This window comes from Podarcis erhardii (genome assembly GCF_964252035.2).
Source record: "Podarcis erhardii genome assembly, chromosome: 5".
NCBI classification, from domain to species: domain Eukaryota; kingdom Metazoa; phylum Chordata; class Lepidosauria; order Squamata; family Lacertidae; genus Podarcis; species Podarcis erhardii.
Window position 1 is genome coordinate 1,861,171 of NC_138509.1, and position 130,234 is coordinate 1,991,404.

General features: G+C 44.2%; 3 protein-coding genes and 1 long non-coding RNA gene across 9 annotated transcripts; 2 read left to right on the forward strand and 2 right to left on the reverse strand.

Moving 5' to 3' along the window:
* The first annotated feature begins 25,849 nt into the window (after positions 1-25,849).
* Positions 25,850-56,186, forward strand: DUSP16 (dual specificity phosphatase 16). Its single transcript, XM_081861366.1, has 6 exons — positions 25,850-26,611; positions 26,975-27,113; positions 42,206-42,369; positions 42,639-42,798; positions 48,944-49,067; positions 50,182-56,186. Exons 1-6 carry the CDS (start codon positions 26,381-26,383, stop codon positions 51,362-51,364), a joined length of 2,001 nt encoding a protein of 666 aa, XP_081717492.1. The 5' UTR covers positions 25,850-26,380; the 3' UTR covers positions 51,365-56,186.
* Positions 56,187-100,113, reverse strand: BORCS5 (BLOC-1 related complex subunit 5). 3 transcript variants are annotated; one of them, XM_081861430.1, is made up of 5 exons: positions 100,005-100,113; positions 98,470-98,613; positions 77,511-77,668; positions 62,091-62,142; positions 56,629-56,845 (listed from the first exon to the last, which is right to left on the reverse strand). In XM_081861430.1, exons 1-5 carry the CDS (start codon positions 100,060-100,062, stop codon positions 56,775-56,777), a joined length of 483 nt encoding a protein of 160 aa, XP_081717556.1. In that variant the 5' UTR covers positions 100,063-100,113; the 3' UTR covers positions 56,629-56,774. The 3 variants fall into 3 exon arrangements, with proteins under 3 accessions (XP_081717555.1, XP_081717554.1, XP_081717556.1); XM_081861429.1 differs by lacking the exon at positions 62,091-62,142 and having other exon boundaries at positions 56,187-56,845; XM_081861428.1 differs by lacking the exons at positions 62,091-62,142; positions 100,005-100,113 and having other exon boundaries at positions 56,187-56,845; positions 98,470-99,879.
* A 4,112-nt stretch (positions 100,114-104,225) lies between these two features.
* LOC309342944 lies at positions 104,226-105,708 on the reverse strand. The gene is made up of 3 exons (XR_014157040.1): positions 105,685-105,708; positions 104,825-104,974; positions 104,226-104,341 (listed from the first exon to the last, which is right to left on the reverse strand). It is a non-coding gene; the product is annotated as an uncharacterized lncRNA (long non-coding RNA).
* A 6,451-nt stretch (positions 105,709-112,159) lies between these two features.
* MANSC1 (MANSC domain containing 1) lies at positions 112,160-118,069 on the forward strand. 4 transcript variants are annotated; one of them, XM_081861413.1, is made up of 3 exons: positions 112,160-112,481; positions 114,752-114,892; positions 116,253-118,069. In XM_081861413.1, exons 1-3 carry the CDS (start codon positions 112,268-112,270, stop codon positions 117,071-117,073), a joined length of 1,176 nt encoding a protein of 391 aa, XP_081717539.1. In that variant the 5' UTR covers positions 112,160-112,267; the 3' UTR covers positions 117,074-118,069. The 4 variants fall into 4 exon arrangements, with proteins under 4 accessions (XP_081717539.1, XP_081717542.1, XP_081717540.1 ...); XM_081861416.1 differs by lacking the exon at positions 112,160-112,481 and adding an exon at positions 113,416-113,783; XM_081861414.1 differs by lacking the exon at positions 112,160-112,481 and adding an exon at positions 113,753-113,804.
* Positions 118,070-130,234: the final 12,165 nt, after the last annotated feature.

The following is a 130,234-nucleotide window of genomic DNA, read 5'->3' on the forward strand; positions in this document are numbered from 1 at the left end:
TAAATAACTTTCCAAATTAGCTGTTACCAAACAGTAACTAATATATTGGAGTCATTGTTGCTTTGACTTCTTTAATCTGCTCTGTGAGCTGAAGCTGTTGACAAGGCAAACATCATATAGTACAGATTGACAATGAGAGTTTACTGTGCAGCATGTGCTCCTTAAAGTGCGCACTGCTGCTGCTGCAGCAGCACATGAATTGATGGGATCTCCCCTCCCCACACCCACCTCTAGATCATTTTGGTAATCTCTTAATCAAATATATGAATGTGGATCTGGGGGCAGTAAAAACACTACTCAATATTTTCTGTGGGTAGTTTAGAATGCTGAAAGTGCTTCATGACACAGGCCAGTAATCCTTCTGGCAATTCTGTAAGTTGGCCATTATTATTGTCTTTATATGGCTGGTTATAGAATGAATCTGAGAGAAAAGTGAAATTTGAAAGCATACTGGCCCCTGCTTAGCTTTGCAAATGTATAGAGTCCATGGATAGACATCTGTCCTTCACACGCATCTCCACCAGTGTCCCAGTGAGTGTGAAGCAATTTTGACTCCTGCACGAATTCCCTCTCTCATCTTCTTGGCCCCATAAGCCCCATAAGAGCAGTATAGTAGCACCCTCAGGCCATCTGCTCTGAGTCTTCTCAGCTTCCAGTTTTGTTCAGGTCTAGCTTGGCTTTGTAAATGTGAGACAACTCACCATTTTTTCCTCACCTTTGTACCACCTCCTTCTGTTGTCAGTACTGCCCTCTTTCTCTTCTCTTCCCTTTTTCCTTCAGCCTGTAGCCCTGGTGCTGATACTGCACCCTTTAAACCATGCTGTATCTGTTTGTGTTTTCCTGTGAGCATTGACCTTGTAAGCTGCAAGTAGCTTAGCTGTTGTTTCAGCAGCAGTCTGAGATGAATTCTTCCAAGTCAGAGGAGGACGACATGGCAGCTGCGAGCACCACAGGCTGTTCTTGTGAAAGTGCCCATTTGCATACACAACACGCACATCTACACACCCCTCAACACATTTGTTCTTAAAGCACATTAAAAAGTAGATCTCCTCAGAGACTAATTGATCATTGGACGAATCCTAAGAAGTATTATGACTGTAAAAGTGAATTGTTTGTCAAAAGTAGAACTTCCATGTACAACAGTTATAATTAATTATACCCCACCCATCTGGCTGGGTTTCCCCAGCCACTCTGGGTGGCTTCCAACAAAATATTAAAAATACAATAAAACATCAGACATTAAAAACTTCCCTAAACAGGGCTGCCTTCAGATGTCTTCTAAAAGTTAGATAGTTGTTTATTTCCTTGACGTCTGATGGGAGGGCATTCCACAGGGCAGGCGCCACTACCAAGAAGGCCCTCTGCATGGTTCCCTGTAACCTCACATCTCGCAGTGAGGGAACCGCCAGAAGGCCCTCGGAGCTGGACCTCAGTGTCTGGGCTGAACGATGGGGAAGGAGATGCTCCTTCAGGTATACTGGGCCGAGGCCATTTTCAGATTATCTACCTGAGGTCTATCTGAGTAAATCCTGTTGGACTCAGTGGGACTTACTTCTGAGTAATTATGCTTAAGATCGCAGTATATGACTGCACAATCTTTACACAGTTGCCTAGGAGTAGGCTTCATTCAGTGGGACTTCTGCGTAGACATGTAAAGACTTGCAGTATAAAACTCTAAAGAATAATATAAAAGAATAAACAATAACAGAATAAACACTCCACAAGTTTCCTTAAAAAAATGCTGGCTGCTGATCCACTGCAATTAAAGAATTTAAAGTGAATTGGCTACATTTTCCTTGAAAATTAAAGGAAGGGATGTCAGCATCACATTTCTTTCATTGCAGGTATTTTATTTTCAGTATAAACAAGACTCAGTTTTTGTAGCTGATTGTTTGCAGCAGTGCCCTCATTATGTATTCACATGGTGTAAACATGTATGTGGACCTCTATATCCAAACACACACACATATTATAAGCAAGCAACAAGTGCTTATCTTGTGAACTTGCCATTTAAATTATTTAATCATGACAAAAGATTCTGTTTCCAAAAAGGACAGGGGGTGGTGGTCTGATCTCTTCACCACTTTTAATTGATCTCTGAGACATTGAGGCGAAGAAAACAAGAAGAAATGATATTTCAGGAGGTTGGCTGGGTTGTGTACACATTACTGTTTACTCCAACTTTGCTTGGAGAGCAGCCTTCCCCCACCCCTTCCTCTCTCCAGGTTTTCTTTCCCTCACAGTTGCAAAGCCAGAGAGAGAGAGCAGCAGCCCACCCTTCTGCTTCAAGGGAAAAGAGTTAGTTGCCAGGTAAGAAGAGTGCCAGCACAGCGAAGGAGCCGTCCAGTGGCTCCCCACCACCACACTCCACCGGCCAAGCGCCCCCTGGGGCAGCCCTGCCCCATCTGCCCCTCCCTAGCCCCTCCCTGTGCTCCTCACCACTGCCAGCCCAGTGTTCCCACACTCTCCCTACCCCCTTCTACCCCACTTCTTGCACCTCATACTCAACTGTCTTCAACTGCTTCTACTTTCTTAGGTGCTTCTGGGACTGGCTCAGAGTGCAATTCCCTGTCCTTCTTTGTGCCTCTAGGCTCATCCCTGAAGAAAGGGCGTCTGACCTGTCATAATACTGAGGGCATTGACTTATGTATCCAGTATCTTACCTCATGTCAGCCTGGTGTCTTTTGTGCTCTCATTTCTGTTTTGGCAGGTCTTTCCCTACAATCCCCAACAAAAATGCCTCGGGTTTTTTAACAAATGTTAAATGGAACTTTTTCTTCAATTCGTTGTATATCATTTCCCAAAATTTTTAAATTACCTTACAATCCCACCACATATGTTAAAATGTCCCCTCCTTTTTCTTACACTTCCAACATATATTTGAACGACTATGAACATTTAAAAACACAAGAAAAACCCTCTAAAACTGTTGTAAGAAGAAGAAGAAGAAGAGGAGGAGGAGGAGGAGGAAGGGGAGGCGGAGAGGCGACAGCATGGTAGACATTGTTTCATTTATAGCATTTCTACATTGCCTTTTTATCAGTGATTAATGAAAACATCAGAGTCTGTGTAAAAACCAAGGCTTTACCTGAAGGGAAGGAATCAGTTGGGCAGGAAAGCCAAAGACTCATCACCCACATGGCCACACAAGATTTCACAAGGAAGCAGAGTTCAGCTCTGGGAAATGATGTCCCTTTTTAATGCTTCACAGAAACACTTGCCCACAGTGTTGCTCTTGGGCTTGATTTAAGGACAAAAGTGCCTGCGACATGTAAATCTGTGCAACAAAGCAGTGGTTTTTTCCTCCTGTGGTGGCCCTGAAACGATGGAATCCTGACCCTCAGGAAGTTCATTTTATCACTTGTTTCTTTTGAGAAGTAAATAAAGACGTTCCTATTTCCTACTTGAATTTATCTTATTTCTGCTGCTGATTTCGTATGCTAGCTTTTGTGTTTTAAATTGGCTTTTATTTTTTTGTGTATTTCAATTGATGTTCTTACCTTGTAAACGGACTTTGAAATTTCTTGAAGTGTTGTTTATCAGTGGCATTGAGAGCAGACATCTCCTTTCCTACTTCTGTCAAGTCAAACCAGCTCTGGGAGGGGCAGCTCAGAAGAAAGAAGGGGCGCTTGGCTTTCCAGCTGCTTTCCCTTCCCTACTAGGTTCCCGGGTGCAAAGCCTTGATCTATGGATAGAGAAGCTTGGTGAGGTGCTCACACTTATTATGAAAGTATCCTTCGCTGGGTGTGTGAAAAACTAAAATATTATTCAGGGAAGCTTCTGCTTCTAATAGCAGTCATTCCTGCTATTAGTTTTCTTGGGTGGGGGTGGGTGGGCAATGGATGCAATGACTTATTGGCAACTGTTAGAACTCCCTAGTGGAGATCTTTTTGGCTCTCTGTATATTACTTTTTCTTCAATGACTGTAGCAGGTCCACGTTTTGGAAGAGGAGAAAAGAATTTAGGCTGGAGGCTTGTGTGAGAGAGAACAGGGTTTGTCCTTTCCTTGTGCTCCATTTGTGGTTTGCTACCGAGCCAAGAGTGACCTACTCAGAGTTGGCTCCGAATAGACTGGCAGGCTTCCATTTTGTGTCTCTGTGAAATGCTCTTGTAGATTTTTAATAACTGAGGTGGGATTTAAGAAGAAAGAGGGGAAGGAATGAAAATTGCAATTAGTTTCCAGAGTAAAGAACTACCCCCAGCCCTCCCAGTTTTGTTTTACTCAGCAACCAAGTTGTGGGGAGAGTGATTTTCCTCCAAGATGTCTTACCTCTGCCTTTGTTTTCTCTCTCACTCCTTTGGGCTTCCTCTTGAGCATGGACCAGCTGATGTTCACAGCCCATTGGTAGGATTAGGGTGTGAGTCACTTGATGCAGTAATTGCCAAAATTGTCTGGCCACAGATTTTGTCCAGTGGAGTTGCCAAATTAGCTAGGCAATAAGTCATCATTGGAAGTAGTCACTTCTAGTATCATTAAGCATTAAATTCTGCTGACTTTCACAAACATTTAAAGTGTTTTATGAATAAATTACAGAAATATAAAAATAAAGTTAAAATGCTTTTATATTATGAACCACCCTGTCCATAAGTGCCGGTAAGTTGCAGCCGAGAACAACTCAAACAGCCAATATGACATAAGTACTCTTCGGGCAGCTGGCTCTCCTTACCTGATAAAGTACTCAGCACTCCTGCCCCAAATACCACTGCAACTTCCGGGGGTTTGTAGCCCAAACAGTGGAGGTAACAATATGCTGAAGCAAACATTATGGATCTCTGACCCCATGCAATAACAGGGTCATGTCTGGACAACCAGGTCATCCCTAAGACTAGTTCTGAAGACAAAAGTTGGGATGAACTGGGGAGTGAACAGCAAAGTGAAGAAGAACTGGAAGAGAGAGAGCTAACAGACTCTCTCTCACTGGAAAGTGTCCAGCCTATCCGCCCAAGGTCACGGAGAGCAGATAAGGTAGCTACACAAAAAGCATATGGTTGCAAGATCAGGTTGCAAGAGGCGGAAGTGACTAGGGAGGAAGTGGGTGGAAACCTTAATTGGTCATTCCGAGAATGGCTGCTCTCTTCTTTTGCTGTGATCATTAAAGACTCTTTAAATGGTAAGCCACGCTTTTTGCTTTGTCCTGCTTATCTACGGCCAAAGGTGGGGTGAGAAAGCCAAGTCCCCAAAGTCTGACAGGTGCCTTAGAGCTTACTTATATTTAGCAATCCATTATCTTACACAGCTGCATGAAAATGTAGCATGTTAAATGAAGCATTACTTCCCACCCCCAGAGCTCAAATAAGGTTATTTGGGGGCTGTTTTGGCCCAGTTCTGTGTTCAGATGATCATCTCATTGACTGAATACTTAACATTTGCTGGTGGTTTCATGTGTTGATTGTCGTGTACAAGCAGGTCCTCACAGCTGCAACACAGCAGTTCTGTCTCATCTCACACTGCCTCACCTCAGATGCAACTTTCTTCACAAAGAGCACCTCTCATGCGCTGTATGCAAGAAGGGGCAACATACAACTAAAGGGGTTGTGGGGTGCAGCTTCCCCTGCTACTGTATAAGGTGATGTGGTTTCCCCTAGCACTGATGTTAGATGTCCATACCTGAGCCAGGGAAATCTACATGCATAGGTTTCTTTGGCTCTGATGATATGGACTAGTGGTCATCAGGAGCAGGGGATGCTAAACAAGCTTGGAGGCAGGGTTGTTGATGGAGCCCCAGCCCTTTATATCATGTGATATCCTTCAGGTGTATGACACAGGAAGGGGAATAGGGTCTCTGAGCACTTCTACATGTGACTTGTACACCCGAGAAAAGCTAGCTTCAGAATATTCCAGAACTTTTGCTGGGAAACCATTGCTCACTTCCTCCTTCCCCCAAAGAGAAAATCCGGCATGAGTGCCCTGCTTGAAGATTTGTTTCTAACTGCAGCATTAACTAAGCAGAATGACAGTCTAGCCCAGTGGTTCCCAATTGGGGGTTTGCGGAATGCACCCAGGGGGTCCGCGGCCCCATTCCTTGCCTCCCCCCAAACTATGCTTTGTCATTTTTGCATGGTAATGTCAGGCTTCAGGGACTCGGCTTCCTCCCCCACCCTTTGGCAGTAGATAAGCAGAACAAAGTGAAAGGAGTCTCTTAGCAGTTAGAAATTTTAACGATCACAGCGAGAGAACAAAGAATCCATTCCTCGGAATGAAGGTGCTCCCAATTAAGGGTTCCACCCACTTCCCCACCCAGTACTTCCCAGCTTCTGCCTCCTGAACTATGTCTCTCTGCAAACCACTATTCCAAATCTATTCTACAGTGGTGCCCCACAAGACGAATGCCTCGCAAGACGAAAAACCCGCTAGACGAAAGGGTTTTCTGTTTTTCGAGGCGCTTCGCAAGACGAATTTCCCTATGGGCTTGCTTCGCAAGATGAAAACGTCTTGCGAGTCTTGCGATTTTTTTCGCTTTTTTCTCCCCTTTTCTAAGCCGCTAATAGCGCTAATCCGCTAAGCCGCTAATAGGGTTGCTTCACAAGATGAAAAAACCGCAAGACGAAGAGACTCGCGGAACGGATTCTTTTTGTCTTGCGAGGCACCACTGTACTTCCCTGCTCCTGGGAAGATTCAGGATCCTGATCAGGAGCAGGGGGAGGGGGAGGCTCCCACCATTCCTCCTCAGTGCAGCCCTCCTCAGCACTGTACCTGGCAAGTCATATCACAAATGTTATTGTCTGTTTTAGTGCGGTGTGATTTTTCAATATGTTGGCCAAAAACGGTTTTGAAATCACACCTTGATAACGATTTTGACCTGGCAATAAGCAGCAATATATCGCTCCTTGCTTGAGGGAGAGGAGGGCTGCCAAATTCAAGGCACTGCCGATATTGCACAGTGATCTCAGCCGATCACACTGCTGATCTGAGCTGCCTTCCTTCCTGCTGAGGGAGACCAGGGCAGTCAATAGCGCTGCAGCCTTCCCTCACACTGACGGAGAACAGGGCACCATGGCATTACCTTCCCCTGACACTGAGGCCGAGAAGCTTTTCTCAGCAGGATAACAGCAGGAGCCACAGTGGACATGCATCTCTGCTGGCTGCCACCACTGGCTTCCCCGCTGACAGAGACTTCATGCACCCCCTGTCCCCCCCTCCCCTCCCCCTCAAACCATGTGCTGGAGGTGACTCTGCTTGCTCTCCTTTCCCCATCCATCTGATCTCCACAGCTGCTTTTTCCCTTATCCCCCGCCTGATCTGCAAACACAAACACCCCTGCCCAATCTCCGTGACTGCTCCTTCTATCATTCCCACTCCTGATCTCCGATTTCAGACATTATGTTATATTGGAATATTGCACTGTTTAGTTGCTGATATATCACACCGTTGAAAACCAGATATTGCTAGTCTGTTTTCTAGTATTCCCTAATCTGTTGGACTCTGTTGCCACCAGTGGGGCCTGACTTCCTCTCCGGCTGGAATCCTAGTACCTCTGAAGTCAACTGCATGATTCTTTTGGGCACCAAACCACCTCTGGTGCATAACAGCACATAGGAACCCATTAACGTGCCCATTCCATCATCTCAAAACATTGCTCCAAAGTTTAGTAACCTGTCTATCCTCTTCCCAAGTCAGTTTTTGCATTCATTTCTCAGTCATCAAGTGTACAATAATGTACAGTAGCCAAGCAATATATGAGCTTATATAAACCATGCCTCAGAGACGAGCAGCAGAATGCTGAAATATCCATTTCATGCTGTGCAAGTATAATGGTTTTGTAATGCATACCTAGTCACATTTGCTTAAGAAACTGATTGTGTTAAAACAGCATTTTAGACTAGGCAACTCTAAACAGCTGATCCTTTTGAGCAATCCTTAGATCTAATCCTCTTTACTCGTATGGTGGGATTATTCCCTAGAAAGTAGCCAATTCAGATATGAGGAAATGCCCAGTGATTCTCTTATCTGTAGTTTTTATGGAGAATTAAATTCTGTTCTAAGCAATGAGGAAGTTTTGGTCTCCTTTTTGTTAGGACTTTGCACCAGTATATCAGCTGCACCAGAGTTTAATTAGCAATACTAATTAACTATTTGTTAATTAAAAATAAATAAAATTTCCTTTCTGATGATTCATAATAAATAGCATTATTATGCTAGTTCTAGAAAGGTAGCTGTATTTGACTGTCACTCTAAGTTTGCAGCACTTTGAAAACTGATAAATTTATTGTGGCATGCGTTTTTATTGGCAAGAGTGTGTTTTGCGTGTGTTATATATCTGTCACAGTGTTAGAAAGATCTCTGGACAATCAACCACTGAAAACAGGAATCTTGGCTAGTTTTGCTATATTTAGAATCGTTGCAGTTGTAACACTCAAAGGCCAAAGAGGCATGATTTTGCATGTATCCAGCAGTCTTGCTCACCTGTCTGCAGTGGGCCTAAAACATCATACTCAGATCTTCTCTGCTTCAATTTCACTTTGCATTTTGCTGACTAGTTATGGATTTTAACAGTTTACCTGTTGACCTTTGAAAACAGCTGAGCAGTTTTATGGAAGCTGCATTATGTCAATAAACTATGCTGCATTATGTCAATAAACATGACAGCCCTGTACAAATACAGTAAAATCTTCCAGGTCAAATGTTCCCCATAACTGTTGTTGCTACATTGAGGCCCACTCTAGAACATTAAACTACTGGTCTATATTTTTCTTCATTAGTAGTTCAGAGTAATACTTGCTTTGGCCCATAATCCTTTGCTACGTGCTTGTTGGTTATATATTAATATGTGTCTTTCTTCTGTTTCCTCTTTCTGTAATAATTCTGGGAACCGAATGTTGTAAGCTTAATGATGTAACTGTGACATAACCTTGAAATAAGTGGTGATTTCATTTGGCTAATGAAATAAATCCTTGCCTTCACCTTTGGCTCCCAAAGTTGTTTTTCTGTCACCTCTTTCTTCTTATTGCCACATAAATGAGTAATTAACCATCCCAAATAAATTTCTACATTTTACAATGTTGTGGTAATTTCCTCCTGTCACTTGTCATTATATGCAGAAAGGGAGATTGCTGAGAAGCTTGTACTCTCTCTTAGAGTTAACGTAAAAACATGAACTTCTCTGGGTGTCTGGAATTTTCACAATATTTTTGCTCTGAGATCTCTGTATAACTCCTTACTTTACAGATCATTTTTAGCCAATTCATATATAAAGTTGTCAGAATCTCACTGGGGACTTGAATGGCTCTGTCCAAATCCAGACCTATAGTGTGTGTTCAAGTTCCTGGGCTCAGATTCTGCCAGCAGCTACCTAAGACATTTCTGTCTCTTAGATGCAGGATGAGATAGTGCCCTCAACACCTGGCCACCAGTTCTACATACAGAGGCTAACTGTGTATCAGCCCTGATGATGGAGCATGGTCCTCCACTTCAGCTGAGGACAATAGCCTAGTTTAGGGGATACAGGACAGACTTTATGGCACACACGGCTCTGTCCTAAGAGGAATCCTGGTGGACCAGACCAAACGCCCTGCTTAGTCCAGCGCTCTGTTTTCACAGTGGCCAAGACAATGCCTATGGGAGGTCTCCAAGCAGGACTGAGTGGAACAGCATTCCCACCTGAGATCCCCAGCAACTGGTGTTCAGAGGTCTACTACCTCCAGCACATCAGCATCCTGGGGCAGTCTCCTCACTCTGTCTAATGGCAAGGGCCAGACGAACCCAGCTTGTACTCGGCCCTGTTAAGCAAACAAAGCCCAAAAACCACATTGCTGGAAGGCCTGGTCTCAGCACTTGGCATGGCTGGGCAAATGCCAGTGCCCCAGAGGACCCAGTGAGACTGACAGCAGAGTGTAATATTTCCCTTAGAACTGTCTTTATTTATTGTAGAACACCTGGTTTTGAAAGCACTTAGGTAATAGTATTATTATGCCACCACTTCTTGGTGGTTGTATACCTGTTAGAACTTGATCATGCAGTGGCTCTTGAACTGGCAGCTTGTGTGGTGTCAGATAGGGATTCGGACAATGACTGAGGCTAATATACCTTGGCTTTGCCACTGTTTGCAGGCTCCAGCTAGTGAGCCCTTCTTTGACTGTTTTGCAGGGACTCTGTAAACATTGTTGAAGTATTTGCCCCACCCTTACCTGGTGCTGTTTTTATTTCTTTTACTCACAAGACTCCAGAGTGAGGGCAGGAAGCTTTGCCCCTATTCTGAGTTGGTTTCATAACAAAGCCACGTAACCAATGAGTTTTGGATAGGAAGTCCAATCAGACCAAGGGTCAGTGCTTTCTGCTCTCACTCTCAAGTCTCACGGGTAAAAGAAAAGAAAAAGTCTTGTCCTTCAAGAATCTGGAGTATGGTTGTTGGCATTCCCAAGACCACAGGCAGGAAGCAGAGGAGTGCAAAAGGTGAGCAAAGAGGACCTTTCATAAAACATCTCCATCTAAGGACTCCTTTTTGAGCCCAAAAAGTCCAGCTAAGAAATTCTGGCTCCGGCTGTGTGTGACACCATCCAGCACTGACGAAAGGAGGCAAGTGTAGAGACAGACAAGAATGCCTCTTTACATCTGTAGGCCAGAGTGATATTTGTTTGTTGTGTTGACCATATGAATAAAGTCCTAGGGTAGAAATAACACAGTTAAAACAAAAATGAGACAATATTAAATTTCATAATAATGCAGCAATAATAAAATCCCAAGCCAATGTACCTGACCTTTCCCCAAAAGTCTGAGGGAAAAGGTAGCGCTTCACTTAAGGGCAAAATTCTGATCAAACTAATTCTGACCATACTTGTTCGGTCATTATCAAGTATACACTTCCAGAGTTGGTTCTAAATACATTACTTTTGGTAAATGAGCCACCATAGCCACAGAAGTTTGCGTCCTGGGCTTTTAAAACTCGTCTACCAATGTACTATCTGAAACCAAAGGCACGCATTTTCCCCCCAGCTCTCCTACCTCACTAAATCAACAAAAAATCCCTGTGCAATGTCTTTTGGCAGGAAGCCAATGTGACTTTCTTAAAGTCAGTGTGGTGTGTCAGGTTAAAGGCACAAGGGAATGAGAAGAGTTAAGAAAACTAAGCAGTGTTAAATGGGGCATGTTTAAACATGAGGCTGACATCACAGGACTGAATGAACAATGCACTGTCAACTGAAAATTAAGCCAACCCACATTTTTTCTTTCAAGTTTTGAAAACTATGCTACATAGATATAACAGTACCATATCAGTCCAACCACTTTAAAGTCCCTTTATTTTAAACAGGTTCAAGGCGCACGTGACATCTGCACACCAATATAGTGTCTAGGAAGCTATTCCTACGCTCTGTGGAGCAGTTGCAGCAACTGGGGATCACTCCCCCTCCACCACTTTATGTACCTTTCCCTGACAGAGACTATGCCTATGTGGAAGCTGCCTCTGCTCTTCCCGCTTCAATTCTCTCTCTCTCTCTCTTTTTTAAAAAAATAATGTTTATTACTTTTCCAACAATTTAAACACTACCAAAAAAAATACAATACAAAAACACTACATAACACTAACACATTAAACTAACAAAACAAAACAAAAACAGTTTAAAACACATCAAATAATTTCAGTATCTTATCTTTCATTCACTTATTTCCGCGACTTCCTCACACCTCCCATTTTGTATTCCACTTCTGTTAATTGTTTCAGCAATTCCTTTCCATCTTCCTCTGTTTTCTATCCTATAATTATCTTAGCACATTCTAACCTTATTTCCCCTTCAATACTCTATTAATCTGTTTATACTTAATTCCTTATAGAATCATAGAATCATAGAGTTGGAAGAGACCACAAGGGCCATTGAGTCCAACCCCCTGCCAAGCAGGAAACATTTCTACTAAAGCCATATAACTTCATTCCAACATTTTTCTAACGTTCATTAATTTTACAGTATTTCCGTAAATAATCTTTAAACTTTTTCCAGTCTTCTTCCACCGACTCTTCTCCCTGGTCTCAGATTCTGCCAGTTATTTCCGCCAGTTCCATGTAGTCCATCAACTTCATCTGCCATTCTTCCCGGGTGGGTAAATCTTGTGTCTTCCAATACTTCGCGATGAGTACTCTTGCTGCTGTTGTTGCATACATGAAAAATGTTCTATCCTTCTTTGGCACCAATTGGCCGACCATGCCCAGGAGAAAGGCCTCTGGTTTCTTCTGGAAGGTATATTTGAATACCTTTTTCATTTCATTATAAATCATCTCCCAGAATGTCTTAATCCTTGGGCATGTCCACCAAAGGTGAAAGAATGTACCTTCAATCTCATTACATTTCCAACATTTATTATCGGGCAAATGGTAAATTTTTGCAAGCTTGACTGGTGTCATGTACCACCTGTATATCATTTTCATTAAATTCTCTCTTAGGGCATTACATGCCGTAAATTTCATACCTGTGGTCCATAACTGTTCCCAGTCAGCCATCATAATGTTATGTCCAACATCTTGTGCCCATTTAATCATAGCAGATTTCACCATTTCATCCTGAGTGTTCCATTTCAACAGCAAGTTATACATTCTTGACAAATTCTTGATTTTTGAATCTAACAATTCTGTTTCCAATTTTGATTTTTCCACCTGGAAACCAACTTTTTTGTCCAAATTGTACGCCTCCATTATTTGATAATAATGGAGCCAATCTCACACTTTATTTTTCAATTTTTCAAAACTCTGCAATTTTATTCTGTCTCCATCTTGTTCCAAAATTTCCCAATATTTCGGCCATTTGGCCTCCATATTGAGTTTTTTCTGTGCCTTCGCTTCCATTGGTGACAACCATCTTGGGGTTTTCTTTTCTAACAAATCCTTATATCTTATCCAAACATTAAACAATGCTTTTCTAACAATATGATTTTTAAAAACTTTATGTGCTTTTACCTTATCATACCACAAATATGCATGCCAGCCAAAAGCATTATTGAAACCTTCTAGATCCAACACACCAGTGTTTTCAAGAAGCAGCCATTCTCTCAGCCAGCAAAAAGCAGCTGATTCATAGTACAGTTTAAGGTCTGGCAGGGCAAATCCACCTCTTTCTTTGACATCAGTTAACATCTTAAATTTTATTTGAGGCTTCTTGCCCTGCCAAACAAATCTGGAAATATCTTTCTGCCACTTCTTGAAACAATCCATCTTATCCAAAATTTGCAATGTTTGAAACAAAAACAGCATCCTTGGCAGCACATTCATTTTTATCACAGCAATTCGGCTTTGATAACTTCAAATTTGTCCATATTTCTAAATCCTTTTTCACTTCAATCCAACATTTTCCATAATTATCCTTAAATAAATTCACATTTTTGGCAGTCATATTAACCCCTAAATATTTCACTTTCTTAACCAATGTTAATCCTGTCTCCTCCTGAAACTTCTCTCTCTCATTCACAGTTAAATTTTTCTCTAAAACCTTAGTTTTCATCTTGTTCAACTTAAAACCTGCTACCTGTCCAAATTCTCGAATCAGTTCCAATACCCTTTTAGTACTAGATTCTGGCTCCTGTAAAGTCAATACTAAGTCATCAGCAAATGCTTTCAGTTTGTACTGTTTAGCTCCCACTTGTATACCTTTAACCTCTTGATCCTTTCTAATCATATTTAACAAAACCTCAAGGACCGATACCCGCTTCAATTCTCTACTGGTTCTGGGAAACAGGGGTGCAGGAGTGTGTGGGGAAGCACCCGGCCCTTCACATGCCTTGCCCACTCTTCCTTCTCTTCCTCCCCACTGGCCACTACCTCCCTCTCCTTTCCCCAGTGCAGTCCCTGATAGCATCTGGCTGGGTACTGTGAGAACAAAATGCTGGACTAGATGAGCCATTGGCCTGATCCAAGTTCTTATGTACTCTCTAAAGTTTTATGGGGTGCACCTGGGAGGCGTATAAAATGAGGAAATGAAATTGAGTGCAAAAGCACCTAAATGATGCTGTGAATCAGCAGGGCTCTGTTGTATTTCCCATGACTTAACGTGGATCAGCCCTGGCCAGCAGCTCTTAACACAGAAACCACTTTGACATTTGAATGAACTAATGTGGTTTATTTACAAACTTAAGTGCAAGTGAGGTTAGTTATGGACATGTGAACCAGCATTTTTGGAGGGGTGTCTGGTGACAGAAATAGCCTTCAGCGGCTGCTGTTCAGAAATGCCATTCAGATTCAAGTCTTGCAAACTTGGGAGCTGATAACAGCAGATAACAGATCATGCAGTAAATGGTTCCTGTGTGGTATTATTTGAATGTGGAGACATGGGGTCACTGAGCCTGAATGTTCCCTGGTTTTAGCAAAGTGGTATTAAATGTTTACTTCAGGGAACCATTCTGTTTGTTTGATGAGGAATTATTGTGCGCTGTGGAAGAATCTGACACCTGCAAATCTGCAAACATTTCACAGACGAAAACAGGGAGGCTCCTGTGCATGAGAGTGTGGGGTAGAGGCAGCATTTAGTGGAACAGCTGTGTAGCTTCTGGATAATGATCGGGCAACACAATATAGATTTCATAAATTGTGTCATAAATATCAAAAGGGAAATAAAAGTGTGAGAAAGTATATGGAGTCAGGAAACACAGAAGAAAGTACTTTTTCGCACAGTGCATAGTTGAACTGTGGAGTTTGTTCCCACACTAGGTAGTGATGGCCATCAACTGGGATGACTTTAAAAGAGGATTAGACAAATTTACAAAGAATAAAGCTATCAATGGCAAATAGCCATGATAGCTGGGTGCCCCCCCCATTACCAGAGGCAGTACAGTGTGCCTCTAATACAAGTTGGTAGCGGGGATTGCAAGTGGGGAGGCTGCTGTTGTGCTCACCATGGACATGTAGCTTGTCACTGTGAGGACAAAGTGTTCAACTAGATGTGCTGATCCAGTATTGCTCTTTGTATGTTGTTGAAAGCAATGAGACAAGCTACACAAATTAAACACATATAACATGTGTTTATTCTTATGTGTGTTTACTATGCATACTATGTGATATTCATAACATTTGGAATTCTTACCTAAAATTAAGAAGCAAGGCTTACATAATGATGGTATATCTACCACACAGATTAAAGCTCTAGCCCTCTTCTCTATGGAAATTAAGCAGGGACCTGTACCTCTGTTGTAAGCAAACTACAACTTGAGAACATATGGATTTTGTTGTCCACACAATATGCAATTTATTTCCCCTCCTCAAGCAGTTCTTCATAAAACATGCTGTTTGTACAACAACTGTCCCTTTCCCCTTTCTTGTTACAGGGAAGTTCTCCTTGTTTCCTGTTACGTTATATAATTTGTGCCAAGACCTCATCAGGATTCAGTCTAGGATCTGTGTTCAGTACCAGCCATGGTCAAAGCCAAGGGTGGGGCAGGGGGCATCTGTCCCCCCATGAGTACAAATCAATACAGATCTGATCTTCTGCCCCTCCCAACAAAAGCCTGCCCCCCTAACCAAATCCTGGCTACGCCTATGGTACCAGCACTGAATCCTACAATATGGGGAAAAGATCTATGAGCATGTAAGAACACAAGAATTTCCTTCTTGTCCAAAGGTCCATCTAGTCCAAAGGTCCATCTCGTCTTGCCTTTGGAAGCCCTCAGGCAAGGATTGAAGATAATGACAAGTCATTAGCAGAGTGCCTTTCCCTCATTATTGAACAACTGCAGTCTGCTGCATTCATACACATTTAAAATTTGCTAGCTGTTTGCGTCGGAGCATGTACTTAGGCAGTATTTTTATTATAAGAACTGAGCCTTCAATCTTTCACCCCACACTCCTCCTTTCTTCTTCTCTCCTACACATCCAAAAAAGGGAGTCTTTTTATTTTAAACTTAATAGCACAGTGGAATGAGGCAATTCATTCGTGTGTGTGTGTGTGTGTGTGTGTGTGTGTGTGTGTGTGTATACCGGGGTGTGTGTGTGTGTGTGTGTGTGTGTGTGTGTGTGTGTGTGTGTGTTATTAGAACATGAGCAACCTCATTCTTGCCATTACTCAGGAATTATAAGAAATCAAAAAATCGGTGCAGTTTTGAAATCAGTGCACTTTTGCATGCTTCAGTGTGCCATCTTGATTCCAAATAGTTCCAGTTCTATCTAAACATAGAGAAAAACCTGCTTAATTTCAGAAATGACCTCACAAATTTGGTAAAATCAGTGCAGTTTTCCCCCTCCAATCTTTATTATTTTAAAAAATGTACATTTATGCAACATTTATATAACATTCTCTGTTTTTGTTTGTAACAAAAAACAAAATGTTTTTCTTCTAATATTACTCAGTATGTGGCTCCGTACCCCCTCCATGTTCTTTTTCTTAACTTCCATTGCTTCTGTTGGCGAGGTCCACAGAGGTATTTTTGGTTCCAATATTCCTTTATATTTTATCCAGATCTTATATAATGATTTCCTTATTAGAGGATTCAATAAACCCCTGTGGACCTTCACCTTCTCATAAATTAGATAGGCATGCAACCCATATCGATTATCATATCCCTCCAAATCCAACACATCTGAATCTCTTAATGTTATCCAGTATTTGAGCCATAGAAGACCTGTGGCTGCGTGGTATAGTTCTAAATCAGGAAGTGCAAATCCTCCTCTCTCTTTTTTATCTGTTAATATTTGGTATTTTATTCTCGGTTTCTCCCCGTTCCATATGAATCTCGCCATATCTCTTTTGCATTCCTGAATGGTTAGCACTTTGGACTCTGAATCAGTGCGGTTTTGGAAGGTCTAGTCTGCCATATTGACTCAAAATGGTATCCAGTTGTAGCCAAACATAGAAAACCACCTGCTCCTTGATCTTGGGAACCATAGTGCAAAATATGGTTACAATTATCTTAAGAGGTGTCAAAGTCCATGGTGAACAGGCAAGCGATTTTCAAAAATAAATAGGCTATCTGTGTTTGAGACTCAAGAAGTTATCCTCTCCCTCAAACTCCTTCTGCCCTTCATTGCCCTTCCCCCTTCAAGTTTAAATTGTTGCTCTTGGCAGCCTCCATCAAGCAGAAATCACCTGTAGTAAAATTATGTAATCTGCATGTAACTAATACTTGTCTGTGGAAAGTGGAAGGGGAAGAATTAGTAAATGCATTCAATATATTTTGCCAGTTTTTTTATCTCACAACTCAGAACCACAAATTATGTGAGAATTACAGTTTTTTACATGCTGATGTTCTTGGGTATCCATTATACAAAACTATGTATGCTGCTTTGCTAAGCATTTAAACAGATGCCCACCCTGGTCTTAAGTTTAAATACTGCACAATGCAAAAATAGAGGAAGACTGAAGACACAAACTTAGCTGTTCCAGTATGTTTTGGAGACTAGAGGAACAGAGCTCTGAAAAAATAGGTCAGTCCTGGGTGAAATGGACTAAAATATGTAGCATTTGGTTCATACAGAGCTGTGAGCTTATTATTGTGCTCTTGAATGAGTTCTAGACCACGTCCAATGCTCTCATGCAGCTGTAGATGGCAATAAATGTTCAGCAGTAGAAAGACAAGCTGTCTTTTCAGCAGTGTTTTTGGTCATTACTCATCCTCTGAGGACCCCTCTGATTAGCTCAAAGGAATCCAGTTTGAAAACCAAATTTTAGAATATTGAAGTGTTGCTTTTAAAACAGTTACAGCATTTACTTTTCCTACTGCTGCTACAATAATTTTAATTTTTCCCTTGCTTGCTTTTGTTCCCATATTACAGTAGAAACTTTCACAAGGCATTCACAAAGAAATGAGGGGTGGGGAAAATTAACTTCAAGTAAAAGGAGACTTGCATACAAACAATCATATGCATACACTATGACCAGGGAAATGTTTTTAAAAACATTAATTTTAAAATAGCTTTTAATAGACAAATTTTAGGGGGCATGGACAGCCACAAAAAACTGTAGGCATTGCAATGGGGATCCTATGGAAGCAGTCAGCAAGATATGCATATATAAATAACATAAAATATGTTGAGAGGAGGGATCCCCAGGAGCCATGGAACACTCTTCTAAAAATGATAATTTGCGGAGGAACAAAATATATTTGCGGGAGGAAGATAAGCAGCCTCGATTATTGGACAATATCCAGCTGAAATAAAACATTTCAGAGGTCTGTTTCATACACTTATTGAGCTGTGATCTTCTTCATGTGGTAAAAATTATGATGTATTGTTATACAGTGGTACCTCAGGTTACATACGCTTCAGGTTACATACGCTTCAGGTTACAGACTCCGCTAACCCAGAAATAGTACCTCGGGTTAAGAACTTTGCTTCAGGATAAGAACAAAAATTGTGCTCTGGAGCCGCGGCGGGGGCGGGAGGCCCCATTAGCTAAAGTGGTGCTTCAGGTTAAGAACAGTTTCAGGTTAAGTATGGACCTCCAGAATGAATTAAGTACTTAACCAAAGGTACCACTGTACTGATAGTGCCAACTGACTAGGGACTCAGCTATATAGCTGCAAATAAAACGTTTTAAATGTGTTGTAAAGTGCAATAAACAAATGTGACACTAGATGGCGGCAGTGAGCTATGCAAAATTCAATGTACAGTCAAACCTCAGTTGTCAAACATACAGTAATCCATTCCAGAAGCCCATTCGGTTTCTGAAATGTTCAACAACCAAGGCGCGGCTTCCAATTGGCTGCAGGAGCTTCTTGCACTGAAGCAGAAGCCGTGTCGGACATTCAGCTTCCGAAAAACGTTCAAAAACTGGAGCATTTACTTCTGGGTTTTCATTGCTCAGGAGCCAAAATGTTCCAAAATGGAGGCATTCAGGACTGTATTTTTCAAAACGGTTTTTTTTAAAGCATTTTCACAGGTTTTTTTACATGCGTGTAGATTCCACTACAGTTTCCTCAAAGGATGATGTTTCATGGACCCACCTGCTAACTTGAGAATGTTGCTCCACTTTTATCAAGGTGTTCATCGTTCAGAGAACAAGCAGGCAAAACTTGTTTTTTATTGCCTGATAGCGTCCTGTCAGAATATCAACAAATGATGTGGCAGCTGACCTCATCTGTAAGAAGGTGGCTTTGCTCTGCTCATAAAGATTATCTTGCAAACATGGTATTAGTTGTACTTTAGATCAGTGGTTTTCAAAGGTTTCCTTGGAAGGAATCCTCCTCATATTGACCTGTCTGATGAAGCACCCTGTCCATCTGCTAAGGAGCCTTTTCTCCTAGGGTGCAGATGTGGTTGGCAGAAGGCGCTGCCTATATCTGTTGGACCTCTCTGTTGGCCTGAGTGAACTGGGAATGTGATTCTGGGACACACCCTGTACTCCACTGCAGCAGTGCATTGTGGGAGAAGATTGGTACAGTGAACAAATGGCTTATTCATGGAAGCTCATCCATCATTACTGATGATATTCCAAATATTACTGATCTTCTCGTGGAAGGGTTGCTGTAGTTCCAAAACTACTATTTAGGAAAAAGACCAAGGTTCTTTCACACAGCTTTTTAAAAGTGCTTCCTTTGATGTGTAGGTATTAGAGGGAGAAATACTACTCAAAGAGCACTTTGATAGACTTGGAAGAAGATATTTGGGGATATATTTTTATACCATCACAACATAACACCCTGCTCCCCAAAAGAAAGGCCTGTAACTGGCTTGGCTTTTAAAAAAATATATCTGTTTAAAAGTTTCTAAGTTGGTTAATAAAAGGGGGGGGGGTATCCATTTAGAAAGTTCATTACATTTTTTCTGTTTTCCTTTTCTACTGGCCAGGCATAAACTCTAGTCTTTATCCACATCCAAGCAGACTGTCTGGCTGCCTCATTAACAGGTCTGATCTTCTGCTCATTGAAGCAAACAGAACGACTTCTATTAGAATTGTGGGTGGGTAGGTAATGAGGTCCCCAAGAGTCTTTGAAAGTAGAAGCTCATTCTGTTCCAAAGAGCAGGGCATGAATTGTGCAGGAAGCCTCACTCCATGGGTTTTGTTCTTTTCCCTACATTTTGCTAATTTTAGACAGTGGATCTTTGTTGGGAAGAAGTTGCCACATTCTCAATGCTTTCACGACTGGCAAAATGCTCATAATTATGACCTACGTGTTTCTGTGGATGTAGTGAGTTTGTATATTGCAGAGAACCCTGGAGAGTGCAGTATATCTTTGCAGATTCTATATATAAACACACATAATTCCCTTCTCTTGAATTCGTGTTATTGGAGGTTGGATGCATGTCCTTGCAACATAGGACAAAGATTTGTGGTTCAGAAATGCATAAATGGGGATGTGACTAGTATCCCAAGATCTGTATTTTCTTTGTTGCTCACTATTTTTATTGGCTGCTTAGGCAGAAGTCTGACTATGCTTCTGTTGGTAAATCAAAATTGTTTGAAAAATAGTAATTCTTTAATTAGTTACAGATGGGAGTGGAATTCAACATAGTGATAAGGTGGTTTCTGCTTGTGCAATGAAACGTTCTGCAGCTCTCCTCCCCCTCAGGACCCCCTAAATCTGTTTTGGGTGTTTCCCCTCCCTCCTCTGGAGCAGATTTGGGGAAGGCACAGAGCAAGCATGTGCAGAGAGTGAAAGTCCTATTGTGTGAGTGGAAATCCTTGCAGTGACAGAACTCTTTAGTTGAAATACTGCCCATAGTTTAGGTCATCTTCGTCAAATAATAATTTCTTTAATTCAAGAATTACCAACTGATGGCACATGGGCCATAACTGCTACCCAGAACAATTTTATTTGGTTGCTAGGCCCCATGTTTTGATTGGTATGGGAGAAATCATCTCCCCTGCTTACATGAAAACTGTGTGAGCAAGGATGCTTTTTCAGCTTGAAAGAACAAGAGCTATTCAATATATAGTTAAATTGCATATCTCTTAAAATCAAATAAATCATACGAAACTGCAGTTTTGTTCATTTATTCATCTACTGCAGTTTCATAAGAGTATATATTTAAAGTAGATGAATAAATGAACAAATAAATTTGGATATGGAAAATATATTAAAAATAAATTTAAGGAACCACAGAAAGAGGATAGGAAGTCAAGTATTCAACTGTTAAATTGACTGTAAAATTATTGAAATGTATAAATCTGAAAATCATAAGTAAAATTTAAAAAGAAAGAAAGAAATCTTTGCTATGCTCCAACAGTGCCCAGTTTCTCTAATGACAAAGCTGTCTGCTAGCTGATACCATTAATTTCAGACTATTACAGACTCTCATCACCTATGAGGGGCTTGGTTTTTGTGCAGCAAAAGGTATTTATGGTCCCTGGATCACTGGGGAATAAAACACACCCTAAGGAAATGACTGTTCTTATTCCAGTCAACATTTCATTCCAGTTGGGTACATTCAGCCTTTTAATAGTTGAGGTTTCTTCCTCTGAGCTCATTAGTTTGGCACAGCTCAGGGGAAATGTAAATCTGGTACACCTCTAACCAACTACGATGCTATAATTAAAACAGGACCCACACGTGTTGCATAATGATGATGATGGTGTGCGTAAACCTAGTGCCCTCCCTGCGAGTAGAAAGCTAGCAAGTCATGAAAGCTAGATCCTTTCTTCTGGGCAAGCTCTATGATATATTTAGGTTTTTGTTTTTAGCAGTGAGGAGCATTTAAAGAAAACCAGCATTCTCCACCAGCTGTCTGTAGTGGTGAAGTCTCTACCACTTAGTATGCTTTCATCTCATTCTTCTGCACAGTTTCCCCCCCACAAAGGACTTGCCACAGCAGCAGTCTTCTAGATTCAGGTCTGGCTACTTTTCCTCACTGAAGGAAAATCTTACAGCAGACACTGGAAAATTCTCAGACCACTGCACACTAGGGTTAGAATTAGAACTTTGGTGCCAGACCTGGGTGAGAAAGCCAGGCCTCTGCTGAACTGCTGCATCGTGAGTGCTTGGAGTGTAAGGCCTCTCCCTCTCCCTCCTCAGGCTAACTCCATCTGGCCTAGGGGGCGGGGCCCAGGCTCACCTTCGCCACGGCTTTAAGAGGCCTCATTGAGGCCAGGGACATTGCTGCTGCTGCATCGTGAGTGCTTGGAGTGTAAGGCCTCTCCCTCCTCAGGCTAACTCCATCTGGCCTAGGGGGTGGGGCCCAGGCTCCCCTCCCTGATAGTTTTAAGGACGGTGCTGCTGCAGCAAATGCTAAAGATGTTTTATATATTTTAATGTGTTTTAAACGTGTTTTTATTGCTTATTTTGTTGTACCACCATGAATGGTGGTTTTTATCTATGTATTCTTGTTTTGTTCTATCTTGTTCTGTTTTGGGGTGGGATATTGAGTGGGGTGGGGATTGGTTTTTGTTTGGGCACAATTGTTTTTGGTTGTTTTGTTTTTCGATTTTGTAAATGGAGGTTACTATGAGGCTTGGGATTGCTACCGTGGAGGGGCGAGGGAGGTATGGCGGTGGGGGCAGATGTTATAAGCGAAGGGGATCGAGATACGGATATGCTCGTACCCCTTCCAATCTGCGCCCCATCCCGAGAGACGAGGGTAGGGTGAGCAAGGATTACTCACCTCCTTCACTGGTGTTGTGCAATGCCAGGTCTATAGGCAACAAAACCGCCACCCTGCGAGATTTCTTTACCTCGCAGGGGGTCGACCTGGCTTGTGTGACGGAGACCTGGGTGCGCGAAGGGGTAACTGTTACCTTACGAGAGATGGCGCCCCCGGGTTTCTCTGTCCTCCACCAGTCACGGACTGTGGGCCGGGGGGGAGGGGTGGCATTATTAATCCGGGAAGATTGTTCTTTCAGGGCTCTACCATCGCCATCGATCCCCGGCATTGAATGTGTTGGCCTAGTGTGGGGCTCCGAGGAGAGCTTGGCTGTCTGGCTGGTGTACCGGCCACCTAGCGCACCAGCAGCCACCCTGTCAGGCCTGCTGGAGGCGGTGGCCGGCTGGGCCTTGGAGTTCCCTAACCTATTGGTATTGGGAGACTTCAACTTCCATGCTGATGCCGCTCCCTCCTCGCAGGCTCTGGACCTGGTGTCTTCCATGGCGACACTAGGGCTCTCCCAGTTTGTTTCGGGCCCCACACATCAAGCAGGCCACACGCTGGATTTGATCTTTGGTGCCGGTATAGATGTGATCATGTCTCCTTCGATGAAGGTGCCATGGTCTGATCACTACGCTCTGAAAGCCAGGATTGACTTTCCACCCCCACCCTGCTTAGGTGGCGAGCCGATTTGGGCTCGCCCGCAGAGGCTGATGGACCCTGATAGATTCCGTCAAGCCTTGCGGGACCTTGCTCTCCCTGGCGACTCATTGACTGAGCTTGTTGAGGGCTGGAATACCCAGCTCCTGGCAGCCATCGATGAGATCGCACCTAAGCGCCCTCTGCGACCCCGCAGAAACCGGGCTCCCTGGTTTACCGAGGAGCTTCGGAAAATGAAGCGGGACCTCAGACGGCTAGAGCGAGTATGGCGGGGTGCCCGTGACGGAGCCTCAAGAACATCTTATAGGGTTTTTATGAAAACCTATGAGATGGCTGTGAAGGCCGCTAAGAAGTCTTACTTCTCGGCCTCCATTGCATCCGCTAGCTCTCGCCCGGCGCAATTATTTAGTATAATTCGGTCTTTAACGTCCCTTGATGGACAGCCAAATTTAAATAACAATCTGACACACAGCTGTGAGGCATTTGCGAGCTTTTTTGCGGAGAAGGTCCTGTTGCTCCGCCATGACCTCCCTGCCAATTTGGATACAATAAAGGAACTGGAGGCCCCTCGACTGTCCTCGGGTCCAGTATTGGACCATTTTGACCGGATATCTCCAGCCGATGTGGACAGACTCCTCCAAGCTGGAAAGCCCACCACCTGTCCTCTTGACCCGTGCCCGTCATGGCTGATTAGAGCGTGTCCAGACGAGGTGCGGGCCCCCCTGGGGGATATCATCAATTTGTCCCTTGGCACCGGGATATTCCCAGGGGAACTGAAGGAGGCAGTGGTGCGTCCGCTCTTAAAGAAAACATCATTAGATCCCTTAGATCTATCCAATTACCGCCCGGTCTCGAATCTTCCATTCCTGGGTAAGGTGATTGAGAGAGCGGTTGCTGAACAGCTTGGTAGGTTTCTGGATGAAACATCTGCTCTGGATCCATTCCAGTCCGGCTTCCGTGCTGGTCATGGGACCGAGACGGCTCTGGTCGCCCTAACAGATGATCTCCGTAGGCAGCTGGATCGAGGCGGGTCGGGGCTGCTGATTCTTCTAGATCTGTCAGCAGCCTTCGACATGGTCGATCACGAACTCCTGGACCACCGCCTTGCCGACGTGGGAATCCAGGGCACAGTCCTTCAATGGCTGCGCTCGTTTCTCTCTGGTCGGGGACAGAGGGTGGCGCTCGGGGGGGAATTGTCATCGCGCCACTCCTTGGTGTGTGGAGTGCCTCAGGGTGCGATTCTCTCCCCGATGCTTTTTAACATCTTTATGCGCCCCCTCGCCCAGCTTGTCCGGAGTTTTGGGCTGGGTTGCCATCAGTATGCCGATGACACCCAACTCTATCTGTTGATGGATGGCCATCCTGACTCGGCCCCCGATACACTGGCGAGATGCCTGGAAGCTGTGGCTGGATGGTTACGTGGGAGCCGGTTGAAGTTAAATCCTTCGAAGACAGAGGTCCTCTGGCTGGGGCGGGATGATATGGGATTGAGGGGGCAACTCCCATCTCTTGCGGGGGTGCAATTAGTGCCAGCACCGTCCGTTAAGAGTTTGGGTGTAATCTTCGATACCTCCCTCTCTATGGAGGCGCAGATTACAGCTATAACAAAGGCGGCATTTTTTCATCTCCGCCAAGCTAAGCAGTTGGCCCCTTATCTCTCTCGCCCTGACCTAGCCACTGTGATCCATGCGACGGTCACCTCCAGACTGGATTATTGTAACTCGCTCTACGTGGGGCTGCCCTTAAGACTGACCCAGAAACTCCAGCGGGTGCAGAATGCCGCGGCGAGACTCCTTATGGGGTCTTCGCTGCGAGATCACATTCAACCGGTACTATACCAGCTGCACTGGCTCCCGGTGGAGTACAGGATCAGGTTTAAGGTGCTGGTTTTAACCTTTAAAGCCCTATACGGCCTAGGACCCTCGTACCTACGGGACCGCCTCTCCTGGTATGCCCCACAGAGAAACCTACGGTCTGCAAATAATAACATCCTCAAGGTCCCAGGCCTCAGAGAGGTTAGGCTGGCCTCAACTAGAGCCAGGGCCTTCTCGGCTGCGGCTCCAATCTGGTGGAACGCTCTGTCACAAGAGACTAGGGCCCTGCGGGACCTGACATCCTTCCGCAGGGCCTGCAAGACAGAGTTGTTCCACCAGGCCTTTGGTCAGGGCGCAGCCTGACTCCCTCCTCTGGCAACCTGCTTAGAATCTTGCTTAATTAGTTGCCATTAATTTGATTTTAATTGATTTTTATAATGTAATATTTTTAGAATGTGTGAATATCTGATGGTTTGATTGCTGATTGTTGTTAGCCGCCCTGAGCCCGGCTTCGGCTGGGGAGGGCGGGATATAAATAAAATTTATTATTATTATTATTATTAAAAAGCAGTGGGAGAAAAGATGAGGCCGTTTGGGGAGCAGAAAGATTGGGTCGGTGAAGGAGTGCCCCTCTCTCTCTCTCTCTCTCTCTCTCTCTCTCTCTCTCTCTCCTGCCCAACTCTTCCCCCCTGTGCTCCACTCCCCTGCTCTTCCCTGGCACGTGTGTTGAGGAAAAAAGCAACTTCTCAGTACATGAGAAATGTAGGACTCACCTGCTACCTCTCCATCTCCGAAACCAAAGGGTCTGTGTCCTTGGAGACCAAGGTTTCTGGGTCAAGGTCTCTCCACCAAACATCTAGTTTTGCCCTTAGGTGGGGGAATAAATGAAGTAATGGAGTCAATTATCATGTGTGCATTTATTTTAAGAAAAGAAAAGAAAAAGATGGTTCACAGCACATGTGAGACTTTATTGTGACAACAGGGAGAGTTAAGGGGGGATGGGATTATGGGTTGCAAACTCCCAAAGTCTGTCTTGTTTGTTTTGCTTTTCTTTCTGTCTGCCACTTGTCACCTCTTTCCATGTCTCAACAGGCTCCTAGTCCACTCTAAAAGCCGATGATGTGGGAACAAAGGTAAAGAATGATGTAATGGCAGGACCAGTCGAAAAGCAGCTTTTGTTTGAGTTGTGAAATGGCTACTCTATAGCCCAGGATGAATGGGTTGTGAGGGGCTGCTTTAGCAAGCCCTATATAACCAGAATATCAACTGGGAGCCAGACGGGGCATTCATCTTTGGAGGACCCTCTCAAGAGAAAATGGGTCTAACTTTTCTCTTGCCAGTCACTGCCAGTATGACCTCATATACTGAGTACAATGGAATGGCTAAGCCTTTAAGTCAATAGCCATTACATCACCTTCTTCATCTCTGCTGCAAATTGGAGAGGAAAAAGAAGGCAGTGGCAAAAGAAGGGCCTCTGCTGCTGTCATGGCTGATGAGATGAATGGTACTCAGCTGATAGTTGGTGAGAGGCTGGTGGCTTTGCTGGAAAGCGGCACAGAAAAATTGCTGGTGATTGACAGCCGCCCCTTTGTGGAATACAATACATCACACATCCTGGATGCCATCAATATCAACTGCTCCAAGCTCATGAAGCGAAGGCTGCAACAAGATAAAGTGCTGATCACTGAGCTCATCCAGCATTCTGCAAAGCACAAGGTAAAGCAGTGATGGGTGTTGTTGAAATTCCTTTTTTTAAGATGCACTTATGCATAGGTACAGAATTAGAGATGGAAGACTGCCAGCGAAGACATATGAGCTCAGTTAGCATATAATGTTAAACCCAAGCTAGCAAGCAAGTCTACAAGTGCACAGAGCAAATGTTGTGGCTGCTTCACTTCTCCCCTGGTTCTGCTGCTGCCATGTTACCCAAGACACAACAAAACAAAATCCAAGCGAAGATTAATATGGTCTGAATTAATAATAATAGGCATATAAATAAGAGCTTTCTTTTGAAAAATGTGCTAAAGTTTTTAAAAACTTGACTACATCTGGTCAATCCTCCCCAATTATTTTTTCCAGGTTGAAATTGACAGCAAGCAAGAAGTTGTGGTGTATGACCAAAGCTCAAATAATGTGGCTTCTGTTTCATCTGACTCATTCCTCACTGTCCTGCTGGGAAAACTGGAGAAAAACTTCAGCTCTGTTCACCTGCTTGCAGGTAGGATCCTGGAAAACCATATGAGTGTGACACACATAGGGCAGTGCATATAATGCAAAGAGAGAGAGGAGAGAGGCAGTGACTGTGCCAATGTCACTCAGTGTGCTTCATGGCCAAGTAGGGATTTGAATCCTGGACCAAATGCAACACACTAACCCAGTTAGGGAAATATTAGGGAAATGGAATAAACTGCCATGTGAACTCAGTCTAGATGGGCTGTTTGGCTGGTGCAACAAGCTCATTATGTTTGTGAGTGTGTGTGTGTGTGTTCACGACTGATTATTGTGTTAGATTTCAGTTGTGTTTATCCTTAATGTAATACTGTTGACAAATGGCAGAGAATTGATGCAGGAAGCTGGGGGCCTCTCTAAACTGTCGGTATTTTGCAGGAGAGATTTAAGAGTGTACTAGAACTTTAGCTTTATGCAATTGAAGTGGATTTAAGCACACTGGGCTAGAGATGTAAAATTTCCAGAAATTTTGAAGCCCTGAGAAAAAACCATTCCCACCCTCCTGTTTTTTTCCAGAAAAAAAATGGAAATTTTGGAAAAATTGAAAAAAAGTTCAGTGTGGAGTAGTTTTACAAATTGCGTGAAACGCAGTGTACATAAAAGTATTCTGCTTGCAATAATACAGGTAACCACCGCTCTTTCCCTCAAAAGTAACAAAAAAACCAAGAATCCATCAACATAAAAAATAATCAGATTTGCCCCTTAGCACGAACAGCAAATAAAGTTAAGAACCGCCTCAATATTTAAGCTCCATAGAAGGTCTACCATTTGAGTGGTGCTTAAAAAAAACAAAAAACAAAAAACAAGACACAACATATACATACAGTTTATACTATTTCATTTTCTGAACTTCTATCATTTTCCATTTCTTCTTCCTCTGCCACTTTGGGGGAAAACGGGGGGGGGGGGGACTGTTTTTTCCAGGAGTGCCGCCCGGCATTTTGTCACCCCCCTCAGTGGTGACACTTGGAGTGGCTGCACCCCCCTTCCTCCGGCCCTGCCTTGTGGAGACATTCCAACTTCTGCCTCATGAAGCTGGGCTTCGTTCTTAGACAGGCATGTGTGAGCTGTATGTGGACTGCAACAACAATACTGAAAATTCCTGCACAGAGAAAACAAGCATCTCAGGAAGGATGGGCCTAGCCTAGCCTTCATCTGACAGTGAACATCCCATCAGGAGGGGAGAAAACTGACAAAAGGATGCTCCATCAGCACAACTGAAAGACCAGCAACCTCTGGTGCTTCCTTGAACTTATTCCACCCCAGAAGGTCATTAGAAAAACTTGCAACTTAACAACGTTTATTTCCTCCTACTACCCAATACGTTTTCTTTTAGATTGCAAGCCAGGTGAGAGGCAGAGAAATACCATCTTGTCTGTAAGATCACCTGCAGGAGCTACTCTGCTTATTCCATGATTTGATGAACTGGGTCTTATGTACCCAAGGGATGGTGAAGCTGGCCCGAACAAGGGCACATGCCCAGAGGGGATACAAAAATCTCACCCCTGGTTCAGCTCCTGGACGGCATGTTCTGCGGCCATGTGAATGGGGTGGCAAGACGCCTCTGCCTTGTGTATCCAAATAGAGAGAGAAACAGAGATGTTTCTCCCACCCCTCCAGCTCTCTCCTCATTCTACAGCTGTTCGGTGTGGGCAGGAGCCGTAGCCTCGCAGGGCAGGCAGCTGAGAGGAGAAGCAGGGCAGGCAGGCAGGTGTGGAAGGCTAGTGGGAAGGAGCAGGATCCTGTGCATGGCTTGATGTCAAGAGGAGGCTGACAGGTGAGGTGGGAGAAAAGAAGAGGCCACGGGAAAATGCTGCAGGAAACGGAATAGCAAGGCTGCTGCTTTTCAAGGGAAAGCAGCGCTTTAAACAGCAATGCAGCAGAACTGGGAGGGGGGTAAGGTTTTATTTGCATGGAGGTGCAAACGTTGGTGAGGATTCCTGCAGATTCCTGATCATCAGAATGGGATGGCTGCCTTAGGCAGCTGATTTTGGATGTCATGAAAGTTGTTAATGATTTTAATTTATTACTGCATATTTTTTATGGACAAGGAGCGGGAGAGGCACTTTTTGGCTTTTCTGCCTAAGGTGCTAGAAGAAACTGGCCACTCCTGCTCAGGCAGCAAAATGTCTTAGGCCAGCTCTTGATGATTCTCAAAAGTTCAGAAGACAAGCAAGTTTTCATAAAGCAGAAATTCATCAAGTTGGTGCTTCTTCAGATTAATTAAGAGGGAGAAAGGTAATGTGTCCCTTTACCTGTTCTAATTCTCTCCGTACCCTTCACTTTTGCAAAGAAACAGTGGGCACTTTAAATTTTGCAGTTTTGTTAATTCTTAGAATTTAATTTTTTTAAAAATCATATTTATTAAGTTTTTTTAACAAACAGAAGAAAAAGAATAAGCAGTTAACAAAAATCACATAAAGAAAATCTAAATACAATACAAAAAACAAGATTTAACATAAAAAGAAAAAAGAAAAAAAGAAATAAAAATCCCTCTTTCTGATGTCTTCCAATCATTTACTTATTTTCCTGACTTCCTCACACCTCCCTTTTTTGTATTCCATTAAAAAAATTATTCAGCAAATTCATACCCCCTTAATTATTTATCTTCATATATTCTAATTTCAAATTTTCATCTTATATCAATCCCTTCATACATATTCTTATTTTTCCTTATTGCTAGAACCACTTCATTTCATTCCAACGTCATTAGCATTCAATAATTTTACAATGTTTCTTTAGATAGATTTTAAATTTCTTCCAATCTTCTTCCACCGACTCTTCTCCCTGGTCTCGGATTCTGCCGGTCATTTCCGCCAATTCCATGGAGTCCATTACTTGCATCTGCCATTCTTCCAAGGTGGGTAGGTCTTGTGTCTTCCAGTGCTTTGCAATGAGTATTCTTGCTGCTGCTGTAGCATACATAAAGAAAGTTCTACCCTTTGGCACCAATTGGCCGACCATGCCCAGGAGAAAAGCCTCTGGTTTCTTAGAGAAGGTATATTTAAATACCTTTTTCATTTCATTATATATCATCTCCCAGAAGGTCTTAATCCTTGGGCACGTGCACCAAAGGTGAAAGAATGTACCTTCAGTCTCTTTACATTTCCAGCATTTATTATCGGGCAAATGATAGATTTTTGCAAGCTTGACTGGGGTCATGTACCACCTGTATATCATTTTCATAATATTCTCTCGTAAGGCATTACATGCCGTAAATTTCATACCTGTCGTCCACAACTGTTCCCAGTCAGCAAACATGATGTTATGTCCAACGTCTTGTGCCCATTTAATCATAGCAGATTTCACCGTTTCATCCTGAGTATTCCATTTCAGCAGCAAGTTATACATTCTTGATAATATCTTAGTTTTGGGATCTAACAATTCTGTTTCCAATTTTGATTTTTCCACCTGGAAGCCAATCTCGCACTTTATCCTTTAATTTCTCAAAACTCTGCAATTTCAGTTTGTCAGCCTCCTGTTCCAAAATCTCCCAATATTTTGGCCAATTGGCCTCCATATTGAGTTTTTTCAGAGCCTTCGCTTCCATAGGTGATAGCCACCTTGGGGTTTTATTTTCAAGTAAGTCTTTATATCTAGTCCAGACATTAAACAATTCTTTTCTGACAATATGATTTTTAAATGCCTTATGTACTTTAACCTTGTCATACCACAAATATGCATGCCACCCAAAAACATTGTCGAAACCTTCTAAATCCAAAATGTCTGTGTTCTCAAGAAGCAGCCATTCTTTCAGCCAGCAAAATGCTGCTGATTCATAATACAGTTTAAGGTCTGGCAGGGCAAATCCACCTCTATCCTTTGCATCAGTAAGTATTTTAAATTTTATTCTGGGCTTCTTGCCCTGCCAGACAAATCTAGAAATATCTCTCTGCCACTTCTTGAAACAGTCCATCTTGTCTATAATTTGCAATGATTGAAACAAAAACAGCATTCTTGGCAATACATTCATTTTGATAACAGCAATTCGGCCTAACAAGGAAAGCTTCAGGCTTGACCATATTTCAAGATCTTTTTTCACTTCTGACCAATATTTCTCATAATTGTCTTTAAACAAATTCACATTCTTAGCAGTCATATTCACCCCCAGGTATTTTACTTTTTTTACCAATGTTAAACCTGTCTCCTTCTGAAACCTCTCTTTTTCAATTGGTGTTAGATTTTTCTCCAAAACCCTGGTTTTTAACTTATTCAACTTAAAACCTGCCACCTGACCAAATTCCTGGATTAGTTCCAAAACCCTTTTAGTACTAGATTCTGGCTCCTGTAATGTCAATACTAAGTCATCCGCAAAGCTTTAAGTTTATATTGTTTAGCTCCGACATGAATACCTTCAATCATATGGTCCCTTCTAATCATGTTTAACAGGACCTCCAGGACCGAAATAAAAAGCAATGGGGAAATTGGGCAGCCTTGTCGTGTCTCTTTCTCCATCTTAAATTCTTCTGTCACCACATTATTAACTATCAGTTTAGCCTTTTGTTCTGAATAAACTGCACCTATACCATTTTCAAAACCTTGACCAACCCCCATCCCCTGAAGATTTTTCTTCATGAAACCCCAAGAAATATTGTCAAAAGCTTTCTCCGCGTCTACAAATATCAAAACTGCTTTAGTGTTAATATTTGTTTGAAGTTTTTCTAAAATGTCAATTATATTCCTCGTATTATCAGACAAATGTCTACCCGGAAGAAAGCCAGCTTGATCCTTATGTATCTCCTCCATTAGTACTTTTTTCAGTCTTTTAGCCAAAATGTCTGCAAAGATTTTATAATCCACATTGAGTAGGGATATGGGGCGGTAGTTCTTAAGTTGTGTCTTTTCAGACTCAGTTTTCGGTATAAGTGTAATGTAGGCTTCTTTCCACGACTCTGGTGCTTTTTTCCCCTCCAAAATTTCATTGCACACCTCCTTTAGTGGTTGAATTAGCCCATCTTTCATCTATAGTATTTAGAGGTTAAACCGTCCGGCCCTGGAGATTTACCCAGCTGCATGTTCTGAATAGCACCTTCCACCTCCTGTTCAGTTATTTTGTAATTCAACAGTAGCTTATTTTCTTGTGAGATTTTTTGTAATCCATTAGTTTTCAAAAATTTGTCTATATCAATCTCTTTCTGTGGCCCTTGTGTATAAAGTTGTTTGAAATATCTCTGGAAGCAATTTCTAATCTCCTGAGGATTCTGTATGTTCTTTCCTTCCACTTCAAGGTTTGTAACAGTATTTAACTTTTGTCTTTTTTTCGTCTGCCACACTAGCAGTTTCCCACATTTATTAGCCAATTCAAATATCTTTTGTCTCATCTGTTTAATTTATCATTTTCATATATTGTACTTGGTGTAACTTTATTTCTCTCAGAATCTCCTGCGACTTTGGTTTCATTCTAAGTTTCTTCTCATCTTCTCTTATTTTCTCCAAAATCTTTTCTTTTTTCTCATTTTGAGTTCTCTTTTTTATTGCATTCTGTTGAATCAGAAACCCTCTCATAACAGCTTTGCAAGCAAGCAAGCAAGCAAGCAAGTAAGTTAATTCTTAGAATTTAAGTGCCTTACCTTGGTTCAGAAGGGTTGCTTCTTCACAATTATTATTGTTCCTGGGTTTCTTATGAATAAAAAGGTGCACTCTTAATTTCAGGGTCATGGGTTCGAGATGCATGTTGGGCAAAAAGATTCCTGCATTGCAGGGGTTGGACTAGATGACCCTCATGGTTCCTTCCAGCTCTGTGATTCTGTGAATGCAAGTAAATATTTTTGAGTCTGTTCTATCTGCTGTCGGTATTTCTTCCTCAAGACTGCTTTCAACAGTGCACAGATCCTATGCTATCTATGCATGAGCATGAACGTCTGAGATGAGGATGTTCGTGTCCATAGACTTTATGGGTGTAAGCTTCACCAGTCATTGTATAGGTCCAAGGGAACTTATGTGTTTAGGTTCCCCCTTTTAGACATCTGTGCTAATAACTGGACAGTTGGGGGCTGCAAGAGCTGTGCTTTGTTTTGCGAGGCAAGAGGCCCAACTCCACAGCACCTTTCTGCCCATGTTGCCGTGCCATAGGAGTAATTTATGAAGGATTTTTTTTGCTGGGGGGGCGGAGTCTATTTGTGGAGGAATTAGTTATGAGTTGGAGTAAGGAACTACCTGACACATGGCAGTGAAGGTCCACCCCAAACCACTGGAAGTACAGTATACTCTCTCACAAGCACAGCTTTGTAGCTCTAAGGGTGATAAGTTTTTAGTTTTTGAAAGCTGAGATTATCAGGGAGCTGATCTCTGTGTCCCATAGTACCACATTTTACACTTTTTCTTTAGTCCCACTGAGTTATTGTGTACATAGAACACCACTTGTAGCTAGTTGCTTCAGGTTAATTGGCATCTTGCAAAAGGTTGGATGATGCTGTTATAATACTATTCTTTCTTTCTGGTTGTGCAGTGGCCTCATAAATCTGGCTCATGCTCCTTTTCCATTTCTTAATTAACCAGAAAAAGTACGTTTGTGTTCATATTTGTGGAAACACGAACATACAATGTGGTTGTTAGGAAGCAAGATAAGGAAGAAGTAACAGCCACTAACTTAACAACCTGTTGGTTAGATTAGTTGCTGGACACTTGGTGTAATATTGGGTGAGCTGTTAAGAAAAGAGATCTGTCTTTAAAAGGCATAGCTCAGTTCAAATGGTGCTGTCTTAACTCTGGTGCATTTCTTTATCTTCAGTTCAAATGGCCCCAGATTTCTTACTTACCATGGGCGTAGCTGGGGGGGCAGGGGGACAGCTGCCCCCCCAATCAATACATATTTGAGGTTCTCCCCCCCCCCACTAACGAAAGTCTGCCCTCCCCAACAAATATTGTGTCTACAGCAGTGTTACTTATGTAAGAAAATACGGTAAATTGCAGAGTCAACAGCTCTGTTTTCTTTTAAACATAAGGTTAGCAAGACAAAAGGAACAGCTTTTGCACACTCAAGTGATACAGTGGTGTATAGTAGACTAAACTTTGGTAAGCAATGAAATAGCAGTAACATTCTTTTTCCTCCTCGCAATACCCTGAGAACATGAGCTTACTCTGTTCTGGATGTTTTCTGCTCTTCCCTTGAGTATGTTTTAAGGCACAGATTAGCTGAATAATGTGAACAGTGTTTGGTGTAGTCTTGCTTGCCCTCTTCTTTGGAAAATTGGATGTTTATATCAGCAAGTCGATGGCAGACTCAAAATATTTGAGTTCAGGGGTCAGTGAGCCATACAAAAGGCCAAAAGTTTTTCTGCCATAGTCTCTATTTCATTTACAACACAGTTATAAAATATTTTGAGTACCCAGAAAAGAGGGAAGTCTGCCTTGCCAAATAGTGGTTTCATTCACTGTAATGTTTGTAGAATCATAGAATCATAGAATCATAGAGTTGGAAGAGACCACAAGGGCCATCGAGTCCAACCCCCTGCCAAGCAGGAAACACCATCAGAGCACTCCTGACATATTGTTGTCAAGCCTCTGCTTAAAGACCTCCAAAGAAGGAGACTCCACCACACTCCTTGGCAGCAAATTCCACTGTCGAACAGCTCTTACTGTCAGGAAGTTCTTCCTAATGTTTAGGTGGAATCTTCTTTCTTGTAGTTTGGAACCATTGCTCCATGTCCGCTTCTCTGGAGCAGCAGAAAACAACCTTTCTCCCTCCTCTATGTGACATCCTTTTATATACGGTATTTGAACATGGCTATCATATCACCCCTTAACCTCCTCTTCTCCAGGCTAAACATGCCCAGCTCCCTTAGCCGTTCCTCATAAGGCATCATTTCAAGGCCTTTGACCATTTTGGTTGCCCTCCTCTGGACATGTTCCAGTTTGTCAGTGTCCTTCTTGAACTGTGGTGTCCAGAACTGGACACAGTACTCCAGGTGAGGTCTGACCAGAGCAGAATACAGTGGCACTATTCCCTTGCCTGGGTTTCTGTAGGCTGCCTGGGTTTCTGTAGGCTGGGTTTCTGTAGGCTGGTAAACATTGTAGGCTGGGTTTCTGTAGGCTGGTAAACACTGCCTGGGTTCTGTAGGCTGTTCCAGTCTCCATTTTCTCTAGCATAGTTGCAATGCTTTAAAATGATAATACTAAAAAAATGGAAACAACTGAGGGATGGTATTGGAATTAGATAATAGAGTGCACAATTTCAGGTGGCAAGTGGGGGATATCACTTTGTGCAAAGGTCTCTGCAGGTAGAAAGCTAGCTGTGCTAGTTTTTGTTCTTTTGTGTTTACTTAAATAAGTTTTTGTTTCATTTTGCTTTGCTTTTATGTGGATAAGACTTTAAAAATGGCATCACCTCATTTTGTTGCCTGTGTAAACTGGGGTTGCCTCCTAATCACTGTTGTACTGTTCTCAGCATCAAGCAGAATTGCCACTAGCTTTCCACAATGTACTTTCTACATATGCATCCAGTGTGGTGTAGTGGTTAAGAGTGGTGGACTCGTAATCTGGTGAATCAGGTTCGCGTCACCGCTCCTCCACCTGCAGCTGCTGGGTGACCCTGGGCTAGTCACATTTCTCTGAAGTCTCTCAGCCCCACTCACCTCACAGAGTGTTTGTTGTGGGGGAGGAAGGGAAAGGAGAACGTTAGCCGCTTTGAGACTCCTGAGGGCAGTGATAAAGCGGGATATCAAATCCAAACTCCTCTTCTTCTATAATCATCATGCACACATAGAGTAAAAGACTTCCTCAGAATTTGTGTTTCCATTTTATAAATTTAACATGAGACTGAGTGCATTTATTTATTTATTTATTTATTTATTTATTTATTTATTTATGATCAGATTTCTTACCCACCCTTCACCATAAGGTCCCAGGGTAGGTTACGGCAGCAAAATACACAAGTTTGCATAGCAAGGGTGGGGAGCCATGTGGGGCAAAGGAAAATACTTCACCTGTTGTCATGGTAAGGTCTGGTGACTGATAGATGGGAAGCCCCACCCACTTGTCTGAGTGGCTAGCAGGGGTTGGGAAAGGGCAGGATCCAGTTCCCTAGCTCTGCATTCATTAAGCCCCCTGAAGTGGTTACAGTCAGACCTTGGTCCCTGAACACCTCTGTTTTGGAACAATTCGGCTCCGGAACACTGAAAACCTGGAAGTAAATACTCTTGCCAATTATGAATGATTTTCCAAATAGAAAGAAAATCTAGATTCAGCAAGTGCCATATCATGCAACTTGGAGTAAAAGAGCAAAGAAGCTCCCGCATCTGTTCTTAAATGTGACTCTTGGAGACTGTCCCACATCTCTCTGGCTGACCCTTTGTCACGCAAAAGACGTAACTCTTCAGGGGACACAATAAGCGTTAGAGTTCCCCTTGCTGTGGAATCCTTAGCCTCCCACTCTGGGGTTACTGGAGCTGGGGGGGGGCGTCTGTTATCACATTAAGCAGACCCTCTTTTCATAGCAGGGCTTCTGCCTACTGCACCCAATCCTGGTAGTTCCCCTTGGAAAGCTTCGGTATTCCCATTGCAAACTGAAGAGCTTCTGTCACTTTAGCATTAGCCATCTTGTGTCTTTAAAGCAGCCTGTGTCTGTTTACCAGCAGCTGTGTTTCAAAAGCACACTGCATGAGGCCTTTGCTTATGCTGATCATCTTCTGCAGGCCGGTCAGTGCTTTTGGCTAAAAGTTCAAAGTCCACCCTTATTGCCAATTGATTAGGGACTAGCAGGCTTCCTGGGGCAATGAGCACAAACCTCTCATCAATCTTCTTGACACACAGAGAAGATAAGCTGCATTCTGTTCTGGCATCTTCTGGGCCCATAACCAAAAAATGTCGGCGCCTCTGCTACGACCGAGTTGAAAAGCTCATCCTCCAGAATCTCCTCCGATGGTGATTAACAACCTGAGCCTTTGATAAGCTCTTTGAGAGACTTCAGAGAAGTGTGACTAGCCCAAGGTCACCCAGCAGCTGCATGTGGAGGAGCGGGGAAGCGAACCTGGTTCACCAGATTACGAGTCCACCGCTCTTAACCACACCACACTGGCTCCTGAACATTTTAAATTTGATTTCCCGCTCACTTTTTAAAAGACGTTTCTAGTCCTTAAGACTGCAAGTGCGTGCCCAACACTTGCTGAAATCTCAAAAGCTACTGACTGAGTTCCCTTTATTTCTTTGTTAGCAAAATCAGAAAGAATTCTGCAAAAGTAAAAGGGGGGCTATGTAAATTTGATTGTTTTGCATAATAATGCATGCAGGTCACATAATTTTGATTACCTGATCACATTTAAACTTTTTTTTTTTTACAGTGAGGTTACACAAACACACGTGTACATGTACCATGCTGTGTGTAACCCTCGTCAGCAACTAGTAGAATTTTATTATTTTATTACATTACATTTATACTCTGCCTTTCTTCTGTTATATTCTTATGTTCCAGTCAATCATTTCCTATCCTTCCTTACAGTACAAATAAGAAAAATTGTATGTGTCCTATCCTATATCAGTTACTTAGGCTGTGTCAAATTCTTCCTCTTATATGACAGGGCCTCAAGTAAAAAACAAAAACCTCCATTATTGCTGCTGGCAATTTTGCCTCTGGCTGCCAGAGATGATTGCTGCCCGCTGCTGCTCTGCCCCCCTTCCTTTCAGTTCAGCTCTGCACTTGGACACCTCTAGCGCCTGCCTGGCCAGGGTGCCTCTGTCTTCCTTGGATTTACTTCAGGTTTTGACTTTTTAAAATCTTAATGGAATAGGTTCAAACAGGAGCATAAGAGTTGGAAATTTTCACCTCTTGTGTTTCCTTTAAGTAATTAAATTGTTTCTGGATGAGCTTCACCAAATCGTGATGTAATATAACAAATAAGGAAAGACAGTGGTCACTCACCTGTTTAATCCACGTTCCAAGATGAGAGTCTGTTTGATGTCCGAAATTCAGCATCCAATGACTGTATAATTTGGCAGTCCCCCCCCCCGCTTTTTTCCTCCATCTGGAACATGCCTGTTTCTCCCCCAAATCTTATTATTTTATAAAACAGGTGTCTCCTGCACGTAGGAGTGGCTCTGGAGAGTGCCAGCCATGCTGTGCTCTTAGACCCAGCATCCCTGCAGCTTGCACCTCAATGCGAGCCGACAGATCACAGATGATCCGTGGGTCTGTGAGACAGTCCTCCCCCACCCTGGGCAGTCTGCCAGGGCTAATTACCCCCATATCAACCCTGAATTACTGGCACGGCTGGGGTCCGTTCATGTGGGAGGCAGCCATTTTCCACAGCAGGAAGTCGGAAGTCCCTATCAGTTGGATTCTTGTATTGACATGGAGTTGCCTGAGATTACCTTTAAGGTCCCCTCCAACTGTGATTCTACCTTAGAAATAATATCTTAACATTGCCATGGTTTCTATCTGACTGGAGAAATAAAATTTGATTCATGTTACGTTTCAGTATTGTTTTTATTTACTGTATTTGCTAACGAGTGTTGCTTATAGAGTCTCTGGTGTTTGATGTAAGGAGTATAGTTGGGCAGGTGCAAGACCCCTTACTTGCTTCTGAGCAGAGTTTCATCAGAATGCCCTCCCTTAGATCTGTGTCTTTGAGGGCCACTTTTAGGCACCTGGGTAAACATGCTTTTATTTTAATCCAGTTTACTATGCTTTTATTGACTGCTGCTTGAAGAGTTGTTCGTGCTTATAAGAACTGGGTGCTTTGTAACTTCATTTGTTCTGCTGTGGACTTTATTCTGTTATGATGTGCATGCTTTTATCATAAACATTGAAAGTTTATAAAGTGGCAAAATCCCATAAAAACAGCTAAAAACATGAACCCACCTGGTGCTTTTGGATAGAAAGAAACCTTCACCAAAGGTTTAGCTCAAGTCTCATAACTTAAGTTTCTCAGCATTGCTTCCACCACAATCTCTAATTGCGTAGGTGGAGCTACATGTGGTATTGTAACCATCAGGCCTAATCATAATGTTACGTTACTGTTACAGCTGATGGTAACTTTCACATAACAAGCTGTTAGTGTGATAAAGACAATTTGGTCTCTATGAAGTCAAATTAAAAGAAACTTAAATGCTAGGGGTGCCAAGAGCTTCAGTAAGGTTCCCCATTCCAGCCAAAGTATATTAGGATGGAACCTACAGAAAACTGAGGTCCATTTTAATACATTTTTTTATTAGAAAAATCAAGATATTCTAGCTGCACTATTACGGATTAGCATAAAACATATATGACTTTCTTTAAGTCGATTTAGTGCTACCAAAGAAAAAGAACAAAAGCAGGGAAATATGAAACATCTGCAATGTGTTTAATTCTTAGTTCTCCTCTTTCTCCTTGCAGAAGAGTCTGCATGTGTATCTGTGGCAGGTAATTGCCACTTCTTCAGTGCAGAGAATTCCCTAAGAAAAGTGATCATACCTTTGGAATTATAACAATAACAAACATGTATGCAGAGTTTGAGGAAACTCCATTGTGCTTTGATCACAGAGAGGCTTTCAAACTACCATATTTTCATGCCTACTTGTTGCATCCTGATAATTAAGTATGATACTTGATCTTGGCAAGCTTCTGCAAATGGAAGTGGGAGAGAGCCTGCTTTTTGCAAGCAAAGATCCGGGAGGTATTTGGTTACTGGAAAACAAAAGCAATTTGGGTTTTCTCAACCACAAACAGCTTTTGGCGCCTTAAGTTGGTTTCATAGAAACTCCCATCTGAGAATTGCAGCCACAAGTAATAAACTGAAGAAGCCAGCACTGGAAAAGTTGCACACTGCATTAATGTGGGGAAATATCCAGAAACCACCAACTAAATAAAACAGCTGGATTGTCTTTTAACTGACACCCTGACTTTCCATTGATGTATCCTCTCTGTTCTACAAGCTAACAAAGGGAACCAAGGATATTCTCACTCCGTTAAATAATCCCAAATTTAGCCATACAATCGCATCTGTTAATTTGCAAAAGGGTGGAGTTCCAAGTAGACAGCATAGCATAATAACCTTATTAATTTGTGTGTGGGGGGGTGTTTCCAAGCTGGAAAACAATATATCTAAAACAAAATTGGCCTTTCACCCTGTCCTTTCCCTGCTGCAAGGACAGCCAACGTAATACCCTCCAGATGTTGTTGGTCTACAGCTTCCATCTTCCTTGACCATTTGTCATGCTGGCTGTGGATGATGGGGAGTCCAGTAACATTTTGAGGGCACTACAATGGCAATGCTGATCCACTGTTTGTTTCTGCATTGTCCTTTGCCTACACTGGAGTAAGCAGCTGGGGGAGCCAGTGCAAAATCTGGGCCCACCTCTGTGAGTTAAATATTTGGTCCTGCCAGTGTGGTGTGAAGAAGTGCAGCAACAGAGCTGGCTAGCTGGCTGCACAGCTCCTATGGCTGCCCCCACTGGCAGAGGAAGAGGGGGAGGGGGGAGTGCACTGCCCCCGGCAGCACGATCCCGGTGGGGTGCCATCACGGCTCCCCACCCCCCCGCTGGGCACCACACCCCCACAGGCGGCGTGCCACGCTCCCAGGACAGACGCCACGCCCCCCGGGACGCATGCCAGCCGCCCCCCCCCCCGAGCATGAAGCTCCGCCACCGGCTGGCCTTTCCATCATAAATGACCTGCAGGCTAAGAGCTCATCCAGGCTTTCTTCTGCACCATGTTTTTAGGCACGGGTCCAGGTTTTCCAAGTCTACGCCCTACCTAGCGTTCTTCTTCTTTTTGTCCCACCTCTTTCCCCAGGAAAAATGATCTTAACTACTAAATCAGAACAAATGGTAATTAGGTTTCCCGTTTGCTCCGATTCAGCAGTACAACACAGGTTTTCACAGGGAAAGCGCCAGAGCAAAAAACAAAAAGGCTCAGACCCAGACCCAGAAATCCCAGATCTGTGCCCAGAAAGGTAGTTTAGGATGAGCCCTAACTCATTGTTGGCTGGGGACCTGTAGCAAAACTAAAATCCTCTAAGCAGTTTGCAGACTCTGTAGGTTTTTTTTGGGGGGGGCAAGCAGTATATACCATTTTGTTATATATATATATATATATATAGTCACCTTTATAGAGAAGTACAGCCTTTTTTGTTCAGTACTGGAATAATAAAATACAACTCAGCAGATCCATATACCTTGCTAGGGGAAATTTCCTAAGTAATCCTAAATAATTAAGGACTGTAAGACTAATAAATTTGAGAAATGATCATATTTATCTATTGTATAATATTGCAATTTATGTGAATGGTGAAACATGCAGTAGAAATATCCTGTATCAGTTCATTCACTGTTTTGGAATGGTGTTTATGATTTTTTTTGTCTATGGAGTAGAAATAAAATATACAATAATAAAGAAACTTGTAATCCACACAAAAATAGTAACTTTTTATTGTCTTTAATTAGCTAAATCCATAAATACCACTTCAAGATAGGCAGAAGGGGGAAAGGTTAATAAATGAGGCTGTGTCTTTGCAATCTTGCGTGCTCTCTCTCTCTGTTACAGAATTGCTTGTTTTCAATGTGTGCAGATGCAAGGAAGACATAATATGATTAGAAACGTTACATAAGAAGACAGTCGTCATATTCTTGATAGCTGTAGTTGGGTCTTCAGCCAACCATAGTTAGCCCAAACGATAAGGTTGTATCCAACTAAGTTATACTCAGAGTAGAAACATGAAAATGAATGAACCTAAGTTAGCCATGTCCATTAATATCAATGAGTCTGCTCTGAGTAGGACTAGCATTGGCTACAACTTCTAGTTTGCAAACACTCTTCTAACCACGGTTCCAAACTGTATAGCAAAGTTTAGTTGGAGGGGGAAGCCAGGTACATCGGCTGATATATCTACTGCCCTTATTTTACATCCTTGACGATTGGTGCTGAATGTGTGTACTGATTCAATTGACAAGCGTGTTGTATGAAATAGGTAAGTTCTGTAATGGCCCATTCACATATGCATGAATGATGTTTCAGCCACCATGTGACTTAATGTACATGTTTGACTCACCTTGATGTCTTCTCTGGTGATTTAAATCTGGTGATTTAAATAACAGAAAAAATAGGCTTCATTATGCATCACACTACCATCCTACACTTAAAACTGAAACTGGGGCTGTTGTTTCCTTCAGGTGGATTTGCTGAATTTTCCAGTTGTTTCCCTGGCCTTTGTGAAGGAAAATCTATTCTGGTGCCTTCTTGCATTTCTCAACCCTGCTTACCAGTTTCCAACACTGGGCCAACACGGATTCTTCCTCACCTTTACCTTGGGTGCCAGCGGGATGTCCTCAACAAGGTGGGTGCCCGGAAATAATATGGCACTGATAAGTGACTCAAAGGACAATCTCCCCCTGGCGATGCATTTTCATGCGATGCTCACCAATCAGTTACCTTGACTTCGTTTGCTGTCAAGCTGAATTAATTTCCCTTAATTGCTGATATTATCACACTTAACCAACTCTGATTTTCCCCTCAAATATATTTTCAATTAACATTCTCTTTCTTATATTGATCTGTACGTGGTGACACTTGTAACAGCTGGCATTGGCTTCCTTTCTTTAATAGGAGCTGATGCAGCAGAACGACATTGGCTACGTACTGAACGCCAGTAATACTTGCCCCAAGCCTGACTTTATCCCAGAATCCCACTTCTTAAGAGTGCCTGTGAATGACAGCTTCTGTGAGAAAATCTTTCCGTGGTTGGACAAGTCTGTGGATTTTATAGGTAAAAAGATGGTGTCTCTTTTAAAAAAGAAAAAGAAAACCTATGCCAAATGATTTACTTCCACTAAATGTTTTTCAAGCAGAAACATGTTTGCTTGACTCTGCGCTGCTTGCATGACTTCTCTCTTCTCACAGTATGGCTGACACGTCTGATGGGGTGGGATGCTTTCAGCATGAAGCCCAAGAAGTTCGCTTTCAGGTGGGCCTGCAGAAGGATGGGCCCCAGAGGCACAGGAAGCTGCTACAGCACCAATGGCTATGACTTCCTGTCCAACTGTCCACTTACCACTGAAAATTAAAATTTGATTATTCATATGCAGGTGTGAAGAAGCCAGTGGCAATATGAACCTGTATGTAGTATCATCTTGAGAGTCCTGGATGTAAATAAGTAGGGAGGGTTGGTGGTAGCCATTGAAGTTGGACCCCAGGGTGAAATCTAGTTGGCCTAGAGCAGTTTACATGTTCCTTTTTATTTTTATTATTTTTTATATCATTCCCACTTTTCTATTTGCATATCATACATTACCGTCAAATATTCTTTCCATATAGACTTCCCAGCCTAGCCTTCCATGGCATTTGTAATAGATCTAGTATCACTGTATATCTGTCAGAACCATTTGTAATAGATCTAGTATCACTGTATATCTGTCAGAACCTCAAAGCAAAAGTGAGAGCATTTGGGTCAAAATTAAGGGAGAGAAGAATAACAGGGAACTAATTGTGGGAGTTTACTATAGATCCCCAAGCCAAACGGAGGACATAGATGATGCCTTCCTGGAACAGATGGCCAAGCATGCAAAAGGAAGGGAGATAGTAGTAATGGGGGACTTCAATTACCCGGATATTTGCTGGATGTCAAACTCAGCCAAGAGCATAAGGTCAAACAGATTCCTCACTGGCCTTGCAGACAACTTCGTTGTCCAGAAAGTAGGAGAAGCAACAAGAGGAACAGCCATTTTAGATCTGGTCCTAACCAATGTTGATGACCTGGTTAGTGGGGTAGAAGTGGAAGGATCATTAGGCGTGAGTGATCATGCTCTTCTGAAGTTTACTATACAGCGGAAAGGAGCAGCCAAGCATACTAGGACTCAATTTCTTGACTTTAAGAAAGCCGACTTCATAAAACTTAGGGAAGTGCTGGGTGAGATCCCATGGACAGTAATACTAAAAGGAAAGGGAGTTCATGATGGCTGGGAGTTTGTTAAGAGGGAGATAGTAAAAGCACAACTTCAGGCAATACCAATGAGACGGAAACATGGAAGGTGCCTAAAGAAGCCAGGGTGGCTATCTAAAGAACTTTTAACTGAGTTAACATTAAAAAAGGATGTGTACAAAAAATGGAAAAGGGGGGAAACCACCAAAGAGGAATTCAAACAAATAGCCAGCACGTGTAGACACAAAGTCAGAAAAGCTAAAGCACAGAATGAACTCAGGCTTGCTAGAGAGGTTAAAAGCAACAAAAAAGGCTTTATGGGTATGTTCGTAGCAAAAGGAAGAACAAAGAAACAGTGGGGTCACTCAGAGAAGAAGATGGTGAAATGCAAACAGGGGACACAGAAAGGACTGAACTCCTCAATGCCTTCTTTGCCTCAGTCTTCTCCGATAAAGAAAACAATGCCCGACCTGAAGAATTTGGAGCAAATGATTCAGCAGAGGAAACTCAGCCCAGAATAACTAAGGAGATAGTACAAGAATACTTGGCTAGTTTAGATGTATTCAAGTCTCCAGGGCCAGATGAACTGCATCCAAGAGTATTAAAAGAACTGGCAGATGTGATCTCAGAACGACTGGCAGTCATCTTTGAGAATTCCTGGAGAACCGGCGAAGTCCCGGCAGACTGGAGGAGGGCAAATGTTGTCCCTATTTTCAAAAAGGGGAAAAGAGAGGACCCAAATAATTACCGCCCAGTCAGTCTGACATCAATACCAGGGAAGATTCTGGAGCAGATCATTAAGCAAACAGTCTGTGAGCACCTAGAAAGGAATTCTGTGATCACCAATAGTCAGCATGGATTTCTGAAAAATAAGTCATGTCAGACTAACCTGATCTCGTTTTTTGACAGAATTACAAGCCCGGTAGATGAAGGGAACGCAGTGGATGTAGCCTACCTTGATTTCAGCAAGGCATTTAACAAGGTGCCCCATGATATTCTTGTAAAGAAGCTGGTAAAATGCGGACTTGACTATGCTACCACTCAGTGGATTTGTAACTGGCTGACTGACCGAACCCAAAGGGTGCTCATCAATGGTTCCTCTTCATCCTGGAGAAGAGTGACTAGTGGGGTGCCACAGGGTTCTGTCTTGGGCCCGGTCTTATTCAACATCTTTATCAACGACTTGGATGATGGACTCAAGGGCATCCTGATCAAATTTGCAGATGACACCAAACTGGGAGGGGTGGCTAACACCCCAGAGGACAGGATCACATTTCAAAACGACCTGGACAGATTAGAGAACTGGGCCAAAACAAACAAGATGAATTTTAACAGGGAGAAATGTAAAGTATTGCACTTGGGCAAAAAAAATGAGAGGCACAAATACAAGATGGGTAACACCTGGCTTGAGAGCAGTACATGTGAAAAGGATCTAAGAGTCTTGGTTGACCGCAAACTTGACATGAGCCAACAGTGTGACATGGCAGCTAAAAAAGCCAATGCAATTCTGGGCTGCATCAATAGGAGTATAGCATCTAGATCAAGGGAAGTAATAGTGCCACTGTATTCTGCTCTGGTCAGACCTCACCTGGAGTACTGTGTCCAGTTCTGGGCACCACAGTTCAAGAAGGACACTGACAAACTGGAACGTGTCCAGAGGAGGGCAACCAAAATGCTCAAAGGCCTGGAAACGATGCCTTATGAGGAACGGCTAAGGGAGCTGGGCATGTTTAGCCTGGAGAAGAGGAGGTTAAGGAGTGATATGATAGCCATGTTCAAATATATAAAAGGATGTCACATAGAGGAGGGAGAAAGGTTGTTTTCTGCTGCTCCAGAGAAGCGGACACGGAGCAATGGTTCCAAACTACAAGAAAAAAGATTCCACCTAAACATTAGGAAGAACTTCCTGACAGTAAGAGCTGTTCGACAGTGGGATTTGCTGCCAAGGAGTGTGGTGGAGTCTCCTTCTTTGGAGGTCTTTAAGCAGAGGCTTGACAACCATATGTCAGGAGTGCTCTGATGGTGTTTCCTGCTTGGCAGGGGGTTGGACTTGATGGCCCTTGTGGTCTCTTCCAACTCTATGATTCTATGATTCTATGATTCTAGGAACTAGGCAGAGCAGGAATGGTGAGACCGCCTCTCCAGCCTGACCCTTCCAGAGAAGAAGACAGTTCAAAATTACAACAGGGGTTTGAGGGAGGTCACAGCTCAGAGGAAGATGAGGGGGAAAGTTGGGAAATAATGGGAGAGGAGGAAGCAGAGCCGGAGCAGCAGCTGGCTGACATGTTATCACTAGAAAGCATTCCATACCCTCCATCTCCCAGAACCTGGCGAGTCATAAAAGTAGGAGAGCAAACGGCTCAGAAGGGATGACGAATGAGGACGTGGGAGAGAATGGGAGTGGAGATTTACTCCGGATGCCATTATTCCAAGAGGCTGCATTCATAAGCCTCTCTCTGGAAATATTGAATAAAAGCAGATGGTAAAGACTTTTCCTTGTCTTATCTATTCCTGGCAACCTGCCCTGGGGTTGGTTCCTCTGCTGCCTGACAATATCCATATATTACCGGTAATCCACCCTACTTTTTGTTTCCTAGTCCTTCTTCGTATTTAACTGTTGTTCAGAGAATTACCCCTACTTGTAGTTTTTAGTATCAATTTTGTTTAAGTGCTCCCCCAAAGTTTCCCATTTGCCATTTATTTGTTTTCCATCCTGATTCCTTATTTTGGCTGTCATGCTCACAAGTTTGGCATATTCTGTCAATTAATACAGCCATTGTTCTTTTGTTGGTATTTCTTCTTCCTTCCAACTTTTAGCATAGAGTATGCTGGCCGCTGCTGTGACATAGTCTTTGGGGGAGCTCATCACCAATTATCGCTAATACAAAGGCTTCTGTTTTCTTTGGAAATGTATTTTTTAATTTTAAAAAATTGAGCTCATCGTAGACCAACTCTCAATATTTTTGGGAATATTTACACTGCCCTTATGTATGAAAGATCCTTCAATCTCTTCACATTTCCAGCACAGTTTGTTTTTGTTTTTTTAAAAATTTCTATATCACTTTCTATTTAGAGAATTTTAAGGTGGTTCACATTAAAACTTTAAAACAGCACTGAAATAACAGTATTGAAATAACAGTACTGTGTCACAACATCCACAGTGGGCAGCGGCAATGATCAGGGTGTTTTGGGTATAGGTTGAAAACCTACTAGCTGGAGCTCACTTCCTATCGATAGGAAGACACAAGGTAGGCAGCACCAAAGTTCATCTTGTGGATGCTTCAGGGTCCACATACTGTAGCTCAACCAGGGGAGCCTCATGCAAAGGTTTTATTGAATGGGCAGGTCCATATGTAAGAAGGCATTCTCTCAAGTGACCTGGTCCCAGGTTGTTTAGGGATTGATAAATCAGTAATAAAACCTTAAACTTTGCTCAGAAGCTATGCAAGAAGTAAAGAAAATAGGAGAAAGTGGAAGTGAGTTGCTTTCCTCTTTCCTTAGGCTATGTGTGAGCATGCAATGTGGAAGTGGACAACTCTTACCTCACTTACAGGAGAGAGGCACAACTCCTCCTGTTGCACAATATCCTGGAAATGCAGAAAAGGGGCATGTCCTCTCACTCACTCCCTGTTTTGATCCTTCCTCATATCTTGCAAAGCTACCAAGCATCCACTTTGTATGAATTAATATCACCTACAGAGCCTGAAGTGGTGAGTGATTATCAAGAGCCATCATGGCACCATGATGGGCCTCTTGGGATGCATGGTTGTTGATTCTGACCTGCTGCCTCAAAATACTTCTCTGTATTTGGAGTCTGCTCCATCTTCCCATCTTGCTTGGCTAATCAGTGAGCCATGTAAGATTAGGCAATCGGCCAGAATCAGCTGGGAGGGCACAAATTGCATGCTTCTCAAAAAGGAATCGGGAAATGGCATTTTTCTAGAGACTACGCGGGTGGTGCTGTGGGTTAAACCAGAGCCTAGGACTTGCTGATCAGAAGGTAGGTGGTTCTAATCCCCGCAACGGGGTGAGCTCCCGTTGCTCGGTCCCTGTTCCTGCCAACCTAGCAGTTTGAAAGCACGTCAAAGTGCAAGTAGATAAATAGGTACCGCTCCGGCGGGAAGGTAAACGGCGTTTCCGTGCGCTGCTCTGGTTCGCCAGAAGCGGCTTAGTCATGCTGGCCACATGATCTTGGCCAATAAAGCGAGATGAGTGCCGCAACCCCAGAGTTGGCCACGACTGGACCTAATGGTCAGGTGTCCCTTTACCTTTAACTTTTTATGCACTTACTGGAGACTGTGTGTATTGCCTGAATATATACACATTTCCCAAGGCCTGTTGGTGATTATGTATATTGACTGGAAAATGTGCACAATTTCCTCTTCATGGAAGGATTATGTGCATATTCTTAATGAGTCTTGGTGCATGTGAACAATGGCTGGTGGTTATGGACATTAACTGTTCCGCCTTCATTTCCCCTCAGCGTACTTCATTTTTTTCAGGTAACAATCACATTTTTGGGACCATCTGTGCTAGTTGCCCTTCCATGTTGGCAATCTGAGTCTGGGGGCTGAGAGGGTGGAGACAAGTCAGCCCTGCAGGCATTTAGGCAGGATTATATGTATGTTAATGGATGGTGAAAAGAGGCTGCTGCTTGGCGCAAGACCTTCATCCAGTTTATCTCCATAGCTTGATTTACTTAAACAGTTCCAAGGATTATTACCAGTATTCAATGCATTCTTAGGTTTTGTCATAGTTGATTGCGCTTAGCATTTCAGGATAAAACTGCACATGGTTATGGCTATTGTGATGCCACCATGAGAGCAGGGAGATATGCTTTAAAAAAAAAAACTAGTTGAAAATGGCTGTATGCTGCAATTTATTGTTTTTTATTTTTGCCTGTGGATCCCTGGGAGATTAAACAGATTTTTCTCATTTTCAGCATCTTTTAGAGCACTAATGAGTGGTTTCTGCTTTCTTTCATTTCCCACAGAAAAGGCAAAAGCCTCAAACGATCGTGTCCTAGTCCACTGTTTAGCTGGGATATCTCGCTCTGCCACCATCGCTATTGCATATATAATGAAAAGAATGGATATGTCATTAGATGAGGCCTACAGGTAAGGAAGAAGGGTCCTTTTCTTGAGGAAACCAACACAAAGGGCTGACTTCAAATATTCTCATGGCCTCAGCTGCTTTCAATGGTTTCAGTGTGATTGGGGCATGCATGCCCAGAAGCCGTTAAATATCCCTGATATTGTGTTTTTCCTGGGCATTGTGTGAAACTTACCGGCAATTGGTAGCTCCTGGACTCAGCTGCTTTTTGAAAGTGAAGTCCAGGACTGTGTGTTGATGCTTGGCCCACAATGGGCCCTGCATGGCTTCAGTAACGTTTATTTGATTGGGCTTCCTACGTAAATGGAACAGTAAGTGTGCAGTAAGTACTCTACAACAATTCTGCCAACATCTGGGAGATATCTCCCCAGTCTTGCCATTTAGACCCCGTTTACCTTATTCTATATAACTGCAATGCAAGCCCACCTTTCTTTTCAAGGGACTATGCTGTGCACACACCACTGTTTGTGCACCTACAAGACAAAGGTGACTGAAGTATCACCACACATACCTGTATACATACCTGTTCAAATGATCAACATTTTTTAAAAAACACACCCACCATCCTGAGGAAAATGTGGAGGAGACTACTTCTGTAGCAGCTCTCCTCTTCAAGAATGAATTATTGCTATAGTGGTGAATAGGTACCTCTGTGGCGGGAAGATAAACGGCGTTTCCGTGCGCTCTGACACTCATCACGGTCCTCCATGGGCCAGAAGCGGTTTAGTCCTGCTGTCCACATGACCCAGAAAACTGTCTGTGGACAAACGCTGGCTCCCTCGGCCTCAAAGCAAGATGAGCGCCACAACCCCATAATAGTTGCCTTTGACTGGACTTACCCATCCAGGGGACCTATACCTTTTTACATGAGGTTCTACTGGACAGCTATAGGGACTGTCAGGGAAGAGGACAGGGTTGCTTGAGGGAATAGGAGAATTTTGGATAGCAGGAGGTGAATTTGCTTAATGTGTGCACCTTACCTTGGTATAGCCTAGTGTGCAACGCATGAGCTCTGGTCAGCCTCAGCTCATGGCTTGCATGCAGAATTCAGTTGTGGTGTCATAGGCTAATGGATTGGCTGAACTCTTTCTTTTTTTTTAAACACACATTTCTGTTTAGATTCGTAAAAGAGAAGAGGCCAACAATTTCGCCCAACTTCAACTTCCTTGGCCAGCTTCTAGACTTTGAGAAGAAAATCAAGAACCAAAGTGGCCAATCTGGATCCCTTAGCAAACTGAAGATTATGCATTTGGAAAAAAGCAGTGATCATGGACTGAGACTGGACAGCGGGCAGAGCAGCAGCAGCAGCAGCCTTTCCTCTTTCCCGCTCTGTGCTACATCTACCTCGGAGACTGTGGAGCAAAAGCCAGTGGAATCTGGAAACCACCCAGGTTCCCCTTTGCTATCATCAGAGGACAGCCCATTGGTACAAGGCATAATTGGACTAAACATATCCTCGGACAAAGTTGAAGACAATAACAGGCTAAAGCGGTCGTTTTCCTTGGATATAAAATCTGTGTCATGTGTGGCAACCAGCACCTGTGTTGCTGCTTCAGGAGAGGGCCACCCCTCCTTGGAGGACACACTGGAATATTACAAGCATTCAGCCACCTTGGAAGGTGGAGCCAAACTATGCCAGTTCTCCCCTGTTCAGGAGGTCTCAGAACAGACTCCTGAAAGCAGCCCCGATAAAGAGGAAGCAAAGCTTCCAGAGAAGTCCCAGAATACCCGGCTGCTGGACAGCCACAGCAAATGGCAGCACTTGGGGAGGACCGCTAGCACCACCCAGAGGTCACTCTTGTACCCACTGCATCGAAGTGGCAGCATGGAAGACAACTATAAAACTAACTTCCTCTTTGGCCTTTCCACCAGCCAGCAGCATTTGGCCAAGTCTGCCGCTGGGCTGGGCCTGAAGGGCTGGCACTCAGACATCTTAGCCCCACAGGCTTCCGCGACACCTTTGGCCAACAGCTGGTATTTTGCTACAGACACCTCTCGCTTTTATTCTGCATCGGCTATATATGGGAGCAGCACAGCCTACTCTGCCTATAGCTGCAGCCAGCTGCCCACGGGGTGTGAGCAAGCCTATGCCGTTCGCAGGAGGGAGAAGCATGGAGACAGGGGGGACTCGCGGCGCAGCTGGCATGAGGAGAGCTCCTTTGAGAAGCAGTTCAAGAGAAGGAGCTGCCAGATGGAATTTGGGGAAAGTATCATGTCCGAGAACAGGTCCCGAGAGGAACTTGGGAAAGTGGGCAGCCAATCTAGCTTCTCAGGCAGCATGGAGATTATTGAAGTATCTTGAAGCTCTATTCTAAGATTTACATTTCTCCCTTTCTTCTGTGTCAAACAATTCCCTGTAAATCTGAAATTTGAAAAGAATGCAAATTGTGTGGCTTCAATGTGAAGGAAGTGAATAGGTTTGTGTGTGTGTGTTTGTATGTGTGCACAAGTGAAAAACTAAATGACAAGTCTAATACATGCAATGGGCAATTGCTATTTCCCTGCTCCCCTTGCTTAAGGCAGAAGGTGTAGATACTCCTAATGTTTTTATTTCCCTTAACAGCTGGGGCAGTGAGATGTAAAAAATGGTCCAACTTTACTGTGTTTTAAAAAATATTCCTTTGTAAACTAAGCAAATCTTATGGTTCATTTGAAGTAGTATTTAAACTGAACCTCACACGTGGTATTATCCACCCATTTCTTCAGCAATGCAGCTTAGACCTGGAAGGCCTTGGCTTGCTTCAAGAGAGGAAAACGAATGCAACACTCACACTGCTCAATGCTAGTGCAGTTTGACTGAAAACTAGCATGTATTTTGTCTGGATAGTTTGAATACCCAGTTAGATTGCTAAATCATATTCTTAAAATAAGAGACTTCAGCAGGTGTTTCCAGCTCCCTGTCTGTCAGTAAGTAATGCTATTTGAAAAATAGATGGCTTTTAATTGACAAGTGATGCTCTTTCAAAGGACAGGTGGATTTCAAGTTCTCTACCCCATACAAATATTCTTTGGCTGGCATCAAGGGTGGCATTAAATGTTTATGGTGCCCAGCATGCCTGCATCTGATTTCCAGCTTGTGCACTATTGGAGAAGCTGGTGTGTATTGAAAAATTAAGGCATCAGGTCAGAATCTAATATCTGATGTAGCCACCATTTTTGGAACAGAGAGTCTCCAATTAAACACCCCCTCAAAAAAATTGCCACTATATAGCCAAGGGAGGGAGAGCAGGTATCTGACTTCTGTCATACAACCCAGAAACATCACCATTCTCTAGAAAGGTGGTGGTGGTGAAGATGAAGAAGTCAGCTGAGTATGCTTCAGTTTCTAACTTCATCAAAACTATTATGCAAGTAGCAGGTGTTTAGGTTTAAGCACTGAACAGGTCAGCAGAGAAATACAATTGCAGACAGGTGTGTTAAGATTTTAGGATAGATTTTAAATGTTGCCAAATAATGACCTATCCCTAACTGCATAAAATCTTTGCCTGTGGCAGGAACAACTGATGGCAAAACTGAGCTTTTTGTAGGGGGAGCAAAAAGAGGCAAAGGGGTGGAGCTTTGTTTTTGTTTTGTTCAAAACTAAATTCAACTAGGTGGTGCCCTTCAGCTTTCCAAGAAAGTTTGGTAGCACTGTTTTCAGTGCAAGCTGCTGCTCTTAAAGAGAAGGGCTTTCTACTTCGGAGAAGAGATCGTGCTCTTCATTCTCCCCTCTACAAATGTTTATTTTCAACTCTAGGTCCAAGGAGTTGAAACTCTACCTAACTCTGTGTCATGTACTCTCGTTTCATATGAGAATGTATGATTACACTGGCATCTGGCTCATTCAAAAATTGAAGGGAGAGTACAAAAAGCATTAATGCTCAGTGGTTATGAGATACAAAAAGACACTAGTTGTGAGGGGAACATGGACACTTCGTTTCACCAATCACTGTTTCCATGCATAGTGCAGCCTTTTAGGAATGCCATTCACTGCTGATGCTGCCCCAAATGTATTTTGCCAAAAAACACCTAGGGATTCTTTTGGTACCCCTTGCTGAAAACGAAGTACAAACTGTCTGTGCTGAAGAAGCAAGGATCAAAGGGCCTGTGATCCATTGCTGTCCTTGTAAAAAAGAGGATATTGGAGAAACTGGTGGAATCAAAATCAAACTGATCAGAGCTTTCACAACTAGATTGAGTTGCTAGTAAGTGTGTAGTATCAACCCCAGTTGCACATCAGACTTCAAGTGTAATCTTATTTCAACTTTATTAGGACACAATCATATACATTACTAGGAGGGTTTAGTTTGTGCTTCCACATGGATGGATCTAACACTGGATCAAAGAATTACATGGATTATATCAGAAGAAACCATATACATACTACTTCTAAGTGGAAGCTGATGGTTGAAAACTAACCCAGGACACCCCCAGTTCAAATCTTACCTCAACCATTAAGGAGGAGGAGGAGGAGGAGTTTGGATTTGATATCCCGCCTTTCACTCCCCTTCAGAAGTCTCAAAGCGGCTAACATTCTCCTTTCCCTTCCTCCCCCACAACAAACACCCTGTGAGGTGAGTGGGGCTGAGAGACTTCAGAGGAATGTGACTAGCTCAAGGTCACCCAGCAGCTGCATGTGGAAGAGCGGAGACGCGAACCCGGTTCCCCAGATTATGAGTCCACCGATCTTAACCACTACACCACACTGGCTCTCATGAGGCTGACAAAGCCTCAATCTTACCCTTAGCACCTCAACTGCAATATGGGGATGCTAACTGCCTACCTTGCTAGGATGTCAAGAGTTATTGTGACCACGTATAAGAAGTGTTAATATTAAGTCTTAATTGGTCCTATACTATCTGTCTATTCCATGTGATTCCCTTATCTAAACAAAAGAGCAAATCAAAAATATGGTCAAGATCAAATTTTAAAGGCAAAATGGCTTCTGAATTGCAACCCCTCCCTCCCCTCAGCCATTGGTGTCAGTGGGCACTCCAACGCCAGGCAGGTAGCCTTCCCTTTAACATCACTCTGGGGAGATCAGTAGTATTAGCACACATCACTATTGAGTCACAGTCTGTACTTAGTCCAATTTTATAATATACAAATACTTAAAATATTTCTTTTAAGCACAGGTCAGCAACTGGCAGACACAAAGCCAAATGCAGCCAACTAAGAAACACCATCTTACTCCCAATTGTCAAGTCAGGGGGAAGTGAAGAGTGGGGAACAACTGGAGTTATAGCAGCAAGACTTCAGGGGACTCTGTTTTTGGGAAATGGTGGGAGTAAGGAGGGTTTTCCATCTGCTGATAGAACAGCTGGGCTGTTTCTTAAAAAAGAAACACCAGAAACACAACCCAGAAGAAAGCTGGCATGTCACATGTCCTTTAATTAATAATAAAACCAAACAGTAATAAATATTCCCAGCTGAAATAACATTGTGTTAGAGTAGCATCTACATCACACAATGTAATGCAAGACCTATCAAATTTGTACAAGTTGCATTGCAATAAAAGGAAACTACACAGTGCACCTGACACAAAGCTGTCAGAAACTGCTTCACCACCACTGATTCCCCCTTCTCTATTTCCAAGGCCTAAAAATATGAACACATTAGACGTCCAAATGTGCACCTTCAGCAAGCACTTAAAAACCCTGAAGAACACTGCACGTCTGCCTGGGGGGATTCCCTGAAGTTTCTGGGGCATGTTCTAGAGCACAGTTTTCATAAGTGTTAGACAGAACTGTGCGGGCAGAAATTACAGCATAGGATCACATTTCACAGACCCCTGGAGGGACAACTTCCCCAAAAGGAAATTCCACTTTGAAAACCACTGATCTAGGAAAAGTGGGCAAGCAATGTGTTTTCACTGCAGAGCATTTTAACATCTGGGTACCCTAGCAAGCCAAGTCTCAGTAAGGATCACCTACAGGTTTTCCTCAAGACAAGAATTAAATTATTACAGTAGATAACAGTTGTACTCAAAAGCGCAAATGCAGATTGAGAAAATGGTTAGAGAGATGCATTTCTACCTGCATTCCAACTGGATAGAAATATGCTTAACATTTAAGAGTGATGAGGTTGCATCATAGCCAAATACACACTGCAAAGCAGATATGCTTTCCGGGTTCCCAATCCAGTCTGGAAATCTGCATATGGCATCTCTCTTGCTAGCTCACGAGGGGCATATCGGCTGCTTGGACCAAAATACCCACCTGCCTTGATGGTTCGCTAACTACGTAACTCTTTGCACTTTTATGCAGGAGTCCAATGCACAATATATTTGTACATGTTACATTTTCTACTGCTATTACACATAATTAAATGGAACACTGTGCCAAATTTGGCTCTCAACAGACCCAATACAATTCAATGTATTTCAGGAATTCAGTGCATTTGCCTACCAAGTTCCACCATGGTGGACGGCTTTGTGAATACATGCTTGGAGCAGAATGAGTAATGAAGACATTTATTTTTCCCCTCCATACTTTAAGGCTTCAATCCTGTACCCACTTACCTGAAAAGTAAGAGCCATTGAACTAAATGAGGCTTACTTTTGAGTAGACATGACTTGCAGTGAAAATAGCTCAAAGGTTTTCCTGACTAGAACTGTAGGTTAATAAAGCAAGCAGAACTGGTCCCCCAAAATGAGAAACACAGTGGTGTGATAACATTTTCCTAGAGCACAGCTTTTAGAATAATGCGTCCAAAGAACATGTTATCAGCTTTCAGTGTATGCATTTTGACTACCAATGCTGGAATCTGGCAACACTGAGCATATTGTTCCAAATATGGCTTTAGCATTTCAAAGGCCAGCTGGTCTGCTAAATGCTATTTCTTAGCTAGAGTTGTGTTGTACAACAAAAAGTGTAATGCAGAAATAACACTAACTTGCATCCATTTTTAAGAGACCAGGCCATATTTTGAAAGTAAAGCAATCAGAATAGAATCTTCTAGAACTAGAATCTTCTAGAACTACAGCTGAACCCTTTCCCCACTTTTGGTTGCATCTGGGGGTTTTTGCAACACCTTGGCAGCTTTCCATGTAAGATTGCTTATTATTTATTTACCATACTAATTTTCAACCAATATAGTTATTTAGAATTAATAAGCAATTGTGCCAACAAAATAATGCAGAAGGCTGGCAATGATGGTGAAGCTCTTGTGGGCAGTTTGTTTGCCAACACCAATCTTACAAGAAACAGTTGAAAAACTACATTAGAGCATGCCCCAGAATCCTCTGCAGCTGGAAGGATTCCTCAGTAAGCACACTAATGTGCACAACCGTAGAGGAAGGATGTGAAGGTTTAAATCTGAACCTTGTTAAAGCAATGTTTTGGTGGGTGGAGGCAGTGGTGGCAAGCAGCTGGGAGCAGGAGAGGTAAGAAATGGCATTTCATTCCAAGTTGATGTGTGTATTTAACATTCCCTGAAAGCCAAACACAGTCTTTCTACCTAACACAGAACTGATACCTCTGCTCTACTCACTCTGGCTTGTGAAGCGTGTTCCAAGTAAGTTCCTTATCAAGTAGGGTCCAGGAAAAAGATGACTGACGGCTGTATCAGAAAACTACAGCTTGAGCTCCCTGTCAGGGCTCATGGTAAACGGTTCCAGCCTCTCGCTCTCAGGCAGCATGGCATTCAGTCTCTCCATCAGGGGAATGGTCAGGTCGACGCCCATCTGGATGCGACGCAAGATGGCAGACATCTCATTGACCTTCTGGATCTGCTCAGCGTATTTGGCATATCTTTTCTGGCGCTCCTGCATTAAGCTGTAGAGGGTTTCTACCGAAAGATCCATCTGTTTACAAAAACAACAGGACGGTTGTGTTCAATTAGTCACCTCTTGGAGGAACGAGATGTTCTTTCCATGGACTGTGGGTGTGGAGCCAAATGTGGCCCCTGAGACTTTTCCTCTGCCCTCCATCTCTCCCAGCCCCCAACAGTACGGGGGTTAGCTGTACCAGGCCAGGCACAGCAGTAAGGAATCTCCAGTCGGCAGCCCTAATGAGTCCTGCCAGGTCCCATTTGGCCCACGAAGCTGTTTGGGGCCAAAAAGGGGTTGCGGGCACTGCTGATCAGTCCCTACAAAGTCCTAAGCACTGCACTTTGCAAGCACCAACAATCAGCTAATAACACACACACTAGGAAATGTCTTCAAAATTAACCAAGAAATAAATCCTTTCTCCAGACAATTGAGAAAGGACTTTCTGGTTCACTCTGAAGCCATTTCCCACCCGCACTTTCCCTGGATTGTGTAACCGGCCCATCTCAACCACAGCCCGCTCCTCACAATACGGATATACAAAAGGTGTGGGCAGGTGGGTGTGCATGGGGAGAGGAGTGCAGAAAGTTCCTGATTTTTGCGTGACTGGAATGTAGCCAACTGTACAGAGGCAATAGTTGCTGCCATTATTCTGCTCGCTTTAATAATAATAATAATAATAATAATAATAATAATAATAATAATAATAATTTTTTATACCCCCTGGGGACGCGGGTGGCGCTGTGGGTAAAACCTCAGCGCCTAGGACCTGCTGATTGCATGGTCGGCGGTTCGAATCCCCGCGGCGGGATGCGCTCCCATTGTTCGGTCCCAGCGCCTGCTGGCGTTGGTCCTTTGTGAGCTGGGACCTCGGGCAGCTCTGACAAAGTAGATAAATAGGGACCGCTTACCAGCGGGAAGGTAAACGGCGTTCCGTGTGCTGCGCTGGCTCGCCAGATGCAGCTTGTCACGCTGGCCACGTGACCCGGAAGTGTCTGCGGACAGCGCTGGCTCCCGGCCTATAGAGTGAGATGAGCGCACAACCCTAGAGTCTGGCAAGACTGGCCCGTGCGGGCAGGGGTACCTTTACCTTTACCTTTATTTATTCGAAAGCACCCCCGGGTGCAAGTATGTCAGGGGCTCAGGAGCAGAGGCACAGGGGAGAGAGGAAACGGAGAGCGAAGGGGAAGAATCTGAGGGCAGCGTAGGGGAGTATGACAGTGGCCCGAGAGATTCCATGAGTTTCTCCAGCGATTCAGAAGATTCCCAGAGGGGGGCGCCGATGGCCAGGGCAAGGGGGGTCCCAGGGGGGACGCACCAGAAGCAAGGGGCCAGCGGGGACTCCCAAAGCAGCAGCGGAAGATCAGGACCAGTTCCCCCACCAGAGCGTAGTGGGGGGGAAGAGTCCCATGCATCAGGGCCAGCGTCTCCTCCTGCAGGGAGAGAAGATGAGTCAGGGCTAACCACGCCTCCATTGGAGAGTGAGGGAACGGAGGGGAGGTCAGGTCCAGCTAGCCCCCCCGAAGGGGGAAGCAGTGACAGGAGCAGTGTAACGGTCAGGAGAAAGGTTGCCGGCTGGGCGCGCGCGCCAAGTTCAAAGGTACAGGCGCGCGGGACGGCAGAAAACCCGGATTGGGACCCAGGTCCTAAAGCCCGCCGGAGGCAGGGGGAGGAGTCAGGGGATTCAGTGTCAGAAGAGTCTAGAAAGGGCAGGACCCCAGTGGACAGGCGGACCCAGAGGAGGAAAGAGCAAAGGAAGAGGTGGAGCAAGGCTAGAGTCTTAAACTGGTGTCTGGGGGGAGGAGATTCAGACGGAGCTTCGGCGGTCTAGAGTTTGAGACGTAGAGCTGCGCGCCACGGCTTTGAAATCGAAACTGAACTTCAATAAAGACTTTTGTATATAACAACGAACTGGCGTTGGTCCTTTGTGAGCTGGGACCTCGGGCAGCTCTGACAAAGTAGGTAAATAGGGACCGCTTACCAGCGGGAAGGTAAACGGCGTTCCGTGTGCTGCGCTGGCTCGCCAGATGCAGCTTGTCACGCTGGCCACGTGACCCGGAAGTGTCTGCGGACAGTGCTGGCTCCCGGCCTATAGAGTGAGATGAGCGCACAACCCTAGAGTCTGGCAAGACTGGCCCGTGCGGGCAGGGGTACCTTTACCTTTACCTTTATTTATACCCCACCCATCTGGCTGGGTCCCCCCAGCCACTCTCCAAGCGAGAGATAACCAGAGCAAGCACCACTCTGGCGAGACAGTCTGCGGGCAGGGAGGGTCTCAGCCTGTGTACAAGGTGGAGCTGATAAACAGCTGCCCTGGACACAGAATGGACCTGCGCTTCCATGGACAGCTGTGAGTCCAGAATGACTCCCAGGCTGCGCACCTGGTCCTTCAGGTGCACAATTACCCCATTCAGGACCAGGGAGTCCCTCACACCTGCCCGCTTCCTGTCTTGTCAGGATTCAACCTCAATCTGTTAGCCGCCATCCATCCTCCAACCACCTCCAGACACTCCCACAAGCCTCTGGTCCTGCACACCACTGACATGTGAGCCCCCCATGGAAGCCCTTGGGGAATGTTGTCCTTGTGCTGAGAAAGCTTTCCCACCTCTTCCACAGCAACCACCAAGATTACTGACAAGTCATTAACCATTTTTAAAAACCTCTCTGTCCTTTTGTTTGCACCTCTCACACTGCTCCTTCCTTGTCTTCCCGATTTTTTGCCCCTCCCCCTGTATTACTGCCCCTTTGTAAACTCCTTGGGGTAGAGAGCTGTGCTTTCTTAGCTCTTGATGGAACTGTGGCAATAAAGTTCAGTTCCTCTCCTTGTTGAACTGCCCATCCTGCTTCGCAATCCCACCAGTGGTGTTTTGGGAATATGATCTCGTACTTTTTCTAATCTTGGGGCCCACCACCTTCAGACTGGCTTACAACACCACAATACCACCCATCCGCATGCAATTTGCACTGGTGGTTTTGTATGACAGCTCTTTTCAGAGCAGCTCCTTGGTGAACTTCAACTACAGTCCTGCACTTTTAAAATTTATTTGAACACCCCATACCTGGAGAGATCACAGCATTGACAGAGTAATGACAGAACAAAGCAAACCTATAGTTAATGTACCTGCACACATTAAACACATGTATGAAAGGTTATGCATGTTCATTGATTTTTATTTGCTTTCTGAATTAACTACCAAATTCTTCTGTCTGTTTTTACATTGTTAATGTATCAACATACATGGCACCAGAGGTTTTCCCCCCCGGGGAACGCAGGGGTACGCATACCCCTTAACATTTTGTGAATCTAAGTTTGGCCTCATTGAGGGGCAGTATTTCAACATGAGTAGGAAAATGAGAGTACCCCTAAACATTTTTTAGGAAAAAAGCACTGCATGGCGCCTCAAGAAAACTGTACATTTATGATTTATTGCCTTTTACCATCTCTGTTAAAAAGTGAAGTAATTAAGAGAAAGAAAGAAAGAGAGAGAGAGAGAGAGAGAGAGAGAGAGAGAAAGAAAGAAAGAAAGAAAGAAAGAAAGAAAGAAAGAAAGAAAGAGAAAGAAAGAAAGAAAGAAAGAAAGAAAGAAAGAAAGAAAGAAAGAAAACCGTTTCCGCTGTTAGTCAGTCATAACAAATTCATGGCAGGCCAAGTTCCTGCTTCCGTTATTTAAAACTGTGTCATTCAGTGAACAATCTCAAGCATAAGAGTCTCATTCAAAGTTGGCAGAAATATTCCAAACTCTCTGAAATCATCCCTTACTGAAATTTGTGACCATAATGAGAGTTCAGCCAGGCAATCTCAGTCTCTCTCCACGTTATGCTGAGCAGGACACTCAGGCCTTAAAAGTGTTTCTCAGAATTTTGAAGAGGCCCCTTGCATGCAAGTCAACCAAAGTACGCTAGACACTGATACGCGATTGCAATTCCTTCACCCCTTTTAATAGCTCCCTAGATAGAACCTGACACACAATTACAGAAATTCTAAGAGTTGCCTTCCATTAAACATAAACCTGTTGAGTAGAGGTTGCTTCACACTTTCAAGTCAAGAGCAAGTGAGAGTCGGCAGCGTCCATTTGATGGGCCAAAGATGCTGGACAAAGAAACTGGCCTTAGAAATGAACTACTCAAGGAAGCAGCACGTTTCTACAAGGAACTTGCCATTCCCCAGCTCCTGGAAAGAAAAGGGCAGCCAGCTAGGCAAGCGATGCACTGCTCACATGAGTAAACCACTTGAACAAGCAGGGTTTTTGTGGGTGAGTCAATCCCAACACATTGCTGCAACCCCCGCACAAAGAGAATGTGAATTTTCTTGTGGGGTTATGTGCATATTCCCCTGCTCCTCTGCAGTAGTACAGAAAGTGTGGGGTAAATGTGAATTTTCCTATAGGGGTTGTGATTGTGTGTGTGTGTGTGTGTGTGTGTATACACCTTTTTGGCAAGACTTTTAAACTGGTGATTTAAAAGGCTTCTGCTCATCCCCAAATTCATAATGCAAGTTCTCAAATTCAAGATTATCATTTGGTCAGGTAGACAAAGCCTGGGGGTTTTTTCACGCAGGAGCTGAAACCATCACTTTCCCCTGTTCTTTCTTGTGGCTTCCTTTCTTTTCACACATGGAACAAAATTAAAAAGAGCATGCTGGGCATGGAAACAATTTAAGCTTTGTGCATAAGTTTCCATTAAAAATAGATACACTGGACTTTAAAAACTTTTGTGTACTGGGGTTAGCCATGTGAATTGCAAAATGGGGAAAAAAAAACCACCAGCAGGTCAACTGTTGTCTGGGATGGAAGCAAATGGAAGCCATAATTTTAAACTGATTGTCCCACCTAATGAGACAGGGCTGCAGAATGGGAGCCAGCTAGAATGCTACCAAAACCATGTATACCGTATGCCTCATTAAACAGAGCAACACAAGGATTCTTGGTTTTTGAAAGGCTGACTCCAAATAAGTGCATTGGGATGGCTTTGCAATGCTCTGGTGTATAAAATGGACTGAGATTACAACATCCAAAGCTGGCAACTAATAAGCAGGAAATTGACTGCTCTTTGAATGCTGCAGCCCACTTTCTGATGGGGTTCAGTTGCACAGAGTGCCCTGAAACAGGACTTTAGGGTCTCCACTGTCTCCCTGTTGCTTTCCAGTATGAGGTCAAAATGGTGGCCACGATGTACACAAACCTAAATGGCCTGGGTTTGGCATATAAATCCACTTCCACATTCCTATGAGTCATCACAATCTATAAAGCTGTCCAGGAAATACTTAGGGAAAGTCTCTCACCTCTGGAATTCATTTCACCTGGAGACTCACAGAAACTGGGCCTCTTTGTTTCCTAAGAAGTGAAAAACTTTTCATTCAAATGAGGAAATATGAAATTTAAACAATGTAAATTAAGGGTTTTGATAAACCTAGCCATAAATCAAATGGACAGAAAATTGGAATTTAAGGGCAAACGTTCAAGCAGATTAGCTTATGAACCTGGTCCCCCCACCAAAAAAAAATTCAAGGCACATTTCAAGGTGCTGGGTTTGTTCTACCAGCTCACAGCTGCTGCTGTTGCTGAATTTGTTGAATTTATATCCCACCCTTCCTCCCCAAGGAGCTCTGGGCTGCATAAAGTTTTAGGCCTTACGCCCAACACTTAATGGAGACCACCTGCTTGCTTTATTATCTCACAATTGTTAACAGATCAGCAGAAACTGCTTCCTTGACTTTACCATTCAAGAACCAAGTTGGAATAGCAACAACACAGAGAGAGGTGTTCTCTGAGGCTGCCCTACAGTTGTGGTACTCTCTTCTATTGGAGATTTCTCAAAACCAGAGCTTGGTCCAGAAGAGGGGGGCTGGCATTCTTTTCCTTGAGAACTGGAGATTTTGTTTGGTTTGTGTGGTGTGTAGGTTCTTGTTTATAACATTATAATTCACTCCAAGGCTTTGGAATGAGGAAGGACAGACTACTAATACCTGAGGAAATGAAAGTTTGGTTAAAACCTAGCTAGTATCTATTCTACAGTCCTGTACACATGCTAATTTCCAGAGAGAGTAGGAAGAAAGCAGCAGCAATATCTTCTCCTCCCCTTAGCACATTATTGAAAGTAGCATTTTAAATGCTCTAGTAATGCATTTATGTGCAGACAGAAACTCTGGGTACTTGTGATCCAATCCTCAGATTGAAAATGCACCAGGATTGGGAAGACTAGGGAATCCTGAGGGCTGATAAATACAAAAGAGTTCAATTTGCAAGTTACCTTCTGTGCATGGTAAGGGAAGAAAGTGCCTTCAAACTTCTGGATCACAGAATTGAGTTTTCTCTTCAAATGTAGCATCTGAACTTAATTTGAAGTTCAATACAATAAGAAACATGGCAAGCAAGCCAACCAACAATACACAACACAAAGGAGACACAAAGTCAGCCAGGAAGCCTTCACCCCACTGCTGAACAGCCAGGGTCAATTGAAAATAGTGTTTTCCTGGATAGCTACCAAACAGACGCCTTTCATCTAGGTTTATTCTCTAAATCCAAATCCAGCACCTTCTCTTCCACTTATGTAGCTTTATCTTGACCACAACTCAATACAAAGACATCACTATACTGGTACATTTACAAGAACACGGCAGGGCTAAAACCTCCCTCCTAATGCAGTGCCTTATATAATTAGGGCTGTGTACCTGCTCTCAGTCTACCAGAACACAGGCTATGTCTCAGGAACTTCAGCTTACAGGAAAAGCAAGTTTCTAATTCTTGTGGCTATAAATATACATATGAAGGTGTGACATAAGGAGGAATCTCAGAAGCCAGAGAAGTAGCCAAACAGGTTTTCCAATAGTTGAGTGAGAATTAGGATCACTGTCCTGTATAGCGCTTTTTTAAAATCTGTAATTAGCAAAACAAGAACAAATAATGCAAAACTCTAAAAGTTGCAGAACTGTGCAAATTAGGAAAATTTGCATAACACATATGGGTTTTGGAATTCAACTTTTCCTGGAATAGGATTTTTATTGAGAATATACAGAACCCTGATTATAATGTTCTGAGCAAAATATTGTTCCCGAACATCCTTTCCTATGACTTCTTTAATGAAGAAATTATATCTCTGCAGATAATAAATATCTAAGGACACACCCAGCTATCAAAGGGGTCTGCTGGGGGTGGGGGAACGCAGGATCCAGCTTTCTGGCTGGAAAATATTCCTTACCACTGCATTAAAACAATAATACATGATCCACCATAATATAACAATTCACAATAATCACAGCAACCAGCCATCTGGGTGAATGGTATTAATGGCCAGGAAATGCCTGAATAAACAGATACGTTTTCAAGATGTGCCGGAAACGTAATTCCATTGGCGCATAACTTATTTCTAAGAGGACGCTGTTCCAGATGGAAGATGCTACTACTATGAAGACCCTCCTTCAGCATGATTTATTTTCTGAAGGCTGCAGTACTAGGAGGCCTTCATCTGATGATCTCAGGAACTAACAGGGTGGTCTTCCCTTGGCTATCTGCCTCCTAGATCACCAATTTTGTGTTGTGATCCATTTCTTTCATGGGCAAAGCCATGATCTTTTAATATTCTCTAGAGCCAATATAAGCACAACTATATTCTTATCTGCTGTAACTTCCTTCCACAGGTCTCTCTGAAAGTAGAGATTTCTTGAGCGCAAATCACTGGAATTGTTCATCCTGGAATTGTATGCTGCTAAACATAAACCGAATACCAGCAAGATGTGGAGGAAGCAAGAATCATGGAAATCTTTCAGATTCATATTTCTCACCAGACCATATGTCATCTCTTTTTTTCCTAGAAAAACAGGTACCGGTACTCATAATGAAGTTGTTACAGTAAGTGTTACATTTTTTAAACCCCCCCCCAAAAGAGGTACGGGTACTGCGTACCCTTGAGTACACCCTGAGGGGGAAGCAGTGTCTATATGTCATTTCATTTTGGCTTCCGCTGCTAGTCAAAAACTACTGCTACATGGTGCAGTCCCAAACCACAGTATTTGAGGGTTCATCTGGTAAGAACGGACAGTAGTTAAGTGTGCCAGACTTGCACTAATTAATTATTGTTTCCTTCTAGTTTTATGACTCTTATTACCTACATTTTTTAATTTTATACCATGCACACCATAAAATTTTAATAAAATTATGTTACTATCTCTCTCTCTCTCTCTCTCTCTATATATATATATCAGTCTACTACTGCCACAAGATTAGTCTACTACTGCCTGAAGATTAGTTCCCACTCATAATAATAATAATAATAATAATAATAATAATAATAATAATACAGTGGTACCTCAGGTTACATACGCTTCAGGTTACATACGCTTCAGGTTACAGACTCCGCTAACCCAGAAATAGTGTTTTAGGTTAAGAACTTTGCTTCAGGATGAGAACAGAAATCGTGTGGCGGCGGCGGCGGCGCAGCAGCAGGAGGTCCCATTAGCTAAAGTGGTGCTTCAGGTTAAGAACGGTTTCAGGTTAAGTACCGGCCTCCGGAACAAATTAAGTACTTAACCTGAGGTACCACTGTAATACAGGGACACGGGTGGCGTTGTGGGTAAGACCTCAGCGCCTAGGGCTTGCCGATCACATGGTCGGTGGTTCGAATCCCCACGGCAGGGTGAGCTCCCATCTTTCGGTCCCAGCTCCTGCCCACCTAGCAGTTCGAAAGCACCCCTAAGTGCAAGTAGATAAATAGGTACCGCTTTCTAGCGGGAAGGTAAACGGCGTTTCCGTGTGCTGCGCTGGTGCCGGCTCGCCAGAGCAGCTTCGTCACACTGGCAACGTGACCCAGAAGTGTCTCCGGACAGCGCTGGCCCCCGGCCTCTTAAGTGAGATGGGCACACAACCCTAGAGTCGGACACGACTGGCCCGTACGGGCAGGGATACCTTTACCTTTACCCTACCACTGTAATAGTAATAGTAATAATAATAATAATAATTTATTATTTATACCCCACCCATCTGGCTCGGTTTCCCCAGCCACTCTGGGTGGCTTCCAACAAAATACTAAAATACAATAATCTGTCAAACATTAAAAGCTTCCCTAAACAGGGCTGCCTTCAGATGTCTTCTAAAAGTCTGGTAGTTGTTTTTCTCTTTGACATCTGGTGGGAGGGCTTTCTACAGGGCGGGCGCCACTACCGAGAAGGCCCTCTGACTGGTTCCCTGTAACTTCTTCTCGCAGCGAGGGAACCGCCAGAAGGCCCTCGGCACTGGATCTCAGTGTCCGGGTAGAACGATGGGGGTGGAGACGCTCCTTCAGGTATATTGGGTTGAGGCCATTTAGGGCTTTAAAGGTCAGCACCAACACTTTGAATTGTGCTCGGAAACGTACTGGGAGCCAATGTAGGTCTTTCAAGACAGTGTTATGTGGTCTTGGTGGCTGCTCCCAGTCACCAGTCTAGCTGCTGCATTCTGGATTAGTTGTAGTGTCCGGGTCACCTTCAAAGGTAGCCCCACGTAGAGCTCATTGCAGTAGTCCAAGCGGGAGATAACCAGAGCATGCACCACTCTGGCGAGACAGTCTGTGGGCAGGTAGGGTCTCAGCCTATGTACCAGATGGAGCTGGTAGACAGCTGCCCAGGATACAGAATTGACCTGCACCTCCATGGACAGCTGTGAGTCCAAAATGACTCCCAGACTGCGCACCTGGGCCTTCAGGGGCACAGTTACCCCTTTCAGGACCAGGGAGTCCCTCACATCCGTCTGCCCCCTGCCCTACCAAAGCAGTACTTCTGTCTTGTCAGGATTTAACCTCAATCTGTTAGCCGCCATCCATCCTCCAACCACCTCCAGACATGGACTGTGCCCATTCTATTAATGCATTTTGAGACACCCCTATATAAGAGGCATCCTTTTGGCTTCTTTTTAGCCGGGTTTTCATTGAGGTTTTCATCCAAGCTGAATCCAAAGTAATTGGCAGCCTGTTAACAAGTGTGTCTTTTACACATTTTGGAGGCACTTGAACCCCAACACATCATATCTACTCTCAGAAGAGACATGCCTCCCACACACCCCTGTCCCAAATAAAGACATGCTGAAACAAGAGTGGTTAGTTTCTCTGAGCCAGGTGACTCTTACCCTATTCAACTGAAAGAATGAAGTATGCCCCCAATTTTATTTCAGAAAAAGGTTTGCTTCAGTCATCAAGAGGTTTGTGAAGTACAAGAACTCTGGAGAAGGAAAGACCCTGTAGGACAAAAATTAGGAAGCAGCTGTCTATTTTAAATTAAAAAGAGGAAAATTAAAGTGCAGAGAGATATTATACAACATATACAAACTGGGAGGGGTGGCTAACACCCCAGAGGACAGGATCACACTTCAAAACGACCTTGACAGATTAGAGAACTGGGCCAAAGCAAACAAGATGAATTTAGCAGGGAGAAATGTAAAGTATTGCACTTTGGCAAAAAAAATGAGAGGCACAAATACAAGATGGGTGACACCTGGCTTGAGAGCAGTACATGTGAAAAGGATCTAGGAGTCTTGGTTGACCGCAAACTTGACATGAGCCAACAGTGTGACGCGGCAGCTAAAAAAGCCAATGCAATTCTGGGCTGCATCAATAGGAGTATAGCATCTAGATCAAGGGAAGTAATAGTGCCACTGTATTCTGCTCTGGTCAGACCTCACCTGGAGTACTGTGTCCAGTTCTGGGCACCACAGTTCAAGAAGGACACTGACAAACTGGAACGTGTCCAGAGGAGGGCAACCAAAATGCTCAAAGGCCTGGAAACGATGCCTTATGAGGAACGGCTAAGGGAGCTGGGCATGTTTAGCCTGGAGAAGAGGAGGTTAAGGAGTGATATGATAGCCATGTTCAAATATATAAAAGGATGTCACATAGAGGAGGGAGAAAGGTTGTTTTCTGCTGCTCCAGAGAAGCGGACATGGAGCAATGGTTCCAAACTACAAGAAAGAAGATTCCACCTAAACATTAGGAAGAACTTCCTGACAGTAAGAGCTGTTTGCCAGTGGAATTTGCTGCCAAGGAGTGTGGTGGAGTCTCCTTCTTTGGAGGTCTTTAAGCAGAGGCTTGACAACCATATGTCAGGAGTGCTCTGATGGTGTTTCCTGCTTGGCAGGGGGTTGGACTCGATGGCCCTTGGGGTCTCTTCCAACTCTATGATTCTATGATTAGCTTTCTACACCTTAATATTATGACCTGCAGTGTCACAGGCCTCCTGTTTCCAATAATGACAATACATTAATCATCGTTAGAAATTTTAGAGGCAGACACAGCTGGAAATCTGTTATGCATAATGACAATTTAACATTAAGACAAATTCTGGGTTTCTTCCAGCACATCAGGATGAATAACCTGTTCAAAAGGAACAGACCAAACAGGAAGGGAGGAGTAGCAGCATTGTATATAAAGGATGGGTACACTTGTGATGAAATCCATGACCTGGAGCATGAAAACCTGATTGAGAGCATATGGGTAAAAAATGCAGGGGAGAGAAACGACAATGACCTTACTGTGGGTGTCTGCTATAGACCAACAAGCCAGACTGAAGACTTGGATGATGTCTTATTAGAGCATTCAAAAAGGAGAGAAATAGTAATAATGGGGGACTTATTACTCCAAAAAGGAGAGAAATAGTAATAATGGGATTCCCCGATATCTGTTGGGACTCAGACTCTGGCCAGAGTGTAAGGTCTGATAAATTCATCCATTGCCTCACTGACAATTTCATTTCTCAGAAGGTGGAAGAACCAAGAGGATTGTCTATCTTGGACCTGGTCCTCACCAGTAGGGAGGAACTGACTGCTGAAGTGGAAGTGGTTGGAAACTTGGGAGGAAGTGATCATGTTCTCCTGGGTTTCAGGATACAGAGGCAAGGAGAAACCGAGTGTAGTCAGACACGCACTCTGGACTTTAAGAAGGTCACTTTTGAAAAGCGGAAGGAGCTACTGGGTGTGATGCCATGGTCAGAAATACTCAATGTGAAGGGAGTCCAAGAAGGATGGGAGTTTCTAGAAGGAGAAATATTGAAGGCACAAATGCAGGCAATACCAACAAGAAAGAAAAGTGAGAGGCGTCAAAGAAAGCTGGTGTGGCTGCATAAGGAGCTTACAGATGAGCTGAGGGTTAAGAAGGGCATGTATAAGAAATGGAAGAAAGAGGAAATCACAGAGGAGGAGCCAACGAGTAGCCAACAGGGGGAAGGTCAGGCCGGCAAAAGCTCAGAATGAGCTCAGGCTTGAAAGAGAGGTTTTAAAAAAAGTTCATTTGGCTATGTCCAAAGTAAGAGGAAAAACAAGCAAGTGGTAGGTCCTCTGTGTGGGGAAGATGGAAAAATGCTATTGGATGACAGAGAAAAGGCAGAACTTCTCAACACCTACTTACCTCTGTCTTCACCCAAAAGTGATGCCCAACCTGGTGATAACAGAATAAGTGACATAAGGAGGGAGCTGCAGCCCAAGATGGGAAAAGAGGTAGTGAGGGAACACCTGGCTGCTTTAAATGGATTCGAATCTCCAGGGTCTGATGAGCTGCATCCACGGGTACTAAAGGAGCTCGCAGATGTAATTTCAGAGCCTTTGTCTATTATCTTTGAGAATTCTTGGAGAACAGGTGAGGTCCCTACGGACTGGAGGCGGGCAAATGTTATCCTCATCTTCAAAAAGGGGGTAAAGGAAGACCAGGTAACTACCGACCAGTGAGCTTCACATCATACCAAGGAAGGTCCTAGAACAGATAATTTAGCAGTTGAGCTGTGAGCATTTTGAAAAGGATGCTGTGATTTCTAAGATCCAGCATAGGTTTCTCAAAAACAAGTCATGCTAGACCAATCTATTTTCTTTTTGTGATGGAATTACAAACTTGGTGGATCAGGGAAATGCTGTGGAGATAGTGTATCTTGATTTCAGTAAGGCTTTTGACAAAGTCCCCATGATATTCTTGTGAAGCTGGTAAAATGTGGGTTGAACGAGGTAACTGTTAGGTGGATTTGTAGCTGGTTGACTGACTGAACCCAAAGAGCACTCATTAATGGTTCCTCGTCATCCTGGGAAAAAGTGACAAGTGGGGTGCCGCAGGGTTCTGTCCTGGGCCCGTTGTTGTTCAACGTCTTTATAAATGACTTGGATGAAGGAATTGAGGGGATGCTCATCAAATTTGCAGATGACACGAAACTGCAGCTAATGCCGCAGAAGACAGAATCAGAATTCAAAATGACCTTAACAGATTGGAGAACTGGGTGCAAGCTAACAAAATGAATTTCAATAGGGACAAATGTAAGGTTCTGCATCAGATGCACAGATATAGGATGGGGGACACATGGCTTACTAGCAGTACATGTGAAAAGGATTTAGGGTCGTGGTGGAACATAAGCTTAATAAGAGTCAACAGTGTGTTGCAGCAGCAAAAAAAGCTAATGCTATTCTAGGCTGCATCAACAAAAGTCTAGTGTCCAGGTCAAGGGAAGTAATAGTCCCACTCTCTTCTGCCTTAGTCAGACAACATCTGGAATACTGTGTTCAATTCTGGGCATGACAATTTAAGAAGGTTGTGGACAAGCTGGAATGTGTGCAGAGGAGGGTGAACAAGATGATTAAGGGTCTGGAAAGCCTTTATGAGGAATGCTTGAAGGAGCTGGGTACGTATAGCCTGGAAAAGAGGAGACTGAGAGGAGATATGATAGCCATCTTCAAATATCTGAAGGGCTGTCCCATGGAGGAAGGAGCATGCTCTGGAGGATAGGACTCAAACCAATGGCTTCAAGTTGCAAGAAAGTAGATTCCGACTAAACATTCGGAAAAACTTTCTGACAGTAAGAGCTGTTCAGCAGTGAACGGACTCCCATGAGAGGTGGTGGCCTCTCCTTCCTTGGAGGTTTTTAAGCAGGATGCTCATCTGTCATGGATGCTTTAGCTGAGATTCCTGCATTGCAGGGGGTTGGACTAGATGACCCTTGGGTCCCTTCCAAATCTAAGATTCCATGACTCTCTGATTCTATGATTCTAAGCATATTTTTCCCCAAGTGCATTCTTTACCGAAATCCTGTCCTCCTCCTCCTCCCATTCCCCGCATGTACATCTTTCAATATTTTTATTTCTAAAATTCAACTGATTTTTAGTTTAACTAAGTGAACTGCTTTTGTTTGAAGGGCAAAATATTTTTATGTAAAATGTGTCATCAAAGTTCATCCTATCTGATTTGCAGGCTTTTGATTTGCTGTTAATCAGGTTCTTCTGTTCAGCTAGCAGCTGGTACTTTCTACAGCCAAAGAATAAGATATATGACAACTCTTATCCAGAGTTTATAATTTCAGCTGGAAGCTGCGCTAAGGCACTGTGGCACAGGGAGGCACAGGTCCCTCTTCCACACACACTCCAGCGTGCGCCAGGTCTTCCAGATTAGCTGAATCTGTGCATGATTCAGCTCACAATGGAGGCTGTGATGGGGGAGGGGATATTTGAGCACAGCCTCACTATATGCACTGCACATAATTAAAAACAATGCCAAAAGAAGCACATCTTTCTTTTTAAGCATGCATGTGTCAGAAATGGAATCATCTTAAAAGAGGTATTCTTGCATAATTTAGTTAATCATCTAAATTGTTCGTCTGTTGCTTGTGGCTTTTCAAAATATTTGTATGACCAACCTGGTGCAGACCAAGTGTGGCATCAAGAGTGCCTGGGATTGGGAACCCTGCAGAGATGCTTGGAACAGAAAACTATCCTGGGTTTCATTCGCTTAGATTCTGTCCCCCTATTGTGATGCTTTTTATGGGGAATTCTTCAACAGAAAGGAAGGGGAAAACTCCCCACCCCCCTGGATCCATTACAAATTGTATAAATACAGTGTTGCTCCGCAAGACGAATGCCTCGCTAAACGAAAAACCCGCAAGACGAAAGGGTTTTCCGATTTTTAGTGGCTTCGCAAGACGAATTTCCCTATGGGCTTGCTTCGCAAGACGAAAGCCCATAGGGAAATCTCCGGGGACAGCGGAGAAGCGCAGCGCGCCTTCTCCTCTGTTTCTGGATCTGTCCTGAAGGCTTGCGGTGGGAGGTCCGGGAACAGAGGAGAAGGTGCGCTCGTGCGGGGCAGCAGCCTGCTATCTGCAGCTTGGAGAGCCCTGCGGGGAAGTCCTGCAGGGCTCCCCAAGCTGCGAATGTCTGCCCTGCGCGAGGGGCGCTCTGCTTCAGAGCGCCCCTCGCGCCGGGCAGCAGGCTTCTATCCGCAGCCTAGGCAGCCCTGCAGGAACTCTTCTGAAGGCTGGCGGCGGGAGAAGGGCTTTTCTTCCCACCGCCAGCCTTCAGAAGGCTGTTCTGAAGGCTGGCGGTGGGGAGAAAAGTCCTTCTCCCCCCGCCAGCCCTCAGAAGAGGTCCGGGGACAGACTGTCCCCGGACCTGGTCTGAAGGCGGTCTCCCTAGGAACGCATTAATTGATTTTCAATGCATTCCTATGGGTAACCGTGCTTCGCAAGACGAAAAACTCGCAAGAAGAAAAAACTTGCGGAACGAATTAATTTCGTCTTGCGAGGCACCACTGTAAAAGTCTAGCAATCAATCAAAGGCACCTTTTAAAACTGATCCAAGGTTTTCTAATCAGTTCATTGGCAGGGGTTGTCAATGGGATGTCCGAGGGCATTTACCCACAGACGCCCTTCCTGGAGCACACCAGGTCCTGTTTCTGGACTGAAATTAGGCTTTACAATGACCCTATTGTCCAGCAGTGGTCAAGACACAGAGTCAAGGGCTTCAGTGTCTCCTGCTATGGAGTCCAGATCAGGTTCAGGTTCTGGATTTGTTGCCAGGCCCATCTCTAACCAGTGGTGCAACTGGCGTGCTAAATCAGGGCGCTCCCTGCTGCCGAGGGCGCTGCGGGGAGTTCGGAGTTGAGCTGAGTCGTCCAGGAAGAGCCGAGAGAGCCTAGCGGCAGGCAGGCAGAGCTCTTTTGCCAACGGCTCCCTTTCTGCTTATTCAGCGGCTCCGTCCCCTGCGCGCCACTGGTGTAGGGCCAGCCCAGCAGCGCGCTACTCACACGAGGCTCCGTTAGCCGGCTTCAACAGTCACCTCGGCTCGTGCAGCGATGCTTGTTTTTTGTGCACCCGACCTTGCAGCCTCCGCCGCCGACTCAGGACTCAGGCTCCGGCTGCTGCTTAGGAGTGCCAAGCAGGAGGCGTTGAGGCGCGGCCAGCCTGCCCAGAGGCTGAGTGCGCCCGGCCTTGCAGCCTCCGCCGCCGGCCACCTCAGGAGTGGGGCTCCTGCTGCTCAACAGCCGAGCAGCCAGGGTGTAGGAAGGGGGGGCGGGTCTCCCCAGGGGCCATCATGGAGGGGGGGGTGACAAATTATCAAGGAACAACTAGGGCGGTTCATAAAAAACTTTTTTTTAGAAAATGCCTGCTCCAAAGGCCTTATCTTACTACACTAGGGATTATATAGCTACATATGAAATTTCATGCATATCAGTTAATATCTTGACCCTCCTCCATGAAAATAGCTATTTACTTAGCCGTTTTCCTATGTTGTGAAGGCTGAAATTTCAACAAAGCATGTGCCTTTGCTAGACTCTTTCCAGGCACCTGCTAAAAGCATTCTTCTTTAGGCAAGCATACCTAGATGCTTAGGAAGCTGAAGTAATTTTAATCTTAATATTTTAGCTTTTGTACATTTTAAAGTAGGATTGTTAATTTTTCCTGATTTTATTGCTGTGATTTTTTTTGTTTTGGTTTTTTAAAATAAATTTTATTAAATAAATAAACAATAAATATAAATAAAATAACACAAGCCAAAACACAATCCATCCTGTAGATTTAAGTATCTGTCCATAGTCGCCTGCTTGTTATCAGAGGCTCAGAATCCACATTCCTTTGTAAGAAAATATGAAATAACATAAAACCATATTTGCAGGTGAAAAAAAACACAATGGAGGGGTGACAAGAAAATTTCTGCACCGGGTACCACCTGACCTTCCTACGCCTCTGCCGAGCGGGAGGCGTTGCGGTGTGGCTGGCCTGCTTAGAGGCTGTGTGCTTCCCACTAGGCGCACAGCCCAGCCTTGCCTCCGCCACCCTCCGCCTGCCCAGAGTCCAAGGCAGAGCAAGGGAGGCGTTGAGGTGGCCGGCCTAGATCCCTCAGACGTGCCATCACGTACTCAAGCTCTCCTGGGCAGCCCCCTTGCGACTGAGGAGCGGTCCTTCAGCCCACCGGGTCTCGCCTGGTGAATGGGGCTTGGGCTACAGGGCACATGCCAAACTTTCTGTGGGATGGCCACCCCTGGAGCCCTTTCCAGTGACTGCAACAGAGAAGCCTGTTTATTTATTTCTTGAAGTATTTTAATCATAGTATCACAGAACTGGATGGTTGGAAGGGACCCCAAGGGTCCTCTAGACCAACCCCCTCCAGCGCAGGAATCACAGCACAAGCATCTCTCACAAAACAAGTCTGCTCCATCTTCCCTGCGAACAGCCCTTCAGATAGAATAACAGAACCATTCAGAGTTGGAAGGGAACCACCACGGTCATCGAGTCCAACCCCCTGAGATTAAGAGTCTCATGCTTTACTGACTGAGGTATATCTAAGTTCAGCATTTTTTCTCATTTTGGTGCCAGGTTAAGCTATGCCATTTAAGACCAGGAGTGACTTGTCAGATTTTGGCTGGCTCACATGCATCTGAGAATATATCCTGCTTTCTTTTCTCCCAAGCAGAGACAATGTGTAAGCGGGTGTCAGCTTCCTAAAAAAAGGTCAACAACTCTGGAAAATGGGGGGCGGCGGCGCTGGAGGGATCTTTGCACCACAGCACTGGATATGCTTAAGACGGCCCTGTCTGTTGCTTCAGGAGACCACTATGTCTGAGCCCCCAGAAGAATTTCCATACCACCAGGACCTCATGGGAACCTTCTCCTGAAAAAACAAATGCCGCTGACAGTACCTCACTGCTCCAGCAGCACATGGAGCTATGGAATAGAGAAGAAGGGCCCATCTTCATCCCAGAAGGTTGGCCCTTTAAGAACCTGGAAGTTCTCCAGAATGTGGTGGAGCCTGAAAGAGATGGTCTGGAGGCAGAGGCTTAAAAGGGCTCAATATGCCCACAACCTCTCTCAGAGTAAGACTGGAACATGATAGGCTTGGGAAAGCCTTCTATTTTACCCAGTAGACAGGCTTTTTCAAGCCTAACTGCAGTGCAGGTAGGTGATTTCAGGGCTGTTGCCAGCCTCTTCCCTGCTGTGCCCCGCTCACCACAAGTATGCTTCAAAGAAGCAATTTATTGGCTTTAGTAGAAACCATTTATGGGCTGGGTGGGTGTAGTTGTGGTGTGTGCATAGTGCCCAGAGCATTTATTTTCTGGTTTGTATAAGCTTCTGAGGTAATGGAAAGTCAACTTCAATTTTAAAAAAAGTTATGCCACAAATAACATCCCGCTCTATTCTTTGGAGGCTAAATAGTAACTCTGTTTCTGGGAAGTGGCACAGTGCCAATCTCTCATTCTTTACTACTGAATTTGGCTGGTGTTTACTTACAGGGTCTACAGCTCCAGTGACTTACATACAACAACTGGGCACCATACAAGAATGGAAGGGTCATCCATCATTAGCAACATCAGGAGAGCCCCTGCTTTCTCATCCATTCTTACTAGGCCTTAGTTACTGCTGTGTAGGACAGACGCTGAAAACAGACACATTATGTGACAAATGCCTCTCTGCACTGCACTGGCCTCCAGTTCAGATAGCCAGTACAGGCAGTCCCATGTAGAGAGCTCTCTTCCTCTCTGGAATTCTGTTACCACACTTCCTCAAGGCATGTCTAAACTACTTCTCTGTTTTCAGGGAATAAGCCAGCAGCATGAATGCTTGGGGGAATCTGGCGTGAAGGCTGCTGTTGTTAAAAAATAAACATCATTATTTCATTCATGAATCACTTCCTATGAGATAACTCAAAAGCATAAATAAAACAATTTTAAAAACAAAAACCCAATTACATACAAAACTATTCAAAAAAACCACCAAAAACTATTACTATATATAAAATCAATTTCAAATCCAATGCAGATATGAACGTGGATACCAATATTCACTTATAAGACTTGCTGATAGAGAAAAGTCTTCAGCAAGCACCTAAAGGACACTAAGATATGGCATTCATGTGATATGTAATGGGTAACTTCCTCCAACACCATTGTGCAGAACAGACTTCCTAATCATGCGACGGTGGCACGGCGGCAGCAGGAGGCCCTATTAGCTAAAGTGGTGCTTCAGGTTAAGAACAGGTTCAGGTTAAGAACGGACCTCCGGAACGAATTAAGTACTTAACCTGAGGTGCCACTGTACAAGCTGTTTTGTTTCCCTCTGTTGGCAGTTAGACTTCCCTGTTAGTTCTCCACTCAAACTAAAAGCAAGAGCAGTCACCATCAGAGAATGACAGAAAGATGAATCTAGTTTCAGGAAGGTTTACAGGCTTTATTTCTTCAAGTTGGCAATTAAAGAAATTGCTGGATATCGAAGTAATCTGAGTCATCAACATCTGCAGATACATTCACACCTTGTGTAATTAGTTGGCTTCAGATTATGTGTTGACCAAAATACTTTTTAAAAATAAAAATGGTTCACATCTGAACTGGGATTCAACACAGCATGAAATGATTGCAGGCATTCAATAAATGCAGTGAATCACATTATTGTTCATCTAGCCATATGGAAGTTCTGAGTTCTGAGTCATGCTAACTATGAATCTTGGCTGCCCTGTATGGAAAGTAAGTAAAGATTAAGCAACCACCCAATAAAAATAGCATGTTATGTTCATTGCTTATTTTAAGAAGGGGAGAAAAATAAGAGAGAAAAGAGACAGTGGTACCATCTAGTTTGCAAAAGGTGGGCAGAAACACTGATCGTGACATTTGCACAATTATTACCTGTTTAGAACAGAGTATGTTGAATTGTGTAATACAAGCCAATGATCTAACAATCTAAGTGATAACAACATTCACTGGTCAATGATTTTCTCCACATATTTGCTCAAATGCAATATTAATGCCAACTATCAAGCATCTACAACAGCTAGGAGATGTACACAATCAAGAAATTGGTCAGTATTTACAGGAGTTTATAATCTAAAACAGATGATACACGAAGAAAGTAGGACTGCAGCTGAAGAATGGAAAGTGCAGCTTGTTTTGATTTATCTAACTTGTATATCACTTTTTACTACAAAAATAAAGTCTCCATGATGTAATTTACAATGCAATGAAGTGTAATAAAAATACATTAAACCAAGCAAAATATCAAAACAAAAGTGATGACCAAAACGCATATGACAGCCTGGACTGAGGATTCCTCCTCTCCATAAAGGGGTTCCCTCAATAAAGCTGGTAAGAGGGGCTTCCATGGCTGAAGAGGCAGATGGACCTTTGCGTGGATGGAACTGAGGAAAGCTGTGACAGAAGCAGCTTAGAGTGGATGTTGGTGGGAAGAGGGGTGGAGCAGGGCAACGCCTTGTAACACCACCACTTTGGTCCAACACAACTAGTGTAAATAGGACTTTAACCTGCTTTAAACTACTGTTCTCTCCCCCAGAGAGACATAATTATAGAACAGTTTTCTCCAGTCATGTTACAAATGAGAGGTGGGGGGAATAAAGTGGGAAATCTGAAGGGCTTTTCTTGCCTCAAAAGGGCAAGAGCTGTTGAAGATGGCTTCACAGAACCCCCTTTGCTTCTCCAACCCCAGCATATTCCATACCTCTTTGATCCGTTTGACTAAAGCATTCTGGTCAAAGGCAACCGCTTCTGCGCATTGGTGAAGGTGGTCTTGGTATCGCAGGCAGAGCTGTAGAACTTGCTGAGAATCCAGTTTCTCCAGTTTTATGTTGGTAGGAGCTGTCTGCCCACTGAGAAGACCTAGAAGAAAATTGACAGCAAAGGAATTTACTAAAATGGCTAACAGCAGAACTAGCAAAGGGATTGGTGTGATCAAAAACAAAACACATGTAACAGCATCTCCACATAAATCCCCAGTTGTAATCAGCCTGTTCTTAGTGCCATTTACCATGTTACACAAAGACAAATCCAGAAGCAGCTCAACAGCTTACTGGTGATCTATCATGTAGGATACAAAGGCCTTCAAAGCACCTTGCAGGCAGCAAGACACTGCTAAAATGGAGGGGGGGGGGGAAACCCTTCATTTTGATCAGAAAGGCGTTTGCACTGCGCACTGCGTTAGATGTGGGAAACCTGCCTGCAATGGGAACTTGAGTAAACCTGATACTGTATACGCAGCTTACACAAAATCGAACTCTACCCTCTGCCCATCAGCTGATGTCCCCCACCCATCAGAGTGATGTCAGCTGACTGACTGGGGGGGTGGGGGCATGGTATTGAAAAAATGACCTGATGGACTAAACACCTCCGAATCACCACAATGATTTTATCTAACTCCCTTTTCCTTTCTTTCTTTCTTTCCTTCCAGCCAGGGCATGAAGGGCCACTCTGTGTGTTGCAAAACTATTATTGTGACTCCAAAGAAACCAGACCATTTCTGCTGGGGTGGTGTTCTTGCCTGTTTATAGCATTTATTTCATTATTGTGTTTTACTGTGTTTTGTCAGGCCACATGTTGTATACAGTGGTACCTCTGGATGCGAACGGGATCGTAATCTGGGGAACCGGGTTCACGTCTCCGCTCCTCCGCATGCAGCTGCTGGGTGACCTTGGGCCAGTCACACTTCTCTGAAGTCTCTCAGCCCCACTCACCTCACAGAGTGTTTGTTGTGGGGGAGGAAGGGAAAGGAGATTGTTAGCCGCTTTGAGACTCCTTAAAGGGAGTGAAAGGTGGGATATCAAATCCAAACTCAAATCCAAACTATCAGGTGGCCAGTTGACTACTCACAAACGGCAGTTGCCATGAGTTTCATAAGCCTGGCAAAATTTTGCTGGAGTGGAGACTTGAATCAGGGCAGCCCCCAAAATATCACTGGACAAGAACCACAAAGAATTATGCAACTTTAAGTAGGGAATTCTGTGCCATGGTTATACTGTGGCATAGAAAGACAGCAAAAGCATCCCTAATTTTTGTATATTCATGTATTTTTAGGGAAGCTTTTAATGTTTGATGTGTCACAGTATTTTAATATTCTTTTGGAAGCCGCCCAGAGTGTCTGGGGAAACCCAGCCAGATGGGCGGGGTATAAATAATAAATTGTTATTATTATTATTACTCAAAGCCTGCAAACAAAGCAAGCTGCTTTTTTGTATATAGTATGTTCAAACAAAAATTACGTCTACAATGTTATCCAGTCCTCCTTGATTCCTTTTCCTGCCCCCTTCCTTCACCCACTCCCTCTTCTCATGTTATGCTGTTTGTGCAGGGGGGAAAAAGAGTCCTGCTCTTGCCAAGAGTGACCTCAGCTCATTCTTATTTGGTGATACACAGGAGAATTTCACTCAAGCAAACATTTGCAAAGTTTCAAAGTCTCAAGGTTATTGGCACCTTGTTGCTGGCTAGATTTGCTGCTTCTTTTTCATTATTCTTTACTTGGTTTGCTCATGCAAGAAGTCATTATACTGGAAGAAGCATTAAAAATAAAGATGTGACACTTTCAGGTCCCTGCACCAGTCTTTAGAAGACGCCTTTTGTCAGGTATTTGGACTCGTTCCCCCCTCGCCCCACCCCCCAACAGCAAGTGTGACTTTTGAGTCTTTTTGCATAAGGAATGTGCAATACTGAAGCAAGAGATGGTCAAAAATGCAATACAGGACTACACCCAAAGATTAAAACTATTAAATAAATCACCCTCCCTATGAACAACATTTTTACAAGAGTCAAACTGTCAGGGAACTGCCATCGGCTCAGAGGCGAGAGATAGAAGGGCAGTTGTGTCACAGGGAGCCTCCGAAAATCTTGCAAAGCAGTTCCTCTTCCGGGGAGGAGGAAAGCCCCACCTCCAGGGGGGGGGAGAGGTGCAAGGACCAGAGGATGCTAGTGGGAGCCCACCTCCAGGGGGGAAGAGGTGCAAGGACCAGAGGATGCTAGTGGGAGCCCACCTCCAGGGGGGAAGAGGTGCAAGGACCAGAGGATGCTAGTGGGAGCCCACCTCCAGGGGGGAAGAGGTGCAAGGACCAGAGGATGCTAGTGGGAGCCCACCTCCAGGGGGGAAGAGGTGCAAGGACCAGAGGATGCTAGTGGGAGCCCACCTCCAGGGGAGAAGAGGTGCAAGGACCAGAGGATGCTAGTGGGAGCCGTAACACCGCTCCTGAGCAAGCTGGAGAGGAGGGAGGCACGCCCTTGCCATCGCCCATCCTGCGCAGTAGTTTGAGGCGCAGGGAGGGGCGGAAATGGCTGGGGGTAACGAAACTTTTATGTTGGGGGAGGTACAAAAACAGACCACTCCCGGATTCTGCTAGCGACTGAGCCAGACATGAACTTATGATGCTCTTCACTGTAAATAGTTTGCACCAAAATAAAGCCTGTAAAAGACAGGCCGGAGTCCTGCCAGGTTACTCTTGAGCAACCACAACAGCCATCTGACACAAACCAAATCATTTTATGCAAGTGCAAAATAAGAGTTATGAAGTCCCTACAAGACGACACAGCAAAGGAACTGGTCACTATTCATTTGCACATTTAAATAGCAACAAGCCTAAAATAAATACCTGAAAATTTGACTAGAGGCAGAACATTTAAGGCTCATCATAGTTATGACCATATTCCCAGCACACTACGAAACTGATTTAGTAGTTTCTCACTAACTTGGTAAATCTGTGTCTGGGCTGTACCACTTCTGACTGTTCATATGACTGAATGTTCTTTCATAAAAAAATATCCTCCACAGAACTCTAGATGGGGGGAGGGGGCAGAGTGCTATGAGCTAGCTTTCTATTTGCAAGGATTCTTTCTCTTTTTGCACGGAGAGCACTGAACTGTGTGGGGCCACAGCTGCAGGCTGAAGTTGTACAGTTCAGACACAGCCTTGTCAGCAGATGAACAACACAAGAACAGCAAGAGGTTGTGCATCCTTGTCTTCTGTTGCTACAACAGCACCCGGCTACACACACTGCTTGTCAAGTAACAATTCTGGACATGTGCAAGTTCTCTGACTATGTAGATCTATCAGGACTAGACTTGCTGGATGCAAAAGAAAATTAAGAGGGGTGTTACTGTCATGATAATATCAAGGTATTTTTGAATACCATTATCCCTTGCAGGCACATGAAAAATTGTGCAGCAAGTTTTAGCGAAATGTCTCAATTTTTATTGTATAGGTAGCAAAATACTCCTACAATGCCACACTTAACGAGTAAACTAAAATTTTGGTGAAATGAAAGGCAATATCACCTGCTGCAGAAGAATTTAAATCTTTCTTGCAGGAAAACTGTCCAAATGAATGCTTATTTAGGGAAGAGACGCAGGCAGATGGGTGAGGGTGTGCAGCTCAGGGGTTTAATGATCACAACAGAAATACTGAGAAAAACCTTCTCCATCAGCACTCTCTCACTGTGTGTGCATTCTGCTAAGGCAGGAACATTACTGGCCTAAGGAGAATGAGCAGAATTTCTATACAGTAGTGCCCCGCAAGACGAATGCCTCGCAAGACAAAAAACTCGCTAGACGAAAGGTTTTTTCGTCCGCGATTTGCCTCGCAAGACGAATTCCCCTATGGGCTTGCTTCGCAAAACGAAAACGTCTCGCGACTTTGTTTCCTTTGTGTAAAAACCGTTAAAACCAAGGGTGCTTAGCTTGAGCAGCTGCAGTTGCGACTTGACTTCGAGGAGCAACTGTTAGCGCGTGGTTTGGTAGCCTTTTCTCAGACTTTGCTCACTTTTGAAGATTTTCCAAAACTTTTCCAGAACTTTTCCAGAACTTCTCTTTCATCCATTTGGGAAGTTAAACTTTTAAAACTTTTTTGGGGGGTTTTGGATTTTGGGTTGGGGTGTTTGGGATTCAAGGACTTGGTGTTGGGAAGGGGTTTGCGATAATCTGGGGGCTTGTGGGCCTTTTTTGGGAATTTTTATGATTTTCTGTGACCACTGGGCCAGGTTGGTTTTTTTTTGAAAATTTTTCTGAGTTTGAATTTCTGAGTGCTGGTTGGCTAGGGGAACAGTTGGGGAGGTTTCTGCAGAAATCTGGGACCATGTGGGGTTTTTTGGGGAATTTTTATGATTTTCTGTGACCACGAGGCATGGTTGTTTATTTTCAATTTTTTTTTTCTGAGTTTGAATTTCTGAGTGCTGGCTGGCTAGGGGAACAGTTGGGGAGGTTTCTGCAGAAATCTGGGACCATGTGGGGTTTTTTTGGGAATTTTTATGATTTTCTGTGACCACTGGGCCAGGTTGTTTTTTTTTGAAAAATTTTCTGAGTTTGAATTTCTGAGTGCTGGCCATGTTGTTATTTTTTTAATTTTTTTTTTGTCTGGGTGGGGAAGCAGTTGGGGAGGGGTTTGCAGCAGTTGGGGAGGGGCTGGGGGAGCAGTTGGGGAGGGGTTTGCAATTTCTGTGTTGTGGGTGGGTTGGTGCGTGTCTGTGGGAGCAGTTGAGGTTTTTGAAGACATTGGTGATTTTTGAAGCTTTTCCTAAACTTATTTTGCAGCCATTTGAGGTTTCTGAGGACTTCGGTGGTTGATTGTTGAAGCTTTTCCAGAACTTCTCTTTCATCCATTTGGTAAGCTAAACTTTTAAAACTTTTTTGGGGGTTTTTGGATTTTGGATTTGGGGTTGGGGTGCTTGGGATTCAAGGCCTTGGTTCTGGGTTTTAATTTCTGTGTGGTGGGTGGCTGGCTGCTTTTGTATTTTTTGGGTTTGAAGCACATCACTGATTTTTTTTTTTTCTGAGTTTACGAAGGTAGGAGCTGTGCTGCCATGGGACCCAAGAAGACTGCTGCTGCGGTGGCCGGCGAGAGGAAGAAGGAGAAGGTGACGCTGGAAATGAAGAAGGAGATCATCTGGAAGCACGGCGGCGGAATGCGTGTGACGGACATCGCCAGGGAGTACGGCAGGAACCCATCGACCATCGGGACCATCCTGAAGATGAGGGAGAAGATCCTGGCGACTGATGCAGCCAAGGGAGTCACCAGGATCGTGAAGAACCGCCCAGCTGTCCTGGAGGAGGTCGAGAAGTTGCTGCTCATCTGGATAGAAGAGAAGCAGCGTGCAGGGGACAGTGTCTGAGGCCGTCATTTGTGAGAAGGCCAAGGCCTTGCACGCTGACCTCATCCGGGAACAGCCAGGAACCTCAGCCGAGCCAGAAGTCTTCAAGGCTAGCAGAGGTTGGTTTGACCGGTTCAAGACAAGATCTGGCATCCACAGCGTGGTCAGGCATGGAGAGGCTGCCAGTTCTGATGTTCCTGCGGCTGAAGACTTTGCAGCGGAGTTCCTGGAGGTTGTGACGACGGAGGGCTACGTTCCGCAGCAGGTCTTCAACTGCGACGAGACCGGGCTGTTTTGGAAGAGGATGCCCAAAAGGACTTTCATCACTCAGGAGGAGTCCAGGCTGCCTGGCCACAAGCCCATGAAGGACCGCCTGACCCTGCTCTTCTGTGCCAACGCAAGCGGCGACCTGAAGATCAAGCCCCTGCTGGTGTACCACTCGGAGAACCCACGGGCCTTCAAGAGACACAAGATCGACAAGGAGCGGCTGAGTGTCATGTGGCGATCCAACAGCAAGGCTTGGGTCACACGTGTGCTGTTTGTGGACTGGGTCAATCTTGCTTTTGGCCCTGCTGTCAAGCAGTACCTGCTGGACAACGACCTGCCGCTGAAGGCTTTGCTTCTGATGGACAATGCTCCTGCCCATCCTAAAGGCCTTGAGGTGGACTTGTTGGAGGAGTTCAGCTTCATCAACATCATGTTCCTGCCGCCTAACACCACGCCACTGCTCCAGCCGATGGATCAGCAGGTCATCGCCAATTTCAAAAAACTCTACACCAAGGAGCTTTTCAGGCGATGCTTCGAGGTGACTGACTGCACCACCATCACCCTGCGGGAATTCTGGAAGGACCACTTCGACATCGTCACCTGCTTGAAGATGGTCAACACGGCCTGGAAAGGGATCAGCCAGAGAAATTTGAATTGCGCTTGGCGCAGCCTGTGGCCGGACTGTGTGGCACCAAGTGACTCTGATGCACCAGAGTCAACAGTGGTGCAGGACATTGTTGCCTTGGGAAGGACCATGGGCCTGGAGGTCACGGAGGAGGACGTCTGCGAGCTGGTGGAGGGGCACGACGACGAGCTGACCACCGTGGAGCTGGTCGAACTGCAGGCAGAGGCTGCGCAGGAGCAGGCCTCACTGGAAGAGGAGGAAGCAACTGAGGAACGGCTGTCCTCTGAAAGACTGAGGGACATTTGCCAGAAGTGGAAGGAGGTGCAGACTTTTGCAGATCTACACCACCATGAGAAGCACGTGGCACATGACGCTGGGAACTTTTATGATACGAGGGTCATGTCGTCTTTCAGGGAGCTACTGAAAAGGCGGATAAAGCAGCAGACTATGGACAGGTTCTTGACCAAGAAGCAAAGAGTGGAAGAGGAGCCTTCTTCGAGTGGTCCCCCAGAGTCTTAGAAAATGTACTGTACACTTTGTTGATTTTTAAATGTTTTTCTGTCATGTTTATAAAGTTAATTTATTTTCCCTTCAATTTTTGAACTGCTCTTTACAGTATGTGTGACTTTAAAGAGCAGTTAATAAACTGTTGTTGTACCAAATTTGGCTTTGTTTGGACTTTTTTTGACCATAGGAACGCATTAATTGATTTTCAATGCATTCCTATGGGATTTCGTGCTTCGCAAGACGAAAAATTCGCTAGACGACAAAAATTGCGGAACGAATTAATTTCGTCTTGCGGGGCACCACTGTATATACAATGCATAAGCTTCAGAGGGCAAAGTGACATTTCTTCAGAATCAGGTTGGCTTCAACCCTCAGAAGTCTGAAACTAAGACCAACAGGGATGCGTTTTGACTTCAGCAGCACACCAAAAAGCCAGCATCTTTTCACATCTTGTACAAGTTGTTGCACTCTTAAGTTTCTAACACAAGAGCTGCTTTATCTTATTTTTTGCCCCCTTTGCAGCTAACAAGAGTCCTGGGAGAGGAGGAAGTTAATCTGAATCAGAGGAAGCACTTTAAGTTTTGCAACATCAATTTGACACTGTCTTCACCTATCCCTTCATTCCCTCACAATGTCACCTCACAGAACCATAGAATTGGGAGGGACCACAAAGGTCATCTAGTCCAACCCCTGCAATGAAGGAATCTTTGACCCAATGTGGGGCTCGAACCTACGACCAAGCTCTACTGCTATATTGCCTGAGCTATCCCAGGCCAGGCCATCATGCTGCGTGGCAGGTCTGGAAATGTTATCTGAGTGGTCCCACTATCAGCCCATTTCAAACTGCACTGTTTCATTGCCATTACAGCCAATGCATTGCGGCCTCTGCATGGAAGCCAATATTCAATGGTGCAAGGCCCTATGGCAAGGGCCCCCAACAATTCAAAATGTTTTTCGATTAGGAATGTCATCAATGGAGGAACAGAAGAGAAAGATTAGGAATTGACAACATGCTATTAACTGCTACCCCCCCCCCATGTATCTATACAGATTAGGGGCTTATGGGTTGGTTTGTTTCTTTTAATTGACCCATTCTTTAAGATACAGAATCAAATCATATATAAGAAAATGGAAGCTGTGATTGGAAATATTTAGGATTCACAAAATCTCTAGGAAACTACAGAAATGCAATGTATATATCTGGCAAATGATCGAGATTCACTTGGCTTGGTATACGCCCTGAAAATAGTGTTGCAGCTTTAAACTTCTGAGGTTGGTATGGCACTTCTTTACTCTGTGGGGCAGAACGAAAGGACTTTAAACCGGAAAAGAAACCCCCGCCGCCATTACTAAAATCTGAGCGTGGTAACGGAGTGGAGCGGAAAGGGGAGAGGTGGAAAAGACAGCGATACAGAGTAGTTGGGCTATTCCACCGTAGGTGACTTTTCTTCTACTTTCGACGCATTTGACTTCCTTTTTTCTACTTATTGGAGCAGGACCTGAGTAATGGAATTACTGCATGTTGACTTATATGAGTAACCAGAACCTGACGAATTAAGATAAAGGGACATTCTTAGAAAGAAATTTGGACTTCTATCTTTTCTCTTTTTTTTTTTTTCTGAGAGGATTAAATTGGAGTCTATGAACTATATGAACTATATGTGAGAGCAACTTAAGGAACTGGTGATAAATCGGAATTCATAAATTATATGCTAGAACAATTTAAGGAGTTGACGACACCTAGTGGTAGGATGGAGATTGCTTAACTCTCTGGTGGATCCACGGCCCCCTCTCCTTCTATTATCTCCCTGGTTTTTCCTGCGCGTCTCCCATTCCTCTTCTCCTGTTATGCGACTTCCTTTTTTTTCTTCTTTTTTTTTCCTCTTCTACTAACTACACCTGAACCTTTATTCGACCAAAGGGATTAGCTTGATTAGAGGCGAGAAGAACAGCCAGCTGAGGAGTATTTGGACTGGAGGGATAATCCTGCAGAACATCATGATCAGATTTTTATAGAGACTGTAAAGGGAATATAATATAAATATAAATATATGTATAAAGGTTGGTAATTAAGGGGTGTGAAGGTTGGAAAGTTGACATAGTGAAAACTACGAAGAACGGGTACAAATAACAAAAGAGTAAGAAGGAAGTTGGGTGGGAAAGGTACGGTTGGGGAGGAGTGGAAACATAAATTTTGTAAGATGTCGCATACAGGAAAGAAGGGAACAAACGGGGGAACTCCTAGCGATAGAAGGGGATCGAAACAGGAGGTGGACTTTAAGACTGATATTTTGAAGGCGCTTGCTGAGATTAAACAGAGTCAAAATAATGTAGAACATAAACTAGAACAAGTAGATAATAGGATTGGAAGAATGGATAAAAAGATGGACGAAACGGTGAACGAACTCAAAGGTCAGATAAAGGAAGTTTTTAGGAGAACACAGCTCAATGAGGAAGGATTAAAAAGGACCAGATTGGAATTGAAAGATATTAAAAGAGAGAAGGAAAAAATGAAAGCTGAAGTGGTGGATTTAAATAAGGCACAGGAGGAGATGAAAGATATTATAGCAATGAATGAATTGAGGCAGAGGGAGGTGAATTTAAGATTGAGAGCGGTGCCAGAGGTACAAAATGAGAATATTAAGGAGAAATTAATAAAGGAAATAGCGGAATGGATGGGAATATCAGCTGAGGAAATGGCTAAAAATGTGCAGAGCGCATTTAGAATGCGCATTAACTCAATAAGAGCAAAGAAATTCACAGGCGATTGCCTAATTACGTTTAAGGATAAAGAAATGAGGAATAAGATTTTACAAAGGAACAGAGAAAAGAGGCTGAATATAGAGGGGAATTATATTATCATCTTTAAAGATATTCCAATCAGGTTACTTAAACGAAGAGACTCCTATAAATCACTGGTGCAAGCACTGAAGAAAAATAAAGTCGAATTTAGGTGGGAATTCCCGGAGGGGTTATCATTTACATACAGAGGTAAGAAGCATAGGTTATCAAATCAGGAGGAAACCGGGAAATTTCTGAGGAAATATAAAGAGCTAAAGGTGGAGACGAATGGAGGGGGGGGGAGCGGAAGGAAGAGTTTTAGGAGAATCTGAGGCAAAAGAGGAAGAAGAGGAGGGGGGGAGTGGATCGGACGAAGAAATAGAGGAAGAGGTAGAAGAGGAAGACCCAGGGAATTTGTAAAGTAAGGAACAGACATTATGGGGTTAAAAATCTGGAGCTGGAATGTAAATGGGATGAATGGGAAGGAAAAGAGGAATAAAATTGAGCAATATCTGAAAAGGAAAAATTTGGATATCATTTGTCTCCAAGAAACGCATATAGCCAGAAGGCATAGGAAAGTGTTAATTAATAGGAGGTTGGGGAATGAATTTGAGTCCTTGGACAAGGAGAAGAAAAGAGGGGTGATATTATATATTAAAAATAAGATCGAAGCCAAAGTAATATTTAAAGATGAAGAAGGCAGGATAATAGGGGTCCGTATTAACTGGCAAGGAGAAAATTTGGTTGTTATTGGGGTATATGCTCCAAACGACAATAAGTCAGAATTTTTTAAAAAGTTGGAAGAGAAAATATGTGAGTACGCTGATCAAAAAATTGTTCTAATGGGTGATTTAAACGGGGTGGTTTCACTAGAAGCGGATAGGTGTAGGGAAGGAGGAAGTAAGAATGGGAAACTACCAAAATCTTTTTTCTCAATGGTTGAAAATGGTAATCTGATAGATATATGGCGTCTGAAACACCCACTAGATAAACAATTCACCTTCCACTCTGAACCAAATAAGTCGATGTCACGTATCGATCAGATATGGATCTCAAGCGAACTATGCCCAAGAATTAAACTAATAGAAATAAGACCAAGTGTAATTTCAGATCATAACCCGATAGAGTTAGAATTAAAAAGCCTGGAGCCAAGAACTTTTAGATGGAGATTAAAGGACTATCTTCTGGAAGACCAAAAAATTGTCGAAACTGCGCAGGAAAAGCTAAAGCAATACTTCACTGAAAACTGTGGTAAAGGAACAAAGATTAATGTAGTGTGGGACGCAAGTAAGGCAGTAATAAGAGGCTACTTTATCGAGCAGAACATAATTAAAAATAAGAATAGAGAGAAAGGAAGAGAGGACATTCTGAAGCAGATAATGATAAATGAACAAGAATTGTCTCAGAAACCCAACTGTCAAAAAGCAAAAGAAAGAATTAAAATCCTGCAAGCACAATTTGCCACAATAATCAATAGAGAAGTGGAGTGGAACATTAAAAGATTAAGACAAAAAAATTTCGAGTTTTCAAACAAATCTGGCAAGTGGCTTGCATGGCAAATCAAAAAGAGAAAGGAACAGACTACAATAAACAAAATAAAAGTGGGAGACGAAGAGAAAACTGACCATAGGGAGATTAGGAGAGAGTTTCTTAATTATTACAGAAGTTTATATTCTAAAAAAGAGAGAGTCAGCTTAAGGAAAATAGAGAGATTTCTGAAGGACAAAGGAGTGCAGAAAATCTCAATGGAGGACAGACAATGATTAAATACTCCCATTGAAAGTGATGAAATAGAAGATGTAATTAAAGACTTAAAGAGGGGAAAAGCTCCGGGTCCCGATGGATTTACTGCAGGTTATTATAAAGAGATGAAACCCATTTTGGTGGGACCTCTAAAAGAAACTATAGACAATATTCTAAGGAAAGGAGAACTCCCTGAGACCTGGAAAGAGGCATTTATTACATTCATCCCCAAGCAAGATGCAGATCTAACCCAGGTCAAAAATTATAGACCAATCTCACTGTTGAACATAGATTACAAAATATTCGCAGGGATCCTGGCAAAAAGGTTGAAAAGGTTGTTATCAGAAATTATTCATAGGGACCAAGCAGGATTCCTGCCAGGTCGGCAGATGAGAGACAACACAAGAATTATAATTGACATGTTAGAATACCTATCTGCCAGAATTGACAAACAGGTTATAATGATGTTTGTAGATGCCGAGAAGGCATTTGATAATGTTATTTGGGACTTCATGCTGAAAAATATGGAATATATGGAGGTGGGAAATGACTTCTTTAATGGAGTGAAAGCCATATATACAGATCAGAAAGCGAAGCTGATTATCAATAATATAGTAACAGAAGAGATAAAGATACAAAGAGGAACAAGACAGGGTTGTCCACTCTCCCCGCTTTTGTTTATATTGACCTTGGAAGTTCTATTAAATTCTATAAGACAGAACCAAAGAATAAAAGGAGTGCAAATTGGAAAGAATGAATATAAGATCAAAGCCTTCGCAGATGATGTAGTAATAATGACAGAAGAACCAACAATTGCGACAGGAGAAATATTAAAAGAACTAGATCAGTTTGGAGAGGTAGCAGGGTTCAAAATAAATAAGTATAAAACAAAAATAATAAGTAAAAATTTGGATCAGAAATTAACAGAAACAATTCAACAGCAAACGCAAATAGAGGTGGTTAATAAAGTGAAATATCTAGGCATCTGGATAACACCTAAGAATATAGATTTATTTAAAAACAATTATGAACCGGCGTGGAGGGGAATAAAAAGAGATCTGGAAATTTGGAGAAGGCTGAAATTGTCATTCTGGGGAAGGATTAACACGATCAAGATGAATGTGCTTCCAAGATTGATGTTTTTGTTCCAATCCATCCCTATAATTAAAGGTAGCCGAATCTTCAAAGAATGGCAGCGAGTGCTCTCGAGATATATCTGGCAGGGAAAGAAACCTAGGATACAGTTCAAATTACTAACAGATATAAAGGAAAGAGGGGGTTTCGCTTTGCCGGATATAAAGTTATACTATGAGGCGGTTTGCTTATGTTGGGTCAAAGATTGGGTAAAGTTAGAGAACAGAGAACTACTTGACCTGGAGGGCCATGACAACAATTTCGGTTGGCATGCCTATTTATGGCGGGATAAATGGAAAATATATAAGGGTTTTAGGAACCATATCTTTAGAGGGCCATTAATTGAAACATGGGAAAAATATAAAAATCTGCTGGAACCGAAAACACCACATTGGCTTTCGCCTTTGGAAGTCATGTGTGTGAAGACTACCAATATGAGAAGCAACTGGGCAACATATAATCAGTTAATAATCAAAGAGGAGGGGAATTGGAAGATACGTCCATACGTCCAGGTCAAAGAATATGTTTATGATTGGCTACACCATCTCCAGGTGAATCAAATGTTCAGAAAGGACTTTAAGGAAAGAGGCTATGGAGAGAAGGAATCTAAGTTTCAAACAGAGATTATAAATAAAGAAGAGAAAATTATATCGAAAATGTATAGGATATTGCTAGATTGGAATCTAGGAGATGAGGAAGTGAAGTGTGTGATGATCCGCTGGGCAAAGGATGTAGGACATAATATACTATTTGAAGATTGGGAGAAACTCTGGAAGGAAGGACTTAGTTTCACGGCATGTATAACGATAAAAGAAAACGTAATGAAGATGTTTTACAGGTGGTATTTAACACCTGTGAAACTATCGAAAATGTATAAGGTGAATAACAAGTGTTGGAAGTGTAAGGTTAGTGTGGGCTCCTTCTACCATATGTGGTGGGAGTGTGGAAGAGTGAAACAGTTCTGGGAAAAGATTTACACGGAATTAAAGAAGATCCTAAAATATACGTTTTCAAAGAAAGCAGAAATCTTTTTATTAGGTATATTAGGTCATGAGATAAGAAAAGAAGACTGTAAATTAGTATATTATGCAGTTGCAGCGGCAAGAGTAATGCTGGCCCAGATGTGGAAAAAGCAGGAAACTCCAACGGTGGAGGAGTGGAGATCAAAGCTGTTAGATTACATGGAATTGGATAGACTCACAGGTAAAGTAAGATATACAAAAAACCAAAAGTTCACCAAGGATTGGGGAAAATATGTAGATTATCTGGAATTCATTAACCAAGGGAAAATAACGCTAAAGGGATACAGAGACGTACTGTGAAAAAATAAGAGTTATTGTCGAAAGATAATAGGAGATTAAATAATTTAGGAGGAAAATACAAACTAAGAAATGTATATGAAGAGATATAATGACAATATAGACTAAGAAATGTGTAACTTAAAGTATTACTTCGAACGATTTTGGGAGTAGCTAAAGGAAGTCTAGAAAGCAAAGACCAAGATATGTGGTGGATGTAAATATTTAGTTTATGTATATATATATATATTTCTTTTTTATCTATTTTACTTTGTCTCTTATATTGTATTGTACTTTTATTTTTTTCTGTCTGTATGTGTGTATATATACATTTTCCTTTTCTTTCTTTTTTTTATGAAGCAAAGCAATAAAAAACAATATGGAAAAAAAAAAACTTCTGAGGTTGGTATGGCTGCATTTTTTATAGCTTTGTTAATAATCCTTTGAAGTTGAGGTTTTCATAGATTTTTTTTTAACTTGCCTTTTGAGGTTTTATAAGGCTGCTTTTCCCTAGCAGCAATTTGTGTGCCAGACACACTTTTTATAAAGTCAATGGATTATTGCTACCTGATTAAGTGGCTCCATCTACTCAAGCTGCTAGGAACATGTGGTGTGTATTTTTACCCTGATTATGATTAAGCTCTGCCTTTGGTTGTCTCATGACATCTGGGGAGAAAAGAACCCAGGAGACACCAGCCACACATTCCAGTCTGGACTCCACGGCACAGTGTCCAGACTGAACTGCATTCTGCTCGCACAAGGCCTGCTCCCCCTGGTAGAAACAACAAACACTGGTAACATTAAAACCACAGACCACGGCCCAGGAGAAGCTACCCTCAAAATAGGAGAGGAAGCACAAATTACCCCATCGTGGTCCTTCAGACCCATCCTAACCACAAGCCAACTAGCTAGAGAGAGTCAACTGAAAACTCTCCAAAAGAACGATATGGGCGACATTACAACACCCCTCCTCTGGGACACAATGAAAGCAGTCATCAGAGGAGCCTGAATAAAGGAGAGGGCATGCCTTAAACAAAAAAAAATCAAACCTCCTCAAAAATTGGTAAACTGGAACAAGACATTATGACCCTCTCATCACACTACAAAAAAAACAGGAGCCGAAAAAACCACTGTGGTGTAGTGGTTAAGAGCGGTAGTCTCGTAATCTGGGGAACCGGGTTCACATCTCCGCTCCTCCACCTGCAGCTGCTGGGTGACCTTGGGCCAGTCACACTTCTCTGAAGTCTCTCAGCCCCACTCACCTCACAGAGTGTTTGTTGTGGGGGAGGAAGGGAAAGGAGAATGTTAGCCGCTTTGAGACTCCTTAAAGGGAGTGAAAGGCGGGATATCAAATCCAAACTCTTCTACTAGGCACAAAGCCCTCCTGTGGGATTCCGGTGCTCCTGGACGCCGTCACTGATCCGCACCACTAGCTGCAAGAACTTCAAAAGAAACAATTTGGATGAAGGAATGCACATATTTCAAGGAAGGAGGGGGAGTAAAGACTGCTAACAGAAGAGATCTCTGATAAAACAAGACAAGATTAAATCATGAGAAGATACGCCAAGACACGGTATGGCAAATGACTGATGGGGGAGGGAAAAAAACCTTTCCTTTCTTTCCTTATGTGATTAAACAAGAATCCCCTCCCTCACAAGTCAGAAATGTCGTTTTAAGGACTTAAGCTGTGGATTTAAGGCTGTGTGGAGATAAACTTTCGAACCAAAGCATGTTTTAAGAAGAGCGTGGAATGTATAAGAGCTTTGGAATGACGCAGTTAAAAATGCCGTCGCCATATTGGGAAGTTCTGTCGGAGGACTTGAGTCTGGGAGTAGAAATAGAGAAATAGAGCTGTTTTTATATTGTGGGTGAAACGGCAAAGTTTTATCTTTGTGATGTTGGTGAATTCCTTTTGGGTATGCGGGTGTGTGTGTGTGTGTGTGTGTGTGTGTGTGTGTGTTTAAGCACATAGCCTCAGTTTTTGCAAAGTTTACTTGCAGGCCCGACCCCATTGCGGATGTGTTGAGTTGCTGGGTTTATGGGGTCTGGTGTCGTGACCATCAGGTTGACCTGCGACCCTAGTTTATAGGTTTTACCTTTTATTTCCACACCCTTGATATCTGGGGCTGCTCAGAGTCAGATTGCAAGGGGTCCCAGGGCCAAGAGGAATAGGAAGGGAGACAGTGGGCATCCTTGTCTTGTGCCTCTTTGGATTGCTATGGTATTGGAGTCCATATTGTTAATTCTGCATTTTGCTTAGGTTTGGGAGTAAATTTGTAGGAAGTTGGGCCCAAATTTCATGTTAGTTAATACTGCTAATAGATATTTCAATTCTAAGCAATCAAAGGCTTTAAAGATGTCTAGGGACCTGGGGGGCCACTAGGGGGCGCATCGGAAGATGGCTGACAATAACATCTCTCCAACCCACACCAGGTAATTTGGAGGCTATGATGGGAGTAATTAGCCTCCCTACCCCCCCCCCAGGATGGGGGGGGGGGACTGCCTTGCCTGCTGTGCCCTATACCACCCCCGAATTTGTGGGGATGGGGTTACTTGAGGAAATGGAACAGTGCCAACTTCACCTTCTCAGACAAAATAGCCATGATCAAAATGATCACTCTCTCAAAGCTAACCTATTGATTCCAAATCCTCCCAATCTGGATTCCTCCAACCAACTCCAGAAGTGGCAGAAAAAACTACACTCATTTATTTTATCACACAAAGAGCCAAGAATAAGCCCTAAATACCTGCACCTCCCCTCCTCAGAAGGAGGATATGGAATCCCCAACATAGAATTATGTTACATCGGCAACCAAGTATACCACATAATCCCGTATATTCTAGAAAACGAGTCTTGGACGGGTCTTGGAGAGAGACACCATTGAAACATCTCCACAACAGCACACCCATTTCTCCAAAACAAACTAAAGAAAATCCCCACAATACTGAACAGATTCAGACAGGAAGTGAAAAGTAGGCAAACTATCCCCATCCCCACTAACCCCCTGGCCTAACACCCACTATTCCAACACACAGCACAAAACCTCCAGATAAACACCTGGCAAGCCGAAGGCCTGCACTGCCTAAAAGACTTCTACAAAAACAACAAATCCATACCAACACAAGAAATACAAGACAAACTAGGGGACACCCAAATACCTTGGCTAACACATTGTCAACTATACGCTTCTTCAACAATCCAGCAGTAAAATCAGCAGCCACTAGGCCCTGGAGCACCTTCAAAAACCTTCTCCTGACAGCAGAGGGACACAGCAAAGGGATGGCATCCACAATGTACAAAATACTGCTCCAGAATCCCACAACCCCCCTTGACGCAATCGAAGAACAATGGGAGCATGACATTGGCTATGAAATTAACCCCAACAAATGGACTAGAATGTGGTCTAAACTTCCCTTTAAGTCCATATCAGGTTCTTAGCCCTCTACTATTGTCCATGTCGGGTCGTCGCTCAACCATTCTTTTAGCAGATCAAGATGATCAGGTGATAGCAAAAACTGCAAGGTTTTTAGCAGGGCAATTAGAATAAGATCTATTATTTGATTATTGATGTAAACCCCAAAATGTATTTTCTATAGTTAAGTTTTTACCTCTATCTTCAGTACATTTTATTTTATTTTATTGTTATGGCTAGTGGCTGATGCAAATAATGATTCTATCTAATCTCCATATCAGCCAAAAGGGAACTTACTCTGAAACTCACCTACAGGTGGTACTTAACACGACGGAAAGTGGCGCTGATATGCCCAGGAACCTCAGCAACAAAAAACCCTCTCCCCAGTCCTAGACTGACACTCCAACCACTACCTCCACCCCTGGATTATTCTAAGGAAGGGTAGGCTAGACATTTCTTAAAATAAATAAAGTAAACATGTCACGTTGTCTGAGCATTTGTCCAGTTTGACCAGTCCTGGGGGAGCTCTTTCTGAGCCCTGCTCCCCAACACTATGAACTGGGGACTGAATCTGGGGCCATGGGCTTTTCTGCCACATTCCAAGCCTCTCCCTCATTTCCACTCCGTTTTAGAAATGATTACAAAACCAATTTTTCATGAGGGTTTAACACGGAAAGGGCTTCACTCAATCCTCCCTCTAGAGCTTGCAGGTTGCTATTCTGCTGCAACACCGTGAGTCCCTACCAAATAAAATTATTTTACTGAGTTGTGAACATCTGCTGCTCTTGGGAGCCCTGCAAGGCACCAGAGGCAGTGAAGCGTGCCACCTGTGGGCTGCACTGGAATTGGCAAATTGAAAAGATCAACAATATCAGACCAGGCATCCCAGAAAACAACGTCAACTCACCGTATGATGTTATGAGCTGCAGTGGTGAACTGGTTGGGGCACTTCACAACATTCCTGCAGCCTGGGTATATGAATCTCACTTTGGGCCTAGTCTTTACAGTAACTTAGGGCGAAAGTAGACCATGCAGTTTTACAGGCCTCTTTTTAAAAAAACCCTGATGCAATTAAAATAATAGTGTGGCTCTTTGTCAAATGTGATCACTGTTAGGTAATTGAAAGACTCAGGGGTGGAGATGGGGGGGGGGGAGGGAGAGAGGGAGAGGGAGAGAGAGAGAGAGAGAGAGAGAGAGAGAAAGTTCCTGTCAGGGCTTACTCTAACTTCCCACTGACTGAGAAGGAAGATTCCTCAGAACAGAGAGGAAAATGTCTCTGCTTGGTAATGCAGCAAGAGAGCAGATGAAGAAAAAAACAGCAAATGTGCAACAATAAAGGAAAAATGCTCAACTGTGCTTACTTCCACACAAATTATTTTTAGTTTAATGGAGTTTTAAACTTGCATTGGACTCCTGTTCTTGCCGCCAGACACAATGATGCAAAGGTCATATGAAGGAGTTTTGTACAGAGTCAAACCACTGACTTAGTCCAGTATTGATTGATTGATTGATTGACTGACTGACTGATTGATTGCATATCCCTCCTTTTCTCCAACATGCTCAAGGTGGTGTACACTCACATGACGCCTGCCACTTCTCCCCTCCAAAACTGTCTCACTGGGTAGCAGGTACAAAAAGGAACGAACTTACCTCCCTTTGTGGAGGCATTGCCTACTGGAAGCAAGAGCTGGTTACCAGAACCAGCCCAGGTTTGAGGCCTGGCCTCCTGAACAGTTTGCAGAGAAAACAGCTGTGCACCTTTCCCCAAGCTCTAGTTTTTGTGAACATTTAATAAATGCTGTGTTTCCAATTATGCTTCTACCATTTATGTTGTATATTCCATGCACAATAGAATATTCCTATTATATACTCATCCTGTTCCGACTGTTAGTAAAATACAAAATAAACTCACTCACATCTTAGTGTTTCAATAACATAACAATAATGCAGATTCCCAAATCAAAATATCTCACTATTTTTTGTAAAATGCTTAGAAGTTTTATTACAAGCAAGTAGTATATAAATTTTGGTGAATAAGCAAAATAAATAAACAAGGTACACTGGCTGAAGTGTTTCCTAACAGGCACCAGATGTCAGTATATATGGATTGCCTAAAACAGTGGTTTTCAACCAGTGCGCCAATGGCACCCTTGGGGTGCCTTGAATGCTGGTCAAGGGTGCCATGGGCAACATTGGCCTCTGTCCCTCTCTCCTTCCGTCCCTCCTGTGATGCCCTCTTGCATCTCTGCCTCCCAAAGGCTTGTGTGGCTGTTTGTTGCAGAAGCCCTGGACCATGGGGTGCTGGCTGCCAGGAGCTGAGGTGGTCTTGGAGTAAGCAAGCAAGTGGGTGAGGGAGCCCAGCCCGCCAGCCCTTGATGTTGGGAATGGACAGACAAGTGGGAGGCTGGGCAGGCAGGCAGGCGCTGCGCTGGCCTTTCTTTTGCCTGCTGTGTGCAAAGCCTGCCTGGGAGCTGAAGGGGAGCCTTTATGCCATGCAGGCCTGGCAGTACCTTCTGCTGCCCCTGCTGCCTTCCTAGGTAAAGTGCTGGCCTCACAGTCACCTTTGGCCAGTCTCCATTGGGCCACTAAGGCTGGGGGCATCCTCTTCCCTGGCCCCTGTGGGGCAGTGTGAGGAGGCACCTGTCTTTGGGGCGGGGTGGGGGGGACTCAGAGACCAGAAGCAGCAGCTGCAGCTGCCCAGAGGACTTCCAAGAAGAGGAGAGAGGAGGCTGAGGGAACACTCCACCATGGAGGGTGTTCAAAAAGGGTTGATGGGCTGCCAGCTCTGCAGGCAAGGGGTGACATAACTGGTCTCCTGTGCCCCACAGAAAGAAGGTAGTTGGTCAAGGGACCCATGGACTCAAATTTTAAAATTACTTCCATACCGTTTTCAAAAAGCAAATCCCGGTCTTTTAAGATCCCCCTCTTTGGCATGGAGAAAACTGGAAAACTGCCATTTTATTTACCAATGTACAGATCAAGAAGATGTTGAAAGAGTGCAGAAGCAAACATGCAGGCAGCACAGGCACACAAAAATCAAGAGCAACGTTTACTGAATTTACTGTCAGATTATGAACAAGGGGATGCCTAGTCTGAGGTAATGGGCATAAAAATACCATCTTCACTAAAGCACTACTGTTTCCCAGTTTATTCCCAGTTCAGGGGTGGGAAGCCTCACGCCTAGGTTCCAAATGCAGCACTCTAGGCCTCTCTCTGGTCCACAGAATTCTCCCCAAGGCTACACCTCCCTGCTCAGCCACACACCTTCTCCCCAGATCTATTTTGCACCCTCCTGGAGGGATTTTGCCTAACTAGAATGTGTCCTTGGACTCCAATAATACTTCTTTCTTGCCTTGATAGAGGAGAAACAGAGGAGTGTGTGTAGAAGCTGTACATTCATTGCTCCCCGCCTAATCTTGCCTGTGGACCCACCTGCCACTTGCATCCCGGGTCTAAAAAGGGTTCTCCACCCTTATCCCAAGCCTCCCATAAGGTTCATCTCTTCACACTGCAGAAAAAAATGACTCAACAGAACTAGAAGCACAAATATAACTGCTTTCTGGACAAACTACAAACCACTAGCTTTAACACATCAATACATTAAAACATGTTTATGTTTTACCCAGTTCTCTCTACCACTTTATAGCAGCATGAGGACTCAGCAATGCATGACAAAACAAATGAGAAGAGTAAAATGGGATCATCAAAAATCGGCACTGTTATGAACCAGGAGGCTCAAAGGGGAATGTGGGGGGCAGACATGGGAACCTTATTTTTCCATGTAACATCTTACCTTTCAGAAGGGGTTGGAAAGTTGGGATTTCCTGCAACTTAATGACATCTGGGTCATTGCTGACATTCCGCGAAGACTGCGTCCCTTGTGCCACCACCACAATATCATCCATTTTAGCTCGCTGCTTGGCCGGTGAAGGAGAAGCTGGGGAAAATATCCAGTCAAGTATAAGGAAGCACAAAGCACACCTAGGATTACCCTTCATCTGGTACCAGCAAAAAAGAATGACTTAACAGCGTGTTGTCGTAAAATACCCACACACTCAATTATTGTGATAGAAAGGTCCACTGGCCTGGTTTGCACATAATTTGAATCCATAGTCTAAAGCAGACCACAGTTTATTGTAAATGTGAAACATGCCAGTGCATCGTGTTCATTCACCCGCAGCCCCTTCTGCCTATGCCACAGAGAGGGAGCAATCAGACCCCTGACATACTGCTACACGCACTTCTCCCAAACAAACCACAAGAACAGACCTTGGCTTACCACTTGTGGTTTGCATGTAACACAAAGTCAGTGTGTTGGTTGTTTCCTCTTCCCTGTGGCACAAGGAGCAGGGGTTTGGGCACGAATTAGCCACGCACACTAGCTTGCTTGAGACAGGCAAAAATCCATTTTAGACCATGATTTCACAAAACAGGCTGCTGAGCGAATTACAAGCAATCATCATCATTTTGTGTGGGAGTTCCGTTCTGGAGCCCACTCTGCCCCTTCTCATGACATCTCTATGATGTTTTGGGGAGACTTCCAGGTTCGGGGCTGGGCACGTCATGCATCATTTGGAGGCGTCTAAATCAGGAGTTGCCTGTATACATTTCCCACTATAATACTTGTAAAATTTAATTTCTTATTAGACTGCACATTTTCTGTTCTTGTCTCTACTTCTAGCAACTTCTATTTTGGGAGGCCAAGGTCCAATTCTTACATGCACGCCCATCACTTTGCAGAAAGTCTCACTTGCAAAAGTATGTATGAACTGTGTCTGCTGTAAAGTGGAACCTGAGATGGGACTGGGCCCTGAAGGTGGCATTTTATCTTGCTCTTCCTGGTCAACTCAGCTAAGATAAAAGAATGACAAATTAGAGGAAAGTTCTGCAAAAGGCTGTAATAAAAAATGGTGCTCAGTTAAATCAGCCAGGTCTCGTCTGCACATGTAAGCAGAATGAAACGTGATCGGGCTGGCAGATAGCAGAGGAGAGAGTACCAGTTCAGGCTGCAGATCAGGGATGCCATTTTTGAGCATTGGGGGCAAGGCTCCTAGAACAGACACCTTTTCCTCTCCGCCTGATCTGTTCGTTCGTAGCAAGTAATTTTAAAAACGGGAGTTCCACAAGTTTGTTTCCCCGCTGCCCGCCAAGTTAGCTGATGGGATGCGGCTCACCGGCTGGGAGCGCGAGAGCAGCTGAGACGCGTCCCAGCAGGCGAGCCTTGCTCCCGGTTTGCACCGCGGAGCATCCCTGAGAAGCAGCCTGGAGAGGCGCAGCTCGTGCGCACCCAAAGCAACCCCCGCCAGTGGGAAGGAAAGGGAGCCCCACCTGAAGTGCTCGGCTCGGGATGCCGGTTTTCCGCCTCTGCGCTCTGCTCGGCCCCCATGGCGAGAGAAATCCCCGGCGGAGCAGGAAGGGCGGCGCTTGCCCGCCAGGCGCCGGCGAGACCCCGGGCAAGGGCAGCTCTCTCGCGCCCGCCCCGAGCCGGCGCTTCCGCCTTCCCAGCAACCAGCCTTGGTTCGGTTCCCGGGTCAGCCTCGCCCAGGCCGGGAGGCGGAGCGGAGGGCGCGGCGGGGCCTCTTCGCCGCGGAAGCAGCGCCGGACTCCCGGCCCGATGGCGCGGCGATGCTGCAAGCCCCGGGGAGCTCAGCGGCGCTTGCTTAAAGCAGGAGACATTCCTGGAGCCGCAGCGTTAAAGGCGGGTGGCAGGAAATCCCATCAGAGCAAATGCAGGCACAGATCGGGTTGCTCGCTCTTAGAAACCATTCCCTCTGAATAAACGGCTCCGGTTTCTGAGGGAAGGCGACGCCTGCTCGGGGTGCAGCTTTTCTCCGGTCCTCCTCTTCCTTTTCCGCGAACTCCTCCTCCCTCGACTCCCAGGCCGAGTTCTTCCCACGCAGCGGTCGAGGAAGCCGGCCAACTTCGTCGGAGGGGAGGCGCCGGCTGCCTTGCCAGGTAAGCCCCCCAAACCGGAGCAGAGTTGAGCAGAGCGCTTGGTGGCCTTCTTGGCCGTGGGAGCGCGTGGGGTTGCAGACCCGAGCTTGGGATCGGACTCTGCTTCACTGCTCCTCGGAACAAGAGAAGAAGGATCCGGATTCCAAAGGATCTCTAGGATTCATGGTGAAACCTGCAACCTGCAGCGCAAGACGCTGTCCTCTTGGTGCTGCCTTTGGCAGATGCCGCCGTTTCCTCGAAGTCAGGGATGGGGCATCTGTGGCCCGGCGGGGCCGGTGCGGTCCTGCCAACATGGCCAGTGGCAAGGGTCAAGGGCAGCTGTAGTCGAACAGCATCTGGAGCTCCTGGAGGTCTCCTTCCCTGCTCTGGACCGTAGTTTCCCACTGTGCAGTAGTTCTGATAGTCCATTCTGGGAACACCAAAACTCCAAGCAAGTCAGCCAACAGAACTTTATATTTTGATGAAGCCGGTTTTGTGCCTGGGCTCAGGCTTCTACCACACTCAGTCGTCTTTTAGTCACAGCCCTCTGCCCTAAAACAGCAAGTGAGAAGGCTATTATTAATACTAGAAGCCTGCATCCAAACATTAGCTGGTTGGCTCAACTTCATGTGCAAATTCAGGCCTCCACCCCTTTTCTTGGACCTTGTAGCCCTCTTGTGGTTGCCAGGTCAAAATACAGCAGTGGCAGAAGAAACCACAACAAGCAGATTAATCTCCACTCATGCAGTGAACAGAGTCATGTTTCCTCCCCCTGTCCCCAGTGTCCACACATTGAGTGTGGATGTTTGCAGGCTTCTGCCCAGGGGTGTAGACATAATTTCCACAGGAACTGAAACCCCAACTGCAGAGGGTTCCAGCTTTCATAGAAACTGAAGGGATATGTGTGGACCTTTTCACATTTATCATGTGTGCAGGGGAATGCAGTAGTCCAGTGCTCCCACCGACATCTGTTCTTGGCAGTGAACTTCCACCCTTCCATCACCATGATTACTATTTGTATTTGCATACCAGCCTTCCTCCCATCAGAGCCCAGGGGCGTGTATAACATCATTAAAATACAATAATCTCAAAATATTAATTAAAAACCATGTGTCTGTTAAGAATCGGATTCTAGTTTAACACAGCCCACAATACTGCATCATCTATGAGGTTTTGCCACAGCCCTCCTTCCTGGGCTCCTCTGTGCTTCCACTCCCCCCAGTTTTCTTTGGTCCCTGCTTTTCAAGCACTCTGTCTCTTGTCCTGACCCAGACAAGGCCCTTCCTTCTCCCTGGGCGCATCATAGGGCCCCTCCCGGTCTTTGTGGAGTTTCATCAGCGTTCCTAGCTCAGTTAATGATTCCGTGGCCCTTTTCCTCAAGCAGCAAGGGGGCTGGAGAAGGATTGCCCTTACCTTTTGTGCAACCCCACCCCCTGCTCTTGGTTTTTAGAAAGTAAGGGAGGGCATAATGTGGCTAAAATTAGGGCATGAAGCAGCCACCATTATCACCTCCAGACTCACCAGCATGGCCAGTGTCCAGGGATGGTGGGAATTGCTGTGTGAGCTTACGTATTTCAGGAGGGTCCCTCTCCCTTTCCCCTCATGAGACCCAGGCCTCTTTGTCTGCTTCTTTGTATCCCAAGACTTCTTACCACACCACAGCTACCTCTTGCCTGGGGCTTTAATTACAACCAAACTGACCAGTTCTCTTCCCTCATAGACTTTGTTCTGCAAACTGTTTTGCTCCTTGAGTACCTGAATATTCTGTGCCGGTTGTAACAGCTTAGCCAGTTCATGTCAGAGGTGTGATGCAGTACAAATTAATACTAGTCAATGGTGCTTAACAAATAGATTCTTAGAATAATCGAACTGTTGAATTGGAAGGAACCACGAGGGTCATCTAGTCCAACCACTTGCAATACAGAAACCTTTTGCCCAATGTGGCCCTGAGATTAAGAGAGTCATGCTCTACCAAGTAAGCTGTGCATCACGGACACTGTACAAAAGTGGAAAGTGACAAACCCTGCCCATCAGTGAATGAATGAGCTCCAGAACAGGCACAAACTATAGTTCTCTTAGTGTTAAATAATTTTATGTAAAATGTTTTTGAACTGCACTTCATCTTTGCAAATATCAGGGCAGCACCCAATGGACATGAGTTAAGTAATCATGCCAGAATAAAATGCAATAATACAAAAAATGAAATAAGTAAAACCAATTCTGAAACACCGAATGTAGGAGAACAGACATATAGGATGATGACTATTTTAAATGCCTGGGCAAATTAAAAGGGTGTTACACAACTGGGGCACCTCTCTTTTGTTGCTTCGTAATGCACCTCCTTTGGCAAAGGAACTCTAGGAAGGGCCTTTGTGGACATTCTTGGCCAGCCTGGGCAGATTGAAATAGGGAGAGGTATTTGGGTCTTAAGTCATTGAGGGTTTTAAGATAAAGATGCCCACCTGGAACTGGGCTCTGAAGTGAATAGGAAACTAGTACAGCTCTTTGAGAATAATATGATGCCATCTAGCTGTGGCAGTTTGCATTCTGCCTGTTATATTCTGCATTGGTTGCGACTTCTGGGACGTCTTCACAGGCAGCCGTATGTAAACACTGTGAAGCAACTGGGGGAGCATGGATCACTGTAGCCAAGCTATTCCTGTCCAGAAAATGCAACGCTGCTGCTAAAGGGTATGATCCTGGATCAAGAAGTCTCCTCAGCTGTGCGCCTGCTTTTTCAGTGCAAGGCCATCTGGAATGGATGGCACACCAATTTCCTGGCCAGTGAGAAGCACCCCTGTGCTACCGTCTTGTCAGGATGTCTTACGGCTTTTCCCTCAACTTGTTAGTCCTTCAGATTCTTCAAGCATTAGGAGAAATGCCATATAAATCACAGGATATTGTTCTTAGAATGGCTTATTCAGCCATCACATTTCCCCCAGGAAAATTAAGTGTGATGTATTAATAATAATGTAATGTGTGATTCTGTCTCACACATCAGGTAATTATGCTGTTTTTTAAAAGAAGGGTGTGGATCCCAGCCCGCCCCCCCTTGCCCTCAGTGGATTTAACACAATCTTATCTGTTATGGAGACACCCTTTAAGTCACATAAAGTTCTTTTCTTAGCTGTATGTGCTGAATTGCCCTGTGATAGAAATCTGTTGACACACCCAGTAATCTGACCCACCAGAAGGAAGTATTGATTTCTAATATGGAGTGGCTGGGTTGGATCTGGAGTCACTTCCTTTTCCTTTTCTGGCAGGGCTTTGGATCCGCTTAACTATGAAATATTGTTATTGTTAAAATAGTTAAGTATTATTATAGCTCTCTTCCTGGCAAGCAGAAATTCAACAAGCAAAGACTTCTCTGTCTTGAGGAAATGCATATCTATAGCTGTTTAAAAAGTGCCTGAGCCCTGCCAGAAAGGAATATGGGAAAGGAGTACAGAAATGTTTTAATTAATAAGTTTAAAACTCCATCTGACTTGGATACTTGTTTTGTAAGGGCGCTTGGTGGGATGGGCCTGGGAGGAGAGGAGCGGCAGAGAGCAGGGGGAGGCCCAGTTACAGGGGTTCTAAGTAATCTCAGAAATCTCAGAAACCTCATCAGGAGGGCTTTAAACTGACTAATGTGGGGGAGGGAGACAGTGCTCCTGAAGGTAGGAGTCTATCAATTGATGAAGATGATCATCCAAATGTCATAGACCAAATGGAGCAAACAGCACACAGACCTAGTGGTGGGAGGAAAAAATCCTTAAATAAGAGACAAGGGGGAATGATTAATGGACTTCAATGTCTGTACACTAATGCGCAAAGCATGGAAAATAAACAAGATGAGCTTGAGCTCTTGGTACAGCAAACTAAATATGACATAATAGACATCACTGAAACCTGGTGGGATAAGTCCCACGATTGGAATGTAATAATGGAGGGATACAATCTATTTCAGAGAAATAGACCAGACAAGAAAGGAGGAGGAGTGGCGTTCTATGTCAGGGATGTGTATACCTATGAAGAGATCCAAGATTTAGAACCTCAAAGCCAAAGTGAGAGCATTTGGGTCAAAATTAAGGGAGAGAAGAATAACAGTGACCTTGTGGGGAGTTTACTATAGATCCCCAAGCCAAACGGAGGACATAGATGATGCCTTCCTGGAACAGATGGCCAAGCATGCAAAAGGAAGGGAGATAGTAGTAATGGGGGACTTCGGTTACCCGGATATTTGTTGGATGTCAAACTCAGCCAAGAGCATAAGGTCAAACAGATTCCTCACTGGCCTTGCAGACAACTTCATTGTCCAGAAAGTGGGAGAAGCAACAAGAGGAACAGCCATTTTAGATCTGGTCCTAACCAATGTTGATGACCTGGTTAGTGGGGTAGAAGTAGAAGGATCATTAGGCGCGAGTGATCATGCTCTTCTGAAGTTTACTATACAGCGGAAAGGAGCAGCCAAGCATACTAGGACTCAATTTCTTGACTTTAAGAAAGCCGACTTCATAAAACTTAGGGAAGTGCTGGGTGAGATCCCATGGACAGTAATACTAAAAGGAAAGGGAGTTCATGATGGCTGGGAGTTTGTTAAGAGGGAGATAGTAAAAGCACAACTTCAGGCAATACCAATGAGACGGAAACATGGAAGGTGCCTAAAGAAGCCAGGGTGGCTATCTAAAGAACTTTTAAATGAGTTAACATTAAAAAAGGATGTGTACAAAAGATGGAAAAGAGGGGAAACCACCAAAGAGGAATTCAAACAAATAGCCAGCACGTGTAGACACAAAGTCAGAAAAGCTAAAGCACAGAATGAACTCAGGCTTGCTAGAGAAGTTAAAAGCAACAAAAAAGGCTTTATGGGTATGTTCGTAGCAAAAGGAAGAACAAAGAAACTGTGGGGTCACTCAGAGGAGAAGATGGTGAAATGCAAACAGGGGACACAGAAAGGGCTGAACTCCTCAATGCCTTCTTTGCCTCAGTCTTCTCCGATAAAGAAAACAATGCCCGACCTGAAGAATTTGGAGCAAATGATTCAGCAGAGGAAACACAGCCCAGAATAACTAAGGAGATAGTACAAGAATACTTGGCTAGTTTAGATGTATTCAAGTCTCCAGGGGTAGAGTATTAAAAGAACTGGCAGATGTGATCTCAGAACCACTGGCAGTCATCTTTGAGAATTCCTGGAGAACAGGCGAAGTCCCGGCAGACTGGAGGAGGGCAAATGTTGTCCCTTTTTCAAAAAGGCGAAAAGAGAGGACCCAAATAATTACCGCCCAGTCAGTCTGACATCAATACCAGGGAAGATTCTGGAGCAGATCATTAAGCAAACAGTCTGTGAGCACCTAGAAAGGAATACTGTGATCACCAATAGTCAGCATGGATTTCTGAAAAATAAGTCATGTCAGACTAACCTGATCTCGTTTTTTGACAGAATTACAACCCTGGTAGATGAAGGGAATGCAGTGGATGTAGCCTACCTTGATTTCAGCAAGGCATTTGACAAGGTGCCCCATGATATTCTTGTAAAGAAGCTGGTAAAATGCGGACTTGACTATGCTACCACTCAGTGGATTTGTAACTGGCTGACTGACCGAACCCAAAGGGTGCTCATCAATGGTTCCTCTTCATCCTGGAGAAGAGTGACTAGTGGGGTGCCACAGGGTTCTGTCTTGGGCCCGGTCTTATTCAACATCTTTATCAACGACTTGGATGATGGTCTCAAGGGCATCCTGATCAAATTTGCAGATGACACCAAACTGGGAGGGGTGGCTAACACCCCAGAGGACAGGATCACACTTCAAAACGACCTTGACAGATTAGAGAACTGGGCCAAAACAAACAAGATGAATTTTAACAGGGAGAAATTTAAAATATTGCACTTGGGCAAAAAAAATGAGAGGCACAAATACAAGATGGGGGACACCTGGCTTGAGAGCAGTACATGGAGTCTTGGTTGACCACAAACTTGACATGAGCCAACAGTGTGACGCGGCAGCTAAAAAAGCCAATGCAATTCTGGGCTGCATCAATAGGAGTATAGCATCTAGATCAAGGGAAGTAATAGTGCCACTGTATTCTGCTCTGGTCAGACCTCACCTGGAGTACTGTGTCCAGTTCTGGGCACCCCAGTTCAAGAAGGACACTGACAAACTGGAACGTGTCCAGAGGAGGGCAACCAAAATGGTCAAAGGCCTGGAAACGATGCCTTATGAGGAACGGCTAAGGGAGCTGGGCATGTTTAGCCTGGAGAAGAGGAGGTTAAGGGGTGATATGATAGCCATGTTCAAATATATAAAAGGATGTCACATAGAGGAGGGAGAAAGGTTGTTTTCTGCTGCTCCAGAGAAGCGGACACGGAGCAATGGTTCCAAACTACAAGAAAGAAAATTCCACCTAAACCTTAGGAAGAACTTCCTGACAGTAAGAGCTGTTTGACAGTGGAATTTGCTGCCAAGGAGTGTGGTGGAGTCTCCTTCTTTGGAGGTCTTTAAGCAGAGGCTTGACAACCATATGTCAGGAGTGCTCTGATGGTGTTTCCTGCTTGGCAGGGGTTGAACTCGATGGCCCTTGTGGTCTCTTCCAACTCTATGATTCTAGGGGGAGGTATGGTGAGGGAGGAGGGGCAGGCTGGGTGGGGGGCACACAGCCCAGGCAGTTAGTGACTGTGCCGTGTGCCAGCCCCTCCTCCAACCTGGGGCAGCCCTCAGGTCTGTGACTGCTGCTGTTGAGTGCCTGGGCAGCCTGGGGGAGGCTGATCTGGCATGTATCATTGAAACTGGGTGGGTGAACAGGGTGGAGTTGGTCTCACCCAGCTTTGCCCACCTGTGTGAGTGTCTGGAGGCGGTTGGAGGATGGATGGCGGCTAACTGATTGAGGTTGAATCCTGACAAGACAGAAGTTTTTGGTGGGGCAGGTGTGGAGGACTCCCTGGTCCTGTGCCCCTGAAGGACCAGGTATGCAGTCTGGGAGTCATTCTGGACTCACAGCTGTCCATGGAGGCGCAGGTCAGTTCTGTGTCCAGGGCAGCTGTTTATCAGCTCCACCTGGTACACAGGCTGAGACCCTATCTGCCTGCAGACTGTCTCGCCAGAGTGGTGCATGCTCTAGTTATCGCCCGCTTGGACTACGGCAATGCACTCTCTGTGGGGCTACCTTTGAAGGTGACCCGGAAACTACAAGTAATCCAGAATGCGGCAGCTGGACTGGTGACTGAGAGTGGCCACCAAGACCATGTAACACCGGTCCAAGAAATCTTCAGTGGCTCCTAGTGCGTTTCTGAGCACAATTCAAAGTGTTGGTGCTGATCTTTAAAGCCTATTTACTCCTGCCTCCAGTGCCCACCTTCTTTTCCTTTGTCTCTCTTGTGCTGATTTACAGATTGTAAGCTCCACAGTGCAGAGGTCTATCCTGCTATATTATGTAAAGCATCGTGCAGATTGAGGATGGTAGAAAAATAAGCAAATAAGCTTATAAAATAAGGAAATAAGCAAATAAATGTTATGTAGCCTAAATCAAGTGTAACAATCGCTCAAGTACAAGTGTGCCCAGGAGTTCTCTCCTTTCTTTTCTCATACTCCAAGTCCATAAGAAAGGTTTCAGGAGCTTGGGTAAACCGCAGTTTTCTGTGACATTCAAACTGGGAAACTCTGGTTTATTCTCTACTATAAACCTGCATATAATCCAGGATAAATGAAAGCATCATATCTGAACTGGGCCTGCATCACTGCATCACTTCATCACTTGCCCCAGTGACTTACTGTATTTTTCACTCTATAAGATGCACCAGACCATAAGACTAGTTTTTGGAGAAGGAAAACAAGAAAAAAAATATTCTGAATCTCAGAAGCCAGAACAGCAAGAGGGATCGCTGCACAGCGAAAGCAGCGATCCCTCTTGCTGTTCTGGCTTCTGGGATAGCTGCGCAGCCTGCATTCGCTCCATAAGATGCACACACATTTCCCCTTACTTTTTAGGAGGGAAAAAGTGAGTCTTATAGAGCAAAAAATACAGTAATTTCTGTATGCCGGGCTGTTGAGAAAGACATTAGATGAAGACATTAGATGAACTCTCACCTGAACTATGTGGGAGATGATGATAAATTATGATAAGGATTCCCCCCCCCCCCCCGGACAATATGTATGAGGCTGGAACAAAGGAATTTGCTTCACAAACAAGGCGCAGGATACAACAAAATATTAAAGGTACTGAATGTTCCTAGAGACTTTGGATGCTTCAAGTGGGGAAACACCTTGAAGCATCTGTTTTGTTGAGCTATTTCAATTGTTTTTGTTTGATTTGCTCATTGCAAATAGCAGAAAGTCTGTAAATTTTGATAATAAACCCAATTTGCAATGGGGGTTGAATGATTTCAATTGCAACTGTAGTGCAAAGCACCCTCCCATTTCTCCCCCAATCCTCTCAAGCTCTCCCTTTACCTCCTAATTAAGGTTGCCATCTTTCCTCTGGCCCTGCGCTTGTGCCTTTAAATGTATAACATAGATGTACATTAAATGTATATAACGTTTTAGCACTCCTTAAAGTAACATGGGCAAGAGGGCGATTCATAGTTTTTTAGTACATAAACCAACTGAAGGAAGTCTTTCTGGCAAGCTCTCTTTGGGAAAGTGGATTTTCACAGGAAATCCAGCTACTTTGGTGAAATCTGCCTCGGGTCTAGGAAAGAAGGAAGGAGAGGGCCCAAACACATCCTTACATTCTCGCCCCCACCTGTGTGCTCTGAAGACTGCGCAAATACCCCCTATGTGGTGTGAGTCACACATCCCTGAGGCGGCGGTGGTGGTGTTATGCCTTCCATCTGACTCACACCTGAGCAGAATGGGTGGGACAGGAGGCAAGACCTTCAGTGGAGTCCTGGTTCAATGAAGCAGGAGACCTTCCAGAATGTCCAAGAGCTACTAAAATTACAATAAAACCTGCAAGAATCTGACACTGAGCAGCTGGGTAATTGATACAGATCAGCTGTAATTGCTTGGTTTAATTTTTTTTAGGACAAATTTTTTATTATTGTTGGTTTTTTTAATGCAAATGCACATCCAAAAACTAGTAAACACTTATCCAGCATTCGACATTCAGACATATTACTTTATGTAACCTTTCCACTGAGAATATTGAGCAGTTGGTACGAGATCTTGATTTTGGTCATTAACCTAGTAAAAGAAAGGGGTCCACGTTCCATGGAAGGTGTCTCTATTTGTTAAGCCTGTAATTGTCCTATGTCTGGTGAGACGCTCAGACATTGCTGTATCCCAGATAATATTTTCACATATGTTCATGGGTTTTTCAGTCTGGTTCTTCCATTGCTGAGCTAAATTGTTTAATTAGTTTAATAAATTAAACTCATTGCAAATTGTTTAATTAGTTTAATAAAATTAATAATATAATGCAACAAAACATGTCTTTCCCAAATTGGTCTCTGCTGCCACAACAAGTTCTGTAACCTTCCAACAGTTTGACTTCACCCCCAAAGGTGCAGCTCCTCCATTGTCTCCCAAGACAGATGGATGCCAATTCTCAGTGTATTTAATTGCCACAAACTTGGTGGGAGCCAGACCTAGCAGACTCCAGTTTGTGATAGTCTTGTAAAAATTGTGGGTCTCAAATGCAGAAAAACTTCAGAAATCTTGAAATATGTTATTTGAGAGTGTCAGGACATTAAAATACAATCAGAAGCAAAGCTGGAAGAGTTACATGTTTTATGCTACTGTGAGGATAAGAGCCCCTTCATTATATCCCCTTTCCTTCACTATTCTCACTATCCTTCCCCTCCTTTTTCATCCCTTCACTCATTGTAAGGATGATTCTAAATTTTTTTAAAGACTAGTGGTTCATATCTAGGTTGCCTACCCAGAAAAGAAAAAGTGGCATGGGAAAGAGAATGTGTTTAATTTGCCTTTTTTCTTAAACCTTAAACAAATATGCTCATCATGTTTTCAACCATATGTTAGATGTAATGTACATCGGGTGCAATAAATAAGAGATTACAAATGTAACTATACCTAGGGAAATGATATAAGAGGACAGTTCCAAATTGTTCATCTGTTCCCGAGCCCTGTAAGAGACATTCATAGGATTACACTGTTATTCCATGTGCCAGACTCTTTGAGCCAACACAGCTTCTTTCTTAGCCACAGATCACTGTGGTGTGAGTGTTGTTTGCTTAGAGGGAAGTGCAGAGGTTCTGTGCCCTTTAAGTGCAATGTTGAGGCATGTGGAAACTCGCATGCATATGGGGCTCTCCCTTTTTTGTATGTTCAATGTCCCAAATAAACTACTGGTTTGAGAGTATGAATGTCTTACATAAAAATCCCCCAAGAAGCAGATATCTGAGAAACTAATGTATACCTCTTGATTTGCAACAAATGAAGCCTGTTGTTTTTCATGAGCTACGTGAAAGGCAAAGTACTACTGCACACAATGCGTAGTTGAGCTGTGGAATTCACTCCCAAAGGATATGATGGCCATCAACTTGGGGTGCCTTTAAAAGAAGATTAGAGAAATTAATAAGGCTACCAATGGCTACAAAACCTGAGGGTGATGTTCTGTCTCCAGTGTCAGAGGCAGTATTCCTCTGAATAGCAGTTGCTTAGAATCACAAGTGAGGAGACGGCTGCTGTTGCACTTGAGGCCTCATAAGCGTCAGACCACCTTGAGAGCAGGGTGCTGGACTCAATGGGCCTTTGATTTTATCCAGCAGCACATTGACCTGTGTGCATCCTTTTTCTATTCTTAACATTAATTTTGTTGTTTTAGTTCACATACCTGCTTTCAGGGCTGTATGGGGTGCAAGGGGAAGTGTTGTGCCTCTGGTGGGGGACATGTCATGCTCCTTCTGGAGTCCCCACCCTGCACTCAGCTCTCACCTGTTGGCTCCTAGAAGCTGTCAGCATGCAACAACGGCCACACCCTGGGAATGGCTTCAACTGGCCAGCTAAACCAGGTGAGGGTAGCCAACGGGTCTCAAACCCTCAGTGAGTTAGGAACTTCCCCTGCATGGGAAGACCGGCTCTGGCGGATTGAGCAGATGAGACCAATAGTGGGTCTAACCATCAAGAAGGCAGTTTCTGCACATGCTGTAGAGGGAAGTGAGGAGCATCCACCTGAAAAGGTAGCCCATCTAAGAGAAGGAAAACTCTGACCCTAAACATTCACTGTCTTGTGGGATATCTTTGGGAGAAGGAAAGGCTAAGGTGTAAGTCCTCCTTTTGGCAACTCCTGCAGCCAACCTGGTGCCAACCCAATTGCTTTGCTTTGGACCACATCAGTGAGACTGAGAGGGGGGTGTCACCTGGGCAGCCTAGGACCTCCACACTCACTGCCCAGCCTGGCGCCCTGGGGAAGTCACTTGGGTGCTGCTAACACAGCCGTTTGACTTCACCCCTGGAGGCGCACTCTGTTGTCTTTCAAGACAGATGGATGCCAACAAACTTCCTTTTAATTGGTTTGAAAAATTAATTATACGTGAATATTAATGGAAATGAGAATTTATTTTTGTTTGTGACATTAAACAGTAAGATATTATCTCATCATTTTTTCACTAGAACAAATGCAAACACCACAGCTTTCTTAAAATTGCTGTACCCTGAGTTTTACTCACCCTGATGGTAACAAAAGAACTGTAAGGAGTCTGTCACAGCTAAGGGAAAGAGATGCCCATCCGGATTGCATGGTGCTCTGCTTGCCTCTTTGCCATGGCCTTTTATACCTTGCCAAAGCCATCCCAAAATCAAGTGTGTTCCACGGAGAAGATGGAGAACATCACTATTGACATCAAAGCAGCCTTTTCCAAAGGCATCCGGGGGGAAGATCCAATCCATGCTTCATCTTGGGAAGCCTGTGCTGATGTCTGCTGCTTGGGTGCAGGTAAAAACAGTGCTCTTTAGGTGCATCTACATTATAGGCTTAAATTGGTTTGACAGCCAGTCATTTCCCCACTCTAGGAAACCCTGAGAACTATTGTCCTCTGTGTGTGTGAGAATTATAGAATTCTCAGCACTTACACCAAACTACAGTTCCCAGAATTGAGGGAGGGGTGATTATGGGGATCCATGACAGCTATAGCTGGCATAAAATCAGTCTATGTTTATCATATAGATGTGTCACTTGACTGCACTTGAAATGAGCTGGGATGGACTGAGTTGGAGCTTGCAATCAATTGTGGGAGCTCAGATATGGCTAGTGCTTTCCCTCTAATCCCCTCTCCAAATGTGACTTCTCCCCACCCCTCCTTCAGTCCCATGTTTCCAGCCACGTGCAACTATATGTCAAGAGCATCTATATCTCTGGAAATCATGAAGTACAGAAAATTTAATGTTGAGTATATTCAATAAGAGGGCTTAGAGTCTTGCTTTAATCTGCCCCCTCTAATAGCTTTTCCATGATGCTTACCAGACCGCACCCTGAGCCCCCCTGCCCTGGAGCTACTTCCCACTTCCTAACCCTAATGTTTCACTCCTTTTCTGCCAGGCTTTGTCCCCTCAGTCTCAGGTTTAAGACTCAGGAGACCTGCCCACTCTAACCCTCATCTTGGCTGGTAGTCTCACCACCTAGCTTTTTCAAAGCAGCTATGTCTGGCACACATGGGGAACAGATGCTCCCAGAGTTCATATTCATGCTGCTTTTAGAAAGCCAAGTTCACAGCTGCTGACTAGGATGAATCATAGAATAATAGAATTATGGAGTTGGAAGGGACCCAAGGGTCCTCTAGTCCAACCCCTTTCAATGCAGGACTCTCAACTAAAGCATCCAGGACAGATGGCCATCCAAGCTCTGCTTAAGAACCTCCCAGGAAGGAGAGTCCACCATCTCTAATGGGAGTGTTCCACTGCCAAACAGCTCTTACTGTCAGAAAGGTTTCCAAATGTTTAGTCAGAATCTCTTTTCTTGAGGCCATTGGTCCTACCCTCCAGAGCAGCAGAAAACAAGCATGCTCCCTCTTCCATGTGAAAGCCCTTAAGATATTTGAAGATGGCTATCATATCTCCTCTCAGTCTCCTCTTTTCCAGGCTAACCATACCAACTCCCTCAAGGCTTGGTTTCCAGACCTTTGATTATCTTGGTTGCCCTCCTCTGCACACGTTCCAGCTTGTTGACATCATTAAATTGTGATGCCCACAATTTGTGATTGTCATCTAGTCCAATCCCCTGCAATGCAGGAATGGATTGGTGAGTGCATAGCTAGTAACAGTGGAGTCTTTTCCTTCTCAGTATGGGACAGAGCCGGCTGCTGGTGTGGTTTTTCAACCTAATCTACCTCACAGGGTATATGAGTGTACAGAATGGGAGAAAAAGCACAGGTTGCCTGGTACTCCAGAAGGAGGGTGGGATAAAAATGTCACAAAATAAGTTGAAAGGTTAATGAACCAGTTCCTCTGAGTTTTTTCAGCCTCTCCGCCCAGAGGCAGATTTGGGGCGGCACCGAGCCAAGGGGGGCTCTGCAGGATACTGCAACCATGACATAGTACACAGAATGGAAGGCGAGAGGCAGGTGGCACCAAATTTGGGGTTTGCACAGAGCACCACTGAAATTTGAAAGACCAGAGTCTGCCCTGTCTGTGACTCAAGTTCAGAGGGCACTGGGGAGGAGAATGAGAGTGGTACCCATTGCTAGTCCTACTCAGAGTAGACCCATCAAAATTAAGGGCCATGACAAACTTAGTTTCATTAATTTCAGTGGGTCTACACTGAATTGAACTTGGCTGGATGCAACTCTGAATCTCCAACTAACATTGGGCTGTCCTAAACTGTGGCACTTCTGGAGCCTGACAAAGGTCTGGAATTCTTCTCATAGTGAGTGTGACGTCATGACTGGGCTATACCACTTCAGAATGAGGGGAGCTCCACCATATGAAAAAAATAATTCTCCTTCATATAGAAACTAGCCTATCGGGTAGAAAGCTAGGCTAATAATGACACTGACTAGCTAGCTAGTTACACACACATGAACGAACAAACTCTGGAATGGTACAGCCCAGTAACAGGTTTCCCACCCAAGTGGGAACTAAGCCAGCAAGGTGGAATATTGAGGACTATTCCACTCTAGATTGAGATGTCTTATCATAAATATATCAAATATAAAGTCTCTCCAGTGTTACAGTATATTTAGGTTGTGTGTTTGCGTGTGTGTTTTCCAGACAGCAAGAAGTGCAACTATGTGGTCTTTAATACCAGGAGCAAAGGAAATTACACAAATTGCTACCTGTTCTATTATCCCACTAATGAAACCTTCCTGGTGAGACAAGTGTCAGGACTGGTGACCTACCGAATGATAAAAGGTAAACAATGATTTTTAAAAAGAAAAAGTGTTGATTGACAGTGGAAGATTTTCTTGCTTCGTGTTGCTGTTTTATTATTGACTGTTTTATTCAAAGTGTTGGTGTTGACCTTTAAAGGCCTAAATGGCCTCGGCCCAGTATACCTGAAGGAGCATCTCCTTCCCCATCGTTCAGCCCAGACACTGAGGTCCAGCTCCGAGGGCCTTCTGGCGGTTCCCTCACTGCGAGATGTGAGGTTACAGGGAACCAGGCAGAGGGCCTTCTTGGTAGTGGCGCCTGCCCTGTGGAATGCCCTCCCATCAGATGTCAAGGAAATAAACAACTATCTAACTTTTAGAAGACATCTGAAGGCAGCCCTGTTTAGGGAAGTTTTTAATGTCTGATGTTTTTATTATATTTTCAGATATGCTGTAAGTTGCCCAGGGTGGCTGGGGAAACCCAGCCAGATGGGTGCAGTATAGATAATGAGGTTGTGGTGGTGATGGTGGTTATAATAATGATAATAATAATTATTATTTATACCCTTCCCATCTGGCTGGGTTTCCCCAGCTACTCTGGGCAGCTCCCAGCAGAACACTAAAAACAGAATAAAACTTCAAATATTAAAACTTCCCTAAACAGGGTTATGTTGATATTACGATAAATTTTGATTTTATTATGTATTGCAATCTGTTAAACTGAATCTGTCAAAGATTCTTTAGCTGTGATTTCTGCACTGTAGGGGGTTCAACTAAATGATCCTTGGGATCCCTCCAAAACCTACAGTTATATGATTCTAAGATCAAGTAAGTGTTGTGGTGTGTTCTTGTTTTAGCCAGACCATTTGCAGACAACACAGCTTCACCATACCAATAGGGATGTTCCACAGATTGTACAGTTTGTGCATTGTAGTGTTGTGTTAGAGCATCTAAGCATACTTGATCCTAGGAAAGTTTACTCTTAAGTAACTTCCACCAAATTTAATAAGGCTTACTCTCAAGCAAGTGTGCATAGGATTGTAGCCCTACCAGGAGGCAAATCCCATTGAACTGAAGGCATGTCTAAACTATACATGTGAGCTAGTTTTGAACTTTTTGGCAGTAATGGTTCCCCAGCAAGGGATTCTGGAAATTGTAGTTCTGTATAGGATTCTGAGTAATAATAATAATAATAATTCCCAACATTCCTGCAGAATCTGCAGAATCTGCAATCTCTAGGCTTCTTTGTAAGCGGAATCAGAATGCGTGTCTCCTCTACTGGGGTGCAGGATAGTGATTCTAAAATAAATTAAGGACTCTTCACCCTTAATTTGTATTTGTGTGGGGACTTGCTTGTTGAGAGTATTAACAAATAATAATATACCTCCTTTCTTCCTTTTTAGATGCAAAGGTTCCCATGCCAACTCCTTCTTCAGTTCAGCTCTCCCACCCAGCTGTGAATGGGAAGTCTGTGTCTGCACTGGCTGCTATGTTCAATCCTCACAGCCCAACAAGCCCTCTGCATGGGTCAGGTCCTTTGCAAAAGCCAATTCCCCCAAAGAGTGTGGAAATATTGAACCACTTAGATGATAAACACATAGATGAGATGGATGGACACTCCCAGCATCCACAAAGCAGAAGGGCAAATGGTTCAAAGAGCTTGGGTTCTTCAACAGTGCCTGAACTCAAGAGTTTGTTGTCCCCAAGTACTCCAAATGCTATTGAGCCTGGTATTCCCACTGCACAGCCTACAGTTAAGTCACCTACTATTACCAATGGCACCCAGCCTGGTACTATAATTCCTCACGTGTCTCCTAGAAAGGCAACAACCACTAGGGCTACTACAGCTTATCATAAGAATGCACCTTGGGCAACTACGAATCTAAGAAGAAGTACCACTGTTCCCAACCCATCTACCTCTGCTGGATCTAGTGCTGGTAGCCTCAGCCCACTGCTTATGAAGATTTCTTCTGCTTCTTTACATGATGTCCATCTTGGCAATGGGCAACAAGGCTTGAAAGGCGATATGATTAATGGAGAGCCCAGCAAGGAACATTCCCCTCACTTTGGTGACAAAAGCATACTTATAGCTGCATTGCTTTTGGGGGTGGTTTTCTTTCTCTTAGTTACAGTGCTGGTAGGTAGAAAGATGCTTGAATCTCTTCAGAGAAGGCGTTACACTAAGCTAGACTACTTGATCAATGGCATGTATGCGAACATGTGACAGAGGAAAAACATGAAGAAGTACATTAGTGGTAAATTTGGAAGCTTTATAGATGGATTGGATTTGTCACAGCAGAGAACATGTTATCTTTCCTACAAGGTCAAGTTTAAATGTTTCAGTTCCCTCATGAATGGAGTTCTCATGTGGTATCTTTGCTTGTTTGCAGTGTGTATCATGTGTTGGTTGCATATCGAATCCCCTGCTTTCTGCAACAAGAAGTCTGTGATAGTTTGGCATTCTATCCCGCTTGCATAATAAGGGCAACATTTACATTTAGCCAGAGCAGTTTGTGCAGCAGCCAGACTGACCAGACTGACAACCTCTTTCTCTGAATGGTTGAGAATATGGCATGCAGGAAGGGGATAATCAGTCTGCCCAAAAAGAGTGGTGATGTTAGACATTGCAGAAACAGAAGGCAGAACTTAGTTTAAATTCTGTCTGTGTCTGACTGTATTTCCACACACAGTAAAAAATCAACACAAACATCTGTGTGTTTGGAGACAAGATGCCACACAGCACACAAGAGGCTTTCAGAGCAAACCATTTTCCATTTCGCTTCTCACACAAAGTGCTAAGTATAACACTTAGACCAGGCTTCAGTCAAAATGGGGCAGAGCAAAATGTTAAAAGAAACATGGGGCCTCTGCTAAGAAGGGGACTCCCTGCCATGTTCCTTGTGATCTCATTGCATTGTGCGGTAGGGCGAGTGCAACACGCAGTACAGTGATGTCAATTATGGAGAACTTGAAACGAGTATCCCATTTTAGCAGCAGTCCCACATTAATAGCATATAGCTCTGCCATGAGGGTTTTCTTATGGGAAATATTGCGTCATCATTTGCTGTAACAATTAATTTTGAAAAAATAAACCCAAGCACAATTTAGATAACATTTCCCCCTTTAAAAACATTGTTTAGTCACTGGAAGACTATAGCCTACAGCTGCTTCAATGTATTTTGTAATTAGATTAAAACAAATCATATTTGGATTTTCTAAACGGTTTATTGCTGTTTCTGTATGTTTTAAACATAATCATCTGCTCAAATTCTTGGTACAGATACTTTCTCTGGACATTTTGATTCATTGGTCTGCAATTCCTGATATCCAACCTAAATCTGCTCTTCTGCTATTTGAATTCATTGCTGCTTCTCTGTCTACCACTAGATCAGCCAAAATCAGCTTTTCACAGCAATATAGATAAGTGTTAGCTAATGCTTGCAGGAACACCCCCACCCCCACCCCCATATTCTGCTACTGAATGTGAGTTTTTTTTTCCACTTTACATTTGCTTACAGATACAGTGGTGCCTCGGGTTAAGTACTTAATTCGTTCCGGAGGTCCGTTCTTAACCTGAAACTGTTCTTAACCTGAAGCACCACTTTAGCTACTGGGGCCTCCTGCTGCCGCCGCACCGCCGGGGCACGATTTCTGTTCTCATCCTGAAGCAAAGTTCTTAACCTGAAGCACTAATTCTGGGTTAGCAGAGTCTGTAACCTGAAGCATATGTAACCTGAAGCGTATGTAACCCAAGGTACCACTGTACTATTTCTTGAAGGGGGGGCCCTGAACAGTGGGCAAAGTTAATGTTCTATGTCAGTGTTTCCCAACCTTTTTTGGGCAAAGGCACACTTGTTTCATGAAAAAAATCTCGAGGCACACCACCATTAGAAAATGTTTAAAAAATTAACTCTGTGCCTATATTGACTATATATAAAGTAACTCTCTTTAATAGGCATCAAATAAACACAAAGAAAGTATTTTATAATTACTTTATTATGAAATAGTAAGTACCGTATTTTTCGTCCCATAGGACGCTCCGTCCCATAGGACGCACCTACTTTTTTGGGGGGGGGAAATAAAGGAAATTTTTTTTCCCTTTATTTCCCCCCCCCCAAAACCAGGTCGGGGAACAGTGGGATGGCGGTGCTGCGCCTCCCCGCTGTCCCCCGAGCTTGTGGGGCTGGCCCATGTCTGCCTGGCGCGAGGGGCGCTCTGCTTCAGGGCGCCCCGCGCGTCGGGCGGCAGGCTACAGTCCGCAGCATGGGGAACCCTCTGTTTCAGGGCGCCCCACGCGCGCCCCGGGTGCGCAAGGCTTGCCAACACGAGCGCGGAGCACGGGGCGTCCTCTGAAGGGCGCCCCGTGCTCCGCGCTGCCAGCTGCCGCCCGCAAGCCTTGCGCTCCCGGGGGGAGATCCCCCGGGTGCGCAAGGCTGGCCAACACCAGCGCGGAGCATGGGGCGGCCCACTTCAGGGCGCCCCGCGCGTCGGGTGGCAGGCTACAGTCCGCAGCATGGGGAACCCTCTGTTTCAGGGCGCCCCACGCGTGCCCCAGGTGCGCAAGGCTTGCCAACACGAGCGCGGAGCACAGGGCGTCCTCCGAAGGGCGCCCCGTGCTCCGCGCTGCCAGCTGCCGCCCGCAAGCCTTGCGCTCCGGGGGGAGATCCCCCGGTGTGCAAGACTTGCCAACACCAGCGCGGAGCACGGAATGGCCTCCAAAGGGCGCCCCGTGCTCCGTGCTGCCGGCTTCCACCCGCAAGCCTTGCGCTCTCGGGGGGAGATCCCCCGGGTGCGCAAGGCTAGCCAACACCAGCGCGGAGCACGGGGCGGCCGGCCGAAGCGAGCGGCGATGGGATGTGGGAGGGAGCTCGCTCGCCGCCCCGCGTGTGCTCGCCGCCGCCGCCCCGCCTCTCGCCGCCCGGCTCGCCCGCCTCCCTCCCACGGCACACCAGGCAACGTCTCGCGGCACACTAGTGTGCCGCGGAACACCGGTTGGGAAACACTGTTCTATGTGAACACCAGAGGGCAGCAAATATGCTAACATGCAGGCTGCAATCCTAAACCCACCGTCAAGGGAGTAAGCTACTCGGTCAGTGTGCTGTGGCCCCCTGGGCTGCCTTGAATACTGGTCGGGTGCTGCGTGCAACACTGGCCTCTGTCCCTTTTTCCTTCCTCCTCCTCACTCTGCTGACACTGAGAGCTCAGAAAGATTAGCCACGTCCCAGTGGGCTCAAGAAGGAACAATTTATTGCCCCACCATATATATATGGCATTTATATGTGACTAAATCATTAGCGTACATAAAAATAACTCTACACAGACTAAAAGAATAAAAGCAAAGCTGAGAATATAAAAAAGGGAAAAGCATAGGTCCATGTTTTCCATTTCAGACAGTGTCCAGTATGGTGTCATCGGTCAACTGACTTCTGCTTAAATAAAAAATAGATTAAATTGCTGTTCTGCATACAGGGCTTTGCTTATGTCAGGGTGGTCAGCATCCATCTCCAGCAATGGCTAACGGGAGTCCGATGGTGGAAACGGAGAAATCGTTTATTACAAGAGCTGAAGCAGGCAGGAAAGTATTTCTTGCTCTCATCCCACTATCATCTCTGGAATTATGTGGAACTCTGGAAATTGCATTGCCAGATTGATCAGAAGCAATAATGAGACAAACTGGGTGGTATTGCTTTAGCATTCCACATTGCAATCTTTTAAAATTATAGTCTGTCTTCAGACATAATTCTGTTTTTACTGCTGAATCCTTTATTGTGCCAGGGTGCACACTGCCATGTTACAAGGTACAAATTAATTCAAAACTGAGGAGTTCATCCACTGAAGAAGTTATATGTTTCATTCCTGTTTTATTTACTGCTGTGACCCTGCCAAATTCTAATCCGTCTGGATTTTGCAGGTAGAAGAAAGTTTCAAATAATTCTGCAATACTTCTGCATCGAACCTGATTAGAACTTTCAATTTTTCAATCCTGATTAAAAGATAAAACATTCTCGAATAAGTTTGCCCATTAAAATCTCTAAACAGATCATATCCAATCAGGAGACATACTCCACTCAGCACTGTGATTTATGCTACACTGGGAGGTGTAAAATTGTTATTATTAAATTTGTATCCTGCCCTTCATCCATAGGTCTTGGGGGGGGGGGCAGTTCACAGTTTGTAGTCACACAGACATGGGATATGAGAGATACTGAGATATTGCAAAACAAAACAAATTCCTTCCAGTAGCACCTTAAAGACCAACTAAGTCAGTTCTTGGTATGAGCTTTCGTGTGCATGCACACTTCTTCAGATATCAGAGTATCTGAAGAAGTGTGCATGCACACGAAAGCTCATACCAAGAACTGACTTAGTTGGTCTTTAAGGTGCTACTGGAAGGAATTTGTTTTGTTTTGACTATGGCAGACCAACACGGCTACCTATCTGTAACTGAGATATTGCAGTGAGATACTGTAGAATATAACATAATCCAGCCATGTTTTGTCCCCTTTTTGTGTGCAGTTTTCATTTCTGCCACTGGGAACTGAAAACATGGATAATTTATACTTTTTAATGTGATGTATGTAAAATAATTGGGACGTGGGTGGCGCTGTGGTCTAAACCACTGAGCCTTGGGGTTGCCGGTCGGAAGGTCGCGGTTCGAATCCTCATGACAGGGTGAGCTCCCGTTGCTCAGTCCCTGCTCCTGCTAACCTAGCAGTTCGAAAGCACGTCAAAGTGCAAGTAGATAAATAGGTACCGCTCCGGTGGGAAGGTAAACAGGATTTCCGTGTGCTGCTCTGGTTTCACCAGAAGCGGCTTAGTCATGCTGGCCGCATGACCCAGAAGCTGTAAGCCAGCTCCCTTGGCCAGTAAAGCGAGATGAGCGCCGCAACCCCAGAGTCATTCGCGACTGAACTTAACTGTCAGGGTTCCTTTACCTTTTTATGTAAAATAATAGAATCATAGGGATCCTGAGGGTCATCTAGTCCAACTCCCTGCAATGCAGTAATCTCAGCTAAAGCAACCTTGACAGATGGCTATTTAACATCTGCTTCTAAACCTCCAAGGAAGGGGAGTCTGGCTCTGCCGCCTTCTGAGGGAGTCTGTTCCATGGTCAAATAGCTCTTAATGATCTTTCGTCTGAATCTTCTTTCTTGTAATTTAAATCCATTGCTTCAGGTCTTACCCTCTAGAGCAGGAGAAAACAAGCTTGTTGCATTTCCCATGTGACAGCCCTTAAGATATTTAAAGAGGGCTATCATATCTCCTCTCAGTCTCCTCTTTCCCAGGCTAAACAAACCCAGCTCCCTCAACCCTTCAAGCGCTCCTCATAAGGCTTGGTTTCCAGACCCTTGATCATCTTGGTTGACCTCCTCTGCACACCTTCCGGCTTGTCAATATCATTCTTAAATTGTGGTGCCCAGAACTGGACACAGGACTCCTGTTGTGGTTTGACCAAGATTACTACTACTTCCCTTGATCTCATGGCAATGTACTCTTCTGCTCAGTCCCTGCCATTAGTACTGTTACAAAAGCCTGGTACCTGCCTCTCTCTGTGTGTGTCCTTTGGAGAATAGAAGACACGGCGGACACTGTCGTGCTTTAAGAAATATGGTTTCTTCACCTATTCACACATTCAGTCTGCATGGAGGGAGTCCAGATCCTACAGCATGGCCCAAAGCATTGCAGGCAACCTCCCCCAAGATGGATCTCAGCCTTACTTTCTCCTCTTGTCCAGAAAACTCCCCTTTCCTGTCCCCCCAAACACACAGTTACCCCAGCAACCTTTGTGACATCTGACTCCCCAGGCCAAAGGATCCTTCTGTGGCCCATCAACACCTTTTTGTAATGTGAAGAGGTCTTCTCTTCCCCCAGCCAGCCAGGCTGGTTTGCATAATTCAACCCAGGAATTCCTTTGCAGCTGGCATTCTCCCTACTACAAATAACCAAAATCCTTTTGTTGTTGTTTAGTCGTTTAGTCGCATCCGGCTCTCTCCCGTAGCTTGGTCAAACTCATGCTGGTAGCTTCGAGAACACTGTCCAACCATCTCGTCCTCTGTCGTCCCCTTCTCCTTGTGCCCTCCATCTTTCCCAACATCAGGGTCTTTTCCAGGGAGTCTTCTCTTCTCATGAGGTGGTCAAAGTATTGGAGCCTCAGCTTCACGATCTGTCCTTCCAGTGAGCACTCAGGGCTGATTTCCTTAAGAATGGAGAGGTTTGATCTTCTTGCAGTCCATGGGACTCTCAAGAGTCTCCTCCAGCACCATAATTCAAAAGCATCAATTCTTTTGCGATCAGCCTTCTTTATGGTCCAGCTCTCACTTCCATACATCACTACTGGGAAAACCATGGCTTTAACTATACGGACCTTTGTTGGCAAGGTGATGTCTCTGCTTTTTAAGATGCTGTCTAGGTTTGCCATCGCCTTTCTCCCAAGGAGCAGGCGTCTTTTAATTTCGTGAGTGCTGTCACCATCTGCAGTGATCATGGAGCCCTAGAAAGTAAAATCTCTCACTGCCTCCATTTCTTCCCCTTCTATTTGCCAGGAGGTGATGGGACCAGTGGCCATGATCTTCGTTTTTTTGATGTTGAGCTTCAGACCATATTTTGCACTCCCCTCTTTCACCCTCAATAAAAGGTTCTTTAATTCCTCCTCACTTTCTGCCATCAAGGTTGTGTCATCTGCATATCCGAGGTTGTTGATATTTCTTCCAGCAATCTTAATCCCTGCTAGGGATTCATCCAGCCCAGCCTTTCGCATGATGAATTCTGCATATAAGTTAAATAAGCAGGGAGACAATATACAGCCTTGTTGTACTCCTTTCCCAATTTTGAACCAATCAGTTGTTCCATATCCAGTTCTAACTGTAGCTTCTTGTCCCACATAGAGATTTCTCAGGAGACAGATGAGGTGATCAGACAGTCCCATTTCTTTAAGAACTTGCCATAGTTTGCTGTGGTCGACACAGTCAAAGCCTTTTGTATAGTCAATGAAGCAGAAGTAGATGTCTTTCTGGAACTCTCTAGCTTTCTCCATAATCCAGTGCATGTTTGCAATTTGGTCTGCCCCTTCGAAATCCAGCTTGCACTTCTGGGAGTTCTCAGTCCACACACTGCTTAAGCCTGCCTTGTAGCTTTTTTAAGCATAACCTTGCTAGCGTGTGAAATGAGTGCAATTGTGCAGTAGTTGGAGCATTCTTTGGCACTGCCTTTCTTTGTGATTAGGATGTAGACTGATCTTCTCCAATCCTCTGGCCACTGCTGAGTTTTCCAAACTTGCTGGCATATTGAGTGTAGCACCTTAACAGCATCATCTTTTAAAAATTTAAATAATTCAGCTGGAATATCATCACTTCCACTGGCCTTGTTATTAGCAGTGCTTTCTAAGGACCATTTGACTTCACTCTCCAGGATGTCTGGCTCAAAGTCAGCAACCACACCACCTGGGGTGTACGAGGCAGCCATATCTTTCTGGTATAATTACTCTGTGTATTCTTGCCACTTCTTCTTGATGTCTTCTGCTTCTGTTAGGTCCTTACCACTTTTGTCCTTTATTATGGTAATCTTTGTACGAAATGTTCCTTTCATATCTCCAATTTTCTTGAACAGATTTCTGGTTTTTCCCATTCTATTGTTTTCCTCTATTTCTTTGCATTGCTCGTTTAAGAAGGCCTTCTTGTCTCTCCTTGCTATTTTTTGGAAATCTGCATTCAATTTCCTGTATCTTTCACTATCTCCCTTGCATTTTGCTTGCCTTCTCTCCCCGCTGTTTGTAAGGCCTCGTTGGACAGCCACTTTGCTTTCTTGCATTTCCTTTTCATTGGGATGGTTTTCATCGCTGCCTCCTGTATAATGTTGCGAGCCTCCATCCATAGTTATTCAGGCACTCTGTCCAGCAAATCTAAATCCTTAAACCTGTTCCTCACTTCCATTGTGTATTCATAAGGGATTTGATTTAGGTTGTATCTTACCGGCCCAGTGGTTTTTCCTACTTTCCTCAGTTTAAGCTTGAATTTTGCTATAAGAAGCTGATGATCTGAGCCACAGTCAGCTCCAGGTCTTGTTTTTGCTGACTGTATAGAGCTTCTCCATCTTTGGCTGCAGAGAATATAATCAATCTGATTTCGATGCTGCCCATCTGGTGATGTCCATGTGTAGAGTCGTCTCTTGTGTTGTTGGAAAAGAGTGTTTGTGATGACTAGCTTGTTCTCTTGGCAGAACTCTATTAGCCTTTGCCCTGCTTCGTTTTGAACTCCAAGGCCAAACTTGCCAGTTGTTCCTTTTATCTCTTGATTCCCTGCTTTAGCATTCCAATCCTCTATAATGAAAGGAACATCCTTCTTTGGTGTCATTTCTGTAAGGTGTTGTAAGACTTCATAGAACTGGTCAATTTCAGTTTCTTCAGCACCAGTAGTTGGTGCATAAACTTGGATTACTGTGATGTTAAAAGGTCTGCCTTGGATTCGTATCGGGATCATTCTATCATTTTTTAGATTGTATCCCAGTACAGCTTTTGCCACTCTTTTGTTGCCTATGAGGGCCACTCCATTTATTTTACGGGATTTTTGCCCACAGTAGTAGATATGATGGTCATCCGAACTGAATTCACCCATTTCCGTCCATTTTAGTTCACTGATGCCCAGGATGTCAATATTTATTCATCCAGCTTATCAAGGTTCATGGTTCTTGCATTCCAGGTTCCTATGCAATATTTTTCTTTACAGCATTGGACTTTCCTTTCGCTTCCAGACATATCTGCAACTGAGTGTCCTTTCTGCTTTGGCCCAGCTGCTTCATCAGCTCTGAATCTACTTGTACTTGTCCTCTGCTCTTCCTCAGTAGCATGCTGGACGCCTTCCGACCTGAGGGGCTCATCTTCCAGCCTCATAACTTTTATATGCCTGTTGTCTTTGTCCATGGAGTTTTCTTGGCAGGGATACTGGAGTGGCTTGCCGGTTCCTCCTCCAGGTGGATCACGTTTGGTCAAAACTCTCCACTATGACCTGTCCATCTTGGGTGGCCCTGGACAGCATAGCTCATAGTGTTGCCTTATTGGAGTTCACTGATTGGGTCTGCGTTGCTCCGGGACAGGAGGAAGGAAGTCAAATGATACCGAGGTTGATTCCAAGAAAGAGTTTATTCTGCTCTCCGGATAGCAGAAGGCACTTGCGTGGTGAGTCCACAGCAAGTCCAAAGAAATGACAAGTTTCATGCAGTATATATACCCTCCAGGCACCCTCCCCCTCCTTCCCATATAAATCCAACCACATCAGCCTATGTACGCAGGTTGACATCACATATGTTCTTGCTTTGGTATTCTTAACCATAAAAGGGAATTCCTTCCTGTACTTCTGACCATAAAAGGATCTTCCTCTTCCTACTCTTATCTTGGAACACACTCTGGCTCTGTTCCTGGACTTAGGTCTGTGCGTCAGGGTTGTGGTAAGATAAGACCTAGAGTGTCATCCCTGTTCCACTTTAGAGTGGACAAGGCCATCCTTATTGTCACAGACTGATAAAGGAGAGAGCCTTGTTTATGCAGCTGTGTTCTTGTTATGCATTTGCTCAACAGCTCAAGTTTTATGCATTTTAGAGTGCTCATTTGGAGAAAGAAGAAAGCGGGGGGGGGGGGTTGAGTCAGTTTTAAACTGACTGCACAGAAACCCATTCCTTCAATAGCTTCTCTGAGTTATTCAAGCCCCTTCGCCACGCCAAGGCAGTGATCCATGAAGGGGAACCAAAATCCTAGCATTTATTAATTTCTAGGTTTATCCTGTCTATAACAGTACTTAATAATTTCAAAAGCTATTGTCTAAAGTCATGGTTCCTTGTGCAATTTTTCATCAGCTTAAAGGTAATATTTATAAGAGACTTTAAAAAGAATTTATTCAAATGTTGATTAATTGAGTTTATTTAAATGCCACTTTTCCACAATGAGCTGTGCCTGAAGAAGTTTACAGAAAACATTCAAAACACCGAAATACAGAGAATTAGAAATACAGATATACAAAATGCAAACATGTCAGTAAACTAAAAAATGACCAAAAAATAAATGATTTTGTAAAGACAGAATAAATTACCAAAACCCCACATTCTAGGCCCACACAGTCCTCCTCCAGAAAAGAGATCCAAATGTTTGAGATTATCCAATGTATCTTGGGTTTGAACAGGTCTTTTTAATATGAAGCATAAAATGAATATTCAAACAAGGATATATAATAAAGCAACACCGGCTGAATGCTGAGCAATAGAAAATGGGTAGTCAACTAAGTTTTACTCAAATAGACCTTGGGTAACTTTTTCTGTTAAGTTGTGTATATGTTTGTGCACCCCCCCCCCAATAATTCATAGCTCATTGTCCTCATTTTATGTCTGTGGGGTGGAACAGAGTTGTTCAAAATGAAACCTTGCCCCAATGGGGTGCAGCACTAGACTGGTGGAGAAGTTACACTACTAGAGGAATATCCTTGTGTGGGTGAGAAGCAGCCACTGCACAGCCCTGACAACCTGGATTTGCAAAGGCAGGATACGGGCGGAGGGGAGGACAGGGGGGAGGACATCCCACCCAGGAGCAAGTTCTGCCCCCCAACACGAAGGTAGCCTTACACTGCAAGTTGAAACATTCCAATGAGAGTAAAGAAAGAGCCCCGGATTACTGTCCTCAGAGTTACAATCAAGGATAGGATTTTGACAGACTCTGTGGCACATAATAGCACACCATCATACATGGTTGTGTTGCCATGTGCCCGGAATTTCCCGGACACAAGGGGGATTCCGAGTGCGAAATCAACATCCTGGCGGCTTTTTCTGATTTTTGCAAAATGTCCGGGTTTGGTTGGCAGCCTCGTGGTGACAGCGGGAGCGAGGGGGAAGCCCGCAGGCCGCCCCCCATCACCCCATCCCTTCCGGCTTCGCCTCTTCCTCCTGGGGGTCGCGAGGGGAAGGTCCGCTTGGCCCTCTCTGCCTTGGGGCGGCGAGAGGCGGAGGCCAGCGGGGGAGCAGCGGGGCTGGCAAAGCGGAGCCTCCCGCGCCCTTCGGCCAGAGATGCCGCGTCTCCTCCGCAGCCAGGAGCGTCGGGGGTCGCGATGCCCGGGGCGGGGAGGGGGCGCAGGAAGGAGTCCCATCCCTCCCTGCGAAAAGGGAGAGAGAGAGTCAGTCCCCGGGCCAGGGCTCCCCCCCCCCGCCATCAAACTCTCTGCTTAAACTGGAACAGCTGCGTCGGGGGGGGGGGCTGCGCGCACGCGCTTGCTGGACGGCGCGGCAGGAGCTCCCCGGCCGGGGCGAGGCCGGCTCAGCCCAGCAGCGCCAGCCCAGAGCCGCCTCGGAGGGGGAGCGCCTTGAAACTTACCCCTGGGGGGGGGGCGGGCGGGCAGGCACGACCCTCAGCGGAGAAGCGGGACCAGCCCGCAGCTCCCCCCCCCCCCCGGCCAAGACTCCCCGCCCTCCTTTTTGGTCTTGAAGATCTGGCAACTCTTATCATATGGAAAATCCAGTGGAGAAAAATTGCTTTCCCCCTCGAAGAACCAGAAACGCATTCCAAGTCTACACTTCTATGATTATATAAATGGAACATCTGCCCAGTTGTGGGGCAAGGCAGCACTGTGTGGTTTGGGCAGCGCGTCTCATACTTTTCTCCTGCAAAACTGGAGTTCTTCATGCCGGCCTCCTACCTGCAGCACTGTGGTAGCACTGATACTTTCCTGGCTGCCTGGCTATATGCCATGTGAGAACTGGGTTAGGTTAAGTCCTGGGTCCATTAGGCCACCATAGTATATTGATGGGTGTTTTCTGAACATGGCTACTATGATGCACCCGTAAACAACCTTATATTAGTGGGTGGTGTTGTGAGTTTCCAGAAATGTGGTGGCGCGGTCTGCTGGTACTGCAATGGTGGCCTTTGTTCTGCAGTGAATGTTTTCCTTACTACTAAGAAAGCACTGGGAATCAGGATTGGTGTGACTCTTGGCATAGCAGCAGACTGCTCATAGCAGGATCTGAGGAGCATCCTGTCAATCAGTGTTCTTGGAAAAATCTTTCGGCCTGGCAAACTGTTTGAGGCAGACCTCACTAAGAGTCTCTGTATTTGTGGAAAGTTCAAAAGTAATTTGATTATGAAACATGGACTTGAAACAAGCGAAAATGGTTTGCTTGACATGCACACTCTTAAATCTGAGCAGTGTGTCACAGCATGCGTGTGGTACTTCTAGTCACCAGACCACAGGAACATGCAACTTCCAAATGTCCAAATGAGAGAGGGGAAGAATTCAGCAATGAAAATGCAGGATATGTTACAAGACGTTCAAAGAGACCAAAGCTTCATAGCATAAAAGGCATGTGCCAGAGGTAGCTGGAGGGAGTCGCTGTTTACAGTGGCTTATAATATGCTAATGCTAGAAGCTTCTAGGCCAGAGATGAAGAACCTGTGGCAATACACATGTTCACTGACCTAAGCTCTGTAAAGGCAAGGCAACAACAAAAAATGTTTAAGGTTTTATTGAATTCTAGAACTGAAGGGGCCAAGCAAACATTAACTGGAAAGAGTTAAGACCCTGTCCCATATGCTCACCAGCATAACCAATATCACCTAAGAATCAGATCTTTTTCAAAACAAATATGTCTTTATTTATAAAATCATAATTTACATAGAAATAATAATTTACATGAATAAATCTGATATTACTAAAATCAGCATTGCAATATATAAAAAATGCCCAAATTATGTTTTGTAAATTTGAATCATAGAACATATCATTCCTCTTATAAATCAAATAGGTCAATTTGTCCATTTCTGCTCATTCAAGACACTTCCTTAGCCATTCCCATATGGTTGGAGAATCTTTCCACTGCTGCAGTCAAGAAAATCTTTACTGATTCTGCAGATACCTTCTCATTGATCCAATTAAATAAAATCAACATAGGATAGAGTCTCACATTATGCGATGCAAGACTCATCTCCAAAATTCAGAGGTACACTGGCAATCACACCACATATGTGTTAGATGCATGTTTACTGCAAAACACTTCTAGCATTCAAACCCAGAATCTGTATACATTCCGTTCAGCCTGATGGGACTTAAATACCAACAGCAAAGGTTTAAATTGAGCTTAACATATTGACAAACTCGGTGATATCTCACAAAACACTATATCCAGGGTTATCTTGAGTCTTAGATGGTGAAATCCAGTTGTCGCTCCCCACCTTAATCTGGCTACTGACTCCACCAACAGGCCACAGGGGGGTTGGGGTTCTTTTGCTAGCAGATCCTTCAACTTATTATTTTTATTAGCACTTCCCATGCTGTCATCTTCATTATCATCCATGTAGGACTTATAGCTGCCAAAAGCAATACTCCTTTGCTGGAAATATTGAAACCATGGTGGTAACCAT

Coding starts and splice junctions, on each gene's coding strand:
- DUSP16 (XM_081861366.1), top strand. CDS start 26,381: ATGGCTGATGAGATGAATGGTACTCAGCTGATAGTTGGTGAGAGGCTG. Junction 42,799..48,943: donor CAAGTCTGTGGATTTTATAG/GTAAAAAGATGG, acceptor CATTTCCCACAG/AAAAGGCAAAAGCCTCAAAC. Junction 49,068..50,181: donor TCATTAGATGAGGCCTACAG/GTAAGGAAGAAG, acceptor ATTTCTGTTTAG/ATTCGTAAAAGAGAAGAGGC.
- BORCS5 (XM_081861428.1), bottom strand. CDS start 98,674: ATGAAGGGTAATCCTAGGTGTGCTTTGTGCTTCCTTATACTTGACTGG. Junction 77,669..98,469: donor TTTCCAACCCCTTCTGAAAG/GTAAGATGTTAC, acceptor ATTTTCTTCTAG/GTCTTCTCAGTGGGCAGACA. Junction 56,846..77,510: donor TAGTCAAACGGATCAAAGAG/GTATGGAATATG, acceptor TTTTGTAAACAG/ATGGATCTTTCGGTAGAAAC.
- MANSC1 (XM_081861413.1), top strand. CDS start 112,268: ATGCCCATCCGGATTGCATGGTGCTCTGCTTGCCTCTTTGCCATGGCC. Junction 112,482..114,751: donor TGTCTGCTGCTTGGGTGCAG/GTAAAAACAGTG, acceptor TGTGTTTTCCAG/ACAGCAAGAAGTGCAACTAT. Junction 114,893..116,252: donor GACCTACCGAATGATAAAAG/GTAAACAATGAT, acceptor CTTCCTTTTTAG/ATGCAAAGGTTCCCATGCCA.